Raw genomic sequence first — 106,191 nt, 5'->3', positions numbered from 1 at the left:
CGGAATAAAGTGGGGACGGACGAGGTTATTTAGCAGACGAACCAGTCACACGTGAATGACATATGTGATTATTCTGGACTTCAGACGACAGATGTGTCACGCCGGTCAGATTTCTCTGCGCTGGAAATGGTAATGAGGGTAATTTCTCCAGACTTCAAGCTGCACGGTTGTGCGTTTCCTTAATGACCTTCTGTACTTGTTTTGGTTTTTTCCTCTTTCTATCGGGATATCTTGTGTTTTCTTTCTTAGCTGATTGGAAAATGGCCACCAGAGATGGTTTGTGTCTATCAGGCTGCCTGTGTATTACAGTGGGGTGGCCAGTTTTAATCAGAGAATGGTGGTCCAGTCATCAATTTGCAATTATAGCTCGCTTGTCAGACGACAGGCTCATGAGTTTTACTCAACCATAGCGTCGCAGTACTCAGCACAGTGTTTAGTGTTGTGTACTAGCCTCTAGATATACTTTACATTATTGTTAGGGTAAATATCAGGTCAAATCACGTACTGACCTTCAGAGGTACAATAACGTCATCAGTCAATATGAATGTATGCAAGTAAGGGAAGTAGAGGAAGTAATACTTTATTTATGTAGCACTTTTCAAACAGATGCTTACAAAGCCCCTCACAAAAGCATAAAATAGTTGCAATTTGCCAAAAAATATGGCACACAGCATTACACAAGAATACAATAATCATAAGAAAAGGGTGCAAACATATTCTTTAAATCAAGCATCATAGGAGAGACACCTAAAGTTGACCTCATACTGATGACATGGCATATTAAAGCTGTGCTATTTTAATGAGGTTTTTCCTCCTCTCTCTAATGTGTTGTATCAAAATGAAGATCCCAATGTGATGAATACTGATTTCTGATTCCTCACATCTTGCAGACATGGTTTTCATTATCATGGTAGGGGTGAGAGGGAGGGATGGGGGGGGTCATTTTACATGGCTCCTTAGTGAGAGACAGAAAATAAGACAATTTTTTCATTTTTCCGGTGAATAGAGGTTGCTGACATCCTCGGTGAAACGACAGCTTACAGCTCTCTCGCAACACTTGATGCCCTCTCCCATTAACATGCCAGTCTTCCCTCAGACACGCAGGATATAGATGGACTACCGCAACATACATCCAATTACCGCAATGTACATCCAATCAAACACCCCTTGGTTCTGTTCACAGTAAGGAGTGTAAAACATAGCTGGGGGGGGGGTGTTACAGTATCTCTGGAATGCCCTGGTTAGACAAACAGGACAATAAGACAATCAGTTGTACTTCATTTACAGTGTTACACTGTAACTCATTGGGTATAGTTAAGTTGTCATCTTTCAGGTGGATATCAGCTCATGCATGAATTATCCAAGTGACACTGAAAAGGAGGAATCATTGGAGATGTCAATTGATTAACTGAGGCTTTGTCAGATTTGTACTCAAGACATTTTGTGCAAATGTCAGATTGTTTTTCCTGTATTCCCAGCCTCTCAATCAATGTTCTTATTCCAGTTGTGCTTTTTTGACATCTCCTGTCCATCACCATGATTTTGGTAACTTGATGTCAATTCTCAGTCATGGGGTGCATAGATTTAAAGGATGACCTCTGCAGAATCAGCCCGGAGCAATCCTTTCATAGCCTTATATTGTACATTCCCTCTTGGTGTGGAGCAAAAGTCCAACAGCTGTGTAGCAGGTACATTGATTGAGTTTGGCTGGCAACGTCTGTGTGATTAACACTGACAGACAATGCTGAAAGAGACATCCACCTCCCTTCTCTCTTTCTCTCTCTCTCCCCCTCTCGCTCTCTCTTTCTCTCCGTCTCATGCAGACTGTATCTCACTCATTAAATATGCAGTTGCTAAGATTTAACTCATGAATTTCTAGCATGTATCATGGCAAGATAAATCAGATATCGTAGTTCAAAAGCTATTTATGAAGGAGCATTTCTCATTGGAGGCAGTTACCATAGGACACAGCACAGAATATTAAAACTCTTGAGTGAGATCCTGGAAAAAAAGATGTTTTAATCTCTCGCAGAGGAATGAATAACGACAGTGCACCTATCTTTTATATTTAATGATCCGCGAGAGTTATCTGTCCCTTAATCTGCCACCCACCAGAAAGAGGTCAGAGTTCAGGGAATCAAATCGAGGCAGTGCTCAGTAGTCTCTCTGGTCATTAAACCATTCTGCTAGCATCAATTATAACAAAACATTACATAAACATATACTGTATACCAAGATGGTATTCTATATGAACTCTGACCTTACTAGTTTCTCTTTGACCTTTGATGTGACCTTTAACAGTTTTCATTCTCTCTCTCTCTCTTTCTCCTTTTTTCCCCTCTCCCATTGTAGGCATTGTGCATGGCCTTGCCAAGGTTCACTGTTTCTGGGTTGTTCTAATGCCCTCGGTCCCTCATGGCACTCGTCCACGAACCCCGCGCCCCATCACCCTCTCTCTCTGGTTTCAATTCACCCCTCTCTGAGCCGTCCCTCCGGCGGCTGGACGCCGAAACACCCTGCACCCCGGAGATGGACCTGACCCCGACCCAGTGCGTCCTCCGCAACGTTCTCTCAATAGACACGGGGGGCGCCGTCGAGCCAGAGGGCAGAGGTGGTGGTGTTGGGGGAGGAGGGGGAAGGCACACAAGTGGGAACAGCCCTACGCCGAGTGAGGAACAACAGGAGCACTTTGCCAACAGCGTACTGAAGCTCCATGACAATGATGGGACCCCAGGGAGGAGGGAGGGAGAGGGGCCTGACACAGAGAGCGATGCGGTCAGGAGCCAGGTGCACGATGCCAGGATACAGTGCCAGTCTAATGGAGGGGGAGGAGGAGGATTTCTAGAGGGCTTGTTTGGATGTCTGAGGCCCGTCTGGACTATGATTGGCAAAGCCTACTCCACTGAACACAAACACAACCTGGAAGGTAAGACCCATGAGTGAACACACACACACATATACACACTCCACATCCACGATTATTCTGTTGTGAAAACACCATCATCTCAACAAAACACTTTAATCTTCAGTAGAATGATAAACACAACTCAAAAACACATAGATGTACATCAACTTGATGATAATACTACATACATATAGTACCATACACACGTACAAACACACACACACACACACACACACACACACACACACACACACACACACACACACAGAGGCACACAACCACACTTTTACAAACAATCTGAATAGAAAGATTGCTTCCATATTTGTTTCCCAGTAAAACCATCAGCAAGGCTCTTGCTAACTCCATTCCGAAGCTTTGATGTGCTAATTTCAGGATCTAAGATCTTATCCCAAAATGTATTTACATCAACCAGATAGCAGAGAAATGTACTCCCACTGCAGCCACATTGTAAACAAATGCCCCCTGAAATAATGAGGCAAAAGAGACAACAAGCGGGAGGGATAGAGAAACGTAGAGAAACTGAGAGGAACTAGTTAGAAAGAGAAAGGGGGGGGGAGAGAGAGAGAGAGAGCTAGAGAGAGAGTGAGAGAGAGAGCAAAATTACCTGCTTTATCAAAGCTACCGAGTGCTTGTTTTCCCCCCAGTTCCTCATCCTTCTGCCCGCCTCCCCTCCACCACCGCTGCTCTGTGACGCTGTGTTGTTTATGTCTGAAGCCACTACAATAGCACAGAGCTCCCCTGGGACTCCCCCCCCCCCCTCCCTCCCTCTCTCGCTCTCTCTCCAGATCTGCTCCATGAATAATGCATGGCCGTGCACTGACCCTGCAACTCTCATCTCTATTAGCATAAGCCTGACACACGTGCATGTACTCACGTGCATGTATGTGATCAGGCGTTCATGAGCATGAGCGTGAATGCACAGACAAAACACACGCTCTTGCCCAAACGTACATGAATGCACACATGAGCACACGCCGTCCTGCACTGACATGAGCCCAGTTGATCCTTTGCACCAGCACAGGGGTGCAACGTTGCCTTTCACAGACCAAACATAGTACTTCCTGGCCGACACACACATGCCCACACACATACATCAACACACCCACATGCGTACAGCATCATGCACAGAGAGGATGTGGCTGTCTTTATTTTTTTATTTTTTTTGCCTCTTTCTGTCATTACAACCCTCTGATATTTTATCACCCATTTAACTCCTACACCTCCCCTCTGCTCCACTGTGCTCCCCTCCTCTCTAACCCCCTCATCGCCCCCACACCATCCCCACCCCCCTCATTGCCTTTCCTGTCCCTTTCATCCAAGTCCTATTATCACTCCCAGTCCATCTGCAGTTCCCCGTACCTCGCTTCGCGTGTTACCTCTTGGAGAGTCACACCAGCTGACAAAAGCCGTATTGACATAAAAGAAGTGAAAGAAAACCGGGGGTGTTGGGAAGTGAAAGCTCACTACACTGTACATAATGATGACCCCTTTGTGGTGCTTTGATTGGTGGGACAGGAGCAAGACTGAGGCTTGTTCATTTTTGGTGATATTGATCCCAAAGAACAGGCCGGGCTCTGTGAAGTATACAACAATGATTTCGTTTATCAGATAAAAAAGGAGGCTGACGTGGGAGACGTTATGGCGAATCACATGCGTAATGTCCTTCGAGCTGGAATGTTTTATTGATTATATCAGACACAGAGACATCCCAATTAATCACCAGTGCTCATTAATATTCATGCCATCCTAATTAACAAGATTAATGTGTGTGGTGTTTATAGAATGCTAAAAGGGCAGGTCGTGTGCTGTGCCATGTTTACTGTCTGTCTCTTCAGTCTCGGACCCCAGCTGTTCAACAGGGAATCCCACTCATCAGTTTTTTCCCTTCTCTTCTCTTCTCTTCTCTTCCCTTCCCTTCTCTTCTCTTCTCTTCTCTTCTCTTCTCTTCTCTTCTCTTCTCTTCTCTTCTCTTCTCTTCTCTTCTCTCTCTTCTCTTCTCTTCTCTTCTCTTCTCTTCTCTTCTCTTCTCTTCTCTTCTCTTCTCTCTCTTCTCTTCTCTTCTCTTCTCTGTCTACTTGCACGCGCGCGCAAACACACACACACCCACACACACACCCACACACACACACATTCTTGTACCTCTATCTTTGTGAGGACCCCCTCATTGACTACATTCATTCCCCAGCCCCTAACCCTAATCTTAACCTTCAGAACTACATGGCTAACCTTTACCCTTACCCTAACCTTAAACTAATTTAAACCCTAACCCTAAAACCCAAGTGCTAACCCTAAAATAGACCCTTAAAGAAGTGAGGACTGGACAAAATGTCCTCACTTTTCAAAAAATATACTCACTCAGATGGTTAAAAACTCACATTGGTCCTTGCTCACCAATTATGCCCTTTGGAGTCCATATGGGAAACCGAGGCCCTTTAATGTGGTCCATTTCAGTGTATCATAAAACTAGTAAAATAATAATCTGCAAGTCAGAGAAGAGCCAGACACACACACACACACACCACCACCACCACTATCTCCTCCGTCTCTTCTGCATTGGGCTCCAAAATCTTCTGTCTCATCCATACCCCACGTCCTCCCCCCACCCCTCTCCTGACTGTTGGAGTGTTGCTCTGAGGCAGTTCTACAAAGGCGCTAAGCAGGATTTGGGTGGCTGAGAGAGAATTACCCACAGCAGATTACAGTGCCCTGTCTGTCTGTGGGGGACCCCCCCCCCAATAGTCTCCAGTGGAGCTTGGGGTTCAAGTACAGAATGGGGGTATCAAACACTTGGTGTCCATGTGACCAGGAAAAGCAGGGCTTAAAATACACTGCACTGTTAAAGGCTTAAGCTCAAGGTTCAGTTTTAGCGTACAACAGTTACACACATGAAACAATTACTTTTCAGACAGCAAATGCTCTCAACATTCAAATTTAATAAATAAGGCAAGATGAAAAAAATGTTCATTGAGTAAAAACAAGCCATAAAGGTAAAGTATACAAATATCAGAATAAAAGTATTGGATATAAAAGTATAGGCTAAAACCAGATAATGAATATAGAAGGTTTAATTATTGCAAGGTGCTTTTGTAGAAATACTGGTTTGGTTTAAATATACGCTCTTGAATTGAACTGATTTTTTTTTTTTACTGTGAATTTCATTATGCAGAAACCATTAATTAACATCATAGGAAGGACGAGAAAGACTTTCCATTGAATCTCCATTTCCCATCTGAGACTTATTTAATATCCATAACTGCCACATTAAATACATTGATACACACTGCTGACTACCCCACCCCCCCCATCTCCTCCCTCCTCCCCCACCTCCTCCCTCCTCCCTCAGAGCTGTGGGAGGTCCCGTTTGAAGAGATCTCAGACCTGCAGTGGGTGGGCAGCGGGGCCCAGGGGGCAGTCTTCCTGGGCAAGCTCCATGGACAGGAAGTAGCCGTCAAGAAAGTGCGGGATATCAAAGAGACTGACATCAAGCACCTACGCAAGCTCAAACACCCCAACATCATCACTTTCAAGTAAGGGAAAACTCGGATGTGGTCACTTCTGGGGAACATTGCAACATTAGTGTTACGTATTCTACACACTCTAAGAAATTGTGTATAAAATTATCTTTTTGAAAGTTTGGCTGCACTATCAGTGTCTCAAAGAAACTATCCCTGTGCTTTTTGTTTTACTTTAAAGCTCATTCTGTCATCTCTGATCTATTACCATGTTCCACCTACCCTGTGTCCCACCCAAATTCTGCTAACATCTATATTAATACAAAAAGATGGTGACATGAACAGCTTCTGTATCTTCTTGATTTGAGCTCTGTATAGAGATGTCGCCTAAGTTTAAGCAGATGCTCTTAGATTCTTAGATGCTCTTTTTTGAATATATTCATGGACAGCTTTTGTCTTACAAATTTAAAAATGACACATTCTGTTGCTTGTTTTGTTTTTCTGTTTTCTTCTTCTTCCCTAGGGTAAAAATACAAAAACAAGATCCACGTTGCACAAAAAAAAAGCAACAAAAAACAGAATTTTCCTTTGAGGAAGTGTAGCATGTTAATGCCTAGCATGTTTTAATTCATCCCCCCTCTGCTGTCTCAGGGGTATTTGTACACAGGCTCCTTGTTACTGCATCATCATGGAGTACTGTGCCCAGGGCCAGCTGTATGAGGTGCTGAGAGCCGGCAGGAAGATTACCCCCCTCCCTGCTCATGGACTGGGCCATGGGTATCGCTGGTGGGATGAACTACCTGCACCTCCATAAGATCATCCATAGAGACCTCAAGTCACCCAAGTGAGTTTATACAGCAGACTTGCAGTTATTTATATCATACGGTCACAGAACTGTGATTTTAACATAAGGGTGGCATTGTGGTTTATTGGTTAGCGCTAATCCCTTTATAGCAAGAGGGTCCAGGGTTTGATTCCTTCTGTGTGAAGTTTGCATGGTTTCCCCACGTTTGCTCATCCCCCAGGAGCTGCTGTTTTCTACCAAAGTAAATAGACATGCAGGTTTGGTGAATTGTGGACCTTAAACTGTCCATAAGTATGAATGGTGTGTGAATGATAGTGTTTGCGGGTGATTGACTGGCAACATGTCCAGAGTGTCTCCCTTCCATCCATCCAGTGCATGCAGGGACTGGCTTTATCTGTAGAGGGTGGATGAGTGCATGAAATTATATTTGCGTAGCGGAAAATGCTATGGTCAATAGCAAACAAGTTGTTGTAAAAACTGGGTAGATATTTGTCAGTCAGCGTATGGCTCAGTTATTTTACTTTATGGACACATGAGCAGCAGGGTGCAGTGAATGGGCAAAAAGTCCCCCAGCCCAGAGTCAGGCCCATTGTAAGCAAGTGACCATCCTGCTGAAGTGTCCTTGAGCAAGACACTGACTTCATACCATCACTAGAAGCTCTGCTTTGTTGATGAACCTAACCTTTGACCTCCCAGTGGAGCGGTGTAAGCAAAGAGGGAATATCCATTTTCAGGGTTCATTATCATATTACATATTATTGTTAATAGTAGTGGCAGTAGAAGTCAGTAATGCTTTACAATAACTAAACACTAAATCATTTACAACGTATTAGTTCATAGGTAATTCATCCTCTAGCGTAGCGGTCTATTCCGTTGCCTACCAACATGGGGAATCCCTGTTGGTCGAGCGTTGGTCAAGCGTCCCTACAGACACAATTGGCCATGTCTGCAGATGGGAAGCCGGATGTGGGTATGTGTCCTGGTCGCTGCACTAGCATCTCCTCCGGTCAGTCAGGGCATAATGGGCTATACAAATAAAATTGACTTGACTTGACTTGACCTGTTCGGGGGGAACTGGGGGGGGGGGGTGGCGTGATCCTCCCATGCGCTATGTCCCCCTGGTGAAACTGCTCACTGTCAGGTGAAAAGAAGTGGCTGGCAACTTCACATGTCTCAGAGGAGGCATGTGGTAGTCTGCAGCCCTCCCTGGATTGGCAGAGGGGGTGGAGCAGCAACCGGGATGGCTCAGAAGATTGGGGTAATTGGCCGGATACAACTGGGGAGAAAAAGGGGGGGAAATCCAACAAAAAAAAAGAAAAAACATCAACAATTCATTATTAAATCATTACAAAGCTATTAATAAACATTATGTTAAGCATTGATAAACTCTTACAAAATGGCGTGGACTGAAAAACTTCAGTCCGCACCCTCCTTCAGTGTTGGCCCCACTAACGGTTGCAACTCATGTATAAATTGAATTGAGACTGGGTGCTCAGCTCCCAAGTGTTTGTTGATAGTTTTGTAATGATTAATAATGTATTGTTTATGTTTTATAAAGGCTGAATTAACTATTAACTAACACGTTGTAAATGCTTTATAGTGTTTAGTTATTGTAAAGCGTTACCTGGAAGTCATAGTTAGAGTGGAGATGTTGTTAAAACAATATTTTGGATTTTAATAAATATTTGTAACAACAACAATTGTGTACAACAGTTTTTATCATTACTATACATTTATGAAGTTAGTTTATCAAGGGTGGCTTTATAAGCCTGAGACATGATGTTCCCCTTTCCATCGTAGCATGCTGATCACGTACGATGATGCAGTGAAGATTTCTGACTTCGGTACATCCAAGGAGCTCAGTGACAAGAGCACCAAGATGTCCTTCGCCGGTACGGTGGCCTGGATGGCCCCCGAAGTCATACGTAATGAGCCCGTCTCGGAGAAGGTGGATATTTGGTAAGTGTCAGAATCCTATTAAACTGACCATATTGGATTTATTCATCTTTCCATTTTTCTCATCTCATATGACTAGTATCATCCATCATTAAATCAACAAAGGCTCCCATTACTTATATTTTACCATACAGTGCTGTATCCTATTACCAGAAAATCTATTCAGTATTATATACACTATCTCATTACATGAAATTGTATAGGCTTACCGCCATATCTGATGGGTTGCCCTTAGCTTTAAGCCTGATCTCTCCCCCCACAGTCTCTCTTCCTCTTACTTCTTGTCGCTCTTTCTCTTATTTTGTGTCTCTCTACATATATATATATATATATATATATATATATATATATATATATATATATATATATATATATATATATATATATATATTTATCCCTCTTTCACTCTGGCTCACCCTACATCACTCTTTCTCTCTTTCCTGAAAGGAACGCTGGCTAATTTAATAATTGATTTGCCAGATGCTGCAGCGCTCTGGAGAGGCTGCAGTAACCTTCCAAACCCCTGCGGTTGGTTTGGCCTGTGGCCAGCAGTGCATTAGTTGAGAAGTGAAAATAGGATTAAAAAGCTTTAGATGTAGTGAAGAAGAAAAAAAGGCATGGGTACTTGCAATTGAATTTAAATGTATGTAGATTCTTCTCTAGTAGTCTGTACCAAAAAAAGAGTGCAAGGGAGTGTGAGAGAGAGAAACAGGGGATTTGGCCTTGTCTGTAAGTATTTTCATTTAGTACTGACATGCTGTGACAGTTGTCGCACAGAGCAGGGTAAATCTCAGATAACAATGGATTGAGTTCAGCCAAATATCTCGTTTCCTAAAGGAGAGTTTGGAAATTTGAGGTTGTAATGATTTTATTCTGCCAGTATTCCTTCTCTTGGGACTACATCAGACTAGACAAAACAAGAATGCAACATACATTTGCACAAGTCCTCATCAACCCCCAATACCATTTCTTAAAGCACTCCAAGATGCACATGCTGTACTCTCTGGATCTGTATTGAGTTCTGTTGATATATTTATACCACTGCCATTTATAAACCCTCTTATCAATACCATCAACCAGACGCTGAGACCACATGCATTTTCTGTAGAAGGGACTGATTATTTCCTTATTTTCCTTTTGTAGTTGTGGGATTTTTATTTATTTATTTATTTTGGCTATTTTTCTTTTTATATGGGTTTCTATTCTACTTACCCATTTAAGATACTGTCCTTGCAGTTTCCATGGAAGCAAACCAAGACAAATTCATTGTATCTCCAAACCCACTTGACTTGCTGATTCTGAAAACATGAAGCGTTGCTGCAAAACTTGAGTCAGCTATAGTTTTACATTATACTATAAGATGTGATGAGACAACATGTTGTCCCTTACCTGTCTTCTCATGCTGTACAGTGTAGGCTGCTCAAAATGTTCCACCAAGTGCTCTGTCTCCAAAATTTGCAAGAACTGCCCTTCTTTTGAAGAACAAAATAAAATGAGGAGGCAGAGTGAGATATATACACCCAAGGCAGATTATCTCACTCCATTAATCTCGCCACCTCCTCCTCTTTTGCCATTTTCTTTCTTTCTTTCTTTCTTTCTTTCTTTCTTTCTTTCTTTCTTTCTTTCTTTCTTTCTTTCTTTCTTTCTTTCTTTCTTTCTTTCTTTCTTTCTTTCTTTCTTTCTTTCTTTCTTTCTTTCTTTCTTTCTTTCACATTAATATTGTTTCAGTACATGCATATGAATGCACTTCCAGTGCAGCAACTTAACAAACATTTAACTGTCATACATTTATTTTCATGGAAACATTTCCCACTGTTGTCAACTGCAAAGTCTGAAGGCAAAGTGTAAATAAGTCATAATGAGTTATTGCTTAAATTATTCATGAACATTTGATTGTACGGTGTTGCTGCAGAAATATCTTGTGACATCCGATAGCTGCCATTGTGATCATTATGTTGTATGGTGCTAAAGTGAAGCATGCAGTGTAGCATTCCTGTGAAAGCACAGGTGAATCCAGTTTTATTGAAAGCCAAGTCAATTTGCACATAATAGGACTTTGACTTTTGGGTTTATTCAAAATAGAAAACACAAGGACATAAACATCACATTCCAAGTTATAAAACAACTGCTAGCACTGTATTTAACAATATACAACAGAATATCTGTGCATAAACAGGGACACAAAAAGACTAAAATACACGTAAACATTTGTGCGTGCGCACACACACACACACACACACACACACACACACACACACACACACACACACACACACACACACACACACCTCCACAATGTGCAATGCTATTGGTATGTTGATGGGTTGCCGTGGCGATCCAAGGTGTCATCAGCAACAAACTTTCCTTAGTAACCCTCTATTGAGCATGTCTCCTTGGTTACCTGCTCCATCAGCGGTAGAGCCCTGGTCCATTGTTTGAATACTGCTCATTCAGTGAAATAAAGTGACATTTTTCCTCTGATTTTATGTTCCCTTTGTGTTTTTGATGATTTTTTTTGTTTTTTTGCATTGCAATATTTTCAACTGTAGTATTATTATTATTATTAGTAGTAGTAGTAGTAGCAGCAATATGTTCAACTGTAAAAAAAAACAAAAAACCTAGATGTGTGAATAGTAGAGACCTGCAGTAATTTAAATTTTTTTCTATTTATGAAACTGTTTGTTTCTATAGCTATCACTCCTCTATTCCTTTACTTATTTGCCAGCTTAGATATTTTATTTCGATAGGCAGATATTCTATAAATGACATAGTAAATGACATTTTCAGACATTCTGAAACATTTTTGTCAAAATGCTTGTGACTGAAGTGTGTTTATCTAGTTCATGTCCCCTGTTTTCTCAATGTTGGTCATCCCTGTCACTCCTCGATCCCTTTACTCATTTGCCAGCTTAGATATTCTATTTAGATATGCAGATAGTACTCAATAATTGGCACAGTACATGACATTTTCTGACATTTTTATCAACAATCTTGTTACTCAAGTGTGTTTATCTAGTTTATGTGCTTTGTTTTCTCAATGTTGAGTATCCCACAAAATGAAATATCCTGCATGGGTAGAATTTCTTTACTAAATATAGAAATTTGAACTTGTATATCGTTGTGAAAGTTGGCAGATCAAGTAAGCACTACCAGCTGCCACCGGGTTCTCCTCACAGATACAGTTATCACAAGGATGCCTACATGTCAGTCTGCATGTAGAGTGCTGTCCAAACAATTTGTGTAAACCTCATGGGCATATATAAACAAAAGCACAACATGACGTCTTCGCATCATAAAAATTTATAATAGCCCAGGAGGAACCACAGGGTTTCAATAATGCACAATTATCAGTGCACCCTTGGAAGTGCCATGAGGGAGAGTCTTACAGATGGAGAATAATTTATCAGTGCTGTTCAAAGATTTCATTACATCAAACTGATTATCGTTGGTAACAGTAAGTGAGTAAGTAACTACAAACAACAACAATTCTCATAGCTCAGTGGTTACTCAACCACGTACCATGAAGAGCCATATGTATGGAAGTTTTCATTCTAACCCAACACTACACCATCTGATTTCATTAATTAGTCCTCCCGTCTGGAGGAAGGTGTGTTAATTAGTGAAATCAGATGGTGTAGTGTTGGCTTGGACAGGAAACCTCTACACACATGACATGCATGGTACATGATTGAGTACCACTGCCACAAATAAACACCGTAGGCACTGGCACAAGAAAAAAACAAAACAAATAGGAGAATATCATGTGTTAAAGGGACCTTAGAGATTACTATGAATTAAAGAAAAGCTTTTATAGTAAATTAAATTGAAAGTTTTATGTCACAGTTACAGAGACTGTGGAGTTAAAATCAACACAAAAGGGGCAAAAGCGTAGCAGTCTATTCCATTGCCTACCAACACGGGGATCGCCGGTTTGAAACCCCGTGTTACCTCTGGCTTGGTTGGGCATCCCTACAGACACAATTGGCCGTGTCTGCGGGTGGGAAGCCAGATGTTGGTATGTGTCTTGGTTGCTGCACTAGTGCCTCCTCTGGTCAGTCAGGGCGCATGTTTGGGGGGGAGGGGGAACTGGGGGGAATAGCGTGATCCTCCCACGTGCTACGTCCCCCTGGTGAAACTCCTCAATGTCAGGTGAAAAGAAGCGGCTGGCGACTCCACATGTATCAGAGGAGGCATGTGGTAGTCTGCAGCCCTCCTCGGATTGGCAGAGGGGGTGGAGCAGTGACCGGGATGGCTTGGAAGAGTGGGGTAATTGGCCATGTACAATTGGGGAGAAAAAGGGGTAAAAAAATAAAACATGGAGAAAAATGTCACCTGAACCATCATGTCCATCAAACCATCCTTTTTGCCAAATGACAGCGTGACCATGCCAAATTGTGCACTGTTACTAAAACTAGTTAGTCATTATATCTATCTGTGCTGTTTATAAGGCAATTTATCTAAACTTCTTCTGAACAGCACACTAGAAGCATTGATTTCATCTCAACAAGGCCATCATCAGTTCCATTTTCAAATACACATTTGAATCTAAATCCAATCCCTTTCTCTGCACAGGTCGTTTGGCGTGGTGCTGTGGGAGATGTTGACTGGAGAGGTGCCCTACAAAGATGTGGACTCGTCAGCCATCATCTGGGGAGTGGGCAACAACAGCCTGCAGCTTCCTGTCCCTGATAGCTGCCCCGACGGCTTCAAAATACTCCTACGGCAATGCTGGTGAGCGGGGGTGAAGCGGGACGGGGCGAGTCAAAGAGGTTTGAAAGGAAGCGGAGTGATGAAGAGAAAGGAGGTGTGGGGGAGGGTAAGACAGTGAGGGGGGAAAAGGAGGAGTGGTGAGGGATGCAAACGGAGCATCATACACAAGTGTCAAGTTTCATGTGATTTGTCATGTGTAGCAGTTACAGATACAGTGCTGCAAGTGTAATGAAATCTCTGCTTGCATTTACTACCCAGAATTAAATAAGATAGAAAGACTGAACATGTAAAAATAAGAAATATATAACATAAAGGCAAAATGTAGTTATAAAGGTAAAATATAGATGGAAACAAGAATTTATTTAAGTTAGGGCGGGGCGATATGGACAAAATCATGTATCATGATATTTTGGACCAAATACCTTGATATCGATATCGTGACAATATTGTGAAGTTGACTATTGGTGCTTTCACAAAACATTTACAGAATCAGATTTTTGATAAATAATCATCAGTAATGCCTATATAATAACTAAGTGGGTAAAGGCAACTAATAGAACAGCTAGAACAGACTGGTAGGTTCAGAAAACTACATCACTTTACTGTAATGCAGCCTTTAAAACCAGGGAAAGACAACACTTATGCCATATTACGATATCCAAAATGCCAGACGATATCTAGTCTCATATCATGATGATGATATAATATCGATATAGTGCCCAGCCCTGATGTAAGTTCAAATCCAGTAATAGGGGTACAATGAGTAAGGGAAGAGAAAGATGGAAAAGCATAGAAGAAAGAAGGGTTGGATAGAGAGAATCTTAAGAAAGAAAGGCAGGCTAAGAGGAGCTCATTGCATCATAAACCACTCCATCTTTGAATTTATCAGTTTGTTAAGAATGTGTTAATTGGTGTTTTTCATTTTGCAGCCATATGTTTACCGGTGCATTTGTTTGGTAGCATTACAATATTCATAACCCTTCCCTGTACCCAAACCGGGGTTCATAAGTGGCTCATAACAACTTATAAACCTATATAGGGTCTTGTTAGGCTCATAACATGTAATAAACACTCTTATGGTGCATTATGAGTATGCTTATAGTGTATTATCAACATGTGTTCCATAGAAAGTGTTCTTCTAATTTTCTTGTAGTGTGTCCCATCCTATGATAATCCATTTTGTTTCCATTTTCCCAAAGGAACTGCAAGCCAAGAAACAGGCCTTCATTCCGACAAATTCTCCTACATTTGGACATTGCCTCTGCAGACATCTTGTCTACACCACAAGAAACCTATTTCCAATCCCAGGTAGGCTTACCTCCTCCCTTGTCCATAGGCCCAAATTATCTCCAGCAGATGGAACAGGGGGTGTCCTGTTAGCTCACCTGGTTGATGCCCACCATGTTGGCTAAGGCTGAACTATAACGTCCCAGGTTCAAGTCCGGCCTGACACCCTTGTAATATGTCTTCCTCTATCTCCATCCCATTCTTCCTGTCTGTCAAAGATGAAAGCAGGCGTCCGGGTAGCATAGTGGTCTATTCTGTTGCATACCAATATGGGGATCACCAGTTCAAATCCCCTTGTTACCTCCGACTTGGTCAGGCGTCCCTACAGACACAATTGGCCGTGTCTGCGGGTGGGAAGCCAGATGTGTATATGTCTGTAAATGTTCTCATTCATCTAGGTCATGGTTATCCAAAGGAGTTGAATCAAGTGCAACTTGACTTGGTATATATCTGTGAAGACGTTTCGCCTCTCATCCAAGAGGCTTCCCCAGTTCGTGCCTTTCTGACTAGACAACGCTAGTCTGACTGGCTGGTGATGAGACTCAGAATTTATCCTCTTGGAGTCGTTGTCAGAGCTATAGATGTCCATGGCTCTTTTTGTCCCAATGTTTACCAACGCCCGTCGCTAACAGAGCCATAGATATGAGTGGCTCTTTTGTGTACCGATGTTTGGCCGCGCCCATCGTTATCGGAGCTATTGATATGTGTGGCTCTCCTGTGCTCTGATGTCCAGCCAATGTCTATCTACACCTAAAGGAGAAGACACACTCCTCTGAGGACAGCAATGTACACATTTTGGGCAGAGAAGATGGATGGTTTGAAAGAGGGGTGAAGGAAGCTATCTATGTGAAACTGGAAAAACCATCCCTCAACAGAGGAGGAGGTCTGAGACACCACCTATCTCCCACTTACAATGCCGTCCTTTCATCTCTACCCAGGAGACTCAAGAAGCCTAGCCTCCAAGAACAGTCGGTCACTAACGGCTCCAACGACTCTCATGACCACTGAATAATGAAGTCGTAACTAAAATATGCAGTTGTATTGCTTCAAACTAGTATTACTTTACCTGACCCCTGGCAAACCAGCTGAGAATCCTCCAATATTTCAGCCATGATCTTTACAACCAAGATGTGTTTAAAGGAAAACAAAGGCAGATTGCATTGAGAACACAACCTATTCTTAGTTTCAGCTTTACTCCTACACAGCCTGAACAAATTGACCACCGCCTATCTAGCTATCTAGCTATCTATCTATAGCTATACATACATTCATACATACATATACATGCACACACACACACACACACACATACATACACACACACACACATATATATATATATACATACACACACACACACACACACACACACACACACACATATATAAAAACTAAAAGGAATTTCCGAGGAATAATGGTGACACCAAGGCTTTTCATCTCCCGCTAAGTGAAAACCTTTTCCCAACAGTATCAGTAGTATCTTTCAGTGTCTTGACTTCATAACTATACGGCCCTCCTCTTCCAATTACCACGCTGTCTGCAATGTAAAGATTTATCTTCTTAGTAAAAGCCAAAGCTGAAGGACAAGTGCACAGAAAATTGTATGTGTGGAAGGCATGCATTTCATTACTTGGGGCAGCCATGTAGAACTGCAGACCCACTGACAATGCACATGCGCACAGACATACAACTGAGCATGCACTGATGCATGGCAGTGTGAGCGCACAATTAAAAGAATGAAATAAAATAAGTCAACAAGAAAATGTGGGTGTGCACGCACTCATGAATACACCTGCCTCTCTTTTCCTTTACATTGTGTCAAACGATGAAAATTTCAAATCATCCCTCACCGCCCCTCCTCCCCGGTTCACCCCTACTCATCCCCGCTATTCTTCTTTATCCTCTCTTTCTTCATATCCCCCCCCACACACACACTCACTCTCGTCCCCACCCTTTAATAGATTTTCCTGTGACGTTAGTGAGAAGTATTTGGTAGTGGAGTGTATTGATTGTTTTAATGGTGGGAAGCAGGGAGAAATTAGAGAGAGGGTGATATCGGGGGGGTGAGAGAGAGAGAGAGAGCTGTAGAAATAGTAGAGTACAACCAAAGTCCATTAGCCTAATAAGAAAAGCAGCACACAGGCACATGAAGGCGTGCACCTGCACAGATGCACACAAAGAAAGTATGGACATAGGGATGCAAATACACACACACACACACACACACACACACACACACACACACACACACACACACACACACACACACACACACACACACACACACAAACACACACCCCTGTCTGATCCCCCTTTGTCCTTTGATATGACAGGCTTCAGCTAAAGGCTGTCAAACTTGACTGTGAACAAGAAAATGCCCATGCTGCAGTTTTGGAGTTTGTGTGAGATCAGTTCATCCAGTATTCCTCTCTGTGCACTGGTTATCATTTTACAGCCTGATGGGTTTCAGTTTGACACACACAAACCTGAATTTTCGCTGCACTTCACCAAACCAGCACAAAGGTGCAACATACTATAAACCCCACTCAACTGACTGCAGAATAATAATATTTAAATGCAGAGAAAGAAAAGGGGGAAGAATGAAACATAGCAGAAACATTTGCAATTCCAACCTCTAGGCTTAGGCTTTGGGTTAGTGCTTTCTTTATTTCAACCTTTATTTCTATTAGGTAGTCACCTTGAGATGAAGACTATTTTTCAAGGGAGACCCGGCCAAGGAAATGGTGGCATCACTAATAAAATTATATATCTGATAATTAGCATAATAACATTTCACAACAGGTTAAGGTCAATAAAAATACATGAAATACAATTTTCTCTGTATTGATTATGGAAATATAAAACAGACTTATTTGAATAAAAACGCACACCAGTGGACCAGATCGAATAATTGCATTTTAATTTTCAACTTACACATGCATTATTTGTGACTAAATGTTTCAGTTGCAATAATTCAAATGCAGTTTGAATTATTGCAAATGAAATATTTAGCCAAATATTTCGTCATTCATTTATACTGAAAATATTAAAAAAAAAATAATGAAATGCCCATTTGACATTTCACTTTTCAAATCATGTCGAGCTTTAAGGTTGGCAATACTTAAATGTTCATATCAAATTAAAATGGAAACTTCAAATGCAGTGAAACAATTGCAGTTTATTTGGCCATTTAACTATGCAACATTAAGGTCATAATTAACAATTTAAAGCTATACTATTGCATTTGCATTTATATGCTTGTCACGCTCAATGGCCTACAAAATTCAAGGTGTGACTGTGGAAAGTGAAATTACACCACGCTTTACAATTTCATTTTGACAACCACTCATGCACCATTGCCAACTTAATTCAAATGAAAATACAAATCCTAACTAGCATGGCTAGCCAACTTAAAAAGGTCTAGTGTCTAGTTACATTACCTAATTAGTTCATCATCGATGTAAGTCATAGTAAATCCGGATAGCGGGGATCCTCCTTCTCCTTGCCTGTTACTAGCCGAAGCCAGCAACTAACAACGGGTCCCCAGCAGGTCTCTGTGTTCACTGTGTAAGCATCAGTCATTACTCTACAATCATGTGGATGCAACATGACAAGAATGGCAATATGGACTAGTGAAATGAGAGTTTAATGTTGGCAACATTTAATAGGCTGTCCCAAAATTGGTAGACCGTTTGGAGAAAATGAAATGTGTTTTCTGTATCACTGCCGTATATTACACAGTCAATTCTTTTTTCTTTTTTTGCTCCCCCCCCTTTTTTTTTTCCTCCCCGATTGCACTTGGCCAATTCCCCTATTTCCTGAGCCATCCCATCGCTGCTTCACCCCTTCTGCCGATCCGAGGATGGCTGCAGACTACCACATGCCTCCACCGATACATGTAGAGTCGCCAGCCACTTCTTTTCACCTGACAGTGAGGAGTTTTGCCAGGGAGATGTAGCACGTGGGAGGATCAGGCTATTCCCCCCAGTTCCCCTCCCCCCCCGAACAGGTGCCCCGACCAACCAGAGGAGGTGCTAGTGCAGCAACCAGAACATATACCTACATCCAGCTTCCCACTCGCAGACACAGCCAATTGTGTCTGTAGCAATGCCCAACCAAGCCAGAGGTAACACGGGGATTCGAACCGGCGATCCCGTGTTGGTAGGCAACGGAATAGACCGCTATACTACCCAGACGCCCCTACACAGCCAATTCAATGCCTCCTGTCTTGTGCAGTTTTCATGCTTATGTTGCTCTGCCGATCTCTTAAGGTGGTTTGAATTTTCCATAGACCTGATGTCAATCGCCCCAAGTGCTCTAAAAAGCAACATAGGCAAGAAATGGGTTGCCTTAAATCTGGTTGTAAAAAAAACAAAAAACAAAACAGGTTATTTCCTCGACAAGGTCTACCCAATCTTTATGTGGTGAAAATTTATATGGTGCCCAGATACCCAATGCACATGTTCACTGAGGTCTGCTTTAATGCAATTTTGGACCATGGCAGACGTCTATCTGCGTGTGTATTATCTGGACGATGAGTTGGCCATTGTTATTTTGAGTGGAATAATTGATTGTGATTATGAGCCAAAGGTTTGATAATGTTTCCTCATTTAGTTGATTGAAGTTAAATCTAAGGCAATGCTTTGGTCACTCTTTTATATATATATATATATATATATATATATATATATATATATATATATATATATACACTCACCGGCCACTTTATTAGGCACACCTGTCCAACTGCTCGTTAACGCGAATTTCTAATCAGCCAATCACATGGCAGCAACTCAATGCATTTAGGCATGTAGACATGGTCAAGACGATCTGCTGCAGTTCAAACCGAGCATCAGAATGGGGAAGAAAGGTGATTTAAGTGACTTTGAACGTGGCATGGTTGTTGGTGCCAGATGGGCTGGTCTGGTATTTCAGAAACTGCTGATCTACTGGGATTTTCACGCACAACCATCTCTAGGGTTTACAGAGAATGGTCCGAAAAAGAGAAAATATCCAGTGAGCAGCAGTTCTGTGGGCGAAAATGCCTTGTTGATGCCAGAGGTCAGAGGAGAATGGCCAGACTGGTTCGAGCTGATAGAAAGGCAACAGTAACTCAAATAACCACTCATTACAACCGAGATATGCAGAAGAGCATCTCTGAACGCACAACACGTCGAACCTTGAGGCAGATGGGCTACAGCAGCAGAAGACCACACCGGGTGCCACTCCTGTCAGCTAAGAACAGGAAACTGAGGCTACAGTTCACACAGGCTCCCCAAAATTGGACAATGGAAGATTGGAAAAACGTTGCCTGGTCTGATGAGTCTCGATTTCTGCTGCGACATTCGGATGGTAGGGTCAGAATTTGGCGTCAACAACATGAAAGCATGGATCCATCCTGCCTTGTATCAATGGTTCAGGCTGGTGGTGGTGGTGTAATGGTGTGGGGGATATTTTCTTGGCACACTTTGGGCCCCTTAGTACCAATTGAGCATCGTGTCAACGCCACAGCCTACCTGAGTATTGTTGCTGACCATGTCCATCCCTTTTTGACCACAGTGTTCCCATCTTCTGATGGCTACTTCCAGCAGGATAACGCGCCATGTCATAAAGCTCGAATCATCTCAGACTGGTTTCTTGAACATGACAATGAGTTCGCTGTACTCAAATGGCCTCCACAGTCACCAGATCTCAATCCAATAGAGCACCTTTGGGATGTGGTGGACCGGGAGATTCGCATCATGGATGTGCAGCCGACAAATCTGCAGCAACTGCGTGATGCTATCATGTCAATATGGACCAAACTCTCTGAGGAATGTTTCCAGTACCTTGTTGAATCTATGCCACGAAGGATTAAGGCAGTTCTGAAGGCAAAAGGGGGTCCAACCCGGTACTAGCAAGGTGTACCTAATAAAGTGGCCAGTGAGTGTATACATATACATATACGCACACCATTTCAACTTAATTTTTATGGGAGAAAAAAAAACTGCGACTGGGAAAGGATGGACATTAACCAAACCAAGATTTTTGTATGGAAGCAGGAATCCATGTTAGCCCTAATTAGATACAAACAGAAGCTGCTGAGTTACTCTACAACTTGTAAAGAGCCAAACCACAAGTACGGCTGAAAAAGATGAAAGCCCCTAAGTAATATTTTTGACAAGAAGTGTGTCAGCCCTGTGATGGCCTGGCGGCCTGTCCAGGGTGTCTCCCCGGCTGCCACATAATGACTGCTGGGATAGGCTCCAGTGTCCCCGTGACCCTGACAGCAGGATAAGCGGTTTGGATAATGGATGGATATATAAAAATGTATTTAGACAAGACCAGGAGTTGCCTAGTAACAGACAGACTGAAATTAGTGCAAAGTGGTTGCATGACAGTGTCGAGGGTGTGTATTATAGTTGAGACTTCCATGCAGACCGCCCAGATGGGACTGCTGGCTAAGAAATTGTTTAGTAAAGCAATATGCCACTGAAAGCAACAACAGCTTAAATTGTTCCACAATGAATCAGATGAACAGAAAGGTGAAGCTATTTTCATCAGTTTTGGCAGTACAAGACAGGGATTTGTATTGGTGATAATAATGCTGCAATACAGCTCAATTTTTTTTTTCATATGATATGCTACCAAACATGAAACACTACAAAAGAGCTCAAAGTTCAGACTTCTCTCTCACCTTGCCCCAAAATACTGAAACAAACTCTCGTCTTTCATCTGAGTTACCGACCTGTTTACTTTCTTCAAGAAAAGCCACCCCACCCCCAAAAAACCCCAAAAACAACCCCTTCATTTTCCAAGCCATTCCTTAACCCAAAGGTGGTCTCTATGCATGACTCTTATTGATTTGTGGCCTTGCCCAGCTCACTTGTAATTTGATTCCCTGACTACTATTGCTGGCTTCTTCTACTTATTGCACACTTTTGCAACCTGCACCTGACATGCACGTTTGGCCATGTCTGCGATATAGATATGTGGCACTGTCTAGCCAGCTACTTTGTAATTCGAGTCTCCTATCTCTCACTATTAATGAATTTAGGCACACTTACACTAAGTGCTCTTGACATGATGACATGCACTCTTGGCTATAAAAGGATTACTATTAAATGCTCAATGCTGCCTCTAGGTGACACACAAATTCATCTGCTCATTGTTAACTCTGTAAGCTGCTTTGGATAAAGTTGTTTGCTAAATGAAAAAAATTTTTTTTTCATGCATACAGGACAGGAAGCTGTTGCTTTTATAGTAATTTTTTTCTAAGCCATATGGAAGATGGTAGCATTGAGCCAAGAAATGCTTATTTATGATGGATGTGGATTCCTGTGTTAATGCTAATAATGCTAATAATGAAATATTGTGCATTTGTATGTTTCTTGTCAGGCGGAATGGAGAGAGGAGGTGAGGCACCATTTTGAAAAGATCAAGTCTGAGGGTACGTGCCTCCACAGGCTGGATGAGGAGCTGATCAGAAGACGCCGAGAAGAACTCAGGTTAGGAATCCTGCTATGGGAACAGGGACATGTGTTCAAAGGGGGAAGGATTTGTTGAAAAAACAGGTAGGGGATATGAAATTAAAGGATAGGTTCATTTTTTGAACTCAAACCATTAAAATGTTGTCAGGCATCATTTAGAAATAAAAGGAATAGGCAGGGGGCGTCCGGGTCGTGTGGTGGTCTATTCCGTTGCCTACCAACATGGGGATCACTGGTTCGAATCACCGTGTTACCTCCGGCTTGGTCGGGCATCCCTACAGAAACAATTGGCCGTGTCTGCGGTTGGGAAGCCGGATTTGGGTATGTGTCCTGGTCGCTGCACTAGCGCCTCCTCTGGTTGGTTGGAGTGCCTGTTCAGGGGGGAGGGGGAACTGAGGAGACTAGCGTGAACCTCCCACGTGCTACATCCTCCAGCTGAAACTCCTCACTGTCAGGTGAAAAGAAGCGGCTGGCGACTCCACATGTCTTGGAGGAGGCATGTGGTAGTCTGCAGCCCTCCCTAGATTGGCAGAGGGGGTGGAGCAGTGACTGGGATGGCTCAGAAGAGTGGGGTAATTGGCCAAGTACAATTGGGGAGAAAAAGGGGGGGAATCCAAAAAACAAAAAAAGGAATAGGAAGCGCCTTGCATTCAAGAGTGGTGTATCGTTTCAAACCAAGATGTGTGCAAAGTAAAGAAAGGCACAAAGAATTTAAAGGAATGAGGAAGAAGCCACTGTAAGGACAGTACAGTCAGATGTATATTCATTTATTTCATGTTTATTCATTATATGCTTTGAATAGGAGTGATGCCAAACTATACTGTGAGCTTCTTGTTTTCCGAAAGGAGATGTGTTGTGGTTTTTGAAGGTTAAAACATTTGCCCCTTTGGACTGCGTTGAAGTTCAGCAAGAAGATTCAGCAAAATAAGTTTTCAGTAGTGAAGCGATCAGTGAACTGTTTTTCTGTATAATTATTAATGATGCCTGACAATGTTTTAATAAGGTCTGGGTTCAAAAAAGTGGATCTATTCTTTAAAATGATACCAACACTGGCAATGGCGATTGAGAGCCATGTTTAGAAAAGTTGGGAATTGGTAAAGAAGATGGAGTAATGCATGGTTAATGTTTATTGATGCATACAGCCTTCTTCACATAGAGGCATTTCACATACTATTTAACACCGCTATGACTTCTTTTCATTATTACTGCTACTACTACTGCCACTACTACATGTAAAGACCAATTAAAAACAATGCAGGCTTTGAGTATCTGTGTTTCTCTTGTTCTTTTGCCACAGACACGCTCTTGACATCCGAGAACACTATGAGAGAAAGTTGGAGAGGGCCAACAATCTCTACATGGAGCTCAATGTGGTCATGCTACAGCTGGAACTCAAAGAGAAAGAGCTGCTCAAGTATGTATAATTACATTGACACGGACTTTATCATTAATAACTTTAAAGCAAAGTGTACCATTCGGGAAAACAAAGAAACCATGGATAATGTATTTCAGTCCAGGCTAATGCGTGCCAGCCAGATGTTGAATAGGGGCTAATGGGAATGTAGTTGGCCAAAATTGATCAGTAATGGGCATCCGGGTAGCGTGGTGGTCTATTCCGTTGCCTACCAACACGGGGATCACTGGTTCAAATGCCCGTGTTGTCTCCAGCTTGGTTAGGCGTCCCTACAGAAACGGTTAGCCTTGTCTGCAGGTGGGAAGCCGGAGGTGGGTATGTGTCCTGGTTACTGCACTAGCGCTTCCTCTGGTCGGTCGGGGTGCCTTTTCGGGGGGGCAGGGGAACTGAGGGGAATAGCCTGATCTTCCCACGTGCTACGTCCCCCTGGCAAAACTCCTCACTGTCAGGTGAGAAGAAGCGGTTGGGGACTTCACATGTATCGGAGGAGGCATGTGGTAGTCTGCAGCCCTCCCCGGACTGGCAGAGGGGGTGGCGCAGTGACTGGGATGACTCGGAAGAGTGGGGTAATAGGTCGGATACAATTGGGGAGAAAAAGGGAGAAAAAAAAATCACTAATTTCTACCCTTAAATACAATGGTTATTTAATGTGACATATCTACCTAAGTAACTTGAGCTAAATGAGAAAGAGTCACCCATAAAAGATTTCAAGACAAACCAAATCACAGCTTATTAAAATTCGTATGTACATAAATAATTTACTCATTAAAATACAAAACTTATGTTCTGCTACCTGCTCCGTCTTCACTGACAGTCACCAAACATTATCTTGATACATATACATACATACATACATACACACACACATATATATATATATATATATATATATATACACTACCGTTCAAAAGTTTGGGATCACCCAAACAATTTTGTGTTTTCCATGAAAAGTCACACTTATTCACCACCATATGTTGTGAAATGAATAGAAAATAGAGTCAAGACATTGACAAGGTTAGAAATAATGATTTGTATTTGAAATAAGATTTTCTTTACATCAAACTTTGCTTTCGTCAAAGAATCCTCCATTTGCAGCAATTACAGCATTGCAGACCTTTGGCATTCTAGCTGTTAATTTGTTGAGGTAATCTGGAGAAATTGCACCCCACGCTTCCAGAAGCAGCTCCCACAAGTTGGATTGGTTGGATGGGCACTTCTTGCGTACCATACGGTCAAGCTGCTCCCACAACAGCTCAATGGGGTTCAGATCTGGTGACTGCGCTGGCCACTCCATTACCGATAGAATACCAGCTGCCTGCTTCTGCTCTAAATAGTTCTTGCACAATTTGGAGGTGTGTTTAGGGTCATTGTCCTGTTGTAGGATGAAATTGGCTCCAATCAAGCGCTGTCCACTGGGTATGGCATGGCGTTGCAAAATGGAGTGATAGCCTTCCTTATTCAGAATCCCTTTTACCCTGTACAAATCTCCCACCTTACCAGCACCAAAGCAACCCCAGACCATCACATTACCTCCACCATGCTTAACAGATGGCGTCAGGCATTCTTCCAGCATCTTTTCATTTGTTCTGCGTCTCACAAACGTTCTTCTTTGTGATCCAAACACCTCAAACTTGGATTCATCCGTCCACAACACTTTTTTCCAGTCTTCCTCTGTCCAATGTCTGTGTTCTTTTGCCCATCTTAATCTTTTTCTTTTATTGGTCAGTCTCAGATATGGCTTTTTCTTTGCCACTCTGCCCTGAAGCCCAGAATCCCGCAGCCGCCTCTTCACTGTAGATGTTGACACTGGTGTTTTGCGGGTACTATTTAATGAAGATGCCAGTTGGGGACCTGTGAGGCGTCTGTTTCTCAAACTAGAGACTCTAATGTACTTATCTTCTTGCTCAGTTGTGCAACGCGGCCTCCCACTTCTTTTTCTACTCTGGTTAGAGCCTGTTTGTGCTGTCCTCTGAAGGGAGTAGTACACACCGGTGTAGGAAATCTTCAATTTCTTAGCAATTTCTCGCATGGAATAGCCTTCATTTCTAAGAACAAGAATAGACTGTCGAGTTTCAGATGAAAGTTCTCTTTTTCTGGCCATTTTGAGCGTTTAATTGACCCCACAAATGTGATGCTCCAGAAACTCAATCTGCTCAAAGGAAGGTCCGTTTTGTAGCTTCTGTAACGAGCTAAACTGTTTTCAGATGTGTGAACATGATTGCACAAGGGTTTTCTAATCATCAATTAGCCTTCTGAGCCAATGAGCAAACACATTGTACCATTAGAACACTGGAGTGACAGTTGCTTGAAATGGGCCTCTATACACCTATGTAGATATTGCACCAAAAACCAGACATTTGCAGCTAGAATAGTCATTTACCACATTAGCAATGTATAGAGTGTATTTCTTTAAAGTTAAGACTAGTTTAAAGTTATCTTCATTGAAAAGTACAGTGCTTTTCCTTCAAAAATATGGACATTTCAATGTGATCCCAAACTTTTGAACGGTAGTGTATATATATATACACTACCGTTCAAAAGTTTGGGATCACCCAAACAATTTCGTGTTTTCCATGAAAAGTCACACTTATTCACCACCATATGTTGTGAAATGAATAGAAAATAGAGTCAAGACATTGACAAGGTTAGAAATAATGATTTGTATTTGAAATAAGATTTTTTTTACATCAAACTTTGCTTTCGTCAAAGAACCCTCCATTTGCAGCAATTACAGCATTGCAGACCTTTGGCATTCTAGCTGTTAATTTGTTGAGGTAATCTGGAGAAATTGTACCCCACGCTTCCAGAAGCAGCTCCCACAAGTTGGATTGGTTGGATGGGCACTTCTTTGAGCAGATTGAGTTTCTGGAGCATCACATTTGTGGGGTCAATTAAACGCTCAAAATGGCCAGAAAAAGAGAACTTTCATCTGAAACTCGACAGTCTATTCTTGTTCTTAGAAATGAAGGCTATTCCATGCGAGAAATTGCTAAGAAATTGAAGATTTCCTACACCGGTGTGTACTACTCCCTTCAGAGGACAGCACAAACAGGCTCTAACCAGAGTAGAAAAAGAAGTGGGAGGCCGCGTTGCACAACTGAGCAAGAAGATAAGTACATTAGAGTCTCTAGTTTGAGAAACAGACGCCTCACAGGTCCCCAACTGGCATCTTCATTAAATAGTACCTGTTAGAGCCTGTTTGTGCTGTCCTCTGAAGGGAGTAGTACACACCGGTGTAGGAAATCTTCAATTTCTTAGCAATTTCTCGCATGGAATCGGCTTCATTTCTAAGAACAAGAATAGACTGTCGAGTTTCAGATGAAAGTTCTCTTTTTCTGGCCATTTTGAGCGTTTAATTGACCCCAAAAATGTGATGCTCCAGAAACTCAATCTGCTCAAAGAAGTGCCCATCCAACCAATCCAACTTGTGGGAGCTGCTTCTGGAAGCGTGGGGTGCAATTTCTCCAGATTACCTCAACAAATTAACAGCTAGAATGCCAAAGGTCTGCAATGCTGTAATTGCTGCAAATGGAGGATTCTTTGACGAAAGCAAAGTTTGATGTAAAAAAAATCTTATTTCAAATACAAATCATTATTTCTAACCTTGTCAATGTCTTGACTCTATTTTCTATTCATTTCACAACATATGGTGGTGAATAAGTGTGACTTTTCATGGAAAACACGAAATTGTTTGGGTGATCCCAAACTTTTGAACGGTAGTGTATATTTGTTAAAAGAAACACTCAGCGGTAGGGAAAGCGCTCAACAAATAAGGAGCAAAATAATCCAGTGCGTCAAGTAAATTCTTTATGACAGTACAAGCCTGTTTCATGCCATAAGCAATCATCAGCTGTCAATTAAGCTCTACAGCTGATGATATATATATATATATATATATATATATATATATATATATATATATATATATATGACAGCTGATGATTGCTTATGGCATGAAACAGGCTTGTAGTGTCTCATAAAGAATTTACTTGAATCACTGGATATATATAAAAAGGAAAAAGGATGGGATTGCATAATGATGCATAATATGTTTTAGTGTCTGCAATAGTTGTCCATTGTATTCGGTCACAGAAGACCATTGTGGACATCAAAGTGCACTATAGCTTAATATCCATAGCTATATCATCTATCTTAAGATCTGTTAATATCCATTAAATGTGTAGTGCCTTTTATTTAAACCTCAGGAGGGAGCAGTCACTGGATAAGAAGTACCCAGGCTGCTTCAACAAACACCATGGCTCCAGACAGGGAGGCTCTGCCAACTCAATGGAGAAACTCATGAAGAAACGCAACGTACCTCAGAAGCTGCCCTCACACACTAAAAGGTAAGAAGACTACGTGGAAGGGATGTACTCCAAACTGTTGTCAAGTTGTGACTGTATGTTATCTGTGTAAATAAGGACATTTCAAACCAAATTCACAAGGTCATAGTTGAAGTGTTGGTGACGTGATGGCTTAGTGGAGAGCATGATTGTCAAGGATTTGATCCTGGCTCTTGTGTATTGAGTTTGCGTGATTGTGTGATTGCATGTTTTCTTCACAGTACTCTGGTTTTCTCCAATTGTCCAAAGATATGCATGTTTGGTTGTTATGGGGTTCTGTGATGGATAGGCAACCTTTCAAGGGTGTTTCCCTGTCTTTCACCCAATGCCTGCTAGTGTGCAAGCACCCCCCTAAATTAGGTTAAGCAGGCTAGCAAATGAATGAAAAGAGACTGCATATAATTCAGGTAGTATATTTTTTCCCACTAGAGTCAGTCAAAGACAAAGTATCTTTATTGTCCCTTACAGGGAAATTAGTCACACTTTATACATAAATTATATTTTCGATTGTTAGTATTAACACTTACCTATCACCCTGTCTATTCTTACCCACTTGCATATTGGACATTTAAATACACAATATTAGATATTCCTGTGTATTTACTACTTTTAATTGTTGTGCTCATGTCCTTTTGTCCTTATATTGAGCATTCCATCAAGACATATACCTATTTTGTGCAAACTAACTTGGCTGTCATTAACTTGGATTTTAAGCCATAAGTTTTATTAAAGATACTATTCTTATTTCACTATCCTCTGTTTTAAATGTTCCTTTATATTAAGTACATATAGAAAATTAACAAAGTAATGAATAGAAGAAAATATGAAGCATATAATCCAGGAAGTAGTTACTCATGTTCTATAGCTTTTTAAAAAAAAAAATTTTTACACAAGCTTTTCTCCTCTTATTCCCCTCTCCTTGGTTTTAAATATTTATCCTGTTCATATTCTCTCCAGGCCTGACTTGCTAAGGTCAGAGGTCATCCTGCCCAGGCTGGACTCATCTGTCACACAGGTAACTATCCCCAACAAGGGCTCCACTTCGCCGGGCCGCTCCCGCCGAGGGAAACCCCGCTACCGCAAAGCCGGCAAGGGGAGCACAGGGGATTTGGCCCAGCTGAAAGCCACCCTCTCCTCTTCCTTAGCCCTGGTCAACACCACCTCATCAGTCCCGAGCAGCAAGCAGTGCCTGGACCCCAGTGCTGCCCTCAGGGGCCTCCAGCATGACCTCCTGCTGAAGAAGATGTCCTCCTCCAGCCCTGATCTCATCTCCACTACCCTTGAAGCCGAGGGCCGGAGGAAGGGACAGGCTGGGTCGGGGCTGGACAGAGGGGGGAGTCAGAGTGCCTCGGCCGGGCTGGGGGGAAGTGGGAGAGGAGGAACGGATGGTCAGCCAGAGGAAGATGTGCCGGAGGCGGTTGGGGGGACCGATGACCTCGCAGAGACCCCTCCCCGCAGTAACACGCCAAGCGAAGACGCTGCATCGATCCCATTTTCTAGTAGCCCCGACTCGCCCTGTGGGAGGGGTGCTGCTGCAGGAAGGGTAGCAGTGCTGGGGAATCCCCATTTGCCCCAGGATGGTGAGGAGAAGGAGGACAGGACGGGGATTGTGCGCTCTCCCAGAAGTCAACGCCTCACTCCCTCTGCGCTGCTCTACAGGGCAGCCGTTACACGAAGTCAGGTGAGATTTTGACTCCAGTGAGGTTGTCCCTGTTCTGAGTTTGATCCAGTTTCACAAATAAAGATTTGCTCATCTTAAAAGTATACCATGATGAGCACAATGTTGAAAAGATTGGATGCTCTCCCCCACAGAGACGTGGAGTGTCATCAGAGGAGGAGGAAGGAGAAGTGGACAGTGAAGTGGAGTTGCCAAGGCGACGGTAAGACCTGTTAAACACACCAAGCATATACCAGAGCAGTGCATCCGTCTAAAGCCCTGATCTGTACCATACTTCAATGTCATCTTAATTTACTTTGCAGAAACTCCATGGGATTATTGCATATACATGAGGGGCATCCATTTTTTTAAGTTGAGCCAATTTATGAGACAGGGCAGTGAAAATGGAGGACAAAGAGAGGATGGGAAGACATAAGTCCTGAATTGGACTCAAATGCTCAAACATAGCACCATGATAAGGCCTGGCTGAACCACAAGGTTGCTCCAAAATGTTGAATAAAACCTCTTTCACTCTGAAGCAACGACCTGGGAAAAACCCATGTTTGCTGTTGGTGTAAATGGGTCAACATGGGTCATCCGACCTGGGTACGCGACCCCGGCCATGACCAGAGTTTTATGTGAGTCCAACACGGCTCTGCTTTGGTACGATGGAACCTCGCTAGTTTTGATCAGATGTACACTAGTATGATGTAAGTGTTGCATTATCCAAAAGTTCCAGTGAGCTAGCATGCTGTTGCATTGAGCTTTCATAAGGTGACTGAATAAGTAAAAGTCAAGGATTGCCTGACCAAACACCAGATTGTCTGTACTGTTGGCCATGTTGAATCTCCACTGTAAACAAAAACACTGAAATGTACACTTTTAATGACATTGAAACACGACTACCCTAACTAGCAGTGACTGGTATGGAACTTAAGAAGGAAAGAAAAGAAAGCCACTTTATTTTGTCATTGTATAGTTACAATGAAATTTGTTCTCTGCATTTAACCCACCCTATTGTGTAGGAACAGTGGGGAGCTGCAGCACCCGGGGACCAACTCCAGTTCTTCTTTCCATTGCCTTGGTCAGGGGCACAGACACTATTAACCCTAACATGCATGTCTTTTTGATGTTGGGAGGAAAGGGGAGCACCCAGGGGAAACCCATGCAGACACAGGCAGAACAAGCAAACTCCACACAGAAAGGACCTGGGATGGCCTGGGGTTCAAACCCCAGACCTTCTTGCTGTGAGGCAACAGTGCTAACCACTGGGTGCTAAGACATAGGTCTTATGCAAACAGTGATGACTCAGGATTTCCCTGTGACCATAGTCTGGTATGAATGGTCAAAACGCAGGTTGAACCTGTTTTCGGTTGCCGGTGATATATACGGGCAACTAAAAACACAGGTTTTATGTGTGAAAGGGGCTTAAGTTTATTTGAATTAGTGTGTTAGTTATTCAATTTATTCAAGTTCATTTGTTCTAATATAATTATTTTTAAAAAAATATATATATATCATTGTTTGCCCCTCTGCTGTCCACAGGCGCCCAGTCAGTATGACAAAGTGCCAGTCCCTGTCCACCTTCAGCTCGGAGAACCTCTCCATCTCTGATGGTGACGAGGGCAACACGACAGACCACTCCCACAGCGGCACGCCTGATGTGGTCAGCACCAACACAGATGAGCGCCTGGACGACAAGAGTGACGATCTGCTGTCTCAGGGCTCAGAGATCCCCCCAGACCCGGCAGACCCAGCCCAGCTAGGCTCCGATGGGCTTTCTGAGAAGGAGGCCGCTGTGCAACACGTCAAGACCCAGCTCACCTCGGATCGCAACAGTTACGAGGTAGGATAATGCAGATTAGAGAGAAAGAGATGACAATGTTTTGGCATGACAAATAGACATGGATATTGCACATCAAATTTAACTGCAGAGAATTCAGGTAAAGCTGACGATTGTATAAATCATACTCTTGATATTTTAATATTAATATTCATTAATAGTCTTGCCCCAAAACATCATAAGCAGTGTGAACAAAAAAAAGCATTTAAGAGGTTTAAAATGTCATTATTAATCTTCAAACTCAAAATAAAATCCAGCATTATAGATGTGGTTTATGACATTTATGTCCTATCAGGTTACCTTAACTCAAATGACCATCTCTCTCAGGTTTTGTTCTTCTCTTATCGAATGTGCCTTCCCTGTTCATCAACTGTGGACCTGCCACCTACAGGCCACTTCTATTATTAAACATCATAGAAAATAGGCAAAGATAAACCTATTACATGAGCTCCTACAATCAACCCCTTAATTGCTAACTGGTGTAAGCAAGGCATTTCCTCCATTGAAAACATAAATTGAGCCAAATTATTACCACCAGAAGCCTCTCCTAGCGGTACATATAACATAATTCGGACATTATTTGGGACATTAGTGGGATTTTGATGTTGTGAGGAAATGTGTAAGAAATCAGATGGTATACTTTAACATAGATAAATCACAGATGTAGATAGATAACGCATTTCTGTGCTGTACACCCAGGGCCTGTACGACGACTCGGACTGCGACAGCACAGAGCTGGACCACTCGGGCAGCGCAGAACCCAGCCGACCCACGAACTGGTGAAAGGACCTGGCCAAACCTCAACACAAGAAGCCACAGCTTTCAGCCATCAAGCCACGGATTCAACATGTTTATTTCCTTTTCAGAGACATTGAAGAGTCTGTCTTTCATTATGCAGGGATACTACATACAGACAGGAGACAAGTAATAATGGCTGAGGTCCAAAAGGAAAAGGAGAATCTTCATTAGGAACCAAGTCCAACAAATTGAGATCCTAATGAGAAAAATAAGCATTTTGCAAATATGAATGCATTCGGTGTCTGTTGAACTTAAGTGGGGAGTGTATTCATACTGAGTGGAACAGCCCACTGTTGAACTCTTTTCCCTTCTTTACCACCAAATCTAAGATCAATTCCTCAACCTCCCTCCTTCCAGATTTGCAAAAATACACCAACTTGACACACCTCACTGACAGGGGCCTCCAAGTCCAAACCCTCCCCTCGCCTCCAAATAAGGATTCCTAATGTTATCCGTAAATGTCACCTGTGATCTTCCAAACTAGTTTGTATTGGGTTTTTTTTTCCAACATTGTGGAAATGTGTTTCATTATATATCACATTATAGCTGTATTTTTGTAAAATGTCCTCTTCACTAGATCACATTAATGGAAGTCCATTAAGACTTCTGGAATGTTCCGTTCAGCTGTCAATCATTTCCAGGATGGCCCCTAACGTTGCTGTTTGCACTTAATTTAATATTTTAATAATTTCAGTGATCGTTTTGTTGTACTGCATTTCCTCCAAAAGCATTATGCACTGAAGTCTAATTTATTAACAGTTTACAATGAATTCATTTGATAGTATTAGTGATTTTAAAAAAAGTTTACATTTATTTCTTCTTTTGCATTGTTTACAGTTTACATTTTTTTAAGTTTGAATCAGGGAATATGTTGTCATTTTTTTACAATTTGGTTTTTAATATCGATGTAAATATCTGTGTATGGAACAAATTTTTTAAAATCCAAGACTATAATTTGATGGTGCTGTTATTAAATAGATGGCGCTACCGATTTGAACCTCTAGGAAAGCTTATGGTACTAGAATTTAGATGCTGTTCACATATAGGTTAAAAAAAAAAGTAAAAGAGGCGTGGTTCATGTGACCAATGAAAAGACAATATTTCTGCACTCTTAATTTATATTGAGGATAACGAGAACGCCGTCTGCTTTTGTTCAGGACAGGCTTGCTTTGTTGGTATTGCGGTGTTAATTGTATAGTAAGGCAATACCAGTTTGAAAACCTCACCTATGTGCATCTTGGGGATGTACATAAGACAGAAAAAAAGCATGCTTGTAAAAAAAAAAAAAGAAAAGAAAAAAGTGTAGCCTTTTGTGTACTTTGGACCATCGTCACGGTTTGTGACTTCATCGAAGTGATAATATAAGCTCCATCCAGAGGAAAAATCCAACAAATAAAGTGCAGATTTCTGAGTTCGGTTAGTTAACGTCAGCAAACTTGAAGGCATATGAATGAAGGGGACAGCAAACTCAATACAAATATCAGTAAGAAGATAAATTGAGTTGCCTTTTTAACCTTGGCCTAGGAATCTCAAAGGTATGTCAACACTTAGCTTCACTCAGGTCGATTCGGACAAAAACAAAAATTAAAACAAAAATGTTTTGGAGGAATTCCGACCTGGGGCGCCATTTGTTTAAAAAAAAAAATGGCCCCGCTCAAAATCTATTGACGGACCACAAATTTGAGATGCATAACCCAACATATATGCAGGAGCTACAGTTACACCTGGCTGCTATCAGAATTGAAATCATGTTTAAGGCGAGGGTAAAAATTTGCCCTTTGGTAAGATTATCAGTGTTGGCCTGTTGAGAGACTGGAGAGATTTCCAGGCCAGGTCTCACATACCCAAGGTTCCGCATGACGAGACACTTTCAAATATTATTGAAGGCAGGGGCGTCCGGGTGGTGTGGCAGTCTATTTCGTTGCCTACCAACACACGGATCGGTAGTTCAAATCCCTGTGTTACCTCAGGCTTGAGTCGGGCGTCCCTACAAACACAATTGGCCGTGTCTCCGGGTTGGAAGTCAGATGTGGGTATGTGTCCTGGTCGCTGCACTAGCACCTCCTCTGGTCGGTTGGGCGCCTGTTTCGGGGCGGGGGACTGGGGGGAAATAGTGTGATCCTCTCAGGCACTACATGCCCCTGGCGAAACGCCTCACTGTCAGGTGAAAAGAAGCGACTGGTGTCTCCACATGTATTGGAGGAGGCATGTGGTAGTCTGCAGCCCTCCCCGAATCAGCAGAGGGGGTGGAGCAGCGACCAGGATGGTTCGGAAGAGTGGGGTAATTGGCCAAGTACAATTGGGTATTAAAAAAAAGGGGGGGATCACTGATGGCAGTATAAGAACATTTAACAACTCAAGTCATTAAGAACTGGTTTTCAAGTGAAGACTAGGAGTGTTCTTTCATTGAAGACAGGATAATTACACGGATTTTAACATTTCTGTCCCTGGACATGCCTCCTTACAGCATCAGGCTCAACCTGCAGATCAGACCAACGTGCACCTCAGACTTCTGCTTCACCGACCAACCCGACCACTCTGTAGGTTCCACTCAATAAGCTAAAAGTGGCAGCTTCTGTATTCTTTTATTTTTTTTTTTAAAATAGTCCTTTGGTCTTCATTTTTGGATAAATCTCGAATGAATTTATACAGCATTTAAATATCTGAATTCAACCCCGAGGATTAATAATACAGATACTGCAGTTGCCAAAATGAAAACCTACTGTTCTCTAGTGTCTGGGTTTTGGAAGTACTTGTACCTTTCTCATGCCGATTCAAACAACCGATCAAATTGAAATGTTTGCGTTTTATACTTCGTCATGTATTGTAACTGTACAATAAATATATTTACCGAACAATTTAAAATAAAAATGTCACTCAAAAAAAAAAAATACAACTCTTTCCTCCAAATAACTGACAGTTTGTGGTTTGAGCATTTCACATCTTTATTTCAATATTTTTTTAAACAATGTTGTGGCACCCAGGTCTACAGTCTCAAAAACGTGCACAAAAGTTCTTTTCCTGCAAATAATAAAAATAAAATCTGACTCGAGCAAAGCAAAGAGCAGGAAAACTAGTGTTAACTCATGACCCTTTCTTTGTCTAGTTTCAGAGCTTGATGATTCATTTCTTAGCCTCATAACATTTAGACAGCCCAGTCAATGTTCGGGAGTTAATCCCCCCTTTGGTAGTTAAAAAAAATATCTTCCTCCATTTAAAACAAATATTCAGACTTTTTAGTAGTATATATATCAGTCTTTACAAAAAAAAGCGAGGAGAACCCTCTGCTTCCTAACCCGACAGCCAAACCCCGACCCGAAAAACCTCCCGTCCCCGGCAAAGTATCGACACGTGAGATCACCGGGCCAAAACTGGAAGGTAGACAAACAGGAATGACGGAAAGAGGGGAAAAAAGACATGCGCAATAATACAGTTGAGACTAATGAACGAATTCAACTGCAATTCCAGGTGTTAGATCCATTTGTCATCATGTCATACCAAACAATATCTGACAGTGTAAGCTATGCTGCCCACAAGGACAAGTGTGTACTTGTGAAATATCAAATGCATGTGAGCCTGGAGATATTAAATGGACTGAACAACGTCAAGGACGGGAGAGGAATAGAGAGGAGGGGAAGAAGAGAATAAAACATGTATTCTTGTTTTTTTTTTAATATTTATTATTCCTTTTTTTGGTTGTTTCCTTTTAGAACAAAAAAAAAACAATGAGAACAGAAAGAATGAAACCTATAAGCCATTTTCCAACTGTACTTCAACGTGACAGTGAGGAAAAATAAGGAAAGTGAGCGAGGGTTGCATTCAACTGAGAAAGGAAATCAAATTAGAAACCATTAAAAACCTTCAACTGAACTCAAAAGGGGATTTAAAACCAAATCAATTTTCTATTTTTTCCTTATTTTTGACTTAAAAAACAAAATAAAATAAATAAGAAATTCAGCAGATCAAAATCAAATCAATGGTGGCAGACATTACAATGAGGGAGAGGCGGTGTAATTCTTCAACTTTTTAACTGGAGAGTTGCATTGACTGCTTATGGGAGCCGATGGCAGAAAAGTGAACAATTAGTGCAGAATGCAGTGTCTTATCAGTTGGCTGCCAGTCCTGTGGCTTCAGAGGAGAGCCTAGAGAGAGACAGAGGAAGAGAAAGAGAGAGAGAGAGACGCACACACCGAGAGACCGGGAAAGGGAGAGAGAAAATAAGGCATACAATCAGACAGACAAGACAACAACCTTATATCAACAACCCTAACACTAACCTTAGAGTCTGTCATTATCCAAAAAAAAAATAACATCTCAACTAACACAGAACTTAATGCTATTTGTATGATGCCCTTCCCACTCCACACACACCTTCTAAACCAATGATAGGACCTCAAACTGACACTTCAGATTAGTATAGAGAGGGAAAGTGAAAACCTATGCCCTCTAGTAGTTGTGTTTATACTGGAGAAGAAACGCCATTAATTTCTCCATAGACCACAATTTCAACAATTTTTTTTACAAATCCATACCAGTAAAGTTATTGAAATCAGACATTTTTGCACACATATACAACAGTGAACTACAAAATAAAAAAAGATCAGCAATTTTCTGTTTTCGTGAAAATTTAAGACTTAACATTTAATTTTTCAAATGGACTACAGATGCAGCCGCCCTTTGATGACATCACAGGGCAATACGCCTTGTTTCATACCGCACTGCCCGCAGCGTTCTGAGAAAGCTGGATGCACCTTTATATATACCAAGTCCAGTCGCACTTGATTCACCTCCTTTGGATAACCATGACCTGGATGAATGAGAACATTCACAGACATGCACCTTTAACGGCTTTCCCAATGCTGAAAGTGAGTGACGAGTGCTGGATTACATTAATAATGTGGATTTGGTATTGATCAGAGCATTTACCATCATGAATTCTTGATGTGCAGCTGCAGCTAAGATCTAGCAGGCTAATCACTATCGCTAATCACCGTTGTAAGACATGGTGTAGATTTTGTTACTCCCAAGCTTTAAAGAAATTATTTTCGAAAGGTTTATTCTGTCTATAATTGCACAAAGATCAGAATCAATAAAAGGTGGGCTCAAATCAAATCTAGGTGGTGTTGCTGCCTTAACATTGCAATGAAGCCCCAGATATATTTTCCAAAAAATATTCACTATGGCAAATTCAAGCCATTTCTCTCTGTAGAAGGAACAACCACCAGAGGGCGACTCTGCCACTTTCCCTCCCTGCTGAATGAGGGTTTAACAGGTGAGCTGAAAGGATATCCTGTTTTGGGGCCGACCACAGAAACGAGGCTCATACAGAAACTGACACCCTTCATAATCATACTGATCAGCTATAATGCCAATAAAAAATAAATAGCACAAATTAAATAATACAAAAGCTACTTTCTACGACGGTCTGAATTTTCAAAAGGGGGTTTCCGTAACTTTCAGGGGAAATTTTCATATTCAGTGTATCTGGTTAAGTATGATACATTTCCATCATGAAATATAAGGGCTATCCCTCAATTTCAAGTGGCTTCTTACATATGATCATTGGGCTGTATATAACATCATCAGCTATTTTTTCCTTTGGTGGAGAGTGAACTAAAAGCTCATTTATCAACTGTCAAGGCCTACTCTGTTTTAAGATTTCAAAACCAAACCAAAAAAGTGAGAGGCATTTCAAGGTTGAAGTTCTTGCTTTAATATTTCCCTCAGAGCAAAATAATAACTCTAAACTCCCAACTGTCAGCAGTATTTAAAATAACAGTTTTGGGCCAATACACTACCCATATCATAAAATATGAACCAAAATCATCAGAACAGAACCCATGTAACTCATGGTTTATCTTTATCAGGGGTGTCAATAATTCATTAGGCACTCCATGTATAGGTCTTACCAATTTTCAGACATTTGTAACAATTACCTAAAGGGTTATTTTGTGTGATTCCTGAGGGCAGATTCATTTGATTTGCTATTACAACTGTCCTTGTTCTGGCAAATGTCAATGTTGTGTGTATGCATGAGTGTTTCATTTTGCACTATAAAACTCACTACACATTATCCAAATCTTAACTCTATTACTGTGTGACATCTTAGAGAGGGAACTGCTACCTGAGCAAAGCTTATTCAAAGACAGAAATGATTTAGTAAAATATGTTAGTTGGGGAGAAGAATAAGTCACCATCTGCAGTGATTTATGAACTCAAACTCCCTAAAAAAACAAGACAGACTCCTAACATGTCCAAGGACAGAGTGAGAGACACAACAAACTAGGCTACTGGTATACAACCCCGATAAATATGGCAGCAGCCACGTTAGTGGCTTAAAAACATTTCCTTGTGTATGTGCTTGTTTTTGTGATAAGCACGGCATGGCACAGCCAGACACAAAAGCACGTGCAGGTCTAGCAAACAACGAGGAGCGGTGTCAGTACTTCGACAGAAGTAGACACAGATGACTTTGGGATTTTCCCCATCATTAGTAAGGGGAGAGCCTTCGCCTTTTAGACTTGGAGCCCAGCTCTGGCGTAAGCTTGGGCTCGGGGGGTGCAGAGTGGGCAGGATTACTGCCCCCACTGACAACGTGGAGGGCCAGCAGGGGGAGGGGCTTGAGACTGAGCAGGCTCGAGACACAGGCGGGAGAGCTGGGGAGCAGGGATTCAGTGGAGGCAGAGGATGTGGAGGAAGTGGGAGGAAGAGGCGGCCCTGAAGCCAACAGGGACAAGGGGATGGAGGAGGCAGAGGGGGGCACCACACAGGAAGAGGAGGGATTGGATGTGGAAGTGGAGGAGGAAGTAGCAGCGGAGGTGGTGGTAGTGGTAGTAGTAGAAGTAGTAGTAGAAGTAGTAGTAGTGTTGGTGGAGGGAGGGCACAGGCTGGTCTGTTCTGTGTTCAAGGAGGAGGAGGAGGAGGAGGGAGGTTTAGAGGACTCTACACTGTAGAAAGAGACAAGGAGAGAGAGAGAGGGACACACAGTCGGGATGGGTCACAGGGTAGGCTGGTGAGTAGGGGGGAGGGGGTTGGGAGGGTTTGAGGGAGACAAAGAATCACTCAGGGATGTGATAGAAACAAAAATGTAGGATGTTAACAGTTGGGAAAGGGAATCTTCCATAGGTGGTATAGGAATTAAAAGGAAGAAAAAACAAAAAAACTAAAAAGAAAAATAGCAATCACATCTCTTGTTATGGATCAATGTGGAGATGAGCTGAAAAGGGGGGATGAAGAGTGCCATAGGCTAACAGAGAAATGGAAAATGACAAGGAAGTGAACGTGATACATCTGACAGACATATCACACAGATAGAACAACTTACCAGGAGTGGGGTAAAAAATGTTATTACCTAATTCTTTTCAATGGCATCCAAATTCAAACCTCTAACTGTCAATGAATGCCATGGGTTAGTCAGTTAGTTGCACTGGTTAACTGGGTATCTAGGCTATGCTCTTCACAGCATGGCTGTCACGTTTTGCGTTGCTACACTAAATCTAAGTGCAACATCTCATCGGAGCAGCATGGGATGTGTAAGCAAGATGACTGATTGAATCTAATAAAATAATACCTAAAAAAAAGGGTCTGCTGAAGAAATCCCAGAGATTTCTTGAAACTAAAATTCCTATTTCCTAAACCCATCCATGGCCTATTACATCCATATCATTATCAAACCAAATGCAGCAGCTGAGAGATAGAATTTAATGTAACGTTAATGTGAACTCAAAAGATTGTAAACTAAACACCCCTAAATACTACATATATTGCTCTGGTTTTGATGTTTTAAAAACCTATGAGAAATAGTTTGGAAACCAAATGTATACTTTTAGTTAAGTTTGCAAACCCTGCCAATAAATTACAATCACCCATGGCCTTTTAAGAGTTTGCGCATGTCTCACCTTGCGTTAATGAGGTACTCAGCCAGGCTGATGCTGGCGGGGGAGCCGGTGATGGTGACTTGGCGGTCGGAGCAGCCATCCACTGGATTGGCGATCTTGATCTGAGCACCTGACATCTGCCGGATCTCATTGATCTTTGCCCCCTGGCGCCCGATGATGCACCCAATTAACTAAGTCAGGGGAGAAAAATCGAGACATTGACTATTATGCCACCAATACTGAAATTCGTCATGTCCCATGTGTATGCATACATTTAAATTCATATGCTGAAATTTAAGAAAGCCAATATAGATTTGTAGGCTTGCTGCGATGGGCAGTTTTCCATAAGCCATAAGGTATTAAACAAACGCTGATGATTATACTTTGGTACCTGGATTTTGCATTTACAAAACAGCAGCACACATTATTGATTTAGCATTGAAGTCAATCAATTAGATTAAAAAACTTAAGCCACAAAATAGTCTAACTAACTTGTTAGTTACAAACTAAAGACTGTGTAAAAGAGTAAGCATCACCATCTATTCATGACAGTGTTTCCCCCTATAATTGTACAGGCCTGGCAAACCGCCAGGCCAAAAAAAATTTTTTTTTTCAAATGCGAAAAATTACACAAAATATCCACTTATTCAGAAATCAATAATCGTTTGCGTTTGGGAGCCTCTGTGCAGTGCTATTCCAAAACGCGAGTCAACCTCTGTCATTGCCAGGGAAACTCTTGATGCAATACGAGTGCCAATGATATCAGAGTCCCTTTAAATTACTGCGGAACGAGAGTGTATGGGATGCAGGTTAGCTTACATGAGCATGACGCCACCTAAAAAGAGAAAAAGCTCTAATGCGGGGGAATGGACACCCAAATATATTGTTTTTCTCTAAAACGTTTCACCAAACAATTTCCATATCATGACCTTCTTCTTCTTCTTTCGGCTTGTTCCCTGTTTTTCAGGGATCCCTACAGCGAATTTTAGTTTCCATCGGTACCACGTGAGGGCACAGCACCAATGGCGGCTGTTGTTACCCCGGGCCTCAACCGATCTAGTATGGTCTTGTCAATCCGCATACTGATTTGGCAAAATTTTACATTGGACGCCATTGGACACAACCACTAACTCTATGGATGGCGGCACAGGTTAAGTGCTGTATGCCATCCCAGTATTCATGGACTTGCACCCATGCCCATCTTCCATATTATGATGCCATAATGAAAATTTTCTCCAAGCCAAGGACCATAAAGTACAGAAATGAACCATGTACACTGTGTTCATGATGTGCTAATTGTTTTGCAAAGGTTACACAGCCTATTCTTATGCAATATTTTTATTTACTTTATGTTATTTTATTTTTATAAATTTATTTTAATTTTCATGAAATAAATGCAGCTTATTAAGTCATCCTCTCCTTGTGATCACTTTGTTTAAGTCTTGAACAAAAATTTGAACTTATAAATTCAAGCCTTCTCAATTCTCAATTGAGAATTCTGCTTTTAATAGCAAAAAAACTGATAACAGTTTCCTGGTTGAAGCCACAGCCCCCCAGCATAGCACAATGGAGAGACAGCGTAAAAAAGGTCATCATGGAGGGAACCACAGCAAGATTACAGTTGAAAACAGACAGGTTTGCTGAAAGATGGTCACCATTAATACAAGCAATGCCAGAACTTTAGTCACCTTTTTTTCCATTGTATTTATTTTTATTTGTATTTTAGTCCTATTGCACTTGTTTCTTTTTTTCCCCCTCAGGTTTAAGCATGTGCTATACATGTGTATGTACTACGTAAATTATTGTTAAAACATATGTAATTGTATACGTATTCCCTTAAAGTTGTAAGTTCTTTGTGTTGTGTTGAATAAAAAAATCAGTTGAAAAAAAAATAAATTCAAGATTGCCTGCTGCGCTATTTGACCATGCCAATAAGCCATCTCGCGTGCCCCATCCGTTTAGGGTTTTTTCGTTTCGTACCACCAGGCCTGAAACAAATTCTAGGGGGAAATACTGCAGGAGATATTGCTTGCTGGTATAAAATGATAATGTAGGGTCCGCGGTGGTGTAGCGATCTAAGCATCGGCTTTCTGTCGATGCAGTTGCCCACTATGGACCGGGGTTCGCGCCTCGGTCTCGTCAGATCCAACTATGGCCCGACTCGATGAACCAGCAACAATTGGCAACGCTGTCTTCGTGAGGGGAGCGGAGTTGGCTTGTGTTCGTAACATGAATGCGTCTCTGTGTGTGTCGGAACAAGCAGTGGCTTGGCCTGGATTTGCCTTGTCATGAAAGTGGCGAGGCGTCTCCTTCGAGACTGCCGGCCAGAGAGATGCAGTGGGTGAACGCATGCAGTACAAGGGTGGGTGTTTGAACCAAGAATAGGGAGCGACTGGCCACTAAATTGGGAGAAAAATGGAAAAGTCAGAAATAAATGAAAAAAAAAAAAGAAGAATGTAATCTTTGATCAATTACAGTATTACATGGGCAGACATCTACACAATTTTTGAGTCATTATGCCATGATATCAAATCCTGTAGTGGCAAAATAGCAGCAATAGCAGTTAACAGTACAAAAGCGTAACTTCACCTGAATAAGACGGAACTACTGTGACAACTCAATTCAAAATCATTAACCTTATCTCTCAGGCGGTACCCTGGAGGGAATTATGCATTTGGTCACGTGTGTGTCAGCAAATCTCGCAAACCACTAGACCTATCAGCCTATAATCTTTTGTGCACAGTTATGACTGTATGATGAAGAATCTCAGTGACTGCAATTATTCAAAACCTTCGAAAAAATATGTATTCTCACTATTGCTGCTCACTCTCTTCATACCCTCTCTAGCTCACTCAACCAATGCTGCTTTCCGTTGCTGCCCACTGTGAGTCAACTGTGCGCATACTCGACTCACATCTACGGTTGAGTCAGATTGGGCAGCAAGCAATGGGGTCAAAACCAAAACATTATGTATCCGGGTATGAGTCTTTAAAGTAAACGAGAAGTCCATCATATTTAACAATCCAGCAAATCATTCACTGCTGATCTCAGCACAAGAGAACTGGAGGAACACTGGATGAACCAAAAGTAAGTCGCCTTATTCACCTCACCTCCACACAGACAAGCCATAGTCTCCAATGTTAAAATGCGACTATAAAAATACAATTTCAAGAGTAGGATTAATTACAGTTACAGCTGGAAATCATCTCAGTAGCTACAATAAAACATTTCCCATGGCTGAGCTGTTTTTGTACTGTTTTATGAATGAAAGTCAATGAGCAGAGCAGCCATTCACCTTGATTCATTTTATATCATAAAAACCACAATGGTTAAACACATTTGAAGTCTTTTAATAAGGGCTTTGAAACTATGATAGCCTGATCTCTGTCATTTCATGTCAGACTTGGTTGCTTTTGTGCGAGGGTCTGCCAAGGAGGCTGCACATCCACAGCCTGACAGGCAAAGGATTTTTATTAGGTAGATTTTTTTTTAGCTTGAGCGCTGTATATTAGAAACTTCAATCGAACAGACTTGGGTCCTACGCTAAAGGTCTTGTAATGGCAGGAAAAACACTGGTTTTTCTGTCCATGTGTGTTGTATTTCCCCTCTCCCGCCATACGAAAATAGGGGTGGTTTGTCACCAAGTTTGAACACTGGAGAAAAGGAGATACGTACACCTAGCTGAGATCTGCACTCTGAGTGCACTCCTCTAGTTCTATTTTTGCATCTTTATCAGTGTTATTGCCTCACTCCATCAATTAACCTGCAAAGAATTGCTAAAATTAAGAAATTGCAAATGAGCAAAAGGAATGCTTTAGCTATAGCTTGAGAGTGAGTATGCCAGTGTTACAGAAAAGGTTACTGAATCTCATTTTATAGGGTTATCTGTTCAGTTGTAAGAAATGGAGTTTAATTTTATTTATTTTACTTTGGCTCATATGGGAGTACTTACATCGTTTGGAATGGTCATCTCATGGGAACTAGTTTGGGCAGAAGCATCCATCCCTGTCAGGGAAATAACATGAGAATAATAGCTGACAAAATTGAGATATAAAGCTTGACTTAAAAAAGGACAAATAGCACCAAGCTGAAAAATTAATGTCATTTTGACAAACCCTCTTAAGGAGAATTCAGATTTTGAACTGATGACACTGATATGGGAGATTTCTCAATCAACGACGGAAAAAAAGAAGTGGAGGTGTAATTTATCGCAATAGATCAAGTTTAGATAAACCAGTAATCTTAAAAAGGCACTGCTAACAAAACGAGGAAATACAAAAATCTAACTATTATCCAGAATTTTTAGTTTCTTGATTGACACACGAGATGTACACAAAGTTGTACAGACTTTTACAATGTGTGTATGAGTACTGTGATTTTTGAAAACCATTACTGGACTCTTACGGACTTGGACTACTTTGTCCAAATCTCTTTTGGTTAATCAGTTTCTTAAACAATGGTAAAAAAAGAACAAGGAGGACCAATGGATGTTTGTGCCCTTGGGTCCTTTTACACAGAACTACATTTCCTAAGTGTCAGTTAGGGATGCAGATATGAATTCCCATTCCATGAACCAGCTTGAATCCAAGGCTCTGGTGCGTACCAGTGAATCCCTGGTTACTGGGAGCGATGGGGAAGGGGCTCTGCTGCATAGCCAGCTGGTGAAGTTTTGTGAGCTGTGGAGAAATAGCAGCAGAGGAAGACTGTGAGAGTGAGAGGGGGGGCAGGGAGAGAAATGGAGAAAAACAGGAAAGAAGGAAAGATGGGAACAGGAATCACAGTCAGTACAGACAACAACAACAACAAACTAAAAAAAAAAAAGAGTTCATGTTTAATCCCATCAGAAAAGTCTACATAGATGCCTGCTGGTTGACAATTGTATTCTATGGCTTGGTTATACATGGTACCCCATAGGTATTCCTCAAAGTGCAGGTTTGCTCCAATGGCAAGGTTTTCTTGTAGTTTCCGACTCAGGGAATAGTCAAAAATACAGATGGTAGGGGACTGTCAGAGTGCAGAGGGTCTGCCTACCAAAAACCAATACAAGGCCCAAATACAAACAGACTGCAAGTCTCAACATTGGCCTAATCACACTAACAGTTAATGAGCCCCCACAGGAGGTGATCTGAATGGGGGATGAGCAAGTACTACACTGTGCTTGTTATAGCTACAACCCTGAAAATTGTAGTTTTGGTTTATCTGACACCTATGGACATCATAGTAACTGGACAGGTGTGTGAACAATCCAAATCACAAAGATCTATTTGCAATTAAAGGCCCAATCTCAATGTCCACACAAAGCACTGAACCCTCACAGACATGCTACTGGGATCTATAAAGTTTCTAACAACTGTAGATTTTTTACATTTTATTTTGCATTCTTCATGACTGAGGAACATAAGGGACAAAATGCCTGATGTTATCATTTGATTAATTGCAGTTTGTTGTTCACTACCAATTTACAAATAATATAGTAATATTATGGGTTCAAAATAAATGAAAACATGTTTGGAAATCATCGTGCCATCATCGGACATGCAAATTGCACATTTTAGGATATTTACATGTAAACTTCTTGCCGGCTCCTATCATGTTTTATTTGTTTTGTTTTGGGTTTTTTTTACATTTCCGGGGTTTCCCCATCATTCCCATTTTAAATGCCACAATTAAAACTCAATTAATTATGGGTTATTCCCTGAAGTAAAGTCTGCAGGATTGTGGACTTATGCAAAAAAAAAAAAATTCAGGTAGGGCTCAGAAAGTTCACCAGCAAGCCCTCACGCACTTGCAACTCAAGTTATTGGGAATGTGCGCCTCGGTGAGTGTGGACATTGAAATTGGCCAAAGTCACCAGCACCTTCTCTACAGCTTAACAAATGATGGTAAACCCAGATTTTGGCTACTGATGTTGGCGTATGTCTTTTACAGGGTCATTCTGTTATATCTGCTTGCTAGCCACCTTGCCTCTTCTACAAACTCAATGCCACCTACCTTCTTTGTCTGTATTTTGCTGACATGTTTAAGATAAAGATATTATTTAAGATATTGTTTCCTTTAACTATTCTCTTGTATGGTGGCAATAGAAAGTCTCAAAAAGGACATTTGTTTGCATGCAAATATTCAGGATTGTAGTTTATTTTACCTTTTTGAAAGCTGAAAAACATAACCACACCTGATAAATTTGGACAAATTGCACATTGCTGATAGACAAGATGCAAATCAAACTCAAACTTAACCCAATATAAATGTTACTGCCGATTTTTTTTCATAATTAGAAAGGCACTTTCTAGTTTTTGAGGCAATATTCAAAAGGCGGGAGTCACTAATAAAAAGTGTGTTTATGCATGCTCAATAATCCAAGTAAGGAAATCACAGAAAGTTGAATCAGTTCATCTAGACCAGCGGTGGCTAACCATGTGCCACGGAGAGCCATGTGTATGCAGATTTTCATTTCAACCCGACTCCACACCAGGTGATTTCACTGGTACATGCTTCCTCTTTGGTTGATGGGTTGCTAATCAGTGAAATCACCTGGTGTGGAGTCCGGCTGGAATGAAAACTTGCATACACATGGCTCTCCATGGCACATGGTTAGCCACCCCTGATCTAGACACAACGTTTATTGAGAAATGTTTCATCGCTCATCAAAGTGACCTCTTCAGTCTCAAGTGACTGCATGTATCCCCACCCTTATAAACAATACAGTGGCATAATGACTGAAAACAATGGTTGGTTTGATTATGCAAATTGCCGTGACCATTAACTAGAGTTACAATGGCCATGTGTACTATTCACAGAGGATTTGGGAATAGTTGTAATCACAGCATTGTAAGATGGCGACAGATGGGTGTTTCACAAACGGGGTGTTTGTCAAAGCCAGGACGACACCCAAACAGGGCACCAGCCAATCGAAGAGGGGAGAAGGACAACAGCTGCCTAAGCATAAACCAGTGGTGATTCCGTATGTGGCAGGAGTTTCGAAGCGGTTGAGACACATATTTTCCAAACACCGCATCTCCGTTGCTTTCAGACCCCAAAACACTCTGTGCCAGAAATTGGTCCACCCCAAGGATCGGGTCCCCCAGCACAAACAGAGCAATATAGCGTACGCTGATAAGTGCCATGAGGATTGCCGTGACCTGTACATTGGGGAAACCAAACAGACGCTGGCCAAGAGGATGGCACAACACAGAAGAGCTAACATGGCAGGCCAGGACTCCACATTCTATGCCCATCCACAAGCCAGTGGCCACTCTTTCAAGGATGAGGATGTGCACATCCTTGATAGGGAGGAACGATGGTTTGAATGGGGAGTCAAAGAGGCCATCTAAGTGAAGAGGGAACGACCATCCCTGAACCAAGGGGGGGGCTAAGAGTACATCTGTCGCGGGGGGGGGGGGGGCTAAGAGTACATCTGTCGCCATCTTACAATGCTGTGACTGCAAACATTCTCAAATCCTTTGTGAATAGTACACATGGCCATTGTAACTCTAGTTAATGCTCATGGCAATTTGCATATGAAACCAATCGCTGGTTTTGGTCGTTATGCCACTGTATTGTTTATAAGGGTGGGGATTCCTGCAGTCAGTCGTGACCAAAGAGGTCACTTAGATGAGTGGTGAAACATTTCTCTCAATACATGTGTCCAGATGAACTGATTCAACTTTCTGTGATCACTAATAAAAGTGTACCGTCTACCACATCCCCTCTGATGGAAAGTCTACAGCTCATTAAAAAAAAAGAAAGAAAACAAAAGATACGTTAGTCATAAGACAAGTGGACAGAGAAAAACATAATAGTGAAGAGTTAATGGAGCAGAAAAAGAAATTGTTTATTTAATGAAAAAGGAGATGCAGAACAGTACAGGAGAAAAGAAAAAAACGGAAGTAGCAGAATAAGGGTGGAGAGTCTGGACAAACACAAAACACCAAACGTTCATTCATTTTCTAAGGCCCGGGCCACACCGCCTACCTGGGAAGCGCGTGTGCACCGCAGAACCTCTTGCTTTTCATTTCGGTGCCCATGTTAACAGCTTAGAGCAGCCACACAGCCTGCGTGAGCAGCATGGCTCCACGGCTCTAGAGAATAGACGCAACGCCTAATTTTCTCAGCGTGAGGCGCGCATTTCAGCAAAAATACAAGGTGAAAACGATCTGTTGATTGTCATATTGACATCATAACAGAAACCTTACATTACATAACTGACACCTTTCACTATAGGTTCAATGTCTATATTTGTAGAATGTCAGATGGGAAAAAAAAATATTTGAAATTTATAATTTATGATAAAAATGTGCACTGAAATTTATAATGAAATGAAACAACTGATTAGTGATGGCCATTATCAAAGGCAAACTCAAGGGGTGCCCGGGTGGCGTGGCAGTCTATTCCGTTGCTTACCAACATGGGGATCGCCGGTTCGAATCCCCGTGTTACCTCTGGCTTGGTCGGGCATCCCTACAGACACAATTGGCCGTGTCTGCGGGTGGGAAGCCGGATGTGGGTATGTGTCCTGGTCGCTGCACTAGCACCTCCTCTCGTCGACTGGGGCGCCTGTTCAGAGGGAAGGGGGAATAGCGCAATCCTCCCATGCACTACGTCTCCCTGGTGAAACTCCTCACTGTCAGGTGAAAAGAAGCGGCTGGCAACTCCACATGTATCGGGAGGAGACATGTGGTAGTCTGCAGCCCTCCCCAGATCAGCAGAGGGGGTGGAGCTGCGACCGGGACGGCTCGGAAGAGTGGGGTAATTGGCCGGATACAATCTGGGGGAAAAGGGGGGACCCCCCCCCCCAAAAAAAAGAAAAAGAAAAGAGGCAAACTCAATGTAGAAAGATAGGGCTGGCAGAAGCAGCACCGCAGCAGCAATGCTGTGTTGACACGACACGCATGCGAGACGCAGCAGTTCAGCGAGTTAGCTGTCATGCACAGGTAGAGATAAGCGGTGTGGACCAGGCCTGACTGTCCGCCAAACAACTGAATGACTATGCAAACACACATAAGAATGAACTGATGATGGTGTACACTAAACTGTTACATAACTCAATGCTTGGGAGGAAGGAAGTACAAAACAAAATACAAGTCATCGTGGGGATTTCTAGCTGTAATTTAGGCACTCTAAGCTTAAAGGAGTAAGTGTTTGTGTGTGGGTGTTTTATATGCATTTAGGAACAGGAAACTGGACTTTTTTGGCAGAATGTGTTGTTGTCTACCCCACTTACATCTGGCTGTGGAATCGCGTGTTGTCCTTGTACGGCATATGCCTGAAACAAATGAAAACAAAGCTTTCATAGGCCTCACATCCCACTGGTTGGTCAAACCATCTTTAGTGCTCCATACTTTTGTTTAAATCCTAATTTCAGGCATTCTAATGCATCAAAGCTTTTGCCGCACTTATGGGAGAATGCAAAAAACCACTAATTCAAAATTAGTCTTGTCCAAAGTCTCCATGGTCCCAGGAAAGAGAAATCTTAAGAGGCATCAGGTGAAATTCAGAAAACTAGTAGGAAAGATTTATTTTTCAAAAAGTAAAAAAAGATTTAGGGAGAAAGAAAAGAGCCTTGTTAATGCCTATCAGCATCGGGACAGGATTTCTACAGTTCCCAATCAAAAAAGGTAGGCAGAAAGTATGTCTCTTAACTTCTGAAACATAAAACCAAAATCTGCACAGTCAAAGATATGAAAAGGTCCAGCAAAAACCTTGCCTTCAGGGCAAATATTTTACACTTAAAAAGACAGAGGCTTTTGGTGCTCCCTGCAAAGCACGTGCGTTCTCTCTCACTCGCACACGCGCACACACACACCTCCCTTCATTGACTTCCTATCCATGTTATATCAGACTTCCAAGGTGCTTCTGCTGACTTATAAAATCCTAAATGGGTTTGCCCCATCTTACCTGCCTGATCTCCTTAAAACATACATTCCATCTCTCTAGTTCCCCACTCTCAAAATACAGGGCTCCTGTCTGTACCGAGAGCCTTTTCCCATCAAGCCCCGTTCTTGCGGAATAACCCCCCCCCCCCGTTCTTGTGGAATAATCTGCCTGCTGCCATCAGAAAATCAGAGTATGTTGACTCCTTTAAATCCAAACTTAAAACTCATCTTTTTGCTTTAACCTACAATTACTTGCCTTTAAACTGAGCACTTCACAACCTGTACCGCATGGTGGGTTGATTTCTGTCTTATGAATTTACCAAGCACTGTTCTGCCAACGAGATTTTAGCGTATAGATTATTGACTATCATCATTACTATTGCACAGTGGTGCAGTGGTTAGCGCGGTTGCCTCACAGCAAGAAGGTCCTGGGTTCAAACCCCGGAGTTGTCCAACCTTGGGGGTCATCCCAGGTCATCCTCTGTGTGGAGTTTGCATGTTCTCCCTGGCCCTGCGTGGGTTTCCTCCGGGTGCTCTGGTTTCCTCCCACAGTCCAAAAACATGTAGGTCAGGTGAATCAGCCATAATAAATTGTCCCTAGATGTGAATGTGTTGGCCCTGTGACAGCCTGTCCAGGGTGTCTCCCCGCCTGCTGCCCAATGACTGCTGAGATAGGCTCCTGCATCCCGCAACTCCGATTGGGATAAGCCGCTTGGATAATGGATGTATGGATAATTGACTATTGCAAACTGTTCACTTGTCTCGCTGAAAGATGTCTTCTCCTTTCTCTTCTGTGCGTGTGAATGGTATGATGTGAATCTCCCGTGTGCACGTGTAGTCTGTCCTCCTCCTAGGTCTCCATGACGACAGTGGTCACCACCTGGACATTGCTTGGCATCCCTCCCGTCATCACAATTTATTTTTAGATATCTTATAAATCCTTCTCTCACTTCAATGTGTGACAAATGTCAAGTCTCTAGCCTCTTTTAAATCCTGTCTTAAAACTTTCCTTTCTTTTTTTAAAGCTTTTACAAATGTTTGATATTTGTTTTTATTGATTTATACTGTTTTTATTTTTACTCTTACTTATTTGGTCTTATTCTTATTTTTGCCTTTTCTGGTTTTATTTCTTTGCAAAGCACTTTCTAACATTGTTTACGAAAAGTGCTATATAAATTATTATATTTTTTTCTTGTCTCTTCTCTCCTGTGTTGTGAATGGTGTGATGTGAGTCTCCCCTTTGTACATGTGTAGTCTGTCCTCCTGTCAGGTCTACATGGTGATGCTGGTCACGTGGCTCAGGTCCTAGGCTGTTCCAGTGGCATCTGGACACTGCTTGGCGTCCTCCTTATCATAGTCTTCATATATCTTATAATTCCATTATAACTGTTATCCTCTTTCAATGTTATATTCTGTAAATTGTGTAAACACAACATCCATTGCACGTCTGTCAGTCTTGGGAGAGATTCCTCCTCTGTTGCTTTGCTCTCCCTGAGGTTTCTCCCTTTTTTTTTGTCCCAGTTAAAGGTTTTTTTAGGGCGTCGTTCCTTATCCTATGCGAGGGTCTAATGACAGGATGTTGTATTGCTGTAAAATCCCGAGGCAAATTTGTAATATTGGGCTGTACAAATAAAATTGACTTCACACACACACACACACACACACACACCTAAGATCGGTGTGAGTATCTGATTAGAAGAAAAATTCAAACACCTTATCTCTTGCTGACTTTCATAGACTTTCCTGGTCAAATTTAGGGACACAAAATAGACATCCTCATAAGGCCAGACATGCAACTTCATTTTGATTAAAGCACATGCCAGCCCCTGCATTAAATTAAGTGTCCCTCGCATTAGATTATCTTTCTTAAATTTTTGGCATCAAATGATGCTGCCCAAAAATGATGAAGAAAATTTCAGATCCCTTGTTTCTCCAAACTGTAGTATGTACCTGGCCGCCTGCGAAGATGACTGGAGATCCTGAAGGCTTGGGTCGGTAAGGGATAGTGACCCCCTTAGGGGGAGACTGCACAGTTGAGAAAAAGCAGATGGACACATTAGAACATGCTGACAAGCTTTAACATCAAATAAAGATTGCAGTAGTTAATCAAACTACCATAGGCATTTAACTACTTCCATGGATTTTAAAATGAATAACGCAAGATATTCAAGAGCATTAAAAATGACATATCTAATATCCAACTTAAGGTTAATTGCTTAACATAAATGAATGATACAAACCTACCACATTAGTTTCCCAAAAAGTTAATTTAAACCTGCTCTTTGTTTTCCACTGTTGATTTTGTTGACGAAAGCTATGATGCAATATATCTGTCAAAAACCTTATTTTGTGATGAAAACAAGCCAATTAAAAAAAAAGAACTTTGGTTCTAACGAGGATTTGGACAACATGACAAGTCAGGTAGGTATATCATCAAACTTAGTTTTAATCAACACAGTGAGCCAGCCCATTAAATTATTGACAAAATCTATGTTATTCAAAAAACCTAACTAAAAAGAGGCTGGGGGAAAAAAATATATCAACATTTACCTTGGTAATCAATAACTATGATGATATTATAATGTCATATCAAATGCCATCGATTTTGTTAACAAAAGGCACATTTTGATTTGGTTGCCATTTGACAAAAGTTTTATATATATATATATATATATATATATATATATATATATAGATATAGATATATAGATAGATATAGGGAAAACAACTTAATACATAGCAGTACAAGCTTGTTTCATGCATCACGCACTCATCTGCTGCCAATGGTGACATTGTGTCACTGGCAGTTGAAGAGTGCGCTCCTCATTAGTCGAGCACTCACCACCATATACGGTTTCGGAAAAAAAACGATATATATATATATATATATATATATATATATATATATCGTTTTTTTTCCACACATATTTGTCCACATATTTTTTTTTGTACAAAAGGTGACTTGGTTTAGTTACCATCTCATTCTAGTTAAAGAAAAAAATTTGCTGATGAACATTTTGCACTGTAATTAATGCTATTTTCAAGAGCCGACCTACCTCAAGCATGACCACACAGATCTGCTTCACACACTCGATTATAGACTGGGGAGTGCCAGCTATGGTAATGGCCCGCTCCGTGGAGTTCGGAAGCATGTCGCCCGCCACTTGTACCTGAGCACCAGTCGACTACAGCATAGAAACAGACCAAAGTGAGATGAGAATAATTTTGCCCAACAAAATATCATGGGAATGAACTTAGAAGTCAATGTTGAAGATTTTTTTTTACTATATATACAGTGCAATCTGGAAAGTATTCACACCCCTTCACTTCCCCCACATTTAGTTATGTTACAGCCTTATTCCAAAATGGATTAAATTCCTTTTTGTTTTCATCAATCTACACACAATACCCCATAATGACAAAGTGAAAAAGGTTTTGTAGAAATTTTTGCAAATTTATTAAAAATAAAAAACTGGAATATTGCATGTACATAAGTATTCACACCCTTTGCTATGACACTCAAAATTGAGCTCAGGTTCATCCTGTTTCCACTGATCATCCTTGAGATGTTTCTACATCTTGATTGGAGTCCACCTGTAGTAAATTCAATTGATTGGACATGATTTGGAAAGGCACACAAGAGGCATGTGGGGAAAGTGAAGGGGTGTGAATACTTTCCGGATGCACTGTGTGTGTGTGTGTATATATATGATTTTTTTTAACCTTTTGTGACAGGCTTTATAAAAATAGCGGGGAAAAATTGTGACAAGTCACATGACACAGGCACAGCACCCAATATGGAAGCATGTGGCCGTTGTTGCCATGGAAATCATTCTAGATTTTAGACCATTTTGTTTTTTCTGGCATTATTTGCTGTTAACAGTTTTGCTTTATTGAATCCTAATTATGATGCCCCCTTGGACCAGTCTCATTACCTGCGATTGGACCATCTACATCTGGATGAGCCCACCTTTTACAAAATCACTCTAGGTGAGGAAGGCCAGATCACATCACGTGAGACTGCAATTTAACAGTGCTCTGAGATTGCTCTAGCTCAGGAGGCTCCATTAACGAGTTCTATGTAAAATAAAGACTTTAAAATCTGACAGTAAAACTTATTTCCCATGTAAAATTGAATTTATGCATCAATTCAATATTCTTCATGGCTGAATAGTGATGCATCTTAAATGGATTCTGCCCCCCCATCTCCATTAAATTGTCAAGTTCATAATGTGATACTTAGGGATTAAAGTATTGTGCATACCTCTCGAATTTCCTTTATCTTGCAGCCACCTTTCCCGATGAGAGAGCCACACTGACTGGCAGGCACCACAATGCGCAGGGTCACTGGGGGCTTACTGGTTGCTGTGCTGTTTGTCATCGAGCTACTTATGTCCTAAGAAAAAAACATGGAAATCGGGGTTATCACTGTGGTATCATATCTACACTGACATTACTACCTATTTTAATCGCATTCATACTGGACCTTTCATCAACAGAGGGGTCATGGGCTTTCCTTATAGTGCATTAGAGTCCTCTGCTACCAACCTACTTACTACCTTTGGTAATTTGAATTTGACACTGGCAAGCAAAATCACATGGTTTGCCAAAAACCACTACTCTTAATAGTCATTGATTAGTCATCTCTACATTACATGCGTTGTTGCACGTTTGTACAGTTGACCTTGTTGCCTAATTGCAGCAATAATATGCACTTTAAGTTTGAAAATATAAAATAACTATCAATGTTGTGGAGTTAACATCATCATTAAGCCTATAATATTGTGTGCCACTGGCAAAAACCATCCACCACAACCAGCCTATTGAAGACAAAGCTATATATTCTGTGGTGGCTGGGTGGCCAAATGGACAAAATCACTGTTTTTTTACCCTGTATTCTGCAAATCCAGTGGCTGAAATCAAATCACACGGCAGCATTTCTTTCTCATCCCTTTGCTGTGTACGTCTCTATACACTGGCAGATAAAATGCTTCTTGTACTTCTGTACAGATGTAGGGGTTGTACCTCATTTGACATACTCGCTTCATTATTCAAATGTCAGGTTTAATAACTTAAATGTTTTTAAGGCTGTTTTTCCAAAATGGAAAACACATATTGCTAATCTAACAAACATAACAGGGCTTATAAAACGTGAAATGTAAAAACTGAAAATAAATATTGAAACAGTCCCAAACAACGACTGGAACTTAAAAACTACTAGAACGACCATGGGCCATCAACATGACAGCCCACGGTTTTTAAACTCTATTTTCTGTCACGAAAAATACCCAACTGAGATATTAATGCATTGCATATGTTAGTATGTCTGAAGAATGTATGTACGACTAACACAAAAATTAAAATCTTAAGAACTTTAATACTACTTTTCAAACAATTTAAAATCGCCGCTGTCCAACCCCTGTAAATACTGCAACACCATGGTGGTAGTCATGGTGTGTCGGAAACGGCGTCTGTAAGAGCGATCGTCTGCCAACATGTCTGGCACATTTTGGCAATAATCAAAAATCAAGTTTAGACTATTACTCTGCGCTGGAGAATGCTAGTGAGTTTCTAGGACAGAGCGATGAACTTCGCAAAGGAAATGATGTGACCAATACACATCGTAAATAGTGACATGACGCGCACGATGATGTGCAAACTATGCGCCGTCATTTTGATGGCTCATGGTCGTTTTAGGTGGCTCTTATAAACTTTTTTTGTGTGCAGTTGATCTAAAACTAATTTTAATGCAAATATATGCAATTTTAGGAGTATTCACGGAGTGGCAGGTCTGCATCTTTTTTTTTTTTTGGCAAAGTTATTAAACTTTGAAAATCCAAAACCGTCAAAATGACAGCCTTGGTCGTTCTAGGTTAACAGATACGTTTCATCACTCATCTAAGGGCCCAGACACACCAAATTGACTAACGGCAATGAAGGCCGACTGCTGCGTCGCCTCAACGTCGCCTGCTGTCTGGGCCCAAAAGTAGCACTTGAACACAATGCAAAGACTACAGCCGATGGCCCTGATTCACTGGCTTAGCACTGATTCACTAAGCTGAAAAGCCAATCAGAGTTATCTCTCTCACCGATGGGCTCTGCCCATTCAACATGGTGAATTGGCCGAAAAGCTGCCGACAGGGGCCCAACTAGTGCTGAAGGTGCGGGACACACTGCAAAAACTGGGGTCACAGATGCTTACCAACAGCCTGACATCGGCCGCCATCGGCCTGGTGTGTCAAGGCCCTAAAGTGATCTCTTCAGTCTAAACTGACTGCAGGTATCCCCACCCTTATAAACAATACAGCTAGTTGCATAATGACCGAAACCAACAACCAGTTTCATATGCAAATATGGGCGTGACCATTAACTAGAGTTTCAATGGCCATATGTACTATTCACAGAGGATTTGGGAGGTTTGCAATCACAGCATTATAAGATGGTGACATATGTATTCTTAGCCCCCCCCATCCCCCCCATTAAGGAGTGATCGTTCCCTTTTAACATAGATGGCCTTTTCAACTTCCCGTTCAAACCAGCGTTCCTTCTTATCAAGGACGTGCACACTCATCCTTGAAAGAGTGGCCACTGGCCTGTAGATGGGTGTAGCCTGCCAAGTCCTGGCCTGATGCGTTAACTCTTCTGTGTTGTGCCATTCTCTTGAACATTCTCTTGGCCAGTTGGTCCACCCCAAAGATCAAGTCCCCCGGCACAAACAGAGCAATAGAGTATACACTGTTAAGTGCCAGGAGGATTGCCGTGACTTGTACATTGGGGAAACTAAACAGACACTGTCCAAGAGGATGGCACAACACAGAATAGCTAATGCGTCAGGCTAGGACTGCGCAGCCTACACCCATCTACAGGCCAGTGACCTCTCTTTCAAGGATGAGGATGTGCACAGCACATCTTTGATAGGGAAGAACGCTGGCTTGAACAGGGAGTCAAAGAGGCCATCTATGTTAAGAGGGAACGACCATCCCTGAACCGAGAGGGGGGGGGCTAAGAGTACATCTGTCGTCACCTTACAATGCTGTGATTGCAAACATTACCAAATTCTCACCTGTTTAATAAAGTAGATATGGAAGTTCCATCACCGTTAAAATTGTGTGGATTAAAGTTAATTATTATTGTAAATCTAGAACACTGTCATGATGGGTCCAGGATCTGTATGAATTAAGGCGTACCTCTTCCAGCTTTTCAATGATCATGGAGAATGCTTTGAAGATGGCTGTGGTTGGACCTGCCAAGGTAATGATCCTCTCTGGACAGTTTCCCTCAGATATGTTGATGCGAGCCCCACTCTACAGAAAATAAATGAACAAATAAATAAAGGCATGGTGGTCACAGGAGTGTATGCGTTTATGAGATGTATAATTCAAAATTGAAAACAATTGCTTAATTGATTTACAAGGATACCAGAAAATGGCAGCAAGGAAACTTCTCATAATTCAGACAAAATAGAATATAATCTTGGGTAGGGATGCACCGATTGTGAAATTCTGGGCCGATACCCATGTTTAAAATAACAATTTGGCCAACAGCCGATACCAATGGTTTTTTATTTCTTCCCATTGCATATCGCTGATCTTTCTCTAAGACAGTGAAATACTCCCACATGGCTGACCTTTTCTTTCACTTTTATTTGAAAACAAACCACACGTGCACATGGCACCTGTTGCCCTCTTACATCATGCCAGAGTGTGTCCAGCCAGTGGCTGTTATGAGTGGTATTATAGTACCACCTATTGGATCTTCTCCGAATCTGCAGCTGGGTAGGCCACTGTTGTCCAAGTCAGACCGCAAATAAACATCACAACATTCAGCCAGCGCAAAATCGATGAGACAACAGATAAACATCGGCAGTGAATGATATCTTAGTTACTGATAGACCGATGGCAGTCAACAAGGCAAATATCAGCCGATAGCGATGTATGGCTGATAAATCGGTGCATCCTAATCTTGGGCCATTCAACCTCAAGTAATTACAATGCTACAACCCAATCTTGCAATAAAACATTTAAAAAAAATACAATTATAAAAAAATGGGGAAAAAAAACCAACCTCTTCTCTCATCTTCTTCACAGATTCACCTTTCTATGAGCAAAGAGCATCAAGTCATGTGAATTTCTTCATCAAGTACAGTGAGTACAATAGTCAACATGATCAACATCTGACTCATTGAAGAAGCCCAAGCTTACCTTGCCAATGATGCTTCCGACTTCCTAAAATAGGGAAAAGAATGCAGTTGATGACATTCATAATGATAATTTATTTTAAAACTGTCACACTTCCTTGCAAATGAATAATAATTTTGGAAGATGAGACATCATGAGGGCATTAAGATATAAAATGTTCTCAATAGTGTCAATACTTCCTCAGAAAAATGTTTTTTGCCACTTTTTGGAAAACAAGTGGAGGTGTGGGCAGAGCACATCCTCTTTCAGTTCCAGAAGACATAGCTCTACACACAAATACCTCCAACTCTCCACAGAATAAAATTAAAAGCCTATTTGTTGAGTGAGCTATTGAGCAACCAGCAGCAATCATGATTATAAAAGAAAAAAACTACTCCAAAACAAGTTGAAATACTAACAAAACAATCATTAATGCAACTGCCTTGAGTTCTTGGAGAATCAACGAAACAATTACTTTTGTTAATCTTAGTTACTGGCTATGAACACAGATGAAATTGTAAAACCAAGAGGGTCGTACATGTCCAAGCGCTATGACCCCACTCTGTTCATTTCCCCTTGCAAACACATCATTCATTGTTGGTTAAGAGATTCTATCATCCAACTGAGGACCTTTTATTTATCATGTCAACATCCTTGCCCTTGATCTATCTGTCAGGGAAGCCATTACCATAAATATCCCATCAGAGGCCATTACATCACAGTGACAGGACAGTGATGGGTGACCTCACCTTGCCATGCATGAGCAGCCTGATGGTAAGGGTGACATTGAGCCCTCCTTCAATCACACCGGAGTCCATGTCTGCTACAGTAGGGGAACAGATCTTTTTTTTTTCTTTTCTTTTTTTTTCTTCTTTTTTTTCTTTTTTGAGAACTGGGGTTTCAACCACCAAGATGGATCTGGAAAGAAGAGACAGGAGTAGTAGGAAGAAGATGGAATGACAAAAAATGAACAGGATTACAGCAGAAAGGCTGCATATTTAGATCAACAGGAACCTAAAAGCAAAAAAAACACAACAAAAAGACTTATTTTGGAATATTCCTACTACAAAATCTACATACAAACATCTTCTCCAAGCAAAGCGCTTAATAAATCCCAATGTGAATTTAAAAAAAATATGCGTATTTGAAAAAAAAAATTGCTTCTATGCACTGCCTTTGTGCACCGCCTGTGACTTGGCTTGACCTATGTCAAGTCAAGGCAATTTTATTTGTATAGCCCAATCGGACTTGAACCTAGTTTTTTGACACTTACTTGCGTCGTCGCCTCCTGACTAGAGCCTTGCTTGTGTTGTATTAACTCTCAGATGTATGTCACTTTGGATAAAAGTGTCTGCTAAATGAAATTGTAAATTGTAATAGCTATATCTTTTTCAATAAATTAGTTAACTAAAATAAATGTAAACGTCATATTTCAAGAATCCTGAACAATGGCAAGCTCAATTCTCCAGAAAATAATATCAGCAAAATGATCAAGTCAGCCTTACCATCTAACCATGTAATAGTGTAAAAACAAGGTTTATAAGTTGGTGAGAGTGAATTTAACCCAATCACCAGCTAGTGTGTGCCCCGAATTAATAGTCAATAATAGACTGAAACTGTTTTTAAAAAGGTTGCCTGGCATATAAATACACAAAACCTTTAGTGTTTAGACCTAGTTAAGGTGTTGCAAATCAAGTCAGTTAACGTTAAACGACCATAATATAACGGGGTCAGAACTGTCCTGCTTGTTAGCCGAGTCTTTCATCACTGGTCCAATTTGGCAACAAAACATCGCCTAGCCTAATTATTGCTGGCTTCGAATATTTTTAAATTTACTGGGGGAAACAATTGTTTATAGTACTGGTAATGGGGTTGAACAAACCTTTACCATTAACGCATTACAAGCACCGTAAAGTCCATTTGACTGATCATGTTACTACTGCTACATCTTAAGTTAACAGGTGTTTAAATAATCAGTGAGCTGTTTGCTTACCATTCACAAGCTTCCTTCTAACAGATCTTTTTTTTGCTGCTTCTCCTTACCTACTTTAGCCTTGGCTTGCTAGTTGTTTTTATTACTATTTTATAAATGTTTTCTTCTCAGTCCTCTTTTAAGTGATTCCGCCTTCATATCGTAGTGTCCTTGGGTGTTTTGAATGGCGCTTAAATTAAAACGTGTTATCTTAAATACGATGAACGAGGCTAGCCGGTTAGCATGGTTGCTCACTACGCGAGGGGGAGGGAAAAAAATGAATGGAGCATGTGTGCTAGTTAGCTTGCTAGCTACATGGCTTCCATATGACTGAGCGACCAGATATCATCGTTCGGCGAGTTGGTTAACATTATTATTAAATAATGCGTGTAAACCACGGATAGCAACGCGGCACTGGTTCAGTTAACCACATTAAAATCGAAATAAACTTAACTTTCCTGTGGCTAAGCTACACCCTCTTGTCGGGCTGTGCGCTGGTAGATTACATGCTCATCATCGAGGCCTGGCATCCTCACTTGAAGCCTGTTAGCACACGGAGTAGCGGATTTCTTTCCGTGACTTTTCACCATTAAAACCATGAAACCAAAACAAATCTTACCCAAGTCGTGCGCTGATATGTGATCGGGGGGAGGGTGGGGTTGTAAGGGTAGAAGGGGAGAGGTTCGGGAGGGTAGAAACCCGGGGGAGAGTTTAGAAAGGATTCGGGGAAGAGGGAAGAGTGATGTGAGATCGAGCTCCACTCCTTTACACAAAGACAACACAATTATGACCTCTGAACTTTCACCCATCCCTCCCCCTCCGTTTAGTGTCAGTCCCGTTGTCGGCTGCCCAGTGTTTGGATAACGCTTCAGAAAATTACTTACAACATCATAAACCATTACTGGAAGGAAGAAACGATATCATTAATAAAAATAGTTATTAACCATCTGTATCACAGCATTTTCTTACACCAAGTGCAATGTAACTTTATGAACAAACTTACTTTCGTGGGGGAAAAAAAGCTCAATTTTTTTCTGGATTTCTCTGTCTATCTCGTATTAAGAGGGGCAACTTATTTTTCGTAAAACCGACCGATATCCGTGTTTTCATAAAACCACTAGTGGAAGAAAATAGTACTACAATTGGTTTGGCATTTCATGGAATGAAGTTGATTTTGAGAATGTTGATAGAGAAGTATAGACAAGGCCAGAAGGAGTTACATTGTGTCTTTGTGGATTTGGAGAACGCATATGACAGGGTATTGTATGAGGAAGTCGGGAGTTACAGAGAAGTATGTAGGAGTGGTGCGGGATATGTATGAGGACAGTGTGACAGTGGTGACGTGTGCGGTTGAAATGACGGATGGGTTCAAGGTGGAGGTGTAATTGCGTCAAGGATCGGCTCTGAGCCCTTGTTTGCAATGGTGATGGACAGGTTGCTGGACGAGATCAGGCAGGAGTCTCCGTGGACTATGTTTATGGATGACATTGTGGTCTGTAGCGAGAGTAGGGTGCAGGTTGAGGAGAGCAAGAGAGGCAAGATTGAGATGGCTTGGACGTGTGTGGAAGATAGATGCTGGGTATATTGGGAGAAGGATGCTGAATATGGAGCTGCCAGGAAAGAGGAAGCCCAAAGAGGAGGTTTATGGATGTGGTGAGGGAGGACATGCAGGTGTCTGGTGTGACAGAGGAAGATGCAGAGGACAGGAAGAAATGGAAACGGACGATCCACTGTGGCGCCCCCTAACGGGAGCAGCCAAAAATAGTAGTAGTAGTAGATGGAATGAAGTTAATTTTCATACCCATTTTTGTAAGAGCAATAGCCTTATGGCAGTGGACAGGAGAGGCCTTAATTACTTATACCTATCCATTTATTAAGGTGCAAGCCTTTTGGCTTATTTTAATTAAGATTTATTTTTGTACAGTCTTTATGAATTCAAACCTTGGTTATTATTCTAATTCATGAGAAAATAAGTGATTTTAGAGCACCTACATCACAAAAAGTTTCCAGTTGTATAATGCAGAAAATAGAAAAATCAGTAACCAACACATTCAGCTTCTATATATTAGTGTGTTCAACACTTCAAATCAACTAAATTCTAAGCATGAATGTGATACTAATTTGCAGAATTGTACCACATGTGGAATCTCCTATTATTCGCATCACCATTGTTGATCTAACGGTCACAAACTTGCATTCATTGCACTTGACGTGTACTCTTGGTCATTACATGTTTACTCCTCATTGCCCCGAGATGCCTGTAAGGTTGACAGGAAAATATATCTACTAATCGCTCACTCCCTTGTGAGTCGTTTTGGATAAAAGCATCTGCTAAATAAGAAAATGTTAATGTAAATCTCACAATACATAAATATAAAGGAGATGCATAAGATATCATCCAGAAAAATGACACACTTCATTTTAACGTCACAACATTACAGAATCACACCATTCATACACAAGGGAGAAAGTTCGTGTGCACTTTAAAATCACAATTTTAGATTAGTTTATGCTGAAATTACATGGGTCGTTTATACACAATAAATTACGAATATGAGACAGTGTAGAAGGCATTCTCTTAGTATCACAGTAAGGTTAAAGCAGTCTCCTAATCATCTTCACATTTTGACATTTTTAGGTACAGTTTATACCTACCTATACCCTATATTATTTTAAAGGCCAATCAATTTGTTTCAAACAGGAGAAAGAAAAAAAAACCCTGATAAGATGGACTGACATGACATAGCCAGATGTTGTTGACATGTTGATGGAAATAGCATGTACATATATTTTCTCTTATAAACATGCCTAACTTGTAATACTCATGTTTATTCCACAAATATTAAATTGTGAACATTGGTTTTCTTGTAATCATTAATAGTCTGACGGCCCACTCGTTAAGCAGATCAATAACAATAAAAGCTTCCTATGAAAGATGTCTTTTGCATGAGTAATCTTAGTCTGAGTCACTGCTACTGCTGCTGCTGCTGCTACTACTTGAAGACTGTAAAAAGAGATAAAGAGAGAGGATATTCTATCAGAAACAGTATTGACTCAGTACACAATACATGTATACATGTGTATACACACACACACACACACACACACACACACACACACACACACACGCACACACACGTGTATACACGCACCTACATGTGTATACACACATATGCACAAACATACACATACACACATACATATATACATGTGTATGTGTATATACATATATATACACACACACACACACACACACACACACACACACACACACAAAACGTAACTCATTTTTTAAAAACACAATCTCACCTTGCCGCCATGTTTTGAGTGTCCATGCTTATGCCCCTTGTGTGCCTTCTTCATCTTCTTCTTCATCTTTTTGTGGGCTTTATGTCCAGCCACCCCCATCCCCATGCCTGCCAATCCACCAGCTAATGCCCCAGGCATAGGATTGAGGCCTCCGTGATGACCTTTGTGGTGGCCACCTTTTGGGGAGTGAGGGTATGGAGCAGGGTGGACACCTGCAGGAGGGACTGCTGGGTATCCACCTGGAGCTGCAGGGTAGACATGCTGTCCTGGTGCCCCAAAGGGCATCGTAGATGGGGGCATAGCTGGAGGAACAGCTGGATTAACACCACCAGGATATGCTGGGTACTGGCCAGGTGGATATGCAGGATTTGGCGGTGCCTGGGGGAATGCTCCTGGTGGAGGTACACCAGGGTATGCAGGGTTGTATCCTGGGGGATAGGCAGGGTTCGGTGGGCCCATTGGAGGGGGAGGACCTGGGATTGAAAACAAGTGCATGCAAAAGAAATTGATTTTCAGAAGTACCAGACAAGTTCATCTAAGTACATGTACACACACACGCGCACATGCGCGCGCGCACGCACGCACACACACACACACACACACATACTTTCTTCTGTACACCTATATTGATAGCAACCTAAATAATGTAGAAAATCAATGATTTGCATGTATTCTTTACACATGTATTCTATACATTGGCTTACCTTGGTTAGGCCACATGGTAATGTGTTTTCTCTGACAGCTTATAGGGATGAAATCTTGGGGAAATATTAGTAAAAGTAGGTTCATAAAGATAGGCAATATTACCATTTGTACATCAAATGACCAACTGACATTAAATGACTATTTGTAAATTAAATGGCTTAAATGTTGTTTGTACTTTTAACACCTGTCAAAGCAGTAAGTAGTTTGTTTTGGGTTTTTTGTTTTTTTTCAAGAATGCGTCTTGTGAACAGACTGACTGTAGACCTGTTGTAAAAGCCAGTATTATAACAGGCCAACACCCAGTTTCCAGCGGTTATAAAAAAAAAAAGCGTGTAAAACTTTGATCCATTACATTTTGGGTGGGTTTAGAACTGAATTCAAGTCAAGTCAATTTTATTTGTATAGCCCAATATCACAAATTACAAATTTGCCTCAGTGGGCTTTACAGCAACACAACATCTTGTTCTTTGACCCTCGATTCGGATAAGGAACAACCCCCACAAAATAAAACCTTTAACAGAGGGGAAAAAATAGGAAGAAACCTCGGTGAGATTCAATATACAGTACAAACTCTATTTAAGCAGGGCTTTATACGAAATAACGAAATACTCAAATGTTAAAGACAAATTAAAGCATTTTTCCCTATGCAATAGCTTTATTTCTATACAGTGACGACAAATGATGAAAAACACCATGAGATCATAAACAACACCAAGGTGGGTGAGCAAACCCCAATCGCAACACTTTTTAGTGACATTAGTTATTTCAAACACTCAGTTTCATCAATTTACCTTTGCAACTTGTCTCAGATCCGTGGGAGTTTTTGAGGAATGAAGTGATCAGTGCTTGACTTCCGCATTGGGAAACAGTAAAGCCTGACCACTCGCAATAGCCCCGCCCTTAAAAGTGACGCACACTGTTTGCCCCCCGCCTCTCGACCACAGCCATTGATAACGTGACGATGATGTCAGTTTACAACTTTGATTTCGACCAGCAATAAATCATGTTTTCAGAGAGAATAGACTGTTTTTGGGGGGACTACCCATGGTGTACACACTTGAATGGTAAAGTGCATGCACACAATAGACATTATATTGACTCACTCATGTGACCAATCTCGAGTCATTTTAGTAGTAATATGCAGTAGCCACAAGATGGCGGATGGTGCACTATGTTAAACTCCGTCGTGTTAAGTAAAAGAAGTCCTGAATGCCCGGGGAAAAGCACATGTTTTAGGGCTTTCCTAAAGTTGAAGAGTTTAAATGACAACGGTTGATTACATTAATGATGTGAATTTGGTGATAACCAGAGGATTGTGGTGAGCTTACATGAAAAAAAGGGGCGTGAGGCATAGATCTCAGTTTTATGGCAATCTCCGTGCCCCATACACCACACGGCCTGGGGAATTCTCTATTATTTACCAATAGAACAAAACACACAAACATGAACACTTGCTAGAGGTCACCAACCGTCACAGCAGTCCCGGTCACATTGGCCACACTACCAGCCAGTCCCCAAAATTGTCCTGATCAGAATCAGACAAACACTGAGAACCACATAACATAACCACAACATGAACATTAAACAGCACATCACTTCACCACATCACATCACACCACACCACACCACATAACAAAACATGAACACCATATCACTAAAACAATGATTCCAACTTGAACTTTAACAGTCCCATGAGCCCTTGCTCTCCCCCAGTGCAGAACTGTCAATAGTTAGAGCGAACGCCTCCTCCGGTCGCTACATAGCCCTCAACTGAGGGGTCAGTTGTCCTCGACGACCTCAGCACCCAACACATAGTCCTTCAAATTCCCAGGGTGCTGTCACTGGCAAACAGGCCACCTGGGGCTCACAAGAAGCACAACTGGAGGAGGATCACACTGATCGGTGCATGGGGTGCCACTGATGCCCCCCTCCCCAACAACAGACGGAGCAAGGGCGCGGTATGGAGGGAGTCTGTCCTGGTGCAGCACCACCATGCGCCCCCAGCCAGGGATGTGCACCCAGTACACCACCTCAGACAGCCGGCCCACGACGTCACCAGGACCCTGCTAGTGACTGCGAAGCTTGGGGGAAATCCCCTTCTTGCAAATGGGACAATACACCCATACTTTTTTCCCTGGCACAAAGGCCTGCCCAAGGCACCGTGTGTCATAGGTCCTCTTTTGCTCCACTCTGAAGTTGGCCTGGGCCCGGCGGGTATAGTCATGGACCACCTGCAGGCAATCCTTCAGTCTTTGGAAGTGGTCCATTTCCTTTCCCCAGCAATCTAAGGCTTGAGTGGGGCCCCGAACACCAAGTCCACCGGTGTCTGGAGCTCTCACCCAAACATGAGGGCAGCAGGCATGCACTGGCTTGACTCCTGGACAGCAGTCTGGTAGGTCCACAGTACCAGGGGCCAGTGGTGGTCCTAGTCCCACTGGTGTTGGCTGGTGAGGATGGCAAGCTGGGTGGTGAGGGTGCGGTTGAACAACTCCACCAGCCCTTGGCTTTGAGGATGGAGAGGTGTCATCCTTGTCTTGTTCATCCCCAGCCACCAGCAGACCTAACTGAAGACCTGGGACTCGAAGTTCTGCCCCTGGTTGTTGTGGAGCTCAGCGGGAACTATGAAGCAGGTGAACATCTCCTCCACCAGCCTCTCCGCTGTCATGGTGGTGCTCTGATCTGGTGCTGCATACACCTCTGGTCACTTGGTGAAGTAGTCTATAGCCACGAGGACATAGCGGTTGCTGGAGTCCGTGACAGGGAAAGGCTCAAGGATTTCCACCCCCACTCACTCCATTGGGGATTCCACCAAGTACTGCAAGTACTGACTTCTTGCCTCTCATGCCAGCATTTTCTCCTGTCACCATCATCAGCTGGGTGTTGGTTGGTGACCATCCCACTGAGAGTGGGCCAGTGGTGTCCAGGAGGATGCTAGTGAGCACCTGGGAAATGGTAGGTCATGTGTCTACCAGGGCCAGGTAGGGTCAACCGTTGAGTGGGCAGTTCAGATATAGTCCTTTGGTGTGAATTAGGTGGCAAACCAGCATGCATCGGCCTTGAAGGGGGGCTGGAGACCGGAGTGGCGGTCTCCTTACTAGGCCACTCCACTGTCATTTTCCTGCCGGCCGAGTGACTCTGGCTTTTGGTGCTGGTGTTGGACAGTGGCGAGCTATGTGATCAGGCTCATCACACCGTTAACAGCGACCAGTCAGCCGAGGTGGATGTCGCCTGGATGTTGGAGGCTATCGTTGAGACTGCTGTGGTGGAGGCCTAACTTGATAGACCTCTTCTGCCTTCTCCTCCTCATCGAAGTCGGCCAACCTGAAGTGCAGTCGGATAGCGGGGGCCTTCTGCTTGGCAGGCCACGTGGAGAGTACCACCTCAGTCCTTTCAGCTTCACGGAGAGCCTCACTGAGGGATTGGTGAAAGGCAAGGTGGAAATGCTGGCGCAACTGCTCTGGCATGAGCTCCTGCAGGAAAGCATGGATGGCCAGCACTTCTTGGGCAGCTGCATTGGACTGTGGGTAACCATGTTGGGCCTGCAGCTGGAGATCTGCGGCAAAGGTGCCCAGGCTCTCTTCTTCTTGGTGATGGTAACTGGCTAGCTGCTCCCTGCTCTGGTCAGTGAAGGGTTGCTGGCCAAATCGCCTCTCCAGCACCTGGGTGTCCTGCTGCTCCGCTGGGGCTAGGTTGAGAAGCACCTGCAAAGCCTTTTCCCAGGTGAATGGCAGCTTCTTTGTTGCTCCATCTGCTGTTCCACGCCTCTAGTTGGAATTGCGAGAGGTACGGCTCTAGCTGTGTCATCCTGTTGTACTTGGGCACATTAGCTAGTGTTCCATTTGTGACTGTGGGGTGTGACAGGCTGGACATGGGGACCAATGTTGGCGGGTCAATGGTAGCAGCCCTTCATTTTATTTTTAACATGTGCCTGCACATTCTTTTTAATGACAATAAATTGAATTGAATTGAATTCTGGTCGCTAGAGGACAGTCGATGGTGGTGGGCAGCAGGCATTCCCTTGTAATAGCACTTCTGGCCTCTAGAGGGCCGTGGGGTGCACTGGAGCCATCAAGGCGTGCTGGAAAACTTCCATCTCTGGCGGGCTCCGTCCTTTACCGTGACAGGTTTTCCAAGTGCCAACAGGTCCGCTGAATGGCTCGCTCCAATCTCTGGATCTCTCTCTCTCCATTATTCAGCCTAAAATGCCCGGATCCCACTTCTGACACCAAATGTGGTGTTGTGAGGCAGATATCTCAGTTTTATGCATGCCCCATACACCACACGGCTCTTTTATTTATCAACAGAACAAAACACACAAACATGAACACTGGCTGGAGGTCACCAATCGCCACAGGAGTCCTGGCCATGGTGGTCACATTGCCAGCCAGCTCCCAACATTGTCCTTGTCACACAAACACTGAGAACTACATAATGTCGCGGTTTTTCTATAGCCCGGATAACTATGGATGGAGGCGGGGACTTTTAGGTGCGACAAACCGGGCTTCACCACCGTTAGCTAGATAGCTGCGCCAATGCTAGGGCTAGCCTGCTAGTTAGCTAGTTAGCCGTGTGCTAATGGGTTAGCAAGCTCACCTCGGGACCAGGGCTGGTGATGGAACAGGGCGGCTGAGCTCTAGGCGGGGCGGGAGATGGATGGCTGCTCTCCGGGGTGCGTGTCTCTCTCTCTCTCTGTACTCTGGCTCCGGTGTGACCGGGTGAATGTCTCTCTCAGTCTCTCTGGGGAAGCTCTCGGGGGTAGTCAGCTAGCTACAGGTACCGAGGCAGTCTGCTGCTAACACTACCACTGCTAGCCACCGTATCTACTGTCTAGCCCAGGATACGCTAGGTTTCCCTGCTCTATCCCACGCTAAAGTGACAGTCTACGATATGGTTACTAAACAGTTCTGGCGCTTTGTCTCTCCCGCGGTGTCTAATATAGTTGCGTCTGTGACAGCGCGAGCTAACCTGTGATTGGTCCTCTAGCTGCACGAGCCCAGTGCAACATTCCAAGTACATCCCCAGGCATTTCCCACTACACTGCCCCCCTCCTGCACTGTTGAGTCCCTTCAACATAAATGAACAACAGACTACAAAGATCAGTCTGATTAATCTAACACGATAAACGGGACAGAACACCCGCGAAATGAACTAGGCCCGGAACAAAGGGCGTCAAACAAATGTGGGTGGTCGCTATCCATACTGGACTCTTGTGACTAGCCTAGTAACCCCCAAGTCAACTAGTCACGTCCGTCAAAGTTAGTCTAGGAGCCAGGCGGGCCTCCGGACTGGCCGGCCCCGTCTGGTGGTGTACGGGAGATGGGACTCAGCGGCGTCAGCTTCGTCTCCTTCTGGGTCAGGGGCGTTGGACTGCCCGCCCGGAGCACAGGCTGCTGTCCCACGACGTTGGGTGATTGTCGACTCGCCTGAAGAGTAGCTGGCAGCAGTGTGTTGGAGCAGCTGGAACCGAGCCGGGGAGCCTGGTGTGCTGGGTCCTCCATCGTCGTTTGCGTGGAACAGGTCCTCCAGCCGGAGATCAAGGTCTTCATCGATCTCCTCCTGCTCTGTCACTCCTTCGTACTCCTCTGTTCTCTGCGCCCCCGGCTCCTCCATGTCAGCAGCGGGAGGACCTCCTTCAGGTGTTTCCTGCGGCCCTATGGCTGGTGCTGGAGCAGACAACAGAGCATGGCGCCTCCGCTGAATCCAGACCGGCACGTCGTCTGAGAGGTAGGGTAGCAGTCGATCGTGGTGGAGGACTCTCTCCTTACGACCTTCCTGGACTCTGTACAAGACGTCTCCCATCTTCTCTGTGATGAGGCCGGGACCTCTCCACCGTGGCTTCAACTTTGGAGATTGACCCTTCTTCCTGGTGTCGTCCCGGACATACACTAGATCTCCAGGGTGAAATGTGTGTTGTCGAGCACGTAGGTCGTGGTCCTTCTTGTTCCTGAGCTGGGCAGCACGCAGATGCTGGCGCGCCACTTCGTGGGTGTCCCGCATGTTCGCCTCCAGGTCAGCAACGTACTCGGCTGGGGAAGTGCGATGAACGTTGGCTTCCTGCACCCTCAGGGTGAGTCCTTGCGGCTGGTTGACTTCTCGCCCAAGCATCATCCGGTTTGGTGTGTAACCCGTACAGGCATGGGGTGAGCTGCGGTAAGCCCCGGCGAGGAGGTGGAGGTGTTGGTCCCACTCGCTCTGGTGTTTCCCCACGTAACAGCGGATCATTTGCAGGAGAGTTCGGTTGAACCTCTCGACTTGACCATTCGACGCAGGATGGTAGGGGGTCGTTCTGGTCTTGGCCACCTGGAGAAGTTCACAGAGCTCACGAAACAGGGCACTCTCGAAGTTGCGTCCCTGGTCTGTGTGGATCTCCAGGGGTACTCCAAACCTGGAGAGGAACTCCTGTAGCAGCTTCTGAGCGGTGATCTCTGCAGTTTGCTCGGGGATCGGGGCCACCTCCACCCAGCGCGTGAACTGGTCCACCATCACAAGGATGTATCGGTTCCCCATCTTGGATACTGGGAGCGGTCCAACCACATCGATGTGAACCCTGTCCATAGGAGCGCCGGCCTGGTACATCTGCAAGGCAGCTCTGCCTGTTCTTCCAGAGGATTTACACACCTGACATTCAGGACAGCGTCGGACGAACTGGTTCACACTGTCAGTCAGACCAACCCAGTAGAACTCTCTGCGAACTCGATGGTAGGTCTTCTCACGGCCCAAGTGACCGGACAGCAGGGCGCAGTGACGCAAACGTAGGACCTCTTCTTGGAGCGCTGTTGGAACAATGAGACGGAGGTTGGATGGCGTGTCAGCTCCTTCGTCCCAGCGGTAGTACAGGACTCCATTTCGCCTTTCTACTTGCGTCCAGACCAACCAGTACTTCCGTGCAGCAGGTCCTTCCAGCGCCATCTCCTCCTGTGACGGTAGCTTCCCCTCATCCTTCCACTGGTGCAACTTCGCTAGCACGGCGTCTCCCCTCTGGCGCTCCGCTAGCTCGTTGGTCGAATACTGGGCTAACCAGTTGATAGCAGGTGGTTCACTCTCTTCAGCACCATTCTGATGTTCATTGACAGGTTGTGACATCGTTAGGCCTCCTGCCTCTCCTCCTGGAGCCGATGGTGGAACGCCCTCTTCTGCCGCTCCGGAGGTGTTCTCTTCCGAGTCAGTTCGACGGATCGCTAGCGGGACCACATCATCCACATCGTCGCTGAACCTTGCCCAATGGTGGTGTTCACGGTGACAGTAGGAGCAACCTCCACAAGGCAGCGAGTCCAGACTCTCCCCAGCATGATAGCAGTCACAGGCGGGTTTGGGTGACCTGGACAGCGCGTCCGCGTTGCTGTGCTTGACTCCTGGCCGGTGTTCGATTTTGAAGTCGTACTGGCTCAGCTCCTCGATCCACCTCGCCAGCTGGCCTTCTGGGCTCTTGAACCGAAACAGCCAAATCAAACTGTTATGGTCCGTCCGGATGATGAACGACCGGCCCAACAGGTAGTGGCGAAACTGCCGTGTGAAGCGGACTACAGCCAGAAGCTCTCGGCGTGTGACGCAGTATCGCTGCTGTGTGCTTTGCAGATGTGCACTGGCGTAGGCTATGACCTTTTCTTCTCCTGCTTGCATCTGTGACAGGACAGCTCCGACGCATGTGTTGGACGCGTCAGTGTCGAGCAGAAACAGTCCATCTCGAGTGGGGTATGCCAGAAGAGGTGCCGTGGTGAGAGTTGCCTTTAACTCCTCGAAGGCTACTTGTTGTGTGTCGCCCCACTTAAACTCCTCCCCCTTTTTCTGAAGTTCGTAGAGGGGGCTGCACAGATGGGCAAATCCTCGCACAAACCGTCTGTAGTAGTTACACAAGCCGAGAAAAGCCTGGAGCTCAGTGAGGTTTCTTGGGGTCCTCCAGTCGTTCACAGACTTCACAAGCTCCGGGTTCGGGCTGACTCCGTCTCCGCTCACCACATGCCCCAAGAACAGGACCTCCCTCCGCAGCAGGTGGCATTTAGATGGCTTGAGTTTGAGACCGTACGCCCGGATGCGCTCCAAGACCCTCCCCAGGCTCTGCAGACCCTCTTCGACTCCACGCCCCAGCACAATGATGTCGTCGAGGTATACAAGCAGGTGTCTCCACTGTAACCCTCTCAACACCACCTCCATCGCACGTTGAAATGTGCCGGGCGCATTGCACAGCCCGAAGGGCATTCGGGTGTACTCGAACAGCCCATAGCGTGTTATAAAGGCTGTCTTTCCACGATCATCCGGGTGCACTCCAATCTGCCAATATCCACTTTGCATATCTAAAGTCGAGAATACAGTGGCCCCCTCGAGGGTGTCCAGACACTCTTCGATCCGCGGCAGTGGATATGCATCTTTGAGAGTCAGGTCGTTGAGTCTTCTATAATCTATGCACCACCGCACACCTCCGTCCTTCTTTCTAACTAACACCACTGGAGAGGCCCATTCCGAAGTGGATGGTGTAATCACTCCGGCCTCTAGCATGCTCTTCAGGTGCCGCTCCTCTTCTTGTTGAAAGCCCAGGGGCGTGCGCCGAGCCGGTTGTCGGACAGGTTGGCCTTCGCTAGTGTTGATTCGGTGCTGGACCGCATCGAAGCGCCCCAGGTCCGCGTCACTGGCCGCGAACACGCCCTGGTGTTCAATCAGGAGTTGTTGCAGGGCCCTCCGCTGATCCTCATCCAACCCTTCACTGGCGGACTCATACAGGGACGACAGATGGTCGGGCAGACCCATAGTTGTTGACGACTCCATCCGTCGGACTGTGGCTGGTTCATTTTTTCGGCTCATGTCGTCCTCTTGTGGGGCCTGAAGCTCCTCTTCCGCCTCCACTAGCACGCCGAGGCAGGCTCCTTTCTTCAGCCTAACTTCTTTCGGCATCAGGTTACACAGTCGCACAGGGACGTGTGGGGCAACGTTGACCAACACACTGCCAGATGAAACTCCCTCGGTGAGGCCAGCAGGCTCCAGGACGGCGGAGATACCTGCCTTGGGGCTTTCCACCACACCCCAGACGTCCTGCTCGCTCTCCGCTGATAGTGTCAAAGAGTCCTGCAGCAGTACGCGAGAGACGGCGTACCCCCCCATGGACGTACCCACGATAACTGTGGCCACTGGCTCCCCTTTGACGTAGACCTGGCCTCCCCCGGATACAGTGACATGAGCGGCCAACATGAGATCTAGGCCCAGGAGGAAGGGGTCGCGGATGGGCGCGACGAACACATCCCATTCGATGGTCTTGGGGCCCAAGCGGATGGTCACCCTATACTTCGGGGTTTCAGCCATGTCTTTACCCTCTTCAGCGTTACGCAGAATGGCGATTCCGACGCTCGGCTGGTCGGCCAGATTTAATCGTTGGAATGTGTCTCGGGACATCACCGTGGCTTCGGCCCCTGTGTCAACGATGCACTTCAGCTGCAGGCTGTTCACGGTGATGGGAATGACGAGACTGGGTCCATTCCCCGAGGCTCGGCCGAGATTGACTGATGGCTGCTCGCTGACCTTCCTCGGAGCCCTCGGGCTTGGTGACCGTGAGTTACACTCTCGCTTGAAATGGCCCTCCTCTCCACACTGGTAACAGGTCCCTTTGCTGCGGGAACTTGGGCTCGGGGACCGCTGCGCGCGTTGCCCCGTGTGCGCGTAGGTAGCCCGCTCAAGCATCCTTCCCCGTTCCACTCCTACTTGTTCTTTGGCCATGTACCGCTCGATGTTTAAGAGCACCTTGTTAATGTTGTCGATGCCACTGGCCAGGCTCTTGAGCTCGGGGGTGCTCATGCTGTCTCCTACCGGCGGAGGACTTGGAGAGCTATCGCAACGCCGCTCGTCTTCCCATGCTACTCGCCGGATTCTCCCTTTTCCTTCAACCTCTCGCCCCAGCGTCGCTTTAAAGTCATACTCGCGTGCCTCAACCTTCCTGATTGCTTCAGCTAGTGTTTTGGGTTCTGCCCCCAGGACTTCATACGCGATGTTTTGGTTCTTCAGCCCGCGCAGAAAGGCTTCTGCAGCGTAGGCCTCCTGCAGTGTAACACCAACCTGCGGGTATGCCAGTGTGACAAGTCTCCTCACTTCCTCGCCAAACTCATAGAGGGTCATCTCTCTGGCCTGCTTAACCTCGCTGAGTTTACGGCGCGCAGTTCCCTCAGGCAGCTCTTTACCGTAGCGGCGGCGTAACTGGGTGATGAGCGCGTGGTAGTCATCTTTTATCGGAGCCGGCTGCTCGATGACAAAAGACATGGCGTTGTCCCTCAGTCGGAGATACAAGGCGTCCAAACAGGTCTCGTCGGTCCAGCCCCTCTTTCTCGCCATCCGTTCGAATGGTCCAACGAAACTATCCCAGTCGCCCTTACCATCAAAAGTGGCGAGGAGCTTGATGTCATTTTCGTGTCCTCGGTCGGGACCTTGTGAGCTTCGGTTGCCGCTCCGACTCTGAAGGTCTCCTGTCTGGCTCTGTTGACCTCTAGAGGAACCTGCCTGCCCTCCAACGCTGTCATCCAGCAGGTTTCGGCCGCCGTTGCTGTCCAGGGACATTTGGCCACCCTGCATCCCGTCGGGGGGTGGTACTGCAGTCGCTCCATTTTTTCCACCATGACCGATCGGAGTGCTGGTAAGTGGTGCGGGCTCACTGGGTCCATTTCCTGTATAGCGCAGGGCTGCTGGGGCCGCTTTGCTGCTCGGCCTGGCTGGCGTCTCCTCGTTGCGCCGGTCGCTCAAGTTAGCCACTGCGGCCATAGCTGCTGGCAACAGGTGATCAGCGCCGTCTCGCTGTCTGGCCCCTGGGTTCTCCCGGGCCGGGGTGAACTGCGAGAGTAGGCTCATGTCTTGCACCGTTCTGCTAGTTCGTTCCCCGAGCACAGCCCCTGCCGACCCTACACCACTATCGCTTTGAGGGCTACTAGGAGAAACCCCTTGCTTCACTACTTGAGCGATGGGCGACAAACCGGGAGGCTCACCTTGGATATCTGAACGATGACGGGCCCAATCGGTGCGCTGAATGGGAGGTGTGGGGGGACGAGATCGCTTAGCCACCGCTTCCGCTAGTCCATCGATACGCGCTGTGAGGGCCTCCATCTGCATCTCTATCTGGCGTTGCATCTTAACCTGGGTCTGGCGTTCCATGTTTTCCATCTGGCGTTGCATCTGAACCTGGGTCTGGTTCATGGTTTCCATCTGCGCCAGGAGGAGCTTCATCCAGGCGTGCTCTCCGGGGTCTTCTGTCCCCACACAAGCACCATCCAGACTCAACTCAGACTGTTCTTTTACATTTTCTTTGTCCTGTGACATTTTTATTTTTCCACTGATTTACGTGACTACTGAAGAAATTACAGTGCTTCACAAAATGGCTGACTCACTCAGTTGCTAGCTAGCTATAGCGATGCCGCCAAAAAGCTGCTAAATGCTGCTTTGAAATGCTGCAGAATGTCAATGCTAATTAGCTAGCGCCACTGGACGTCCTTTTGTGCACTTTCAGGGTGAAACTCGGTGAAAAACAATATCATCACAGTGTGAATGGCGTTGAGAAACTAATGAGTCTTTTTATTCACTTTTTCGTTTGGGTTCCACTTCATAAAGAAGTTTCTTATTCACTTTTTTCGTTGGGGTTCTACTTCATGAAGAAGTACAAAATGGCTTCTTGCTAGCTGGGTTAGCTCACAGTGTGCAGGCTGAATTATGCCGCCATGTGACCGGGGCAGGATCCTCCGGTGTTGAGATTATGGCGAATCCCAACCTTTTATCCCACTTCTGACACCACTTGTCGCGGTTTTTCTATAGCCCGGATAACTATGGATGGAGGCGGGGACTTTTAGGTGCGACAAACCGGGCTTCACCACCGTTAGCTAGATAGCTGCGCCAATGCTAGGGCTAGCCTGCTAGTTAGCTAGTTAGCCGTGTGCTAATGGGTTAGCAAGCTCACCTCGGGACCAGGGCTGGTGATGGAACAGGGCGGCTGAGCTCTAGGCGGGGCGGGAGATGGATGGCTGCTCTCCGGGGTGCGTGTCTCTCTCTCTCTCTGTACTCTGGCTCCGGTGTGACCGGGTGAATGTCTCTCTCAGTCTCTCTGGGGAAGCTCTCGGGGGTAGTCAGCTAGCTACAGGTACCGAGGCAGTCTGCTGCTAACACTACCACTGCTAGCCACCGTATCTACTGTCTAGCCCAGGATACGCTAGGTTTCCCTGCTCCATCCCACGCTAAGGTGACAGTCTACGATATGGTTACTAAACAGTTCTGGCGCTTTGTCTCTCCCGCGGTGTCTAATATAGTTGCGTCTGTGACAGCGCGAGCTAACCTGTGATTGGTCCTCTAGCTGCACGAGCCCAGTGCAACATTCCAAGTACATCCCCAGGCATTTCCCACTACAATAACATAACCACAACAGTCAAATCATGAACACCACATCACTAAAACTACGATTCCAACTTGAACATTGTGACTTCCATGAGCCCTTGCGCTCCCCCAGCACAGAACTGTCAATACCACCTCCTCCAGTTGCTACAGCATTCATACATTATCCAAACCGCTTATCCCAATAGGGGTCACAGGGATCTGGAGCCTATTCCAGCAGTCATTGGGAGACACCCTGGAGAGGTCGCCAGGCCATCACAGGGCCACATTAAATAAGTATCAAGCAAAATTGTTGAAAATGTTTCAAAGACTTGTCGTATGTTTATTATTTTGTTTAGTGGTCATGAGAATATTTACTACTTATGTGTCCCAACAGATTTAGGTTGGGCTCCCTAGATGTCCAGTTGAAGGTAAGCAGTACCACTGGCACCTGTTTGCCTGTTTGCACACACTTCAGCTGGACAGCGGCAGAAAAACATCTATGCCAACAGTAGGTTTGAGCATACCCAGCAGATGAAACGGAAAAGGACTGAGACTTTGGCCTCTAGCAGTGACACTGACCATGAGACTGTGGCCCCTTCCAGCACCAGCAATGACACCAACAACACCATGGGAGTACAGGCAGACTGTGAGCACAAATACCCTCAAGCCACTCATAGCCCAGGCATTGTGGAACCATGCTCAAATGCAGCCTGCAAAGCTACAGTCAAAGCATTAACAAATGGGTATGCTCGACTTAGAACGGAGGTTCATAGTCTAAAGGACAAAGTTGATCTGCTTTCTTTGAACGAAGAGGCATTTAAAGGAAATGATGAAATGGTACAGGAACTCACAGGCCTTCCAAGCTATGCTAAATTAATAGTTGTCTTTACCTTTCTGTCAGGATTTCTGAAAGCTAGTCCAAGACTGACTCCCTTTCATAGCTTTCTGTTAACACTGATGAGAATGAGGCTCAAGTTTACCTCCATACTTTTTTGTTTATTTATTTCGTATGTCTAAGACAAGTGTTGCCAGAATACTTAATAATACATTAGATGTCATGTATTTTAGACTGTCACCACTTATATTTTGGCCATCAAAAGAACAAACTCGGGTCAGTCTGCCCATCTGTTTCAGGGATAACTATAGCAACTGCACTTCTTTCATTGACTGTTTTGAAATATTTATAGAGAAGCCAAAGAACTTGAGAGCTCGTGCACAGACATATTCTCAGTACAAGCATCACAACACTGTAAAATACCTGATATCAATAACTCCACAGGGTGTTATATCCTTTGGGGTGGACGCACAAGCGACAAGCACATCACAGAAAACTGTGGATATCTAGAGAAATTGTCACCAGGAGATGCCATTCTTGCAGATAGAGGCTTCAATGTCAAAGATACGGTTGGCCTGTATTGTGCACAGTTGAAAATACCAGCATTCACCAAAGGCAAGCAGCAACTGCATCCACTGGAACTAGAAGCAACAAGGGGACTGGCTGCCATCAGGATCCATGTGGAAAGAGTCATCGGCCTGGTCAGGAACAAGTACATCATCCTTCAGACCACCATCCTAGTCTCTCTGCCAAGCAGCCACTCAAGGACAACCTACCTCCCTTGAGAAGATAGTAACAGTTTGCTGTGCTCTTTGTAATATTTGCCCATCTGTGGTCCCCACAGAATAGACAGGCAGTAGTTGCATGTAAAATGTAAAACTGATACATCAAGGTAATAAATGTGACCTTTACTGTAACCTGTGGACTTATTGTATTTGGCTATAAATAAATCAACATTTAATGACAATATTTATAGATATATGTATACAACGTTATATCGTCTTCGAAAACATGGTTATTATGTGGAATTCGAATAAGAAATCCCTGCATAGTCTTTTTTTTTCTTGAGCCTGGGGGGGGGGGATTCCTACATGTTTTTTTTTTTGTTCATGTGTCTTGTATACCTGTTCCAAAAAAACTTGAAAATTGAGAAATAAATTTTTCAAAAAACAAATAAATAAATAAACCAACAGTAGTAGTTTACTTTTAATACAAAAGGAACCTTAACGTCTCCAGTAGTACAGCTTTCACTTCATAATGTCTCCTACCATTTAAAAGAGTAACTATGTAGGGGTTAGAAATCATTAGTTGTCTGCCATCTAGCATATATGCTGTGTTTTTATATATATAATCTATGCACAATCTACGGTATTTGCATGTGTTCCGTGATGTCAGATGAATGCGTACAGACCATAAAGACAAAAGAAAAAAAAACAGCAACAGTAGATCAGGGGCCTCATAACATTTATTCCAATTACAGCGTCCAACTTAAAAGGTGCAGGAGCCAGAGCCAGCAGAGGGTTGAGTGGGTGAAACCAACCATTTTCCTCTCTGGTACAAATAGAGGTTAAAAAACTATGGAGGTGGAGGCAGTAACAACTCAGTATTCCTGCGATTTATCATCAGAATCTTGTGGCATAGCCTACACTGGTACAGTAACTGTTTGTATTCACCAGTGATCTTCAATCAATCATAGCTGTCTAGCAGTCATTCGGACACAAATATGGCGGCGGGCATTTCGGAAGTGACGTATTTGGTACCCATGAATTCAGTGGGCACCCGTGTACCCGAAAGTAACCCGGAAGCCCGAAACTTTTTCGGCGTGTGCCAGGAGAGCAATTCTCATAGGAATGAACAGGCGCCATTTTTAGATCTGGTATCCAGTTCTACTGTAATACATCAATGAGTACAACACGATGCATTAACACAAACAGCCCAAGAACTTCTTGCTATGAGCAAATAGGTAGGATTATTTTATTTGTGTTTGACTTTGTTCATGTAATATTGTTTCTTCCTCGGTACCCAGTATCTTGCAACTGTAGAGCAACAAGTTAGTTAACCGAACTAGCGCCATTACTTCCGCTCTAATATTTAGCTCGGCGGCCAATGTTATCTCGTTTTTTGACGTGAGCTATCTTGTTAGCTACCGTATTCACCATCATTAATTCATTATGTGTAGTTCCAGCAACGATCTAGTGGGCTAATCGCTATCGCAGCTATGCGACACACGTTTCCATTTCCTCTGTAGTCACCAATAACACCAACCATTAATTTTAGGAAATTAAGTGACTGAAGAAATGATTAAAACTTAAGAAAATTATTTAGTTATAAATAAATAACTTAAGACACTCATTTGCAGAGGGAGAACTCACAAGCGGAACCAACCCCCCCACCACCTTAACAGAAATTATTGTAAAAAGGCTCATTATATCTGTAACTGCACAGCCACCTGAGTCAATAAAGGTAGGCTCAAATAAAAACCAAATCGCCGTTTTAACACTGCAATGTAGTCCGAGATATGTTTTTAATAAATGTTCCTTATGGAGAATTCAACCCATTTCTCGGCGAAGAAGGAACACAACCACCAGAGGGCGACTCTACCTCATTCCCCGTTTATTGCGAATGAGATGCTGACTGTTATTAGCAACAAGGCCCATGAGAGTGAGTGCTGCTTCAAAACCAGCAAGACTGTTAGCATAAGACAACATTTGCCTCATGGTACAAACACGGTTGGTGATTTAACCCTGCATGAAACATAGATCTCATTTTAAATGGTAAATGGACTGCATTTATATCGCACTTTTCCACTCTACCGAGCACTCAAAGCACTTTGCAATGTATGCCTCACATTCACCGATTCACACACTGATGGCTGAGGCTGTCATGCAAGTGGCCAACCTGCTCATCAGGAGCAGTTAAGGGTTCAGTGTCTTGCTCATGGACACTTCAACATGCTCTCTGGAGGAGCCGGGGATTGAACCAGCATTTTTTCAATTATTAGACGACCCACTCTACCTCCTGAACCATGTGGGAGATTAAAGGTCTGCACAACAACTTAAACTTATTTTCACCAAATACTGATGTACTTGGACACATCCAAGTCAGAGACATCAATCCTGGTCCTTATCTTGACATTTTAGCACAATCTGTATGATCTATATGCAACGCAGTGAATTTCAGCCAAGAATTTATGTGGTTATAACTGCATTATTACAACTGCGGATTGTCGTAGGCTTGGCTGTGTGACGCAGTACCAGTCACAACCCCCCAGCTACACCCTTCCACCTTCTACTGTAAATAAGAAAAATTCAGATTCTACCGCATAGCCGAGCGAGAGACCTATTGAAAGAGAGAGTGAAAGAGACAGAGCGGATAAAATTACTGAGAGACAGACCAAAGTTACAGATTTTTGCATTTTTCAGTAATTCTAATTCGATGTTTTTTACATTTTAGTTTGATTTTTTATAGTTTATATTGTTATATAATTATATATATTTCTATAGTTTATAGAATTAATGCTCTCGCTTCTCTCCATTGTTGCTGTTGACTCAGGTGTTGTCCAGAGTAGTGGGGCGTGGTTTGATACTGCAGCCCCTCCCAATATTTTCCCCAGATTGTGACATTTTTTAAAATAGCAGATAATGGGGCTGTGGTCTCTCTAAACTGGGCTGTTTTGTTGACCTTAAAGTTTACAATTTGTCGTCTGTCTAATCTTGAGGCTAATTTTGTCCTACAAAGTGAAAACATGGGTCCCTTTGTATTTTGAAGCTATATAAAGAAACCCAAAAAAAACCCCCAAAAAAAACCCAGCCACTGAGGATGCACAAGCCAGTGCATCCTTAGTGCCGGTCCCAAGCCCGGACAAATGGGGAGGGTTGCGTCAGGAAGGGCATCCGGCGTAAAATCTTTGCCAAATCAAATATGCGGATCATAAATAAGACTTACATACCGGATCGGTCGAGGCCCGGGTTACCAACGACCGCCACCGGTACTGTTAACCAGCAGGGTGTCGGTGGAAACTATGCTACTGTTGGGCGAAGGAGAAGGAGAGGAGGAAAGCATGTCCAGAGGCAGCTAGAGAGGAGGAAGGGTAGGCATGTGGAGGTGAGAGTTGGAACTTTGAATGTTGGCACTATGACTGGTAAAGGGAGAGAGCTGGCTGACATGATGGAAAGAAGAAAGGTAGGCATACTGTGTGTGCAAGAGACCAGGTGGAAGGGGAGTAAGGCCAGGAGTATCGGAGGTGGGTTCAAACTCTTCTACCATGGTGTGAATGGGAGGAGAAATGGGGTAGGGGTAATTCTGAAGGAAGAGTATGTCAAGAGCGTGCTGGAGGTGAAGAGAGTGTCAGACAGAGTGATGAGTATGAAGCTGGAAATTGAAGGTTTATTGCTGAATGTTATCAGCGCATATGCCCCGCAAGTTGGGTGTGAGATGGATGAAAAAGAAGAATTCTGGAATGAGTTGGACGACATGGTGGAGAGGGTACCCAAGGAGGAGAGAGTGGTGATTGGAGCGGACTTCAATGGACATGTTGGTGAAGGGAACAGAGGTGATGAGGAGGTGATGGGAAAGTATGGAGTCAAGAAGAGAAATGTGGAAGGACAGATGGTGGTCGATTTTGCGAAAAGGATGGAAATGGCTGTGGTGAATACATATTTCAAGAAGAGGGAGGAACACAGGGTGACGTACAAGAGTGGAGGGAAGTGCACACAGGTGGACTATATCTTATGTAGAAGGCACCATCTAAAAGGGATTGGAGACTGCAAGGTGGTGACAGGGGAGAGCGTAGCCAGGCAGCATCGGATGGTGGTCTGTAGGATGACTTTGGAGACCAAGAAGAGGAAGCGAGTGAAGACACAGCCGAAGATCAAATGGTGGAAGTTGAAGAAGGAAGACTGTTGTGTGGAGTTCAGGCAGGAGTTAAGACAGGCACTGGGTGGTAGTGAAGAGTTGCCAGATGGCTGGAAAACCACTGCAGAAATAGTGAGGGAGACAGCTAGGAAGGTACTTGGTGTGTCATCAGGACAGAGGAAGGAAGACAAGGAGACTTGGTGGTGGGATGAGGAAGTACAGCAAATTATACAGAGGAAAAGGTTGGCAAAGAAGAGGTGGGATAGTCAGAGAGATGAAGAAAGTAGACAGGAGTACAAGGAGATGCAGCGTAAAGCAAAGAGAGAGGTGGCAAAGGCAAAGGAAAAGGCGTATGGTGAGTTGTATGACAGATTAGACACTAAGGAAGGAGAAAAGGACTTGTACCGATTGGCTAGACAGAGGGACCAAGCTGCAAAGGATGTGCAGCAAGTTAGGGCGATCAAGGATAGAGATGGAAATGTGCTGACAAGCGAGGAGAGTGTGCTAAGAAGGTGGAAGGAATACTTTGAGGGGCTGATGAATGAAGAAAATGAGAGAGAGAGAAGGTTGGATGATGTAGGGATAGTGAATCAGGAAGTTCAGCGGATTAGCAAGGAGGAAGTGAGGGCAGCTATGAAGAGGATGAAGAATGGAAAGGCAGTTGGTCCTGATGACATACCTGTGGAGGCATGGAGATGTTTAGGAGAGATGGCAGTGGAGTTTCTAACTAGATTGTTTAACACAATCCTGGAAAGTGAGAGGATGCCTGAGGAGTGGAGAAGAAGCATACTGGTACCGATTTTCAAGAACAAGGGCGATGTGCAGAACTGTAACAACTACAGAGGTATAAAGTTGATCAGCCACAGCATGACGATTTGGGAAAGAGTAATAGAAGCTAGGTTAAGAGGAGAGGTGACGATCAGCGAGCAGCAGTATGGTTTCATGCCACGAAAGAGCACCACAGATGCGATGTTTGCTTTGAGAATGTTGATTGAGAAGTATAGAGAAGGCCAGAAAGAGTTGCATTGTGTCTTTGTAGATTTAGAGAAAGCTTATGACAGAGTACCGAGAGAGGAGGTGTGGTATTGTATGAGGAAGTCAGGAGTTGCAGAGAAGTATGTAGGAGTGGTGCAGGATACGTATGAGGGAAGTGTGACAATGGTGAGGTGTGCGGTTGGAATGACGGATGGGTTCAAGGTGGAGGTGGGATTACATCAAGGATCGGCTCTTAGCCCTTTCTTGTTTGCAATGGTGATGGACAGGTTGACGGACAAGATCAGGCAGGAGTCTCCATGGACGATGATGTTCGCGGATGACATTGTGATCTGTAGTGAGAGTAGGGGGCAGGTTGAGGAGAGCCTGGAGAGGTGGAGGTATGCACTAGAGAGAAGAGGAATGAAAGTCAGTAGGAGCAAGACGGAATACCTATGCGTGAATGAGAGAGAGGACAGTGGAATGGTCAGGATGCAAGGAGTGGAGGTGACAAAGACATCTGAGTTTAAATACTTGGGGTCAACTGTCCAAAGTAACGGGGAGTGCAGTAGAGAGGTGAAAAAGAGAGTGCAGGCAGGTTGGAGTGGGTGGAGAAGTGTGTCAGGAGTGATTTGCGACAGAAGGGTACCAGCAAGAGTTAAAGGGAAAGTTTACAAGATGGTTGTGAGACCAGCTATGTTATATGGTTTGGAGACAGTGGCACTGACGAAAAGACAGGAGGCGGAGCTGGAGGTGGCAGAGTTGAAGATGCTAAGATTTTCACTGGGAGTAACGAAGAAGGACAGGATTAGGGACGATTATATTAGAGGGACCGCTCAGGTTGGACGGTTTGGAGACAAAGCAAGAGAGGCAAGATTGAGATGGCTTGGACATGTGTGGAGGAGAGATGCTGAGTATATTGGGAGAAGGATGCTGAATATGGAGCTGCCAGGGAAGAGGAGAAGAGGAAGGCCAAAGAGGAGGTTTATGGATGTGGTGAGGGAAGACATGCAGGTGGCTGGTGTGACAGAGGAAGACGCAGAAGACAGGAAGAAATGGAAACGGATGATCCGCTGTGGCGACCCCTAACGGGAGCAGCCGAAAGTAGTAGTAGTAGATAAAGAAACCCAAAATACTCAGAATTGATCAAAAAGTTACTTGGGCATGCCAACAGTTGTCCACAACATTCAAAATAGCGGGTAAGTTTGACATTGTATCCTTCAATAGCAATTAGGCTACATCAAACAAAAGCCAGATATCCCTAAAGCGTGATAAAGGCAAAAAAGTCAGGAGTCTTAATAATACAGATAAACACAAATACAAAGGCTTTAATAACATTGGCATTGAATAGTACAAATTATTTTTAAGATGAAGCTAAAAAAATGTAATAATGATGATAATGATAATAAGAATAGCCTACTACCACTATTCCTACTACTTCCAATTATAATGATAATGAGTAAAAATAATACAAATTACACAAGGTAACATTACTGGAGAGAGAGTAATCGGTCTACAATACATTGAGCCGTCAGCCTGGCTTCTGGGTCATGATCCCAACACTCCACCACTAGCTCCTGCAGGGCAGGTCCCTGAAATTGATATTTAATAGTCAACACAAATTACACATGGATGTCATGTACCTCTGTATTTTTTTTAGTTAGCAAATACATCAAGCTACATATACTTCCGTCAGTGAGTTACACATTGGAGGAATACCTGGGGTTTCTGGTCCCAGTGTTTTGGCATGGAAGGCCTCTTGTCCATGTTAGAAACATACAGAATGAGGCTCTCCATTGAAATATTTTCTCCCAGTTCAGTTTCATAAGGCAAGCAATGTCGTGGCACCAGCCTGCCTGCAGATGAAGACATTTGTTTTGTTGTTTTTTTATTAAAAGAACATTTAAGTTGTACAAAGTTTACAATATGTAACAGGATACAAGCATTACAGTAAACAAAGAACATACAGTTAAGGTCAAAATTATTAGCTCCCAAGGAACTATCGAACATTTCCCTAAAATTCTGCCCAATGTTTGCATCATTCATAAAACTTTACATAGTAAAACATTCATCAATGTTAAGGCCGCTATTTGGTACATTTTGGAATGTAAAATAAATCTTCAGGTTTGCTTTATACCAAATGTAGTGAAAATTGAGGTGGTTAAAATTATTAGCCCCCCCATGTGATATTTTTTTTGCTTTCAAAACACACCTGACCAATCAATCAGCTTTCAAACCACACCTGAGCAATCAATCAGTATTGAACTTTACTTAAGGGACTCCGATGAACAGGGCTAGGGGCACTTGAACACTTGATTGAGAGGGACTACTCTTAAATTCTTGGTAAGAAGTAATTTCATCATGCCAAAAAGTAAAGAAATCAGTCTGGAACTCAGAAAGAAGATAGTGGATGCTCATCTTAAGGGGGAAGGCTATACTGCCATTTCCAAGCATTCCACAGTGTCTAGAACAGCTGTACGTTGCATCGTTGCAAAGCACTAGGAGACAAATTCTGTTAGAAACAAACCTGGGCGTGGTCGAAAGTGCAATATTTCAAAAACTTTGGAGAGGAAAATAGTCAGAGATGTCAACAACAATCCCCAGATCTCTGTCAAGATGATTGTTGCTGAACTGGCCTCTTCTGGACTTGATGTTTCAAGGAAGACTGTTGTGAGGGCTCTTCATCGTGGTGGGCTTCGAGGTCATAGTCCAAGAAAAACTCCATTGCTCACACAGCGGCACATCAAAGCCAGACTGAAGTTTGCCCGTGAACGTTTGAAACATGGGCATGAGTTTTGGAAGTCTGTCCTTTGTTCTGATGAGACTAAACTTGAGCTGTTTGGGCACATGGATGTTGCTTTTGTTTGGTGAAGGGAGGGAGAGGCCTTCAACCCTAAAAACACAGTTGCCACAGTTAAACATGGTGGTGGGAGCATAATGCTGTGGGGGTGTTTTGCTGTTTTAGGCACAGGGAACCTTGTTCGGGTACATGGGATCATGAAGAGGATTATGTTGACATTTTGAAGGATAATGTAAAGAAATCTGCTGCCAGTCTAGCTTTAGGTCGCTGCTGGGTCTTCCAGCAAGAGAATGACACGAAGCATACATCCAAGTTGGTCCAAAACTTTTTGAAGGACACCAAAATCAAGGTCCTGGAGTGGCCCTCTTAGAGCCCAGATCTCAATCCTATTGAGAATCTGGGGCAGGAGCTCAATGTTAATGTCAACGCTTGAAAATCACACAATTTGGATGAGCTGGAACAATTTGCCATGGAAGAATGAGCTAAGATCCCTCAAGAGACATGTGCCAACCTAGTTAGGAACCACCATAAGAGGTTGTTGTCAGTTGTGAGTCAGAAAAGTTACACTATTGACTATTAATTGTCAGAGGACTAATAATTTTGGCCTTGTCATTTTTGTTTGTAAAATATCTTAGTCAAACTGCGTGGAGATTTTGTCTTTGTTCTTTTGGAAACAATTAAACTATAAACACTTTTGGTTACGGTCATTTCCATGAAAAAGTTAAGGATTTTGTTTGATTTCATAAAGGGGGCTAATAATTTTGACATTAACTGTAGTATTGCCAAAAGGAACAGCAATACATACAGTGAATAAATGTGCTAGGAGATTAAGTTTCAATTAAAGAATATTTAAGAAATAAGAAAGCCAATTTTTCATTGTATTCGTAGAACAAAATCATTCTCTGCATTTAACCCATCCCATTGTATAGGAACAGTGGGCAGCTGCAGCGCCCGCAGACCAACTCCAGTTCCTCTTTCCATTACCTTGGTCAGGAACACAGACAGGATTAACCCTAACATGCATTTTTTTTTGGTGGATTTTTCCCCCTTTTTCTTCACAGTTGTACTTGGCCAAATACCCAACTCTTCTGACCTGTCCTGGTTGCTGCTCCACCTCCTCTGCTGATCAGGGGAGGGCTGCAGACTACCATATGCTTCCTCTGATACATCTGGAGTTGCCAGCCACTTCTTTTCACCTGACAGTGAGGAGCTTCGCCAGGGGGACGTAGCATGTGGGAGGATCACGCTATTCCCCTCAAACACATACCCACATCCGGCCTATCTGCAGACAAGGTCAATTGTGTCTGTAGGGACGCCCGACCGAGCAAGAGGTAACACAGGGACTCAAACCGGCGATCCTTGTGTTGGTAGGCAACGGAATAGACCGCTATGTCACCCAGACCCCCATGCATGTCCTTTCGATGGTGGGAGGAAACCGGAGCACCCAGAGAGAACATGCAAACTCTACACAAAGGACCTGGGACGGCTTGGGGTTCAAACCCAGGACCTTCTTGCTGTGAGTGCTCACCACTGAGCCACTGTGCCGCCCTTTTTTTTTTCTTTAAGAAAAAGAATATATTTTACAAACACAGACTTTCTGGCTTTAATATTTGCACCAAGTTTCCAAATATATATTAAGAGTGGCTCTAAAAACCATAAAATTTGGCCTTTGCTCAGAAAATTTGCTGTTGTGTATGTGATATTTGCCAAGACATAAGATGAGATTGATAAAGTACAAATCATCTATATTATTAAGGTCATCCTTCTTAACCCCACACAATACATGCCTCTCAATGATAATGAAGTGTATACCACTTCGGTTTATAAAATTCACCATATTGGTCCAAACGATTTTGCAATACAAACAAATGTAATAAAGTTTCTTCACAATTTATACTGAAACAAGAGTTAGTCAAGAGTTAGTGTCCAAATCTAACATATATTTAGTGAAGTAAGTCTTCACTGGATAACCTCTATGCATTATTTTTGAAGATATTTCTTTTACTTTATTAGTTAGTAAAGACTTTGTTAACAGCCAAAACCATTTCCCGTTAATATTCCCATAGGTGTTATTCCAGCAGAAGACAGCAGCAGATATGGTGAGCACATCTCTTAGAATTAGGGGAATATAATTTGAGAGGGAAGCGAAATTCAAGAAATTGTGTTCGTACAACTTTGAGGAGCATGGACATTTCAATCTGTGGGGGAAAATTGTGGAACAGTACGAGCATGGAACTCAAAGTACAAAGGACTGATTATCAAGAGATACAGGGATGATGAAGAGTTGTGTTAACTGTCTTAAGTTTTATTTGTGTCTAAACATTCATTACAGTTTTTATTTTTTCTATAACACTGAGTGGATATTTGGGTTGTATGTAGCACTGGGATCTGTTTATTCTTGGTACATGACTTTAGGATGCGGTTTTTTTTAAATTTTTAACCCAGCCACTGTGGTGTCGCTGTCTTCATCGGGTAAATGTCCATCCACTTTGAATGGGCGTCCAACCATCAGTCGAAACATTTCTCCTAGGAAAGGCCCCGCATAGTCCACATGAATCCTTGACAATGGCGACTCCGGCCACTCCCAGGGGTGTAACGGTGCGGTTGGTGGTACCTTTTGGGGTGTCTTGACACTCCTCACAAGACTGCACTGCCTTTTCAATGTCCTGGTCCATTCCTGGCCACCATAGATAAGATCTAGGCCAGGCCTTTCACTTTTAAGATGCCGCTGTGGGTTTGGTGTAGTAACTTTAGCATTTTGTCTCTGCCTTTTGTAGGTATGATAACTCTGGCTCCCCAGAGCACACAACCATCCCTCACACTCCGCTCCATTCTCCGCTGATGATAAGGCTTGAAAGTGAGCGTCTGTCTCTGCAGGCCAACCTTTTAGGATGTAAGCATGGACTTGTGACAATATCACATCCTTAGCTGTCCAGCTTTTTATTTTGTTTGGGTCCACCAGTGTCTCATCTAGTAGATCCATCATCAAGACATGTTTGGTTTCTCCTCCTTCCTCAGTGTTTCAGACAGAGGCAGTCTGCTCAATGCGTCCGTGTTGGCGTGGTGTTTTCCTGGTTTGTACACTATGTTGTACTCATAGGCGCTCAGGTGCACAGCCCATCTCTGAACTCTTGGGGAACCCATTTGTGGAATGGGTTTTTTCTCATTGAAGAGGTAGATCAACGGCTTATGATGTGTAGCTGATGAAGGCTCGCCCATATAAGTACTTGTGAAACCTCTCAACACCAAACAGGACTGCCAAGCCTTGTCAAGCTGAGAGTATCTTATCTCAGCAGGCATCAGTGTGCTTGACATGAATCCTATAGGCCTCTCACTACCGTCATCCATCCTGTGTGATAAAACGGCGCCCACTCCATATGGTGACGCATCACATGACAGAATCAATTCTCGGTCAGCTGAATAGTGAATTAACACATTTGATGTGTTCAGCAAGGCCTTGAATTTTTGAAAAGCATCTTCTGCTCCTTTTCCCACTTCCATCGCACATGTCTTAAAAGTTCATGCAGTGGAGCCAACAAGGTCGCTGGGTTGGGAAGGAATTTGTTGTAGTAGTTTAGAAAACCTAAATATGACTTGAGTTCAGTGACATTTGTGGGAGCAGGAACTTCCTGGATGGCTTTCACTTTTCTCTCCACAGGGTGAAGTCCCTGTGCGTCCACCTGATGTCCCAAATACTCCACTTCCTCCTGTAGGAAGGTGCATTTATTCCTCCTTAAGCGCAGCCCAGCCTCTTCCAGCCTTGTCAACACTGTGTCGAGGTTTTTTAGGTGGTCTGCCTCATCCACTCACCAAAATGTCATCAAGGTACACTGTCACTTGTGGAATTCCTCTTAACAGATCCTCTATGGTCCCTCGGAATATAACTGGTGCTGAGGCGACTCCAAACAGCAGTCTGTTGTATGTGAACAAACCACAGTGTGTGTTCACTGTCAAGTATTTCTTTGATTCATCGTCCATGAGTACTTGCTGGTATGTGTGACTCATATCCAATTTTGTAAACCGTTTTCCCTCAGACAGTGCTGCGAAAAGGTCATCTACCTGAGGTATTGGATATTGCTCCAGTGAGGAAACAGTGTTCACGGTGAGTTTGTAATCTCCACATAATCTCACAGTTCCCCCAGGCTTCAAGGTTGGCACAACTGGGGCTGCCCATTCTGAATATTTCACCGGTGTGATTATGCCTTCTTTCAACAGTCTGTCTATTTCTTCATCTACTTTTGCTCGCATGGCGTAGGGGACAGACCTGGGACGAAAGAATCATGGGATTGGGTTGTCTTTCACATGGATGGTAGCCTTGGTACCTTTAAGTGTGACAAGCTCCTCTTTGAACACATCCTCATGTTTGCTTAACACCTGCTGTGGTGGTCTTTTCTCTGCTTTGATGTGCTTCACTTGACAGGCTTTGTGTCGGTATTTGATTTCTCTCCATCTTAGATGTAGCTCCTCCAGCCAGCCTCATCTGAGTAAGGTGGGGCCATTCCCTTTGACCACAACGATGGGCAGTTTAGCGCTTTGCTGCTTGTATTTAACACTGACAAGTGCTGCTCCAATCACCTTAACAGGGTCCCCTGTATAAATCTCCAACTTGATTTTGACTGGCGTCATCTGAGGAGTTTCTGTGTCTTTCCACATCATTTTAATTGTTTTTTCATTCATTACTGTGAGACTGCAGCTGGTATCTCTCTCAAAAGTAAAATTTCCCATTTAGTTTCATCTTCACAGCATATGGGTCTACTCTTCTCATTTGCACCTCACTCATATGTCCCAATTTAAACTTCATGCACTTCAGTGTGAATGTGCCTTCTTCTGAGCTATCAGTGTTACTGTCATCATGCTTCTCTAGCACTTCATGGGAACGGTAGTTTGAACTCCGCCCTTTATCTCTCTTTACATCAGGCACTTTGTTATTCCATTTATTCTGGATATTCTTGTTACGGCAAGCTCTAGCAATGTGCCCTATCTTCCCCGCAAACGTGCAATTTTTCTTGTTTAAACTTACGTTCTGATGCAGTATGTTGTCCTTTGCAATGGTAGCACTCCTTCGTAGCTCCCTTGAACGCACCAGCCTCGTGCCAGCCGTTGTTTACATTGAAGCACTTTGCCGTTGCACTGGGATTTTGCAGATCATGGGCATTTTTGTTTGCGGTCTCCGCTGCTACGGCAATTGCCAAGGCTTTTTCAAATGTCAAATCTGCTTCTGCCAGGAGCCGTCTTTGAATCCGGCCGTCATTAATCCCACAGACGATTCTCTCTCTCAACATCTGCTGTAAAGTGCCACCGTAGTTACAGTCCCGCGCCAGCCGACGCAGCTCTGCCACATACTCCATTACTGATTCATTAGACTTGGGAATCAAACGTGTACCTTTGCACAATTTCGTTCGGCTTTGGGTTCAAGCGATTTTTCGGCAGCACTACAAGTTGCTGGTAGGTTTTGTCCTTCGGCTTGTCTAGGCTGAGAAGGTTCCTCGTCAAGCTGTATGTTGATGCTCCGACGACACTTTTGAGTATAGCTCTCTGCCTATCTCTGTCGTCAATGGCATTGGCTGCAAAAAAAGAAAAAGATCCAGTATTTCACAATACTCCTCCCAAGTTTGATTTTTGGAATCAAACGCTGCGAGCGTGTCAATTGTAGCCATTTCTTCACTACTTCTCTCTCCCCCTTTGTTAGCCGAAAACAATCCTCTTCACTTTGCTAGCTTTAGCATTAGCAACTGCTAACCAACCTGACCCGTCGCGCTGCTGTCTGCTTTGTCATTCAAACCGTTATCAGTGTCCTCTTCAAAAGACTTTTTCCTCGTCACCAAAAAGACGTATCTTGTGAAGAATTGACTGTCCACACCATCTCAAACTTAGTTTCAACATTTTACTGACTTAAAGTGTAGTGCCATTACACGTTACATTCACGTCTAACGTTGTATCAACCCCGAGCTTCCGGACGGTGACTCCTGTAACTCTTCTTCTACGGTTACAGAACATGCACTCTGAACAGCATAACAAGCCACCTATTGGACTCTTCAGTAATAACCCATATCATTACTCTACAACAGGATACCACGAAAACCTACCCTGTCAGGAGGCATTCTTTCTGCTCAGAGGAAAAGAGCTTTGCATAATGAGGATATCCCTTGTCAGAAATGCATTAAAAATGTAAGAGATTGTCCGGGTAGCGTAGTGGTTTATTCCGTTGCCTACCAACACGGGGATCTCGGTTCGAATCCCCGTGTTACCTCTGGCTTGGTCGGGTGTCCCTACAGACACAATCGGCCATGTCTGCGGGTGGAAAGCCGGATGTGGGTATGTGTCCTGGTCGCTGCACTAGCGCCTCCTCTGATCGGTCGGGGCGCCTGATCCCCCCCACGCGCTATGTCCCCCTGGTGAAACTCCTGTCAGATGAAAAAAAAGCGGCTAGCGACTCCACATGTATCGGAGGAGGCATGTGGTAGTCTGCGGCCCTCCCTCAGCAGAGGGCGTGGAGCAGCTCGGAAGAGTGGGGTAATTGGCCAAGTACAATTGGAAGGGAAAAAAAGGGGGGGAGGTAAGACATTGGCGTCCGGGTGGCGTGGCAGTCTATTCCGTTGCCTACCAACATGGGGATCGCTGGTTCGAATCCGTGTTACCTCCGGCTTGGTCGGGCGTCCCTACAGACAATTGGCTGTGTCTGCGAGTGGGGAGAAGGGGAACTAAGGGGGAACAGCGTGATAATCCCACGCGCTACGTCCCCCTGGCGAAACTCCTCACTGTCAGGTGAAAAGAAGTGGCTGGCGACTTGACATGTATCAGAGGAGGCATGTGGTAGACTGCAGCTCTCCCCAGATCGGCAGAGGGGGTGGAGCAGTGACCGGAACAGCTCGGAAGATTGGGATAATTGGCGAAGTACAATTTGGGAGAAAATGGTGGGGTGGGGGGTGGGGGTAAGATGGTTTATGTGATTGATTTGACTTTTATCGTAATATTTTTTCTTATTTTCTCTGATGATGTCTTTTGAAGTCATGTGACTAGTACTCAACACTACTGATATATTAACCTCAAAGCCATAGAAAGGTCACATTTTCCAGTTTCTGTTATAGTAAAATAGTGGGGTCTGATTTTCTTATCTACGATCATAGAGAAAGATCTTGTACAGCAAGAGCTTTATATTTGCCTTTCCCCCCCAATGTATTTTAACGTACACTTAGAGTACCTGACCAGGTCTGCCAAAGTGAGAAGTAACAAAAGATTTTACTTTCAAACAGATCCGAGCAGCGCATCCAGATCTCCCAGAGCAGCAGCCCTAAGGCATAGATGTCCCCCTGCAAAAGGCAGGAGCCACTGCGAAGGTTCACAGAGCCTTCAAGGATTTCAGGGGACATATAACGTGGTGTGCCCACCTGGGCATGACCCTGTACATGAATGGAGAGGGTTGTGGAATTATATTATTTGATCGGTTAGTTGCAAATATGCATGTCCTTATATATAAAACAGCGGGTTGATGCTAGAAAAGCATCACATATTTGCATAAGCAATCGTGCAAATACAAATCTACCTTTACATTCACATCAATTAAAACATTGAACACAATGAAGCAAATACCCTAGATGGGCCATGGGCTTGTGGAAATTATATCACAGTTTAGGTAGATAAAGTGTAATTCATTATTATTTCAATTACATTGAGAATGTGTAAAATTTCATCAAGTCAAGCTGAGTCAAATCAAATGTACTTGAATAGCCCTAAATCACATTTAAGCAGGAGAGGGCTTTGGAATCACATTTCCAACACATGTAAATAGAATAACTGACGATGTACAGCACCCCCCCCCCCATTCTTAGGGATAAAACTTGCCTTCAAATGTTTGGACGTTGGCAAAAAAGTGTCAAAGGACCATTTCCATAGTAAGCCTGGTATAAATGAGTTGTACCATAGCTATCAATCAATCAGAGACCTACCCATTTTTCAAGTAACAACATAAGCTGGCCAATGCAGTTATTGGTTATTAGGCCAGAGCTATATCTGGATCTCACCTGCATTTTTCCTAAGCCACACTGCCAACCATGATGTTCATGACATGACCGCAGGATGGTGGCAGAACCAAAGTCACTCAGGAAACAGGTGCCATCTGGCCTAACCAGCACATTGTAACTGCTGAGGTCTCTATGGGCCAACGCTGGTTTGTGCATACCTGCAACATCAGGAACATTTTATTTGTCATTTCATTTCATGTACTTGTGTACATTAAATATTGTTACTCCCAGCCCACAGCAGTGCAACACAAAGACAAAAACATATCCAAAAACAAGAACTACAAGAACAAAACATATCCAAATTTGGATATGTGTATTGATATATGGTTGATAACCATATACACTCACTGCCCACTTTATTAGGTACACCTTGCTAGTACCGGGTTGGACCCCCTTTTGCCTTCAGAACTGCCTTAATCCTTCGTGGCATAGATTCAACAAGGTACTGGAAACATTCCTCAGAGAGTTTGGTCCATATTGACATGATAGCATCACGCAGTTGCTGCAGATTTGTCGGCTGCACATCCATGATGCGAATCTCCCGGTCCACCACATCCCAAAGGTGCTCTATTGGATTGAGATCTGGTGACTGTGGAGGCCATTTGAGTACAGTGAACTCATTGTCATGTTCAAGAAACCAGTCTGAGATGATTCGAGCTTTATGACATGGCGCGTTATCCTGCTGGAAGTAGCCATCAGAAGATGGGAACACTGTGGTCATAAGGGGATGGACATGGTCCGCAACAATACTCAGGTAGGCTGTGGCGTTGACACGATGCTCAATTGGTACTAAGGGGCCCAAAGTGTGCCAAGAAAATATCCCCCACACCATTACACCACCAGCAGCAGCCTGAACCGTTGATACAAGGCAGGATGGATCCATGCTTTCATGTTGTTGACGCCAAATTCTGACCCTACCATCCGAATGTCACAGCAGAAATCGAGACTCATCAGACCAGGCAACGTTTTTCCAATCTTCTATTGTTTAATTTTGGTGAGCCTGTGCGAATTGTAGCCTCAGTTTCCTGTTCTTAGCTGACAGGAGTGGCACCCGGTGTGGTCTTCTGCTGCTGTAGCCCATCTGCCTCAAGGTTCGACGTGTTGTGCATTCAGAGATGCTCTTCTGCATACCTCGGTTGTAATGAGTGGTTATTTGAGTTACTGTTGCCTTTCTATCAGCTCGAACCAGTCTGGCCATTCTCCCCTGACCTCTGGCATCAACAAGGCATTTTCGCCCACAGAACTGCCGCTCACTGGATATTTTCTCTTTTTCGGACCATTCTCTGTAAACCCTAGAGATGGTTGTGCGTGAAAATCCCAGTAGATCAGCAGTTTCTGAAATACTCAGACCAGCCCGTCTGGAACCAACAACCATGCCACGTTCAAAGTCACTTACATCACCTTTCCTCCCCATTCTGATGCTCGGTTTGAACTGCAGCAGATCGTCTTGACCATGTCTACATGCCTAAATGCATTGAGTTGCTGCCATGTGATTGGCTGATTAGAAATTTGCGTTAACGAGCAGTTGGACGGGTGTGCCTAATAAAGTTGCCGGTGAGTGTATATGTGTTGGATATGTGTTTAGCTATATGGTTTATATATAGATGTGGGTGTGTGTTGGATGTGTGTTTAGATATATGGTTTATATAGAACCATATATAAACCATATATCTAAAAAAAAGAAAAGAAAAACTATCCAAGGGAACAAACGCCAGCCAGGATGACTGTCGGAACTGCTGGTCTGCATGGGCTAGCAATTAGCTTAGCCTGCAAGGCTTCCTCGTCCTGTCAGACCTCCCCCCCCCCTCGGTGTTTCCTCTTCGGGCGCAGCTCCACGCAGGGGTCGTGGTCTTTGGGCCCACCGGACACCGCAGACCAGGCTCCCTCAGCCGATCCAGCGCTAGCTCTCCCAGCCTGACACCCTCAACACACCACTCCACACGACGACACCAAAAACACCACAGTCCACGCTAGGCGTGGCAACCGCCAGACCGCCTTCAGTGTTATCGGAACTGCTGGTCTGCATGGGCTAGCAGTTAGCTTAACCTGCCTCGTTTCCGCGTCCTGTCAGACCGACCTTGGTGTTTCCTCCCCGGGCGCAGCTACGGGCAGGGCCCTGGTCCCACAGTACGCAGCAGACCAAGCTCTCCCAGCCATCAAACGAAGACAACACTTAGATGCAGACGTGGACAAAGACACTGCCTGGACGGTACTAGGTGAGGCTGCCGCAAACGTGAATTCGCGCCGCCATCTTCCCACACCGGAAACATGTTGTGTGTGAGTGCACACAAGCAAATACACGAATATGAAGACAATCTCCCTCTCTCTCTCTCGCTCTCTCTCTCGCGCGCGGACGCACACACACGCACGCACACACGAGATTTCGTAGACAATAACCCAGAGAGATGCTGCACACTGAGCATCCAACCTGCCCAGATGTTCACACGTTCGATCTCTCTTTTTTCCCCTACACCGTCTCCTGGTTACTGTCAGTAGAGAATTCAAAATCCTGGGTTGTTTGCGTTTGCTGAAACAAAAGTAGCACCCTGTCAAGCTGTATCATTTTAATAACGGTCGTCCTCGTCCCCCCCCCCCCCCCCCAAAGTGCTGTATGTAGCCTGAACAATGAGGCAGCTTCATGTCCCTGCACCTGCACCTCACTGAAGGCCAGCCCATGGATTGTATCTTTAAATATTCTCTGTGATGTGACTTAATGGGTTTATTGTTGTTTATTTGGGTAATGTTTCTACCATTTACATTTTTTTATAATTGTGATTTAATAGAGTTATGCACATTGAAATTACAATGTAGTTTTACAACACAGCAAAGAAATTGACTTGACCCCCCCCACACACACACATATTTTTGTTCAAAGCACATTCTTACCATATCTGTGAATGTCGGAGTGAAGGTAGGCTAATCCTTGTGCTAGGGTTAGGGACAGCTTCATTGATGATATGAAATCACTTGTCTCCTTGCACAGGAAAGAGTCAAGGGAACCCTAAAATCAGACGGAAACCCAGGTTCCTTGTGCAAATGAATAAATGTGTATATTCATTCATGGGGGCTTGAGCCTCTCCCAGTAGGCAGTGAGCACAAAACAAGGAGACAGCCTGGGCAGTCGGCCATTCCATCACAGGCCCCACACGACACATTCATGCACTGGGCCGCACAGCTAGATAATTTTGGGTTTAATTCTGGCATCTTGTACCTGTGTTCATGTGGATTTCCTCAACAACAGTCCAAAGACATGTTACATTCTATATTGCCCATTAATGTGACTGAGTGTGTCTGCTGCCCCGGGGTCTCATTTATAACCGTTGCGTATGCACAAAACGGAGCCTGAAAGAGGCATACGCCACTTCCCACGCAACATTTGTGATCTATAAAAACAAACTTGACGGGAGAATGCGCACCTGTACGTTCCTGTACCTTGTTTGTACCTGTACAAAAAAAAAAAATTGGCACACGCCATTTTCGGCTTTTGTGCGCACGTACACTTTTAGTAAGGCTCCTACACACTGTTTTATAAATGAGACCCCAGCTCTGTTGCCCTACCTTCCACTCAGTGCCTGCTGGGAAAGGTTGCAACTCCTCCCATGACCCCAGACTGGATAAAGGGGGTATAGAAAATACATAAGCACAATTCAAATCATAGTCATTCTATGGGTTCAGAATGCTACAATAAGGGTACTGTTATTTCATGCATGAGATAATGCGGTGGTCAAACAACAGCAAGGCTACATGCATAGCTTATTTCTCTTATCACTTCTATTTTGCATTCCTCAATTCAACACTGAAGGTTCCAACAATGAGAAAGAAGGACAACATGTTCTCTTATGGGGGGAGGGGGGGGGGTGCTATCACTCACACATGCAGCAAACTCCAGAACCAGCAACCACTGGCCAACCAAGTTTCTCCCTGCACCCAAGAAGGGGACAATCCTAGCGTGCCTCATAAGCGGCAGTTCATAAACCTCCTTCTCCCGGGTGAACTCATGTTCACAGTCTGCAGGGAAAATCTTCACTGCCACCACAGAACCCTGATAGCTCCCTTGCCACACTGTGGCAAAGTGGCCGCTGCCAACAATCTGAAATAGATATGCACATATGACATGATGAGGAATATAGAGGAGAAATTAGTGGTAGTTGAAAAATGACAGGTAAAGAATTCCCACTGGTTATTTGCAGAGTAAATAAGACATATTAGTCCAAAGATGTAATATTCCACTATATCACTTATACATGATTCTGTTTAACATTTAATTCCATTCATGTTCTGGGAATAAATACCCGCTGCAGTTCAATGTTGGTGCAGTCAATCTTGGGTGTTTCTTGCACATGGCAGGAACACAGTGGTGTGAGAAGATTGTCCTGAAAAGATGCTTGCGATTGCTCATCTGAGACAATAAATAGATAGACAACATCACACAATGAATGCTCACAGCTGGTGGAGACAATTTGACTCTGTGATAATGTGGTCATATGTCTTTAATCGGTGCAACTGGATGACTACAGAGCAGAGTTGCACAGATGCCTGAGCATTGCAAAAAATAGAGGGTAGGATAAAAGGAGTGCAGATTAAAACCAAGGTCACTCCATGGTAGAAGAGGGAGTGTAACAGTGCCAAGGTTAAACAGCCCAGCATGGAAAGACTAGGGGTGAGTTTCTGAGAACATTGCAGAAATAGATTGGTAAGACACCTCGGAAGTCCTTTTAATACAAAAACAAAGTTGTTTTTTTTTTGTTCTTTGAAGAAGCTGTTATTCAGCAAGTTGATTAAGGCACTGAATCAAAGTCATCGAATGTGAATGCAATAGAGATGCTGTTTGTATGTCAAGTCCGTATAATCTAGTACATTTTTTTTAGGGGGGGGTGCTGTGAAAGCAGTGGGCGTTGGCAAAATCAGAAGACTCAAAACAATAGACTCATTTTCTGTGTGTTCCTAGCCAGCACCTGCCAACATCAACAGCCGTCTCACGCTCATATCCTTGCTCTTGATATCTCGGTTCGCAAGGGCATCTGATTCAGTTCAGTTATACCTCCCTCTTTTCTAATGTCCCCCCCCCCCTGAATTCAATGGGAGAGATGTCAGTGATCCAACATCTCTTCACAAGCGCTGACAAAAAAAAAAAATCTATATGCATTACCAGTGCAAATATAACACCTGGCCAGTAATGTGTAATCTACAAAAATGTCCAGTCTTCTCAATTGTGGTGGGCACACTATAGTCACACAATAAAAGAATAAACGTGAAAAGCACATTCAAATGACAATTAATTCATCTATGTCTTGAGGCATGCTCAATAATCCAGGTAAGAAAATCAAAGAAGGTTGAATCAGTTCATCTGGATACGTTTATTGACAGATACGTTTCAACCCTCAACTAAGTGACACCTTCAGTCTAAACTGACTGCAGGCATCCCCACCCCTTATAAACAATACAGTGCCTAACGACCGAAATCAACCAGTGTCATATGCAAATGGTGTGAACATTAACTAGAGTTTTAATGGCTATGTGTACTATTCACAGAGGATTTGGGAATGTTTGCAATAACCGCATTATAAGATGGTGACAGGTGTACTCTTAGCGCCCCCCCCCCCCGACCACCACGAGTTAAGAGGGAAGGACCATCCCTGAACCGAGGGCATAGAGGATAATATCTTCTAATAATCTAATCTTCTTCTTTCAGCTTTTTCCGTTTTTCAGGGGTCGCCGCAGCAGCTTTTACAGTTTCCATCAGGACCCTGTGAGGGCACAGCATCAATGCTGGCCGTTAATAATCTAATAATAATCTTCTAATAATATCTTCTTTGAATGACTCATCTAATTTAGACTTAAATGTTAGATGGGATTTAAATGTTAATCATAAAAAAGACTCTTACTTTTCCTCCGGAAGCAATGTCTCCACTTGATAGCAACAATCAGGATACACAGGATCAAAAATGTTCCTATGTGGGTGGTAACTAAAGACACCTTTACCAGAGCTATAAAACAAAATGAGTTCATATTTAGCATTTTATTTTCCATAAATAAATTAGCATCTGCTGTAAAACAATCAAGTAAGTTAGCCATGTTGATATGGTGAGCAAAAATAATAATTTCTGTGAAAAAAAACCTATCTTAAATGATGGCCCTAGGAAGGCAGGACATACTCTTCTTCAAAATGTCTGTGAATTGCTTCAGCAAAGTGGGAAGGATGAGTTCCTAATGTCAAGACACACAATTTACTCAAGTGTTCAAAGTCAAGTTTGGGCAAATATAGCTGCAGAGATTTTTTTTTACTACTTTATTAACCCCGTGGGGCAACTCTTTCTCTGCATTTAACCCATCCTAGTTGTGTAGCTAGGAGCAGTAGGCAGCCGCCATGCAGTGCCTGGAGACTAACTCCAGTTATTTCTTCCTATTGCCTCAGTCAGGGGCAGAGACAGGAGCATAAACCCTAACATGCATGTCTTTTTGATGGTGGGGGAAACTGGAGCACCCAGAGAAAACCCACCGCAGACACAGGGAGAACATGCAAACTCCACACAGAAAGGGCCTGGGATGACCCCCAATGTTAGACAACCCCAGGGTTCGAACCCAGGACCTTCTTGCTGTGAGGCGACAGTGCTAACCACTGGGCCACCGTGCCAACCATTGACTGGGATCATCAACCGAACTCATGGCCAGAGAGGGAGTCCATTGATTCAGACAGTCAGGTGGCCTTTACAGCATACAAAGTAAACATTCAACAAAAGCTCTCATTGTGTAATGGCAACAGACACTTCATGTATCTGACTTACTGGCCCAAGCCTGATAAACAAAAGATAAAAGCAGATTTGGAGGAGGAATAGGAGAGAATTTTGTGGAGGTGGAGGGTTTGATTAAAAAAAAAGAAAAAAAGAAACACCTTAGCCAAAAATAATGATATTTTCTCTGACCAGAAGAGAGATAACTCACTTTTGTTTTTATACACAGTCATTTCACATCTGGCAATTGCAAGCAGTCCAACTATATTGCCAACAGTATACACTAAAAAAAGTTGCTCGGAAATTTTACAATCATCAGGATTTCATACCTGAAGGGACAGTCGGAGGCTCAGTGGACGCAGGCGTGTCGAAGTTTGGCCAACTGATGTTGCCATTGCAAAGGTCACCTTTGCATTCACACTTCAGTAAATTTTTTTGATGGTGCACATATGCCTTGCAGTCTCTAGTATCTGGGCAGGACGTTTCAATCGAATTACATGCTGCAACACATCAAGTGAACACCACATTTCGCGGTTACTTCAAAGAACGACCAAGACGGTCATTTTGACCGTTTTGCATTTTCAAGTTTAATCTGCTGCTGCTACTACTACTACGACTACTACTGCGACTACTACTACTTTCGGCTGCACCCGTTAGGGGTCGCCACAGTGGATCATCCGTTTCCGTTTCTTCCTGTCCTCTACATCTTCCTCTGTCACACCAGCCACCTGCATGTCCTCCGTCACCACATCCATAAACCTGATTTTCAAAGTTTAATGACTTTGTGGACAAAAAAAAGATAAGACCTGCCGCTCCCTGAATGTTCCTAAAATTACATACATTTGCATTAAAATGGGTTTTAGATCATCCATCCATCCATTATCCAAACAGCTTATCCTGTTTCCAGGGTCGCGGGATGCTGGAGCCTCTCCCAGCAGTCATTGGGCAGATAAGATCTACCTAAAACGACCGTGGCCTATCAAAATGACCACCTGTTTTTAAACTCTATTCTGTCAAAATAAATATCCATTGGAGATATTAATTTATTGCATATTGCAGCGAATTCGGGGGGAAACCACAGGAAATGCCGCAGCCGGGACGCGAACCCTTATAACGCTAACCGCTCGACTAAAGGGTCTGACCCGTTAGCCAAGAGCAAACGTGTCTACTTATCCATGCACGTTACAATATGTTAGTATGTCTGTTAAGAAACGACTGACAACAAAATTAACATCTTAACAACTATAATACTATTTTTAAACAATTTAAACTTCTGAGACACATGGTCGAACTTGAATAGCAAAATTGAAAAAGTGAGAACATTACCTGAAAAACTAAACGGAAAACACATATTACTAATCTAACAAATGTAACAAGGCCTATAAAACGTGAAATGTAAAAAAACGAACTGAAAATAGCCATGTAAATAGTACCAAACAACGACCGGAACTTAAAACTACTAGAACAGCGGTGGCTAACCATATGCCATGGAGAGCCACGTGTATGGAGATTTTCATTCCAGCCCGATTCCACACCAGGTGATTTCACTGATTACCAGGTGATTTTACTGATTACATGGGTTGTTAATCAGTGAAATCACCTGGTGTGGAGTTCAGCTGGAATGAAAACCCACATACACATGGCTCTCCATGGCATATGGTTAGCCAACCCCGATCTAGAACGACCATGGCGGTCATTTTGACCGTTTTGGCTTTTCAAAGTTTAGACTACCACATGCCTCCTCCGATACATGTGGAGTCGCCAGCCACTTCTTTTCACCTGACATAGGAGTTCGCCAGGGGCACGTAGCCTGTGGGAGGATCACACTATTCCTCCAGCCCCCCCCCCCAAACAGGCGCCCCGGCCGATCAGAGGAGGCGCTGGTGCAGCGACCAGGACACACCCACATCCGGCTTCCCACCTGCAGACACGGCCAATTGTGTCTGTGGATGCCCAACCAAGCCGGAGGCAACACTGGTATTTGAATCGGGAAACTCGTCATAGGCAACGGAATAGACCCGGACGCCCTCAAATGCTACGTCTTAACGCAGATTATAAACGTTTAACCATTAAACATCCTGCATTTAAGGGTTTCTTACCGAGGAAGTCTATCTCAGGCGTGCCGTTGATGAGTCTGAAAATCCCAGCACAACAATCGGTGCTGTTACAATGCTGCACAGACCCGTTCACCGGGCCATTCCTCCTAAACACATTGAATTGTGGCTTTACCTGGAATGCACATCGCCTCCCCTGCATGGAGACACCCGGAAAGATGCAACCTGGGAAGGGACATAAACAGATGTTGTTGACATTCAAGATTTGGTTTTATCAAAGCAAATCTCTTTAAAATGTTGTCTGGCATCATTTAGAATAATACGGACATCAATTTATAACGGGTTGTTTCAGTATAATTTTCAATTTATTTATAAATTTTAACTAATTTAAATTTTGTATATATAAATAAAATATAATAATAACAATGAAATAAAACAAAAAAAATAATTTAAATTTTAACTAATTTCATTTTAAATTTATAAAATTTTAAGTTTATAGTTTCAGTATTAAGAAACAAGACTACAAGACAGTCCAGTGGAGCAACTGTTTAAAGGATATGTCTCCTTTTTGAAAATGGGAAGCTCCCACTGCTTCTTCACATGATCCATTAGAAAAACCATCCTTTCTTTTAGGTTAAACTCTGCTAATATCTTTTCATTTCTGCCATTTGTTGTCATACTACAGGTTTGCTCAGATATGTGCGACTGGACTGTGAGCTTCCTTCCTTGCTTTTTTTTATGTATGGCTTAAACGATTGCCCTGTTGAGAAGATTCAGCAAAGCTGATCAGTTTGTCTGTGCAGGGGCGGTTAGTGAAATGTTCATCTTTTAACTTCTAAATGATGCCCAACATCATGACTAAATGCCTAAATACCTGAAACAAAAATCAAACCATGCATTAAAGTACAGTTATCTTCATGGGGCTTTAATATAGTTTGCTGTGGATAGGGTACTCTGTAGACGAGTGGCTTTGTTGGGGTCAGCTCGCTGTACACTATATCTCCATATTAATCGTAAAATGCCTTGACCTGCAGAGACGCCAAAACATAAATATTTGTCACAGCTTAGAAATGTTGCCGCTGTCAGGTATATCACCCTGGAGGTGCAGTGTCCCATCGGGGCAAGACTTGCATGTATTTGCATCAAATAGGAGCACAGACTTATGCTGCGAGCCTGTGCTTTGAAAATGTCTTGTCCTCATCATTTTTTTATGTTATTTGTTACAGTACCTGATGCACATACAATACACAGTCTCTACACACATACACTTTGACTTTTTTACATGTTCTTATCTTCCTTTCTTTTGAATATAATTATTGAGATCATCTGCAAATATGCATGTCACTGCTCTGGCAAACAGTGCCGTGAGCAGTGACATGACAAGACACATTAACTAGTAAGTTGCTGTATGTCAGTACTTTTGTTGAGCGTTCACATTAGTACTCTTTTGTCTTCCCTAACAATTTGGGGGTAAACCAAAATCACGAGTACCACAACACTGAGTTATGGGAAGTGGTAAATTAGGCCTACAAGGTTACTGAAATACACCCATGTCCCTATAGCCAAACATCCTACCAATACAACACTGCTGTGCATGATACAATGCAAAACACAGAATCTTAATTTCATGTAGTTTCAGGGTTTTATTTTGTTACAATGCTTTCAGACATACATGCTACCCAAAAAATAAAAAAATAAAATAAAAGAGAGCATACAGCCACACACTGAAGTTCCAACCTTTTTGTGTCAACCCTGAGCCAGAACAGGAAAACAATACTATAGCAAATTCAATTCCACTTACCCAGAGTTGCGAACAGCAGCCAGCGTTGCAAGCTCATAGTCATGGTGAGTCCAGACTGTACTGAGGAGTGTCCATTTATCGGTCCTGGGAAAGAGAAAGGAGTTTCAGCAGTTTCCCACCATCACTCCCACTCACACACACCTGCATGATGTATCTGAATCTACCGTCACACTGCCCACGCTGTATTTAGAAAGAACACACAATAACCTATATAAAATATTCATTGTATTCTCTTTGGAGATATCAAGATCTGCAATTAATATAGGCCTACATTTTCAAAGTTGCACTGGCTGAGCAATAAACATAAACATAAATGTTTAATACAAACAGCAGAAAACGTTGCACGGCGGGTCTACTGAGTAGTGGGGTGGTGGGATGCAGGGAAGAAACAGGGTAAAACATGCTTTTAAAAAGTGTGGTGTGCAGTTGGATCATTTATTCCAACCAATGGACTGGTCAGAGTTCTGTGGCAAAAATATCCATGTCCACTCTGCAGAAATAACAGATTAAAAAAAAAACCCACACAAATTATAATTACACTCCTAAATTTGCACAAACGCAGTTTCTGTGTGCGACTGCACACGCGCGCGCGCGCACGCGCACACACAGACACATAGTGGTATAATCAAAGTGAGAGGTAGGGGTTTACTCTAATTAGGACTAAAATCCCACTGGAGGAATACGTTTGTTAATGATGAATGTCGAACGGGAAAATATTCCAGATTAAGAGTTCACAATGTAATGCAAAAAAAAAACAAAAAAACTTTCTGTCATCATCAGCAATCGTAAAAAAACAGCATTACCCTTTACACTCTAACAACAGCATTACCCTTTACACTCATATAATCTACATTTTCAGCAGTTTAGCGACCCGTTTGGTTCAGACAAACAGTAGGGAGGGACGTGGATTTGCGTGGAGCCTTCACGTTTTTTTGGTTTTTTTTTTTTGTTTTTGCTCCACCTTCCGGAGCCTTGAATTGAAATTATATCTGCGAAAGTGTTTCACAATCGCAGGAAAGGGTAACCGTCGGAAGCGGTGTAAAGAAAACGCCTCAGAAGAAGAAGAAGCCACGATGGCGGAGAACAAGATGGGACCAAACATCCAGGCTGGAGCTGGATTTCTCGCCAAACGGGTCCAGAAGTCTTTAAATCGAGCTCAAGAGATGGTAAGAGGGTAAACTATGTGATCTCCGTTTCATGTCGCGTAACCGTATTGGGCTACGT

At 43.4% G+C, this 106,191-nt stretch overlaps 5 protein-coding genes across 7 annotated transcripts in view; 2 read left to right on the top strand and 3 right to left on the bottom strand.

Moving 5' to 3' along the window:
• The first annotated feature begins 2,415 nt into the window (after nt 1-2,415).
• Nucleotides 2,416-32,714, top strand: LOC130107970 (mitogen-activated protein kinase kinase kinase 12-like). The gene is given in 14 exon segments (XM_056274792.1): nt 2,416-2,926; nt 6,270-6,453; nt 7,030-7,126; nt 7,128-7,222; nt 8,984-9,142; nt 13,712-13,870; nt 15,049-15,157; nt 22,514-22,623; nt 23,903-24,019; nt 28,225-28,365; nt 29,320-30,043; nt 30,175-30,242; nt 31,565-31,865; nt 32,562-32,714. Coding segments are annotated over 14 exon segments (2,859 nt in total). The 3' UTR covers nt 32,646-32,714.
• A 2,866-nt stretch (nt 32,715-35,580) lies between these two features.
• On the bottom strand, nt 35,581-61,338 carry LOC130134314 (poly(rC)-binding protein 2-like). Of its 3 annotated transcripts, none has more exons than XM_056302236.1 (13): nt 61,178-61,336; nt 59,336-59,504; nt 58,611-58,634; nt 58,474-58,506; nt 57,597-57,713; nt 54,674-54,805; nt 53,466-53,594; nt 52,360-52,434; nt 49,758-49,799; nt 45,141-45,240; nt 44,490-44,542; nt 40,559-40,728; nt 35,581-36,802 (listed from the first exon to the last, which is right to left on the bottom strand). In XM_056302236.1, exons 2-13 carry the CDS (start codon nt 59,402-59,404, stop codon nt 36,766-36,768), a joined length of 981 nt encoding a protein of 326 aa, XP_056158211.1. In that variant the 5' UTR covers nt 59,405-59,504; nt 61,178-61,336; the 3' UTR covers nt 35,581-36,765. The 3 variants fall into 3 exon arrangements, with proteins under 3 accessions (XP_056158211.1, XP_056158209.1, XP_056158210.1); XM_056302234.1 differs by lacking the exon at nt 35,581-36,802 and adding an exon at nt 37,319-37,467 and having other exon boundaries at nt 61,178-61,338; XM_056302235.1 differs by lacking the exons at nt 35,581-36,802; nt 49,758-49,799 and adding an exon at nt 37,319-37,467 and having other exon boundaries at nt 61,178-61,338.
• A 1,107-nt stretch (nt 61,339-62,445) lies between these two features.
• On the bottom strand, nt 62,446-65,452 carry prr13 (proline rich 13). The gene is made up of 4 exons (XM_056302237.1): nt 65,364-65,452; nt 64,572-64,625; nt 63,868-64,340; nt 62,446-63,562 (listed from the first exon to the last, which is right to left on the bottom strand). Exons 2-4 carry the CDS (start codon nt 64,585-64,587, stop codon nt 63,515-63,517), a joined length of 537 nt encoding a protein of 178 aa, XP_056158212.1. The 5' UTR covers nt 64,588-64,625; nt 65,364-65,452; the 3' UTR covers nt 62,446-63,514.
• A 19,598-nt stretch (nt 65,453-85,050) lies between these two features.
• LOC130131851 (anti-Muellerian hormone type-2 receptor-like) lies at nt 85,051-103,368 on the bottom strand. Its single transcript, XM_056301619.1, has 10 exons — nt 103,212-103,368; nt 101,442-101,612; nt 100,267-100,368; nt 98,674-98,780; nt 98,253-98,471; nt 97,268-97,382; nt 94,382-94,539; nt 93,604-93,760; nt 85,280-85,416; nt 85,051-85,152 (listed from the first exon to the last, which is right to left on the bottom strand). Exons 1-10 carry the CDS (start codon nt 103,366-103,368, stop codon nt 85,051-85,053), a joined length of 1,425 nt encoding a protein of 474 aa, XP_056157594.1.
• A 2,634-nt stretch (nt 103,369-106,002) lies between these two features.
• bin2b (bridging integrator 2b) overlaps nt 106,003-106,191 on the top strand; it is an 11,351-nt gene continuing 11,162 nt past the window's right edge. Inside the window, exon 1 of the mRNA XM_056274299.1 lies at nt 106,003-106,133. Within this exon, the coding sequence (XP_056130274.1) occupies nt 106,041-106,133 (93 nt within the window). The 5' untranslated portion in view covers nt 106,003-106,040. The remainder of the gene's footprint in view (nt 106,134-106,191) is intronic.

The sequence above is a fragment of the Lampris incognitus genome, chromosome 2 (genome assembly GCF_029633865.1).
Source record: "Lampris incognitus isolate fLamInc1 chromosome 2, fLamInc1.hap2, whole genome shotgun sequence".
In the NCBI taxonomy this organism is placed as follows: domain Eukaryota; kingdom Metazoa; phylum Chordata; class Actinopteri; order Lampriformes; family Lampridae; genus Lampris; species Lampris incognitus.
This window is presented reverse-complemented; position numbering and strand designations above follow the sequence as displayed.

Coding starts and splice junctions, on each gene's coding strand:
- LOC130134314 (XM_056302234.1), bottom strand. CDS start 59,404: ATGGACTCCGGTGTGATTGAAGGAGGGCTCAATGTCACCCTTACCATC. Junction 53,595..54,673: donor AGATAAAGGAAATTCGAGAG/GTATGCACAATA, acceptor TCTATGCTGTAG/TCGACTGGTGCTCAGGTACA. Junction 37,468..40,558: donor GAGTACCTCATTAACGCAAG/GTGAGACATGCG, acceptor TCATTCATCCAG/GTCATGGTTATCCAAAGGAG.
- prr13 (XM_056302237.1), bottom strand. Junction 63,563..63,867: donor ACTCAAAACATGGCGGCAAG/GTGAGATTGTGT, acceptor CTCTTTTTACAG/TCTTCAAGTAGTAGCAGCAG.
- LOC130131851 (XM_056301619.1), bottom strand. CDS start 103,368: ATGCAGGGGAGGCGATGTGCATTCCAGGTAAAGCCACAATTCAATGTG. Junction 101,613..103,211: donor GCCTGAGATAGACTTCCTCG/GTAAGAAACCCT, acceptor GATGTGTTGCAG/CATGTAATTCGATTGAAACG. Junction 97,383..98,252: donor TTCTGGAGTTTGCTGCATGT/GTGAGTGATAGC, acceptor GTCTGATTTTAG/GGTTCCCTTGACTCTTTCCT.